This window comes from Schistocerca serialis, chromosome 6 (genome assembly GCF_023864345.2).
Source record: "Schistocerca serialis cubense isolate TAMUIC-IGC-003099 chromosome 6, iqSchSeri2.2, whole genome shotgun sequence".
Classification (NCBI taxonomy): Eukaryota; Metazoa; Arthropoda; class Insecta; order Orthoptera; family Acrididae; genus Schistocerca; species Schistocerca serialis.
This window is the reverse complement of record NC_064643.1, coordinates 305,395,125-305,535,469: the sequence shown is the minus strand read 5'-3', so window position 1 is coordinate 305,535,469 and position 140,345 is coordinate 305,395,125. Positions and strand designations below refer to the sequence as shown.

At 40.0% G+C, this 140,345-nt stretch overlaps 1 protein-coding gene across 7 annotated transcripts; it reads right to left on the bottom strand.

Moving 5' to 3' along the window:
* Positions 1-56,700: 56,700 nt before the first annotated feature.
* On the bottom strand, positions 56,701-136,115 carry LOC126484514 (RNA-binding protein 39). Of its 7 annotated transcripts, none has more exons than XM_050108054.1 (13): positions 135,706-136,115; positions 135,497-135,554; positions 108,048-108,135; positions 105,027-105,177; positions 102,615-102,682; positions 101,909-102,280; positions 95,087-95,204; positions 93,157-93,249; positions 92,780-93,049; positions 88,977-89,181; positions 88,546-88,681; positions 81,366-81,550; positions 56,701-57,225 (listed from the first exon to the last, which is right to left on the bottom strand). In XM_050108054.1, the coding sequence occupies exons 4-13, from the start codon at positions 105,078-105,080 to the stop codon at positions 57,113-57,115; spliced, it is 1,614 nt and encodes a 537-aa protein (XP_049964011.1). In that variant the 5' UTR covers positions 105,081-105,177; positions 108,048-108,135; positions 135,497-135,554; positions 135,706-136,115; the 3' UTR covers positions 56,701-57,112. The 7 variants fall into 7 exon arrangements, with proteins under 7 accessions (XP_049964011.1, XP_049964013.1, XP_049964014.1 ...); XM_050108056.1 differs by having other exon boundaries at positions 108,053-108,135; XM_050108057.1 differs by having other exon boundaries at positions 108,069-108,135.
* Between the last annotated feature and the right edge of the window lie 4,230 nt (positions 136,116-140,345).

Here is a 140,345-nt window from a genome sequence, read left to right as displayed (position 1 = left end):
TCCTTATACATAAGAGTGACACCAGCAACTTTGCAATCTAAAGGTCTCACGACAAACTTGGTTTGGCAGGGTGAGGTTACTTTTGGCTGACCAATTCTGCGACAGTTACTACTGGTGGTCAGAGCTGAAATTTACATACCAACATTAGGCACCGAAGTTTTGTGAGGAATATGTGCATTGTTTAATATTTGGAGCATTACAAGAAAAGATAGCATTTCTGTGGCAAGTTATATTCAACACACATTTGACACTAGAAATGCATGCCAGATTTCAGTGTTTTTTCTATTTGTGCTCGGTGTATAAAACAGTGTTCATATTGGTGGCACGTACAAATTTAAAGATTTTAGTTACTAGTTAGTTACAGATTTATGTGAGGACTGTTTTCACATTAACACACAATAATGGAGACATCAGTTTATTTGATGTGCAACAGTACTGGGTTAACTTTGAAAATTTGCCAAGAGTAGCAATAGTGTCATCTGTCAAAGCTGGTGAACTTCGCCAAATATGGCTTGTTGCTATGCAGTGTTATAATTTTAAAGTTACATGAAATTCAAAGATAAGCTTGGCATTTTTGTTATTCTTTTGTATTGCCTCAGGATGTTGCATTTCAGGGCTCACAAATAACTTATTCTGTACTTATCTGCAAAGTAATGTGCAGTTCAAATGTGAAGTAAAGGTGTGATGCAGGTCATATTTTGTGTCTTCTTCAGTGGCACATACAGTAGTTTATATCTGTGTGGGACTTACTACATATATATGCAATATACAGCAATAGTTCACAACTATTATTTTATGAGATAGCCATAGATCTGAAATGAATTGGGAATGACTGTGAAGTAATTGATACCATACCAGCAACAGTGCAAATGTTGAATACGTAAGGATTTTAGTAAGGGAACCATCTATCTGCCAGAAATACTTTCGTTTTTCCACATATTTGTATTGTACTGGAGTACTCAAAATTAAGTGGAAAATGTGTAAAACAGTTTTAGTGTTGGACAAAACATTATCAGTGATAGAAAAAGAGCTTAATGGAGTGGTTAATGTTGAAGGGAAGTATTATTATCCTAATGATTAATCAAAGTATTTTTCATACCACAGTCAAAGATCAAGATACGTGAAAGGTAAGAAAATTCTTTTACAGGATGCTCATTCTGTTAAAAATTAATCTCATCTATCACGGGGGAAATGCAACAGAGAGAGAATTGTCAACTGGAAAGTAGGTTCCTTACAGTACAAATCTTGTCGCAAAAAGTTTACAAACCTACATCTACATGGTTACTCTGCAATTCACACTTAAGTGCCTGGCAGAGGGTTCATCGAACCATTTTCATACTACTTCTCTACCATTCCACTCTCGAATGGCGCATGGGAAAAAGAAACACTTGAATCTTTCCGTTCGAGCTCTGATTTCCCTTTTTCATTATGATGATCATTTCTCCCTACGTAGGTGGGTGTCAACAAAATATTTTCGCATTCGGGAGAGAAAGTTGATGATTGAAATTTCGTAAATAGATCTCGCCGCAAAGAAAACCGCCTTTGTTTCAGTGACTGCAACCCCAACTCGCGTATCATAACAGTGACACTCTCACCCCTATTGCGCAATAACACGAAACTGCCCTTCTTTGCACTTTTTCATTGTCCTCCGTCAATCCTACCTGGAACGGATCCCACACCGCGCAGCAATATTCCAGCAGAGGACGAACAAGTGTAATGTAGGCTGTCTCTTTAGTGGGTTTGTTGCATCTTCTAAGTGTTCTGCCAACAAAGCGCAGTCTTTGTTTCACCTTCCCCACAATATTATCTATGTGGTCTTTCAAATTGAAGTTGCTCATAATTGTAATTCCTAGGTATTTAGTCAAATTGACTGCCTTTAGATTTGTGTGATTTATCGTACACCCAAAATTTATCGGGTTTCTTTTGGTACCCATGCGGATGACCTTGTTTTTCTTTGTTTAGTGCCAATTGCCACTTTTCACACCATACAGAAATTCTCTCCAGATCATTTTGTAATTGGAATTGATCATCTGATGATTTTACTATACGGTAAATTACATTGTCATGTGCAAACATTCTAAGGGGGCTGCTCAGATTATCACGTAGATCATTTATGTAAATCAGGAACAAGAGAGGGCCTATGACACCACCTTGCGGAATGCCAGATATCACCTCTGTTCTTCTTTTTAATTTACAGTCTATCACTACAAACTGTGGCCTCTCTGAGAGGAAATCTCGAATCCAGTCACACAACTGAGACAATACTCCACATGCACGCAATTTGATTAATAGTCACTTGTGAGGAACAGTATCAGAAGCCTTCTGGAAATCTAGGAATGTGGAATAGATATGAGATTCCTTGTTGACAGCACTCATTACTTCATGGGAATAAAGAGCTAGCTGCGTTGCCCAAGAACAATATTTTTCTGAATCCGTGTTGGCCATGTATCAATAAGTCATTTTCTTCAAGGTGATTCATAATGTTCGAGTACAGTATATGCTACAAAGTCCTACTGCAAATTGAGGTCAGTGGTATGGGTCTGTAATTTAATGGGTTACTCCTATTTCCTTTCTTGAATATTTGTGTGATCTGTGCTACTGTCCAGTCTTTAGGAACAGACCTTTCGTCACGTGAGCGGTTGTATATGATTGCTAAGAAAGGCACTGATGTGTCTGCATACTCTGAAAGGAACCTGATTGGTATACCATCTGGACCAGAAGACTTGCCCTTGTTAAGCAATTTGAGTTGTTTCGCAACACCTAAGATATCTACTTTTATGTCTCTCATTCAACAGCTGTTCTGGTTTCGAATTCTGGAATATTTACTTCGTCTTCTTTCACAAAGGAATTACAGAAAACTGTATTTATTAACTCCGCTTTAGTGGCATCATCATTGGTAACCTTTCCATCACTATCGCGCAGTGACGGTATTGACTGTTTTTTTACCACTGGTGTACTTTACATACGACCAGAATCTCTTTGGGTTTTCTACCATATTTTGAGACAATGTTTCATTGTGGAAACTACTAAAAGCATCTCGCTTTGATATCCGCACTAAATTTCGAGTGTCCGTGAAACTTAGCCAGTCTTGGAGATTTTGCGTTCTTCTGAATTTGGCATGCTTTTTTCATTGCTTCAGCAACCTTTTTTTAAGTTTGTTATTGTGTATATTTTTTGCACTTTACTGTTTCCAGCACCTTGATGTATTTTGATAAATAATGAACAGTATCTGGTTATGTTGAATGAAATAATGTTAATTTGTGCAATAAATGTGCGGAGATTCAGATAGGATGGTACCAGGAATAGCTCTTGAACCTATTGCAGAATAAGACTGACTGTAGTTTGTTCATAATATTTCTTCGCACATGCACAGTACTTCAGCACACTGGAAAAGCAAAGATATCCTGAGACAATACAACAGAACAACAAAAATGCGACATTTACCTTTGAATTTCAACACTCCAAAGATAAAATTCAGCTTGAGGAAAACATCTCACAAATATAACTGTACCCAACAGATCATTGCTTGGAGGCGAAGTCCCCACAAATGTTTAAGACTTGGTGCATGTATAGTTTTATTTATTCACCCATGAATCACCTTACAATGATGCTGGATTTGTTGTCATATTACAGTGAAAATAAATAGCTCAAAAATATATGTACACACAGAATATGTAAGTATATACCATGAGAGGGTAGGACAGGTGGTCGACCATGGCTTGATGAAGTTACCATCCTGGCATTTACCTGAAATTATTTAAGAAAACTTAAATCATGATGGTCAGCAGAGGAAGCTAAATCTTCCCAAAGATGAAGTCTGCATATTCATAATAGGTTGGTCCCTATTGTATGCTGCTTTTTGATATAAGCACACATTTGCTCTTAATTGCTGCATCAAAGACCCTTCAAGCCCCTAAATCTGTCATTCAGAAGCATTACAGTATTGTAATGTAATAGTGTCATAATTATCCCCTTCCTTTATTAACCACTACTATGAATTCTTTAAGTAGTCTTTTGATTGTGTACTATGCTTGGCTTATGAAGAATGTTTTAGCTGCATTTTAAATTGATATATTTAATAACTTTTTCAGCTCATTGGGCAGTTGAATATATAACAAATAAAAACCACTGATTCTTCAAGGAATTGAACTCCCATGTATAAAACAGCTTCAGATATCTAATTACAAATGAGTTAATGCTTTAAATATTTGATATTAAGCATATAATATCTTTGTGGTTGACGACATTGTAGTTTTTCATGTCTCAATCTTTATGAAGGTGTATGATATAATTTCAGAGTTACATGCAGTGGTAGAGAAGAGATGGGAAGAGTGAGCTGCAGAAATTCAGACTCAAATTAAACTCTATAAACACTTTATAAACATAATATTATTTGGTAACAATGTATAATGTGCAAAAGTAATGCAGAGAGGTACAATTATATTTTATAGCATCTTAATTTATATTTTAAAACAATACGTGTATCTCTGCCCCGATTAATTATTATCATGAGAACATTGAGACAGTATCTCAAATCCTAATGAACATCATAATACACAAAATTTATCTCAAATGAAGAGCAGATTAGTGTCATTTCTTGAAAGCAGCGTGTCTGTTTCTTTGAAAGAACAGACACCAAGTAGATCCTGCAGCTGTGAAACACTATACATAAATTGAAGGGGAATCACTGCCATCAGCTGCAGCAGGACATTAAGTGGAATCAGCAGTGACAAGCGAAAATGTGTTCTGGACTGGGATTCGAACCTGGGATCTCCTGCCTATTAGGCAGGTGCGGCAACCGCTGCATCTTCCAGAACACAGTGTTATTGCAACTGCATGGACTATCTCGGTACACCTCACAGCCAATCCACACTCCCACTGAGTGCCACCACAGGGACTGCAGGTAGGTGGTGCTCGGTGGGAGTATGGATCAGCCGTGAGGCATACCGAGATAGTCTGTGCAGTTGCGTTAGCACTGTGTCCCCGATGGTGCAGTCGTTACCGCATTTGCCCAGTAAGCAGGAGATCCCGAGTTCGAATCCTGGTCCGGTACACATTTACGCTTGTCACCACTGATTCCGCTTAATGTCCCACTGCAGCTAATAGCAGTGATCCCCTTCAATTTACATATAGTGTTGTCATAGTTTTTTTGTCATGCATTGTGGCAGAGTTTGAAAATAAGAGTTTTATATATTTCTTGTCAATGTAAGAAATATTGGAGAACTAGAGGCATCACAAATCTATTGTAGAGTGTCAAACTTTTCCTAAAAAATTCCATTTCACACTTTGATGACTCTGCTACAATTGTAAGTTTTTTTGTACAAAATATATTTTCTTTTTTGACTTAAACTCTACTAAAATTTTTTTTTCCAATGTGGGTGAGTGCTCTAAGCTTTAGTTACAAGTTCTGACTCTTGAAACAGCTGTGACACGTGACATTTCTTAGTATCTGAGGAATCTTGCAAAATTAATTTACTTTCGTCAGATCGCTATCATCTAGAAATAATGCTGGTTTGGTTTATGTCTCATAATGCCTTTACATTCTAGTTTCATTTGTAGTTTACTCTTTTCTCTGAAGAGAGGGCATAGGTGTTAGTCTTCCTTGTAGTTGTGAAGAACTCATCACTGTAGACAGTGTTTATTATCAAAATTTGATGGATGTCACACATCAGTTTCAGGTGCAGGGACCTCATGAGAGGTGCTATTTTTTTCCAGGCTTTCATGTTGAGGTCTTTCTGTAACAGAGGATGGAAAAACCATCTTCATTGAACATATAGCGATAAAATAGAAAAATTGCCTGTCTTCTTAAATCCATCAATGATATTAACTAGTCATTCCTTTGGGGTATGCTATGCCTACACTATGAGCGACATTGTAAATTGGCAATGTTTCAGCTGGGTGTGACCTCATCCGTGTATCTACAGGAGTATTATAATATGTATGTGATGGTTCCATGATGCTGATGCAAAAGGCTGCAATTTATTGGTGCACTGAAGTATAATTTTTAAAATCTTCTCCTGACACGGATCTTCAGCATCTATTGAGATATGGCTCTCATGCTTATCCATGAGTAACAAAGATGGATTTGCTTTTGAGCTGGCAGAAAGTGTGAGTGCTGAATCATTCTCACAAAACATTTTCATCCATCCTCCTGTAGTGTCAAGACCTAATGTGCCAGCAGGTGCATCTAATGTCTTTTTTAATTCAAGTGCAAGTTCCAGATGAAACATTAAGACATAAGTGGTTTAATCAACCGACATTCACAGTTCAGAGTGGTCTGAGTTCTATTAGCTGTGATGGTTTGTCTTCTCAGTTAAATGTTGCTGGCAGTGTTTACAATATTTTACAAAATGGCAATTTGAGTGTGGCTTCCTTAACGTGTAATGGTGTCAGTATGTCAGTTTTAATCAGGTGCTACTAGTGAGAACCAGAGTACATTAGCAGACCAAATCCACGTCCTGCAACAAAATGTGAGGCCTCTATGGTGGCAGCTCCAACAAACAACAACAAAATTAATCAAAATATCCACGGGTGTACTGCCGGTCTACAGTGTCCAACGGGCACGATATTTCGGTGATCATACATGTTGCCATCATCAGGTGAACTGACGGACTGAGCTCCTGTGAACGTGCCGGTATGCCAGTACGGAGATCCGTATGCTATGGCTGCTCAGGGGGAACTGGGTTCGGTCGCGGCGGCTGCCGATTTAATTACCCTCCGCCCGCGGCGCACTCCCTCCGCCGTCCGCACCACGGTCACGCAGTGGAACAGATTGCGACGGCGTCTGAGATGACGTCAGTGTGATGGCTCTGTCTGCCGTGGTCGTCACAACTATACATTTGCTCGATTTACTCTTGATTAACCTAATCGCTGGTTCCCAAGCCTTGCTAAGATTATAGACACAGTCACGGTTTATGGTGCGAATTTCGATGGCCTCTCTCGACGTCTGTACCAGAATCCTCATGCGTTCATACTCCATAGCGTGATTTTCCGACAAACAATGTTCAGCGACTGCCGACTTGCTCGGATATATCAGTCGAGTGTGCCTCTGGTGTTCACGGCAGTGATCCTCGACAGTACGCATCGTCTGACCAATATTCGACTTGTCACATTGACACGGAATCTGGTACATGCCAGCCTTCCTCAAACCGAGGTCATCTTTGGCGCTCCCCACCAGTGCACGAGTTTTATTCGAAGGACAAAACACAGTTCCGACCCGGTGTTTCTTCAAAATGCGGGCGATTTTCCCTGAGAGTGCGCCTGTATATGGAATAAACGCAGTGCCTACCTCCTCCCTCGTGATTTCATCCATCTCCACAGGTTGTGCTGTAGTGGTTGGGCAGAGAGCACGTTGAATCTGCCACTCTCAGTACCCATTTTTTCGAAATACAGTTCTCAGATGTTCCAATTCCTGGGGGTAGACTCTCTGCGTCAGAGATATTGCGTGCCCTGTGTACTAGAGTTTTAAGTACCCCATTCCTCTGTGAAGGGTGGTGGCAGCTGTCTGCGTGCAAATACAGATCAGTGCGCGTTGTCTTCTGATACACCCCATGACCTAGGGTGCCGTCAGCCCTTCTCTTGATCAAGACGTCAAGGAAAGGTAATTTACCCTCCGTTTCAGTCTCCATAGTGAATTTGATGTTGGGGTGTATGGACTTTAGATGTGTAAGGAAGACAAGGAGTTTATCCATACCATGTGGCCAGATGACGAACGTGTTGTCCACGTAATGGAAAAAGCAAGTAGGTTTCCATTCGGATGATGACAGGGCTTCCTCCTGGAAGTTCTCCATGTACAAATTCGCTACCACCGGTGAGAGTGGGCTACCCATGGCGACTCCCTCCGTTTGTTCATAGTATTCTCCATTAAAAAGAAAATACGTGGAAGTCAAGACATGCCTAAAAAGTTCAGTGGTCTTCTCGTCAAACTTCTGACTAATCAATTCTAGTGACTCTCGCAGTGGTACCCTCGTAAACAATTAAACGACGTCAAAACTCACCGTGATGTCTGACTCATCCAATCTGAAGCTATCAAGGCTTTAACAAAATCCATGGAATTACAGATGTGATGAGGGCATTTACCCACATAAGGACTTAAGGCTATTTACAATATGTACAGAAACCAGATGGCAGTTATATGAGTCGAGGGGTATGAAAGGGAAGGGAGTGAGACAGGGTTGTAGCCTCTCCCCGAAGTTATTCAATCTGTATATTGAGCAAGCAGTAAAGGAAACAAAAGAAAAATTCGGAGTAGGTATTAAAATTCGTGGAGAAGAAATAAAAACTTTAAGGTTTGCCGATGACATCGTAATTCTGTCGGCGACAGCAAAGGACTTGGAAGAGCAGTTGAATGGAATGGACAGTGTCTTGAAAGGAGGATATAAGGTGAACATCAACAAAAGCAAAATGAGGATAATGGAATGTAGTCAAATTAATTTGGGTGATGCTAAGGGATTTAATTAGGAAATGAGACACTTAAAGTAGTAAAGGAGTTTTGCTATTTAGGGAGCAAAATAACTGATGATGGTTGAAGTAGAGAGGATATAAAATGCAGACTGGCAATGGCAAGGAAAGCGTTTCTGAAGAAGAGAAATTTGTTAACATCGAATATAGATTTAAGTGTCAGGAAGTCGTTTCTGAAAGTATTTTTATGGAGTGTAGCCATGTATGGAAGTGAAATATGGACGATAAATAGTTTGGACAAGAAGAGAATAGAAGCTTTCGAAATGTGGTGCTACGGAAGAATGCTGAAGATTAGATGGGTAGATCACATAACTAATGAGGAGGTATTGAATAGAATTGGGGAGAAGAGGAGTTTGTGGCACAACTTGACAAAAAGAAGGGACCGGTTGGTAGAACATGTTTTGAGGCATCAAGGGATCACAAATTTAGCATTGGAGGGCAGCGTGGAGGGTAAAAATCGTAGAGGGAGACAAAGAGATAAATACACTAAGCAGATTCAGAAGGATGTAGGTTGCAGTAAGTACTGGGAGATGAAGAAGCTTGCACAGGATAGAGCAGCATGGAGAGCTGCATCAAACCAGTCTCAGGACTGAAGACCAAAAGAACAACAAGGACTTAATACTCCCGTCAGGTATTTGGCCAATAAATATGTAGGTGCCCTGATGTTGCTGACAATGGGGCGTAATGGTACCCCCCTCTTTGTGAACCTTCGGGAGTCCATATAGTCTACTGTAGAGCCTCAAATGAACTCCACATTTGTGTTGGTGCATGCATGATGTTTCTGCCTGTTTGTAGGCAAATGCATTTCTCCTTATAAAAGACAACAGCAGCTGGGTTTATGCTTCACTGGCCACTGCTCCAAGAAGAACTACTTACTATTCCACAGTCACAAACTGATGTTTGCAGTTCTTGACAACTTTTGATGCTTTTCCTAACAAATATGACCAACAAAAACCCGCAGCCAGATCTGTCAATGGACTTACATTTACTCCCAACATTGGTAATATAATCTTTCATGACCCACTGAAGCAACATGACATTTCAAGAAATTTTACCAAACTGCATCACTTGTACATCACAGACAAGCGCATTTTAGGAATGTATCCCACTGACTCGGGTTCAGGTGCAAGCGTATTGCCTTTAGATTAAAACTGTGTGAGGGATCGAGACTCAAACTCGGGACCTTGGCCTTTCGCAGGCAAGTGTTCTACCATCTGAGCTACCCAAGCATGACTCACACCCCGTCCTCACAGCTTTACTTCTGCCAGTATCTCGTCTCCTGCCGTCCAAACTTTACATAAGCTCTCCTGCAAACATTGCAGAACTAGCACTCCTGAAAGAAAGGAGAGCTTCTGTAAAGTTTGGAAGGTAGGAGACGAGGTACTGGCAGAAGTAAAGCTGTGAGGATGGGGCGTGAGTCAAGCTTGGGTAGCTCAGATGGTATAGCACTTGCCCGCGAAAGGCCAAGGTCCCGAGTTCGAGTCTCGGTCTGGCACACAGTTATAATCTGCCAGGAAGATTCATATCAGCGTACACTCCGCTGCAGAGTGAAAATCTCATTCTGGTATTGCCTTTAGATAAGAAGAAACAATATTTAGTTTCTCTTTGTGCTGTTAATATCTCCAAAGTCTCTATGAAGAACCCAATACAGCATACTTTTCTCATAGCTGATGTTACATAAATAATCCATCCTTGGTGCAGATTTTTTGCACCAGTTTAAGGTTGACATTTTCTTACACGATGCACTAATCCACATGCTTTGTGAGATGGTTCAATGGCGCCTTGTTAAAGCAAGCAGCTCTTATACCCTGCATTGCACCTCGCCATGTGGTGTGCCACAAGACTGTGATGTTGACGATGTCTCTGCACTGGGTGCTACGATGACCACTAGTTGTTCCTATAGTTTGTCGTCACAACCATAACTATATGTCTGAGGTTTCCCACATTTCAGATGCTGCAACCTGTAATATAAAAAACAAGTCTCTGTCTCCAAGGAAAGGGAAAAAAAAGAAAAAAAAAAGTTTTCTACTAAGAATAAACTGTTACATTACAAAATACAAAATCTCAGGAATTGGAGACTGCCCAAACCTAATAACAAGAAAATTTTCTGCCAACTCAATTAATACATGCTACACAAGGGCCTCATACCAGAACTGTTTACAAGATGTTTCAACATATTACAGTTGTTGCACACAATGAGCAGTGTCACATTCAGACTGCTCCCGAACCTCCTGTGACTTTCCAAGCTCACAAACTAGCACCATCGCAAACCCCACTCTCAGACAATATTGCATTCTCAGACATTACTATGACTCAGTCATGCCTGTCACCCAAGGCCTGCATTGCACAGTGAAGCCTAAAGCTTCAGCAGCATAACTTTTGCTGCTGTTCGACACTTTCCAGTTGTCACTGGAGCTGTTGCCAGGCTCTACGTGGGCCAGCTGGCTGTAATGGGACATCCTCCTGTAGCATTAGTTTTCATGTACAGTAGTTGTCGATACATTTATTATTTTCTGGATTTTGGACAGGTCAATATTATCTTGGCTGCTTTTCTGAAAACTTTCAAATAATTTTATACACAATATGTTATATTTCAAACACAAATTTATGAAAAGGAATTACTTTATTTTCGATGTTACAATCAATAAGTACTAGTACAGAGAGAGAGAGAGAGAGAGAGAGAGAGAGAGAGTGTGTGTGTGTGTGTGTGTGTGTGTGTGTGTGTCTATATTTATTTTTATATTTATTTTAAGAAACATTAGAAATTATGAATTATTTGGCACACTTAAAATTTCTATTATTAATGACGAAACCTGATACTGTTTACTATGTTTATTTCTGGATTGATTTACAAAATAATAATCGAAATTAATTTGTCAAGAAAATTGGAAAACCCTTCGGAATATGGTTATTACTGCAAAGTGAAATAGTAGTAAGTGCATGCCTCTGATGTGATTGGATGTATTTTTGATGAACAATGTAATTCACATACAATAATGCCACTGATAAGTATGAGTGGTTTACTTGTCTGCAACTGTATATCTGTCTTCAAGAACTGCAAGGCAAATTAGGACCAAAAATAAAAAATGGACAATTTAGTTGCAAAAATCTTGTAATTGATGTATCAAAACCCGGAAAAATGGGAAAGAATAATCTTCACCATTTCATTCAAAACGTATTCCTACCAGTTACAGAAACTACACTATGTGATCAAAAGTATCCACACACCCCCAATAACATACATTTTTCATATCAGATGCATTGTGCTGTCACCTGGTGCCAGGTACTCCATATCAGCGACGTCAGTAGTCATTAGATATTGTGAAAGAGCAGAATGGGCCACTCTGTGGAACTCATGGAATTCGAACGTAGTCAGGTGATTGGGTGTCCCTTGTGTCATACATTTCTAGGCAAGATTTCCAGGCTCCTAAACATCCCTAGGTCCACTGTTTCCAATGTGATAGTGAAGTGTAAATGTGAAGGGACACGTGCAACTCAAAAGCATACAGGCTGACCTCGTCTGTTGACTGACAGAGACCCCTGACATTTGAAGAGGATCGTAACGTATAATAGGCAGACATCTATCCAGACCATCACACAGGAATTCCAAACTGCATCAGAATCCGCTGCAAGTACTATGACAATTAGGTGGGAGATGAGTAAACTTGGATTTCATGGTCGAGTGGCAGCTCGTAAGCCACACATCACACCGGTAAATGAAAAACGACACCTCGCTTGGTGTAAGGAGCATAAACATTGGGCGATTGAACAGTGGAAAAACGTGTGGAGTGATGAATCAAGGTACACAAAGTGGCGATCCAATGGCAGCGGGTGGATATGGCAAATGCATGGGGAACATCTTCTGCCAGCGTGTGTAGTGCCAATAGTAAAATTCGGAGGCGGTGGTGTTAAGGTGTGGTCATGTTTTTCATGGAGGGAGGTTGCACCCCTTGTTGTTTTGCATGGCACTATCACAGCACAGGTCTACACTGATGTTTTAAGCACCTTCTTGCTTCCCACTGTTGAAGAGCAATGTGGGGATGGCAATTGCATCTTTCAACACAATCATTCACTTGTTCATAATGCACAAACTGCAGTGGAGTGGTTACATGACAGTGACATCCCTATAATGGAATGACCTGCACAGAGTCCTGACTCGATTCCTACAGAACACCTTTGGAATGTTTTGGAAAGCCAACTTCGTGCCAGGCTTCACCGACCAACATCGATCTCTCTCCTCAGTGCAGCACTTGGTGAGGAATGGGCTGCCATTCCCCAAGAAACCTTCCAGTACCTCACTGAACATATGCCTGTGAGAGTGGAATCTGTCATCAAGGTTAAGGGTGGGCCAACACCATATTGAATTCCAACATTACCGATGGAGGGTGCCATGGACTTATAAGTCATTTTCAGCCAAGTGTCCAAAAACTTTTGATCACATAATGTAAGTTATTGCTTTTGTTGGATTCATAGTCTGGACATATTGAAGATGCCTCTGTTTTTATGGAGGACAACAAAAATTCTGTAGATCTAATGTGGATTCAGCCTGGAACTACTAGTGCAGTTCAACCTCTCGATAAAGAATTTTTTCAAAAGTGGAAAGCATTTTTCAGGAAATTATCAGAAAACTTAATTTTTGATACCTCCCTCTCATTTTAGGTTTGTCAGCAGACCAGTAGTCTTAACCTGCAGCTATTTGTGCATTACCAGATCTCTTCGCTATGCTTTATGAATCTGAACAAGTATGCCTGGTACGCGCGCAATATGCAGAACAACGGCCAGGACCATTTCTGACTCCATCCCAGATCAGTCTAAATAAAACTAGTGGTTACCGTGAAGTGACTGATTGCATTAATTTTCCCTTTGTTTGGTGTGCCATGTGCAAGAAAAATGTTTGTTTTTGTTATTCAGTAGACACTTCACATTTTTGTGAATAAACAAAGAACTGTTTCACTGATAGTCAGATGTACAACATTCAAACATTATTATAAGGAATGCCTACAGGAATTGTTATAAAATGTAGTACTGCAAGACAAATTTCATTTCAATAAATTACAAGTCCTCATTGATGGAAATTGTCAGTGACATCAAACACTGCCATGGTTTTATTTTCTCTGCTAGACACTTTTATCAGAATTACACGTGCAAGAATTGAAGCTATTCAAAAAAATGTTTATATAGTTTATGGCAGGTTTTCACCAGAGCAAACAAGCACGAGCAAAAGAGAATTCTGTCTGGTGTACCCGTTAGGCCTCTTGCAGGTCTTTCAACTGGACACCACTGCAGCTACTTATGTGTTCCTAACCTTCCCCAGTTACCTAATCAGAAAAAGGAGACCTGCAGTTTAATGTGGAATCCGAACCACATGTCCTTTTATAGCTACTCCAACATCTGTGAGAAGTGAATGCTCGGATAAAAATCATAGTGACAAAGCTGTGGCCTGAATGGGATTTGATCCCACACTCTCTGGATCACAAAGTGTGCGCTTTGCCACTTGGCCATTTTTGTTTTAGAAAAAAAAAAAGAATATGACCATTATATCTTACAAACATAATGGAAACGCTAGCTGTGTCACCTCTTGAGATGATGCTCGACATCTGTAATTAATGTTCTGTTTATAAATTTCCCCGCAAGGGCAATGAGAAGCCAGGGAAAAATGGCAGCTGACATACAATAAAAATTTTGGACCAGTGCTAAGGAGAGATGGAGGTGCAATTCCGTGTAAAGTGCATGATCTCCATGCAAGTCACGTTTCCATACAAATTGAGACACGTAAATTCTTCCTTCCCTGCGCCATTTTGCATACTCCGTCAAGCACAATTTGCTCTCCATGCAAAATAATCGTAACTGAATAGCAAAGTTTCGCACAGTGGCTCTAACAAGACAGAGTTGTATCCTGTATGCCGAATATTAGCTCCAAAAACTAATAACACATCGTTCATAGGCAATGTTCACTACATCATGTTCTCTCACGTTCCCTCTAGTATAAACAATTCTACCCATATACAAGCAAAAGGTAGTGAATTTTCTGCAAATGCTCATTTGTACGTGTTTGCTTCCATTCGCTCCATTGTAAACCAGGCTTTAGGTGCTTAAAATTGGTGTCTGTGAAATCCAGAAAATTCTATGTGGCACTGCATGAGTGATTTGCAGAGTCATGCACTAAGCAGGCTGGGCTGTACAAACCGCTGATATAAGCTGTTTTTCAAGTGGCAAAAATGTGTAACTTCAACATTTTTTTACAAAATACTTGCAGAGCCTCTTACCAGCTAAAATTTGGGCAGTGTATTCCTTTCATTGTCTTCTTCCCATGTAAAAAATTTCAGGGTAGATTTCGACTTGTCTTATTGGACCATTCCCTTGTTAGATTTCATGACTGTTGTGCTGCTGTCCATGCCTCATGTGATGACAAGGTCTTGCACATCATTTCCTGGCCCTGGTCACATTTCAGGACACCCCCCCCCCCCCCCCCCCTGGGTCAACACTCTTTGCTGGGTTCGTGCTTGGCTACACAGGGCCCCAGCCTTTGCAGCATCTTTTCCCTTCTTTGCTGCATGTATGTCCTCTTGCTATTCTTTTGCCCCTCCCTTGGGGAACATGTCTGGGGTGTTATTGGGAATGTTGCTGACATAAGAACAAACCCACCACTGTTTTCGTTCCCTTTTCCTTTCCTTGTTTACCTTCTCCTATCCTTCCTCCGCTTCAGCGTTTAAGGTTCCTCTTTTTTCTTCTTCCTCCCTGTGCACTCCTGAAGGCTAGCCCACATGTCTGACGCATGACAGGTGACTGGGTAATGCGTAATTTCCAGTCCCGGGTTAACAGTAGGGTTTGCATGTACCTCCTGGTACAGGCCAAGCCCAGGGCAGTGTGATTGACTGAGCTGCTACCTTCCCAAATTGCCAATTGGTCTCTCAGGTGTGAACAAACACCTAAGGTGGGTGCACCCCGATGTGAATGGAGGCCCCAGTTGGAAGGAGCACACCATTGGAGATGCTGGCAGTCATTGGGATTTTCTCGCAATGAGCCAGTCATCTTCACAATCAATGTCTACGAAACGTAAACGGAATGATGCTTATGATTCATAGACCCTTCCAGCTGCACCGCAGTTTCTCGTGGTTTCATGTACTGAAGACAGTCAGTCATTCACAATGGTAAATCTGTTTATTATTTAGAAAGATGTACATGCAATTGCTGGCCCTGTGAAGTCCTGCTCTCATTTATGGAATGGCACTTTGCTTTTAGACTACTTCTGAATCTGAAGCACAACAAGGGGGTTGCTTGCCGCTTCACTTCTCCATAGCTTTCCTGTTTGTGTTGAGGCCCTTAGAACTCCGAACTCTTCCCGTGGTGTTATTTACACTAGGCTGCTTGATGGTCTGACCAAGGCCAAAATCCAAACATACCTCTCTGATAAGGTTGTCATTGCCATCCATCAGGTGATTGAAAATGGTAGATTACTCCTTAGTGCCCACACGCACACTTTTTCTCACCTTTGATAGAATGGTACTTCTATCCAAGATCAAAGCAGGCTATCAAGTTATCACAGTCCATGTCATCATTTCAACCACACTTGAATGTCTTGTTGACACCCGGCCAAATGTATAACCTGTGATAGGGATGTACACAAGGACAGTTGCCCACCTCCTTGTCCCCACTGTATCAACTGCAATGGCGACCGTGCTGCCGCAAATCGAGATTGTCCCATGTATCTCGATGAGCAGGCTGTCCAGGAGACCCGGCTAAAAGAAAAAGCTCCTTACCTAGTCATCTGCTAGTTATTGGCTAGTCACAAACTCTGCATTGTACCGTCTGGCAGTTATAGTACTGTTCTTGCTACGTCTCACTCCATGAAGGACATGGCCACACAGACAAGCAATCTCCAATTCAGCTCTGAGGTCGTGAAATTGCCCAGTGTCAAGGCAGCATCGACGTCCCCTGGTACAGCTGTGCAACAAGCCACCCAACTCTCGCCTGAAGGAGCGAAGTCACCAGCTACACAACTGGCACGCCGGAATGGACAGAAGGAATACTTCCTTGAAGACTTCCAACGTCCCTACATCCAACCAACACTGAGTCTTCCTCTGCTAACTGGAAAGGATCGAAGAAGTTGAACAAAGGCAAATGGTCTTCTCCTTTGCCAACTCAAAAATCCTCTTTGACGGTGTTGTCACATGATACTTTCACCTGGCCAGCCTCCATGTTGCTGGTGCACACCGCTAACTGCTTCTCCATATTGCACTCTGCAGACCAACAGCACAAGAAAGCCGATGCTTCCGTGGACCTCACGGAGCAGGATCTGCCTGCCTTTGTGACCTATAGCAGCGAGTCTTTCCAGGCTGACACTCAGCATTGCCGAGGTGATCCCTTCATTTTCTTCTCATAATGATTCTTCTCCAATGGAATGTTCGCGGCCTTCAATCCAACAAAGAGGATTTATGGCTGCTTTTAGAATCGCAGTGTCCCCTTGTACTCTGCCTTCAGGAAACAAAATTGCATCCCACAACTGCTCTGAGCTTTCATATTTCTTCCAGGTCCGTTTTGACCTTCCCCTTGAGGTCAGCATTCCATCTCATGGGGGAGCCGTGCTGCATATATGGGATGATGTTCACAGTAAACCCATCTCCCTGACTACCCGTCTTCAAGCTGTTGCAGTTCGCCTTTCCTTCCTCATCTGACATTTTCCCTTTTTACCATTTGTATCCCTCCGTTATTCAGTGTCACCAGGGCAGACTTCCTTCAGCTTATTGGACAGCTACCTCAGCCATTTCTGCTGCTTGGTGACTTTAACATGCACCATCCCCTTTGGGGTTCTCCCAGAATCTGTTAGAGAGGTGCCCTCTTGGCTGAGCTGCTTAACCAATTTACCCTTTTCTGCCTTAAAACAGGAGCACCCACATTCCTTTCCGACTCCTTGCATGCCTATTCCCATTTGGACCTAGTCTTCTGCACTGCCCAGCTTGCCCATCATCTTGAGTGGTCCTTTCTTTCAGACACCTATTCAAGTGACCATTTCCCCTGTGCTATCCGTTTGCTGACTCGCACCCCACCTGCATGCACACCCAAATGGCAGCGTAGTACTAAGGCCAAATGGCAGCTTTACTCCAACCCTGGTGATGTTTGACAAACACGATTTCCCCAGTTGTGATGACCAGGTGGGCTGTCTTAACAAACGTTATTCTTATGGCTGCAGAATGTTCCATTCCCTGCACTTCCTCTTTACCACGCCATGTCCCGGTCCCTTGGTGGACTCAGGCATGCTGTGACACAATTCACATGCAGAGACGTGCTCTCCGCATTTTTAACCATCACCTTATGATGGCAAACTGCATTTAGATGCATGCACAGTGTCGTCGCATTATTTGAGATAGCAAAAAAACTAGCTGGATTTCATTCACTAGTTCTTTTAACACTTTCATTCCCTCCTCTGTCATGTGGGCCAACCTCCGACGGCTCTCTGGGACAAAGATCCATTCCCCAATTTCTGGCCCGACAGTAGCAGGCCATGTCATCATGGACCCTGTAGCAATCTCCAACACCTCGAGCTGCCATTTTGCGGAGATTTCAAGCTCCTCCATCGAAAAACAGGTGGAGGGGGTACAGACGATGCCCTTCTCTTCTCAGAATCGTGACTGCTGCCATTCCGCCTTTACTGTGAAGGACCTAAATAATGCTCCCACCTCATACAGATCCTCTGCCCTAGGGCCAGATGATGTTCACATTCAGATGTTGCAGAACCTTTTAGTTGTGGGCAAGCACTTTCTCCTTCATACATACAACTGCATCTGGGCAGAGGGCAAATTTCCCATATGCTGGCATGGAGCCACTGTCATAACCATACCCAAGCCTGGTAAGGACAAACACCTTCCTTCTAGCTACTGCCCCATCTCTCTCACCAGCTGTGTTTATAAGGTGGTGGAACATATGAGTCATTCCTGGCTGATATGGTTGCTCGAGTCTCGCAATTTACTGACTACTGCACAGTGTGGATTTCAAGCGCACCATTCTGCAGTTGACCATTTCGTCACTTTGTCAACCCATGTCACGAATGAATGAATGATTTTCTGCAGTAAATCCAGACTGTGGCCATGATTTTCGATTTGAAAAAAGCCTGCGACACCTGCCAGAGGACTGGTATTTTCTGTACTCTCTACATGTGGGGCTTCCATGGCCACCTGCCCCATTTCCTTGAGACGTTTTTAACAGACCTAGTTTTCAAGGTCCATGTGGGTTTTGCCTTGTCTGACACCTTTATCCAGGTAAACAGTGTGCCTCAGGGTTCTGTCCTGAGTGACGACCTCGTTGCTATCGCCATTAACCTTATAATGGCCTGTCTCCCACCGGCATCTCTGGCTGCTTCTTTGTTGACGATTTTGCCTTCTATTTCAGTTCTCCAAGGACCAGACTCATTGACCAGCATCTTCAGCAATGTCTCGATCACCTTTAGTCATGGAACATCGACAATGGCTTTCATTTTTCCACTGACAAAACCATTTGTTTGAATTTCTGGCAGCACAGTTGGTTACTCCCACTGTCTTTACATCATGGACCTGTTGCTCTTCCATTCATTGAAACTACGAAATTCCTGGGGCTCATGCTCAATAGGAAACTCTCTTGGTCCTCGAAAGTGTCTTACCTGGCAGCATGCTGTACACAGTCCCTCAAAGTCCTACATGTCCACAAAGGTACTTCCTGGTGTGCAGATCGAACCATCCTTCTCCATCAGTACCAATTCCTTGTCCATTCGACACTAGACTATGGGTGTTTTGTTTATGCATCTGCATGTCCATACCTCTTACGCCACCCCAATACTATCCACCATTGTGACATGTTTGGCCACTGGCGCTTTTTACTCTAGCCCAGTTGAGTGTCTGTATGCAGAAGCTGCTGAACTACTGATCTCCTAACGCCATGACTTTCTCCTCAGCAGGCATGCGTGCCATTTGTCTGCCATGCGTGGCCACCCATTGTATGCCTCCTTCTTCAATGACACCTTCGATCGCCAGTATGGAGTGCATCCCTCTTCTCTGCTACCTCCTGGAGTTCACTTTCGGCTCTTGCTCTGGCAGCTTCCCTCTCGTCCCTGCAACTTTCCTGGTGAGTGTGAACCCTTCAGCACCTTGGCTTCATGCAGCAGTCCATGTTCACCTTGGCCTTCATTTGCTTCCTAAGGACACTACTCCAGCCTTGCTCTGTCACCTCCAGTTTCACAACCTTTACGTGGAACTTCGCGACTGCACCTTTGTCTACACTGATGGCTCTCAAACTGACCGTGGTGTTGGATATGCTTTTGTTATTGATGCTGACATTTTTCGGTATCGGCCTCTGGCACACTGGTCAATATTTACAGCCGAGCTCGTAGCCCTGTATCAGGCCGCAGAGTACATCTGGCGGCACAGGCTTTTCAATTGTGTCATCTGCTCAGACCCTTTCAGCATCCTTCAAAGCCTCTGTGTGCTTTACACTGCCTGTCCCTTAGTGCAATGGGTCCAGGAAAACTTGTCACTTGCTCACTCTTGATGGAGCCACTGTGCTGTTTATGTAGGTTCCTGGTCATGTCGGTCTGACAGGAAATGAGGCTGCTGCCAATGCTGCAGTCCTCATACCTCAGCCCACTATTTCGTATATTCCCTCCAATGATCTCTGTGTTGCTGTCTGTCAGGAGGTGCTGTCAACTTTGGCATCGCCCCTGTCCTCCCTTCATGAGGATAAGCTCCAAGTTATTAAGCCTCTCCCAGTGGATTGGTTGACCTCCTCTCAGCCTTCCCGCTGTGAGGTCATTTTAACTAGGTTCCATATTGGGCACTGCTTTTATAGCCATCGCCATGTGTTAAGTGGCACTCCCCCACCACTTTGTACACATTGCGCCCAAGTTTTAACTGTCCGCCATTTCCTGATGGAATGCCCATTTTTTAACCGTTTATGTTCCCGATTGGGTTTGCTGTCTAAATTATTGGCCATTTTAGCAAACGATGCATGGGCTGTCGACCGTGTTTCACTTTTTATCCTTCTTACCAATGTGGCAAAGGCCATTTAAATTTTAGTTCTTTAGTTTCTTTATGGTGTATTTTGTAGACCTTTCTCCATGTCCTCGTTTCTAGTTGTCTTCTCTTACATCGATTGGTATTGACATGTGTCTTTTTTAACTCCTCTTTGTCTTCATGTTCTATAGATTTAACACGGGCACGTATGACCCTAGTTGTTTTTGCTCCATCAGACAAACAAACAGCATTCCAGGGCCTGCCCTACAGTTGGGGAAGGGAATGTCAGCTCCTTTGCCCACTATACTTATAGCACCATTGGTTCCCACATCATCAACGCAGCTGGAGATGCCTAGACATCCTCTGGCATCGCCAAGGACAAGGACTCCTGTCAAGGTGCCCTACCCAACTACTCAAGACAATGACCAGCAGCCACTAGCTGTAAGCTGAAGAAAAGTGTGGTCCTTTTAGCTCCCAGAAGATAAAATGGGGAATCTTCACAGAAATCGAAGTCTCACAAAGATAAGAAGAATAAGCAGAAAGATAAACTACTCTCTGAGGCTTTGGATGTTTTGCTCCCCATACCTGTGGAGGTCGAGCCTATGCAGAACGATGATGGGTCACACAATCAGATGGACTGCGACCTGGTAGCGAAGTAATCACACCCATATTTTCCATTCGTCACTTTCTCAGACCTTTCCATTATCACAAGTTGTTAGAGTTAGTGGAACAGTTACCTCCCGCTGTCTTACTGGGAGACTCGTCTGCGGGCAGCGACACTGTCTCACAGAGGCCAAGTACTAGAACACCTCCTTTCAGAACTGGATGTCTGCATGCCCAATACTGGAGCTGCAACACATTTCATTGCAGCGCATGGAACATACTCAAATATTAATCTCACAGTTTGCAGCCCGAGTACTTTACCCCTGTTTCAGTGACGCATCCATAATGGTCTTTGTGACAGTGACCATTTTCCCATTGTCCTTTCCCTCTTCACTCACAAATATCCGGAACATGCTCCACATTGGTCACTTTGAAAAGCTGACTGGCGGCTTTCGCCTCTACAGCCACCTTTGCTGCTAGTCTGTGATGGATACCAAAAGTGATAGGGGATACTATTGATACTATCATCCATGCTGCAGCAGCAACAATATTCTACTACTCTGGATCACCCTGACAATTGCCGGTGCCATAGTGGTCTGAAGGTATAGCCACAGCTATCAGGGAATGCAGCAGGGCACTTCGATAGCACAAGTGCCGTCCCTCTACAAATAATTTAATAGCATTCAAGAGATGCTTGACGAAAGCATGGTTTTTAATAAAGAAAAGGAAGCAAGAGTGTTGGGAGCAATATGTATCATTTATGCGATCCCACACCCCATCATCCCAAGTATGGACTAAACCCCATCGCATTTGCAGCCATCCATCACCCATGACAGTTTTTGGCATCCTTATCAATAGTACCATCTGCACTGATCCCTTGGTACTTGTTTTGGGGGAGACTTCACTGATGTGTCCACTGGCAGTAATTACCATCTCCATTTCATGATCTGCAAATACCTTACTGAGCATTGCCTGCTATCCTTCCATACACAAGGCTCTCTATCATCCATCGTTCCTTTCAGTGAGTGGGAGCTTTGCAGCACTTTGGCAGAGTGCTGAGATACAGCCTCTGGACCTGACAAAATCCACAGACAAATGCTCAAACATATTCATGCCAACAGGATGAAGTGTATCCTTGGACTTTCTGATTGTATTTAGCAGGAAGGAACTGTCATCTTTGTTGGTGCCTTGAAGCTGGAGGGCATACATCACGATTCCAAAGTGGCTTTCGGGCTTTCCAGCCCATCACAGGTCACCTGCTTGGTTTGGAATCTGCAGTATGCAGTGCTTTTGTACATCAACAACACCTTATTGCTGTGTTCTTTCATGGGATGAGACAATTTACCCATTTTTAACCAGAATTTTCTATCTCTCCGACTTTTTCGGATCCTAATAGGTTTGACTCTCGACAACCAATATGTACAGGAAACTGGAGTCCCTCAGGAATCAGTTCTGAGTGTAATGCTGTTTGGTATCGCTAGCAATGGTATCGTAAATGCAGTCAGCCCTACAGTCTCTCCATCACTGTATGTGGTTGATCTTTGCCTGTACTGTGCCTGTGCATCACTGCACACTGCAGAGAGCCAACTTCATGGGGCTGTTTGGAGAGTACAGGACTGGGCCCTGAATCACAGCTATTAATTTTATTCTGCAAAATCATGAGTTGTCCATTTTTGTCAACTCCATACTGTGCACCCACACCCAGAAATTTGTCTTTAAGACCAGTTACTTCATGCTGTTGAAACTTTTAAGTTCCTAGGTATTTTATTTGACAACAAGCTAACTTGGCTGCCACATGTCCCTGGCTCAAGGTAACTTGCATGAAGAAGCTAAATGCTCTCCTCTCCGTTTTCTTAGTAGCTCCTCATGGGGTGCAGATCGCATAGTTCTAAGATTTTACAAAACGCTCATTTTATCTTGCTTGGACTATGGATGTTTTGCCTGTGGGTCAGCAGCACAGTCTGTACTGAGCTTGCTGGACCCTGTTTACCACAATGGTGTGCAGTTGGCAATTTGGGTCTTCCTCAAGAGCCCTGATGCTAGCTTTCTGGTGGAAGGTGATTTCACACCGCTGCGTGTTAGACAACAGGAGCTTCTGGAAAATTACGCAGTCACAATCAGTCAGATGGATACTCACCCATTTCACTCAACTCTGTTCACAACCAACAGTTCACACTGTTTCTGCATCGCCCATAACTGGATAGACCAGCTAGGATCGGACTCAATATTCTACTGAAGGACCTCCAACACCCTCCTTTAGCCTGTGTTCCCAGAGCTCCCTCTCAACACCCCCCATGGTCTGTACCCTGTCTTGTGATATGGATGGACCTATTTTGTGACCCCAAGAAGGATGCTGATCCAGCCCTTCTTCAACATCTGTTTCATTCATTCCTCCATGATTTTTCTAATTCAGTATGCATTTACATGGATGGATCATAAGTCAATGACAGGGTTGTTATGCCTTTGCACATGCAAGGGGACACGAGAAGCTCTCTCTGCTGAGTGCCTGCAGTGATGCACTGCTGAGTTGGCTGCCATATCCCAGGCTTTGTGGTACATCAAATTCCTAGCCAAAATGAACTTTCCCATCTGTAGTGATTCCATGAGTAGCTTAAAAAGCATATCCCTGTGCTGTCCCAAAAATCTTTGGGTCACCTACATCCAAGACCTACTGGTAGACTTCTACAGCTATGGAAAGACGTTGACCTTTTTTCTGGACATTGAGCCACATAGGCATCCCAGGAAATTAATTTGCCAACCACTTGGCTAAAGACGCAACTACAGGAGATCAACTTGATGTTGGAATACCAGGCACTGGCTTACAATTACACCTTCGAGGAAATATTTTGGGGCTCTGGGAATTGGAATAGCAGGCTACTGTGACCCAAAACAAGTTGAGAGCGATTAAAGGGTCCACTAAGGTGTGACATCCATCTTTCCAGGCCTTTGGAAAGATGGCATTGTGTTGTGCTAACTACGCATCAGCCATACGAGACTCACCCATGCGCTCCTTCTGCATTGAAAGGATCATCCTCGTGGAAGCTGCGGTAGTTTACTGACGATAGCACATATTCTTGTTGAGTGCACCTGGCTGGCTGACCTGTGGCACACTCTCAGCTTGCCTGCCTCACTACCTCAGATGCTTGTGGATGATGAGACAACCACAACTAAAGTGTTGCATTTCCTGACGGAGAGTGGATTTTACACTACACTATAATATTCCTCCAGTCTCAGTGGTAGGGGTGGTTGTGGTGGGGGAGAGAATCCGCCACTGTGGTGGGTACCCCCATGTCACTCCAGGTTACTTTCTTCCTATTTCACCTTGTTGTGCCTTTAGAACATCTTGTGCAAGGTGCTACCTGGGTTATCTCTGTTTTTTCCATCATGTTATAGCTACTGTCATGCCCTTTTTCATATTCTTTGACTTGCTTGTATAGCTGGAGTAGCCGAGTCTCCACTTTTTTTGTTTTTTATCCTTTTACATGTTTCTCTCATGAAATGGAGGGACTGGTGACCCAGTAGTTTAGTCCCTTTAAACACACAATCATCGTCAGTCAGTCATTCTCTAGTAGCCAGTACATACTGTTCATTTTAGGGATCAATGTTTCCCACAAATTCTTCGCCTAGCAATCCCTCTGGGCTTGGAAATTACCATGCAAGATCTACATCACCACCTACATTGCAACACCCCACAAGAACAACCCTGTAAGCTCTCTCTTGAAAGTAAGCTCTGTGGCTTTGCACAGCTCTCTAGAGTGCGGGTTTTAGTGCAAAGTTTTCAGTTGTGCTATGCATGCTTCTTTCTGTGATGCTGTTTCTTTAGTTTAATAAGAGGAATTTAAAAGTATGGCTAGGATGATGAAGGATAACCAGGAAGATTCAGTTAACAGATGTTGCGAAGTATAATGTTGCAATATGGACAAAGAGGGTGTGAGATCATCACTATTGAAAGGGAATTAGATGTTTTAGATGAAATGGAGACTCTGTGCAGCCACTCCAGCTATTAAATGCTTGTCATAAGATGAAAATTAAGAAATCAAGCTGCAGAAACTATCAAGATTGGTTTAGTGGTGGAAGCCTGGAAGAAGTAGGCAAAACAGTGAAATAAAAAAAAAAAGTGTGGAGGCTGGTATGTAGCTAATCTACTGGTTGCAAAAGGAATTAAGATGGTAGGAACAGAGCTACAGTCTTTGTTTGGACCAACTCAGCTTATTTGCTGAAGGAAACCCGGAAGTTGTAGTATTATTACCCTTCTGGGCAATGGCAGCGATGTATCAGTGCTGTCTTAGTATTGGCCATCTTAATTACATCATGATTTCTCAGGGTTTTGCAGGGTGATTGATTAATAGTGTGCTTCTGGGTGTTCTGCCAAGTTGTTGTTTCCATTTTATGAACAATATTTTTATGACAGACTCAGCCAATGTTCTTCAAGTACTATGAGTTTTCCTGTTGTATGTACTCACTGGCTGGGCTCCAGCCAGACTGTGAAATACTGTTTGTGTCATGCTACTCTTTTTAGCTGAGTTCAGTTCCTGATGCTAACTTTGTTCTTTGATGCCCTTTTATTTTTCAGAGCTTGTACTGATATTACATGAAATGCAAGTTCTTTAGTAAGGTAGAAAGTATTTTTTGTAATGTCAAAGATGATCTAGGTCTCTGAAAGGCAGGTGTGCATTGCATTCCATGTGAATGTGGTATGTCATGTGGGGGCAGACTATCAGAACAGTCGTGGAGAGATGCATGGAGCATCAGTGACATACCAGACTAAAACAACCAAGCAAATCATCTGTCACCAAGCACAGTCTTGAATATAATCATGAAATGAAATACAATGAGACCAATATTGTGGTGCAAATACCAAGTTTCTGAGACAGCATTACTAAGGAGTCTACTGAAATGAAGATGTCAGGAAACCTAATAAACAGGGACAGTGATTTCAATTTAAATAACCCTTGGGGTATGGTACTCTATTTATTAAAATTTCATAGGTCATCACAGCCACCAGATTTGGAAAATGCTGAGAGAATTTGTGTTTCATATTGTATCAATGTGAGCTCTGAGAAAAAAGAACATCAAAGGGGATAGTGGGCATCAGGAATTGAACTCAGCTATAAATAGCAGAATAGACCAACAACAGTTCACAGTCTGACTGGAGTCCAGGCAGTGAGTACTATAACAGCAAAATTCACAACACCTGAAGAGCACTAGCTGTGCTAGTTGTGGAAATATTGTGCATACAATGGAAATGACTGCTCCACAGAACACCCTGGAAGCACACTTTTAACCTAAATAGAAGTCTTCCCAGTTGGCAAAGATACAGGGTTGCTGGCAGGATGCCTGACAAGCTTGAGTGCCATTTCCCAGTAAGCAAAGTTGCAGTATTAGCCATTGTCTTTACTTACAAAAAATTCTGTACTTATTTGTTAGGGGACTTTACAAGAGTCTATTCAGACAATCACGTATCATAATTCTTCGTGACTTGCAAATTACGACACGGTCTTTGACTAGATGGGCACTTGCATTGTTAGATTATCAATTTGAGGTTGTTTACCAAAATGGGAGAGATAAAATGGTCATAGATAGCAGTCTAGATTGTTCACTGGGATGGGGAAGGAGAATCAGGAAGTAATAGGGAATGAAAAATTCAGAGTCACAGTATTCCTTTTAAGTATTGGTCCTGAAAGAAACACAGGGTAAATTCTCGAATATAGGGTTAAAACTAGAGTAGAGTGAAAAGCTAAATATAATATGGCTGGTTTTATGGGAGAAGGGGGGAACAAGTTGAAGAATATTTACTTTCAGATGTTCAATGATACAGTATTCTGTAATCCCATATGCCTCAACATCTAACTGAAAGAACCATATAGGTAAGTCACGAAATGTGTGGCCCTTTTTTGACTGCCAAGATAAGTAAGATACTAGCTGAGTCTGGGCACTTTTCCAATTGCTGATGTGGAGTAGCTAAATAGTAGCCTCCTGCCATCTTTGCCAAGTAACTAAGCCTAACATCCAAAGACAGATGGGGAAGATGCAAAATAATGTTCCACAGGCTCCTTTCAATCTTGCAAGTTTAGATATGGTAGGACCTTGACCAGGGCCTAAAAGAAGTGACCTATATTTTTTTAATGGTAGGCATCATCTCAAAATTATTGCAGTTGTTCTCTGCGAGAATGGCTATTGAGAAGCTGGTAATCAGATGTGTGGTTTTGTTGGGAGGTGACCATGCAGAAGGCAGTTCTGTTAGATAATGGTTCACTGTTCACTAGTATACAGTGGCAAGAGGGTGTAATGGGAAGAAAGGTTTTGTTGGGTGTAAGGCATGTGTTTCTCTGCCGAAGATGGGATGGACAAGTAGGAGTAGGAGGTGGTCCTGGTGAGGATGCAATAACTTCTTTACTAGTTCCTTACTACTTCATACAGTTTGGACTCCACCACGTAAATCATCTGAAGTGGCTATGTGCAGACACAAGAACAAACAGAAGAAGTCTTTAATTAATCCAGAAACTCACACAGTCTGTCAAGTATATTTCTGTCTTTATGTAATTACCTATCACAGTAGCACCAAGCAAGATAGTGCAGCATACAGCGGATGCGCCCTGCTCAGGTGGCACTGAGATGGTGTCTTCAGTATGTCAACATTGATTTGATAGCAGAAATCGAGCAACACTTGCATAATTCTGCAGTGTGAGCCAGTGGTGCCTTGCATAGTATAGTGTCACAGTGTCCCAGCTGCGCGATGATGGCATTGCCCAGAAGCAAAGTATGGAACATTGACAGACAGGCAGAGGTTACTTGTTCATGTCCCAGTGGAGGCAGAGTAGCGGTGATGGCTCCGATTGATACAGATTGGGTTTTGCGTAACTGTCCAGATGGTAGAATACCAATGGGCTGGTTTGGGCAAACTCACTATAAATGCTGCTACAGCTTACTGACTTTGTGGTAAGCACGACGCTAATGTGTCGCGCCAAATGATCTGCAATGAAAGCAATTACTGGCTGTCATAATTGGCAGTGGATTGAGCTGCAGTTCTTCCTGGTTACCAGCCTGGTTTTGTCAGACAGACGGCAGTGACATGGAAGTAGTAGAAATCCACTCAGCTCAAGGTTCACTGACCAGCTTCTGGCTGACTCCAGTATGTGGTCTAATTACCTTTCTGATACTCTGTCACTGGCTTGCAGTTCCATTTAACTTTGTCCTTTCAAATTTCCTGCCTCCTACAAAGAAAATTCTCCCATGAATTTTGCTAAAGTACAGTCAATGGGTTATTCAAACTTCATATTTCCAACTCTATTCGTTGTAGCATTTCAGCCTTTGCACTACGTACACTTTCTTTCAGATTTCACTAGCACTTGTCTCTACACAGATGTCTCTGTATATTTTTCACTGTGTACTTTGTCAAATGCTTACTTGTTGGTGAGCAGCTTGTTGTTTTGCTCTGTACAAGGGAGCAGGTATCAGGATAGCTTCCTAATACTATGATCAATTGGCTCTTATATATGCCTCCCTGTATCATATTCTACAGGTTTACACTAATAACTTACAAATGCCAGCGGTGTAATGCCCTTTTGTATGACAAACCCAACAAACTATGAGATGTGGCTCAGTGCTCAGAGTAGAGTGCCCAGGTAAATTGCATTGCGTGCATATTACTGGAGTTACCAGTCTGGCCCTCGGTACCTTACCAAACACTATAATGGTATCTAAACTCAACATCATGGGAAAGTAGAGAAAGGTCAAACCAAAGGATGTAGGTAATACCACAGGTTAAAATTAAAGTTCAGGCTTCTACTAACGTATCTCGCTACACTGTCGAATCTTCAGAATTGTGTCTTCCATCTGTCTGCTTCCCTCTCCCCTTTGGCTGCTGTGGAACCATGGAACTGGGTGTTATCTTCTGGTTGTCCATCTTCATCTTCAGTGGTCTTCCTGACACCAACTGTAATGGGAAGAAAGGTTTTACCTGGGTGTGAACATCATTCTCTGCCAAAGATAGGATGGGCTTGTGCAGCAGAAGAATCTGCTGAAGATACAGTAAATTGTTTGAGCTCTGGCATACCAAGTTGAGGGGACACTGACAGACAAGCTGGTGAGGTTGTGTGGCACAGCAGAATGTTATGATGGCCCAGCAACAGCATTACAAAGAGTTAGTTCTGGACCAACACCAAAGACTATAAGGTGGGTGGCCAGTGCAATATTGGCTACCCGGACTGGGTAAACAGGTGGAGTACCCTCATTCAAGGCCCGATTGTGGCAGAGTTAAGGCAACAGCTCTACTTGACCCAGAGTGGCTGGTTTGGAAGGACTTAAATGCTGCCACAGCCCACTGACTTTGCGGTATGTGTGATGATAGTGTGTCATGTCAAATCATCTGGAATGAAAGCAATGACCAGCTGTCGGAATTGGCAGCAGGTCAAACTGCAGTTCTTTCTGGTTACTGGCCTGGTTTTGTCATGCAGTGGGCATGTGATTAGGAAGTCAGGCATTTGGTACGAGCAAAGTGCTGGGAGTCTCATACTGTAATCTGTGTCCAAATCAAAAGGAGTCTACACTTATACGAAAAGGTAAAGATCTTGTAATAACAATATTACAATTACTGATCCCGTATGTGTGGTACAACTACAAATTATAGCCATTGGCACTAATAGGCTGATCCCTGCACATAGGAAGAGAGAGAATAGCTTCAGTGTGGAAAATCCTGGGTTGCTGACAGATCCAGTTTTCCACAATGTCCTGCACCTCTTTGTTACCGGTGAACCTCAGACCTTTTAGAGACTGTTCTAAGGGGCTGAAGACAAGTGAGTCACAGAGGGGGATAAAAGGGCTGTAAGGATGATGTTCCAGGACCTTCCAACAAAATTTTTGAAGGAACTTGAGGAGGGCCTTCTGAGCCATGTGTGACCTAGAAGCATTACCTTATTTGAAAGCTTGTCCCCTGCACTTGCTATTGATGGCTTGTGTAAGCCTCAGTAACGTGTTGCACTCTGTGGTAGCCAGTCTATGAGTAGAGGTCCTTCTTCATTGAAAAAGAAACTCAGCATCATTTTTCCAGCCTCTGAGGTAGAGTGGGCTCTTTTTGGGCAAGGGGAGCTGGGATACCACCATTCCATGCTCAACCATTTGGGTACAGGGTCTAAGTGGTGACCCCATGTTTCATCACATCATCACATGCCGCAATCTTAACAACAAAATCGTTTTCTTGCTCCATGTATCTCAACAGATAGGTCAGGCAAACATCCATTTTAGCCATCTTCTGAATCTCTGAAAGATGCACAAACTTTGCCATAATTTAGCTCCTCACGGATTATGTGATGCACCACTCATTTACTTATTGACAGTTCAACGGCAATGTCATGTGTGGTGATCCGACTATTTGTCTGTGTGAGCCCCTCCACAGCCGAAATCATGGGACTGCTGGTGACAATGTGCAACGTGCTCAGGGCGTGGCATGTCTTTGATGTTTACACAGCCTGCCTTCTTATGATGTAATATGTATAGAGAAATGAGATGGTAATGGTACAAGGACTCATGATAGAAATAAATTTTCCCCCTGGGAACTTTGTGCTTGGCTACCACGGCTGCCCAGCCTTTGCAGCACCTGTACCCTTTCTGTGCTGCACGTCTATCATCCTGCTATTCTTTTTCCCCCTCTCTTGGGGAACATGTCTTGGATATTTTTGAGAATGCATGTTACAGTTGTGATAGCCCAGCATTGGAACAGTTCCTCATCTATTTTTCTTTGTTTCTTCACTTCCATCTCCTCCCCTTCCTCCATTTCAGGATTTGCAATTACTCTTTGTTTCTTTTTCCTCCCTGTGTGCTCCTGAAGGCCAGCCCAAGCATATGATGCGTAATAGGTGACTATGTGTCATGCAGTTCCCAGGCCCAAGTCGACAAGTAGGGTTCACGTGTACCTCCTAGTACAGGCCAGGCCCAGGAAGGGGTGAATGCATGAGCTGTTACCTTCCAAATTGCCTTTTGGTCCTTCTTGTCAGAGTTAGGGAGGTGTGACCTGAGTTGTGAACAATCACATAATGTGGGTGAGCCCACCCTTGAGGGAGTCCCTAGTTGGAAGGAGTGCACTGTGGGAGACACTAGCAATTATGGGAGATTTTTTTCACAGTCAGCCAATCATCACCTCAGCCTATGTCTACTGAATGTAAATGGAATGAGGATAAAGATTCAAAGGCCCTCCCAGCTGTACCTTGATTCTGCATGGTATCATGTACGGAAAAAGGTCAATCCTTTGCTGTAGTTATCCTGTTCGTCTCAAGGCTCATCAAATGCTGAATTCTTCAAATGGTGTTATTTACATTCAGCTGCTTGATGGTCAGGCTGAGGGAGAAATCCAAACTTATCTCTCTGATCAGGATGTCACAGTGGTTCATCAGGTAATGAAAAAGGGTGATGCATTTTTAGTGCCCCCACACAGTCTTTTTCTCATGTTTGATCGAGTAGTGGTTCAATCCAAGTTCAAAGCATCACCTGCTACACAAATGGCAGGCCATAAAGAACAAAAGGAATACTCCTGCAAAGACTTTCTATGTCCCTCCATCCAACAAGCATCTGAGTCTTCATGTGTCAACTCAAAAGTCCCTAAGAAACTGAATGAAGGCAAACCATCTTCTCCTTATCTGGCTTGGAGATCCTTTTTACAGTGCTGTCGCATGATACCCTCATCCAGCCAACCTCCATTTTGCTGGTGCACAACACCTACTGTTTTTGTGCCCTGGAATCCACATACTGATCCAAGGAGAATGCTGATACCTCTGTAGGTTCCATGGTACAGGATCCTCCAGCCTCTGCACCCTGTAGCAGTTAGTCTTCAAAGGCTGGCATTCAAATGCTGATACCTCTATAGGTTCCATGGTACAGGATCCTCCAGCCTCTGCACCCTGTAGCAGTTAGTCTTCAAAGGCTGGCATTCAGCAGCTGCTGAGGTGAGTAACCTATATTGTTCCCTCCTCCCCATTCACCATTATGACTCTTCTCCAATTGAACATTCATGGCCTCCAACAAGGAGGAATTACAGATGCTCTCAGAATCACAGAGTGTGGTTATTCTCTGCCTCCAAAATACAAAATTGCATCCTCGCAACCAGTGTGACCTCTCACGTTTCCTTCTGGTCCACTTTGACCTTCCACCGAGGACAGCATTCCATCTCATAGGTGATTCATGATGCTCATTTGGAATGATGTCCATAGCCAAATCATCTCACTGAACACCTGGCTGCAAGTTGTTGCAGTTCACATTTTCCTTTCTCACTTCAACTTTTCTCTCTGTATCGTCTACATCCGTTCGTCATTCCCCAGCTTATTGGTCAAATCTCTCACCACTTTTTGCTTCTGGGTGACTTTAACATACACCATCTCTAGTGCCTTCCGCCGCGGAAGTCGAACACACAGTAGAACAAATGGACGTGGTCAGCCCATAGAGGGCTCCGCCTCCGCGGCGGCTATTCTGCGCAGCGGCTCTCGCGCAGTGAGGGCGTCACCGCTAAGCCACGTGCAGACAGCGGCCAATAGCTGCTCCCTCCAGTTTCGTATATAGGGACCCGCTCTGCCCTAGCCCAGTCAGTCTGGTACTCGCTCTGGATTTCATTTCTATCTCGGCGGTACTGCGTTCTGGTCGTTGCTCGTTGTTGACATTTGCCTGGCTCTGGTTCTGAATGGATTTACGTTTGGTGTTTGGTGTTGTGGCTTCCACAAGCCTCCATTGTTTATCTCTTCCTTGTTGTGTCGCTCATAGTCGGTTGTGGTCGGTTGTTGTCAGTTGTCGTTGGTCTGTCGTCTGACTCGTCCTGTGTTTACCCGGTGGTGCGTGCTCCACCGCCGGCGGCTTCCCCGCCTGGCGGCTCCGATCCGCAGCCCAAGGTGTTCCCGCTGTTGGTCAAGGTGTTCCCGCTGTTGGTTGTGGTTACAACAACATCCCGTTTGGGGCTCTTCAAGAACGTGTCCAAGAGGTGCCCTCATGGCTGACCTTTTCAGTCAACTCAACCTCATCTGTCTTAACACTGGAGCACCCACATTCCTTGCAAACTCCATGCACACCTACTCGCATTCAGACCTCTTGTTCTGCACTGCCCAGCTTGCCCATCATCTCAAGTGGTCCGTTCCCTCTGACACAAACTTGAATGATGAATTCCTGTGCTCTATCCATTTGGTAATCTTATTCCACGTAAGTGTAAATCCAACTGACAGTTTCTTAAGGCTGACTGGAGGCTTTGCTCCTCCCTGGCAATCTTCAATGAACAAAATTTCCCAGTTGTGATGACCAGGTCAAGTACCTTATGAAAGTTATCCTCACCAATGCAGAACGTTTCATATCTCACTCTTCACACTTAATATTTACCGCACACTGTCCTGGTCCCCTAATGGACCGAGGCATGCTGCAAAGTGATTTGCGCACAGAGATGAGCTCTCTGCATTTTAATCATCATTGTATGATGGCAAATTGTGTTTTTTTATAAACAGTAGCATGTGCAATGTTGTTGCATTCTTCAGGATAGCAAAAACCCTAGAGGGATTTCATTTACTAATTTTTTAACAGTTTCATTTTCTCTTCCATCATGTGGGGCAACCTCTGTTGGTTCTATGGGACCAAGGTCCATTCCCTGATTTCCAGCCTGACCATGGCGGATGCTATCGTTGTGGACCATACAGCTGTCTCCAAAACCTTAAACTGCTAGTTTGCGGAGATTTTGAGCTCCACCTCCTATCATCTCGCCTTCATCCCTTGGAAACAAGTGAAGGTGGCTCAGGTGATACTACACTACCGGTCATTAAAATTGCTACAAAAAGAAGAAATGCAGATGATAAACGAGTATTCATTGGATAAATATATTATATTAGGACTGAAATGTGATTACATTTTCACGCAATATGGGTGAATAGATCCTGAGAAGTCAGTATCCAGAACAACCACATCTGGCTGTAATAACGGCCTTGATATGCCTGGGCTTTGAGTAAAACAGCGTTTGGATGGCATGTATGGGTAGAGCTGCCCATGCAGGTTCAACATGATACCACTGTTCATCAAGAGTAGCGACTGGCGTATTGTGAAGTTTTCAATTGTTGAGATATCTGGAGAATGTGCTGGCCAGGGCTGCAGTCGAACCTTTTCTATATCCAGAAAGGCCCGTACAGGACCTGCAACATGCGGTCGTGCATTATCCTGCTGAACTGTAGGGTTTCGCAGGGATCGAATGAAGGGTAGAGCCACGGGTCGTAACACAACTGAAATGTAACGTCCACTGTTCAAAGTGCTGTCAATGCAAACAAGAGGTGACCGAGACACGTAACCAATGGCACCCCATACCATCACACCGGGTGATAGGCCAGTATGGCGATGACGAATACACACTTCCAATGTGCGTTCACCATGATGTCGCCAAACACGGATGCGACCATCATGATGCTGTAAACAGAACCTGGATTCACCCAAAAAAATGACGTTTTGCCATTCGTACACCCAGGTTCATCGTTGAGTACACCATCTTAGGTGCTCCTGTCTGTGATGCAGCGTCAAGGGTAACTGCTGCCATGGTCTCCAAGCTGATAGTCCATGCTGCTGCAAATGTCGTCGAAGTGTTCGTGCAGATGGTTATTGTCTTGCAAACGTCCCCATATGTTGACTCAGGGATCGAGACGTGGCTGCACAATCCGTTACAGCCATGCGGATAAGATGCCTGTCATCTCGACTGCTAGTGATACGAGGCCGTTGGGATCCAGCACGGCGTTCCGTATTACGCTCCTGAACCCACTGATTCCATATTCTGCTAACAGTCATTGGATCTCGACCAAAGTGAGCAACAACGTTGCGATACAATAAACCACAATTGCGATTGGCTACAATCTGACCTTTATCAAAGTCGGAAACGTGATGGTACGATTTCTCCTCCATACACAAGGCATCACAACAACATTTCACCAGGCAACGCCAGTCAACTGCTAGTTGTGTATGAGAAATCGGTTGGAAACTTTCCTCATGTCAGCACATTGTAGGTGTCACCACCAGCGCCAACCTTGTGTGAATGCTCTGAAAAGCTAATCATTTGCACATCACAGCATCTGCTTCCTGTCGGTTAAATTTTGCGTCTGTAGCATGTCATCTTTGTGGTGTAGCAATTTTAATGGCCAGTGGTGTACAACGTCACCTTTACTATGATGGAGCTAGACCATGCTCTCACCTCTCTCAATCTTGCACCCAAGGGCCAGATGACGTTCACATTCAGACGTTGCGGCACTTTTCTCATGTGGGCAAGCTTTTTCTCCTCCATATGTACAATTGCATTTGGGCAGATGGCACATTTTCCTTATGCTGGCGTGAGGCCACTGTCATACTCATATCTCAGCCTGACATTTCTCTCACCAGCTCTGTTTGCAAGGTGATGTAATGTGTGATTCATGGCTATTATCTGGTGTTGTGGCTTAAGTCTCACAATCTACTCACCAGTGCACAATGTGGATTTTGAGTGCAACGTTCTGCAATTGACCATCTTGCCCCTTTGTCAGTCCATGTAATGAATTGTTTTCTGTGTAAATACCAGACTGTGGCCATGTTTTTTGATTTGGAGAAGCCTACAGCACATGGTGGAGCATTGGTGTCCTCCGTACTTTATACACATGGGGCTTCCAATGCCGCATGCCCATTTCATTCAGGAACTTTTAAAAGACAGAGTTTTCAAGGTGCATTTGGATTTAGCCTTGTTGGACACCTTTATCAATGCTCCGTCCTGAGTGTTGTCCTCTTTGCTATAGCCATTAACCCCAGTTAAGGCCTGTCTCCTGCCATTCATTTCTGACTCCCTTTCCATTGATAACCTTGCAATCTATTGCAGCTCTCCATTGACTTGTCTTCTTGAGCAGCATCTTGAGCAGTGTCTTGCCCATCTTTACTCTTGGGGAGCATCAACAGTGGATTTCGCTTTTCCACTGACAAAACAGTTTGTATGAATTTCTGGCAGCACACTGTCTGTACATCGTGGGCCTATTCCTCTTTTCTTTGCTGGAACTACAAAATTTGTTGGGCTCATGCTTGATAGAAAACTTTCTTGGTCCTTGCATGTGTCTTACCAGACCACATACTGTACCTGGACCCTCAATGTCCTACATGTCCTAAGTGGTACTTCCGGAGGAGCAGATCAGACTGCCCTCTTGCATGTGTACTGATCTCTTGACTATGAGTGTTTCGTTTATTTGTGTCCGTCCATCATACACCATCTGAAACAATCCACCATTGTGGACTACATATGGTCACTGGCACCTTTTACACTAGCTTGGTTGAGACACTCTATGCAGAAGCTGCTGAACTATCACTGTCATACAGGAGTGGCCTTGCAGATATGCATGCATTTTGTCTACCATATCTGGCCACCCATCCTATGTCCTCTTTCTTGATGACTCCCTTGACTGCCAGTATGGGGCATGCCCTTCTTCTCTATTACCTCCCAGAGTTCGCTTTTGGCTAATGCTCCAGCAGCTTAACTTCACGCTACCTGCCATGTTCCCGATGGGTGTGAAGCCTTCTCTGCCTTGGCTTCATGTGGCAGCCTGTATTCATCTTGAACTTCCTTTGCTTCCCAAACAAACTACTCTGAGTCATGGCGGTCTGACAAGAAATGAGGTTGGCAACACTACTGCCAAGGCTGCAATCTTCCTATCTTGACCTGCTAGCTCTTTTGTTCCTTCAGATTATCTCCATGTTGTCACCTGTTGGTAGGTGATGTCATTTTAATATCACCAATAGAATTCTCTTCATGGGAACAAGCTCTGAGGAATTAATTCCCTCCCAGCAACTTCGCTGACCTCCTCTCGAGCCTCTTGCCATGAGGACATCATTTTAGCTAGGTTGTGTATTGGGCACTGTCCTTTTAGCCATCTTCATTTGTTAATTGGTGAACCCTCATTACTTTGTGCCCATTGTCGTCAACCTTTGACAGTTCACCATTTGCTAACCAAATGCCCTTTTTGTAACGACTTACATTCCAATGTATATGTGCCATCTGAATTAAAGGTCATTTTATTGAACAACGCACCGGCTGTCGACTGCATTTTACTTCTTATCCATCATAGCAATATGGTGAAGGACATCTAATCTTTGGTTTAGGACCTCCACTGTCTCTACAGCATATTTGATGGACCTTCCTCTGTTTTTAGCTGTACTTTTCTTCCAGTGATTGGACTTCAAATGTAGACAATTTTAACTTCTTTTTTGTAGTAGTATTCTACAGTTATGACATGGGTGCTTATGACCTCTGTTGTTTCTTCACCCTAAAGGGAGATAGGGGATGGGGAGGTGGGGAGCGGGGGGGGGGGGGGGGGGGGGGGGGGAGAAAGAGAGAGAGAGATCTTTATTAAAACGAACATTTTCAATCTTCTTTTATCGTCTGTAACAATTCCGTGTTCTCACATGAGCTGTACATTAAGTAATGCTGTCTGGTTAATTCATGACAACATTTTTACATTTTATTGAAATATACTTCAAGAAAGTTTTAAATATTGTCTGCATGTGTTATTTGAAAACGAGTGTACAAATATTAATCAGCAAAGGAAGAGGAGAAAGCACAGCTAAAAAGTCCGATTGCCTTCCATTAGAATTGCACGTTTCATAAAATCATTATTAGAAGAATGGGAGAATCTTAACATTTCCAGGGAAAAGTAATATATCTGCGTGAAAGAGTGGGAGAACAACTCCCATTTTGGAAGACATCCACAGGCTCTTGCAGGATGTGGCACAAAAGTATGAACACCGGCATGATGCCAAAGGAAAGCTAACAAAACATTATGCAAAGTAGGAGGTAGTCACATGAACACAGCATTTATGTTCTGAAGAGGATAGGATTGTCACAAAACTGATGTCCTTGTATGTGGCATAACATAAGATTAACTTTTCTACCAAACATAACTTATATGTGCTCATATATCTGGCTTCATGTAACTCTAAAGGGCATTGCTGAAGTTTTGAAACATTTCATTGGGGAATGAGGAGAAAATTTTGAGGTTACTATAGAATTACTAGAAGCTTGTGGTCTATTGAAGGGATCTTATGACTTATCCTTGGGATGTCGAGGTGATGGAGAAAGGAAAAAAATCTGAGAACTAGAGGGCCACTAATAAAGGAAAGAGGGAAGGAATTAAAGAGAAGTGAGCACACAAGCCTAGTTTCGCATGATTCCCTCTGGACAGAGGCATGGACCTGAGCTCAGCACGGTGGAGAACAAGTAAGGCAGCAGAGGTTGCCACTGGGTTGGGATGGCAATGTGAACAGCGGATGTCCACAATTGATTGTTTTCAATCACCTATGGAAGAGAAACCAGCTGCAAAACTATTCCCCCTCTGGCATCCCGCATCAGTATTCCAGGCAGAGATATTCATATCGAGCATGTGTGGAGGAGAATCCACATAGTTGTTATAAGGATAGCCAAGCAGCTCCAAAATCTCATGTTAGCCACTGCAACAAGATCAAAGATTGTTGCAGAGTACCATCAAACTTTTCTGAGGCTAGGGCAATGCAATGTGGTAAACCTGTAATATGTCTCTGGTCACTCAGGAATTAATGGTAAGGAGCAAGCTGATAGGCTTGTTAGGGCAGGAGCAATGACTCTTTTTTGCTGAACTGCAACGTATCTTAACAGACCTTTTATGCAATTGTAAAATCTAAACCACGTAAATCAGGGGGCAGCATGTATAATATTGAGGTAAACCTGAAAACAAATACATGGAAATGTTTAATAATGCTGAAACTGTGCTTTAAGAGAAGTTCTGCAACCATGGGCTTGAACGGGAGGTGCATTAAACTCATGGTATGTCTAATGACTGGCCATGAGAACTTCAGGAATAATTCATTTTTCAATGCATTTTCCGCAATGATTTAATTGATTTTTTTAAAGATAGTTGGGTTCACAGCAAGACCCTACTGATTACGTTCTACTTATTTATTTAAATATACATTTCAGATGGCAATTTATGTTGGCCCATTCATACAGAGAATTAATTAAGGTTGGTTGTCTTCACACATTTACTGATTTTCCTTTAATCAAGCATTTCAGTTGAGAATAATCATTTCATATTTTAGAGATGCAGTATGAATTTATTTTATTTATTATTGACTTTTTAGACTCTTGTACAGTGCTACCAATTTAAACTCATTTTAACTTTTGATAATTTTTTTTTAATTTGCTCATTTTCATTAATTAATCACCAATGGTTTTGATCATCAAACCAGTAGTACAGTAGTGATCAGTATTGACTTGGGTTTTGCTTACCTTTCTATTAGAGATGATAATTCTTTTGAAAATGGTATACTTTAAGCATATTGTCAATTTCTAACTTCTGCTTCTTCTTAAATTGTGGATGAGGTTATACACTGTCCAGTCACACTAATGTGACCACCTGTCAAAAGCTTGAATAACCACATTTTGCATTGTGAAAACTGCAAGATGTGCAGCAAAAGAGTTGGTGATGTTCTGGAAGGTACCAACCCAACAGGGATGTGGAGCTATGCCAGTGCTGTGCTAGGTTTCTTGGTTGAGAATCCATGGTGCAAAGAGCCTTATATAAGTGGTCCCACAGATTCTCAATTGGGTTTAAATACAGGGTCTCTGGTGGTCAGGGGACAATGGCAAACACATCCTGGTGCTCTTTGCACCACGCACGTACACTGTGAACTGTGTGATATGTTGCATTGCCCTGCTGGTAAATGCCATTGTGCCATGGATTAGCAATCTGCGCATAGGGGTGGACATGGTCCTCAAGGATAGATATATATTTGTGTCAATCTATTGTGCCTTCCAGAGCGATGAGATCATCCAGGGAATGCCCTCCAGGTTGCACCCTTCTGACAGCTGTTGCAGCTGTTTTCTTTCAGATGTTTGATGCTGCACACACCAACAGCAGTCTGTTCAATGGAACATAAAATGTGATTTATCTGAAAAGGCCATCTGTTGCCACTCAGTAGGCATGCATATTCCGGCCTTCGTTGCCGATGAACAGCAATCAGTAGGCATGCAAGAACAAACTGCCTGCTACGAAGGCCCATACACAGCAATGTTCACTGAGCATTGTTAAAGAGATGTGTTGTTAGCTTCTTGGTTCATCTGGGTGGTCAGTTGCTCAACAGTTGCATGTCTATTCACCCATACACATCTCTGCAGCCTGGTTCATTCACTATCTATTATGCATGGTGCATCACAATTGCCTCGGCACCTTTTTGGATAGCAACATTTGCCATCCGTGGTATACTTTAAACACAGTGGCATGTGAACAGTTTGCAATTTTAGCCATTTTGGAAATGCTTCCTCCCTTGGCCTGAAAGCTTATGATCATGCTGCACTGGACCCCAGATAAATTGCTTGTTTTCCACATTACACTGATAGTGATCCTTTTGGATCTACCAAGTTACTTTTCCGGTACGGAAAGTATACAAAGTATTTGGAAGTGTGATATCAGCAACAGGCTTCAAATTTTGCTTAGGCACTTTCTTGCTCTCTGCAATTATTGAGGATTAATGAGTGTAAAATTGTTCAATGAAAGAAGGTCTCTGAGTGGTGTGTGGAGGCATCAGCTGTTACAGACTTGGCTAGGATGATCTGATACAAATAAACTTAATTTGTTTGTGTGCAAATTTGCGCATGGTATGTTTGCGTGACATTTACCTTGTTCCCTTTTTACTACATCACATATTAATGGCAATCGCTAACAGCCAGTCAAAGGTGGTACACTGAACTGTTAGCGATGAAAATTTCCTGACACTGACCTATTATCGGAACTTTGCCTGAAAATAGTTAAACAGCTACAAAGCTTTTAATTATTGACGTTTGAGTTGTGAAATTTAACTCTGTCTTGTGGGGCACAAGTGGGACTGGCACCCCTTACTAAGACTTATTTGGTAATGCAGCAGTGTAGACAATTAATGCTGGTCTTCCAATTAAATTTACAGAGGAGTACATCACTTCAATTACCATGCACACTGTAAATAATAAAGAGTACATGGACTGAGACTGCAGCCACAAGTGGGACATTGCGCAATCTACATCTACATGGTTACTCTGCAATTCACACTTGAGTGCCTGGCAGAGGGTTCATCGAACCATTTTCATACTACTTCTCTACCATTCGACTCTCGAATGGCGCGTGGGGAAAAGGAACACCTAAATCTTTCCGTTTGAGCTCTCATTTCCCATTTTTTTATTATGATGATCATTTCTGCCTACATTTTCGATTCGGAAGCGAAAATTGGTGATTGAAATTTCGTAAATAGATCTCGCCGCAAAGAAAACCGCCTTTGTTTCAGTGACTGCCACCCCAACTCGTGTATCATATCAGTGACAGTCTCACCCCTATTGCACGATAACACGAAACGGGCTGCCCTTCTTTGCAGTTTTTCGATGTCCTCCGTCAATCCTACCTGGCAAGGATCCCACATCACGCAGCAATATTCCAGCAGAGGACGGACAAGTGTAATGTAGGCTGTCTCTTTAGTGGGTTTGTTGCATCTTCTAAGTGTTCTGCCAACAAAGCGCAGTCTTTGTTTCACCTTCCCCACAATATTATCTATGTGGTCTTTCAAATTGAAGTTGCTCATAATTGTAATTCCTAGGTATTTAGTCAAATTGACTGCCTTTAGATTTGTGTGATTTATCGTACACCCAAAATTTATCGGGTTTCTTTTGGTACCCATGCGGATGACCTTGTTTTTCTTTGTTTAGTGCCAATTGCCACTTTTCACACCATACAGAAATTCTCTCCAGATCATTTTGTAATTGGAATTGATCATCTGATGATTTTACTATACGGTAAATTACATTGTCATGTGCAAACAATCTAAGGGGGCTGCTCAGATTACCACCTAGATCATTTATGTAAATCAGGAACAGCAGAGGGTCTATGTAGAACGCCAGATATCTCTTATGTTCTACTCAATGATTTACCGTACATCACTACTAACTGTGACCTCTCTGAAAGGAAATCACGAATCCAGTCACACAACTGAGACGATACTCCACATGCACGCAACTTGATTAATAGTCACTTGTGAGGAACAGTATCAAAAGCCTTCTGGAAATCTAGGAATATGGAATCGATCTGAGATCCCTTGTGTTGCACAAGAACAATATTTTCTGAATCTGTGTTGGTTAAGTATCAATAAGTCATTTTCTTCAAGGTGATTCATAATGTTCGAGTACAGTATATGCTCCAAAATCCTACTGCAAATTGAGGTGAGTGATACGGGTCTGTAATTCAATGGGTTACTCCTATTTCCTTTCTTGAATATTGGTGTGACCTGTGCTACTTTCCAGTCTTTAGGAACAGACCTTTCGTCAAGTGAGCAGTTGTATATGATTGCTAAGAAAGGCACTGTTTTGTTTGCATGCTCTGAAAGGAACCTGATTGGTATACCATCTGGACTGGAAGACTTGCCTTTCTTAAGTGATTTGAGTTGTTTCGAAACACCTAAGATATATACTTTTATGTCACTCATGCTAACAGCTTTTCCGGTTTCTAATTCTGCGATGCTGCAGAAGCTCCCATGCATGGACAAATGGTACATTTCAGTGGGACCTGATTATCCCCCACACTGAATAGTCTAGTGTGGTAAGGACCAGAATAGTATTCTGGCCTATATCATGACACTAGGTGAGTTCCTTTCCAACTTTAGCAAATAAAGGGGATTTCCCTTAGACATTCCCGCTCTGTGAACACTATGATCAACAATATATGGGCACCCCTATGTAATTTACAATTGACCACAAACTGTCATGAGAGCCAGACCCACCAGCATAATAAGAATGTTGTGTTGTCAGTATAAAACACTAACAACACAATGGGTGGCTCAGAACAGCTCAGTGACTTAGAACACAGAGTAGTCATTGGATGTCATCTGAGAAACAGATCCATCCAGAGCTGCCCAAGTCGACTGTTTGTGATGAAATTGTGAAATGGAAACATGAAGGTACAATCACAGGTAAACCAAAACAAAGCAGACAGGAAGCATTGAGTATTGTGGAGAGTGGTTGTAAATAGTCACATGAAATCAACAGAAGGAATCACTAGTTCGAAAATCCTACCAGCAGTCTAGCTAATACCATGACTGTATGTATGGAGTTAAAAAGAATTGGATACAATGGTTGAGCAGTTCCTCGAAAGCCTCACATTTTTGTTCTCAGTGCTAAGTGACACTTGGGAAGGTGTAATGAACAAAACCATTGGATAGTGGATGACTGGAAATGAAAGATGCATCATGCTATACCCTTTGGCAATACAAAGAAAGGATTGAGGCTGATGAAGTCTGGAGAACATTACCTGCCAACTACGAAATATGTAGGGTGTGGTGTTACGGTATAGGGATGTTTTTCATGATCTCCTTATGGCACTTACACGAAACACTAAATGTGTAAGGATATGAACATATTTTACAACATTGTGTATTGCATACAGCAGAGGGACAGTTAGGGATGACTGATTTTTTCAGCACAACAATCCACCCTGTCATAAACCAGTAACTGTGAGGCAATGGTTTAGTGATAAATAATATTCCTGAAATGGACTCGCCTGCTCAGAGTTTCAACCTGAATCCAACAAAATATCTTTGTGACGAGTTAAAAAACCTACTCACTAAGCAGCAGCAGGAGAACACACGTATAAAAAAGTATTACAGCCTGCAAGCTTTCGGAGCCAGTGGCTCCTTCTTCTGGCAGAATGGTTGAAGAGGGAGGAAGAGGGATAGAGTTCAGAAAAGTTGCTCAGAACCCTGGGTCAAGGAGACTTACCGGATGGGATGAAAAGGAAAGACTGGTTGTTGCACTCGATGAGATTTGAAAACCTGAGAATTGAAGCTGGAAGATAGGGTAATATACAAGATTACTGCTAAAACATTGTGCACCAGTTAATAAGAGAAGAAAGCTAAGTGCACTGTATGTAATAGAGGTGGGAGGGGTATGGCAAAAAATTGACAGGTCAAAAAATGAAAGATGTAGAAAACTGAAAGGGAGTGAAAAAAGGAATAATTCATGTGAAGATATGCTGAGACTGAAGAAAATAACGTAAATTAGGGCCAGTTGAGTGGTGAGAAAAGGACGTGTTGTAGTGCCACTTCCACATGCAGATTTCTGAGAAACTGGTGTCTGGGGGAAGAATCCAGGTGGCATGTACAGTGAGACAGGCAGCGAGGGCACAACTATCAGATTGTAGAGCATGCTCTGTAATAGGATATTGTGTATTGCCAGTATACACTCTCCACCTATGCCCATTCATCCTATCTAATAACTTGGCGATAGTCATGCCCATGTAAAAGGTCGAACAGTGTTTACGTAACAACTGGTATACGACGTTGTTTCACAAGTGGCTCTCCCTTTGATAGTACATGTTTTGCCAGTGAAAAGGCAAAGGTGGTCGGAGGGCGCATAGGGCTAGTCTTACAGTAGGGATAATCGTAGGAGTAGGAGCCATAAGGTAGGGAGATAGGTGCAGAAGGAGCGTAGTGACTGACAAAGGTAATGCGGAGATTGAGAAGGCAATGAAAAGCTAGTCTAGCTGAGGGTGAACAAAATCTCAGACAGAATGGACCTCATTTTAGTTCATGATTTTAGGAGGTCACAGCCTTGTTGAAGTAACTGATTAATACATTCAAGACCAGGATAATACTGAGTGACAAGTGGTGTAATCATAAGTTGTTTTTTGGAGGGACCAGCAGTGCCAGGATTGGATGTGGTGGCCCAAAAAATCTGCTTTTGAACTAGGCTGATGGGGTAATTATGTCCAGTGAAGGCTGAGGTGAGAACATTGGTGTATTGCTGTAAAGAGTTTGCATCTGAACAAATATGTTTCCCTCCAATGCCATAGACGATAGGTTACATTTGATGTGGAAAAGGTGGCAACTGTCAAAATGTAAGTTTTGTTGTTGTTAATAGATTTAATGTGAACAGAAGTGTGTAGCTGACCTTCATTGAGAAAAGGCATCAAAGTGAAAGAAAGTGGCACGGGATTCAAAACAGGACCATGTGAAACTTAACTGGGAGAATGTATTTAGAGGCTGGCCGGGGTGGTCGAGCAGTTCTAGGCGCTACAGTCTGGAACCACGCGACCGCTACAGTCGCAGGTTCGAATCCTGCCTCAGACATGGATGTGTGTGTCATGTCCTTAGGTTAGTTAGGTTTAAGTAGTTTTAAGTTCTAGGGGACTGATGCCCTCAGAAGTTAAGTCCCATAGCGCTCAGAGCCATTTTTTTTGTATTTAGAGATTCCGGGAATTTTAATAGGTCAGCCTCACTATGAGTCCACATGGAAAAAATGTCATCAATGTATCTAAACCAAACCAAGGGCCGAAGACAGGGTTTCAGCTTGAGGAAAAGTAGACCGCCATTTCTCCACAGATAGACACCTCATTGAAAGTCTGTCCACAAGAACTCAACCCGTCATAAATGTGATGGGTGGACACACCCAACATTAATGTCCACTATAGGGGTGTGCCCAGTGGCAGCGTACCACAATGCTCCAGCCCACACCATCATTCTGCTGCATTTTCCTGTAGCAAGCACATCAGATTGTGTGTAGTAACTTGAGCATTTATTTTCAAATTAGTTAGGTATGGTAGTGTTACTGACCAATTGTTGTTGTTGTTGTAGTCTTCAGTCCTGAGACTGGTTTGATGCAGCTCTCCATGCTACTCTATCCTGTGCAAGCTTCTTCATCTCCCAGTACCTACTGCAACCTACATCCTTCTGAATCTGCTTAGTGTATTGATCTCTTGGTCTCCCTCTACGATTTTTACCCTCCACGCTGCCCTCCAATGCTAAATTTGTGATCCCTTGATGCCTCAAAACATGTCCTACCAACCGATCCCTTCTTCTAGTCAAGTTGTGCCACAAACTTCTCTTCTCCCCAATCCTATTAAATACCTCCTCATTAGTTACGTGATCTAGCCACCTTATCTTCAGCATTCTTCTGTAGCACCACATTTCGAAAGCTTCTATTCTCTTCTTGTCCAAACTATTTATCGTCCATGTTTCACTTCCATTCATGGCTACACTCCATACAAATACTTTCAGAAACGACTTCCTGACACTTAAATCTATACTCGATGTTAACAACTTTCTCTTCTTCAGAAACGATTTCCTTGCCATTGCCAGTTTACATTTTATATCCTCTCTACTTCGACCATCATCAGTTATTTTACTCCCTAAATAGCAAAACTCCTTTACTACTTTAAGTGTCTCATTTCCTAATCTAATCCCCTCAGCATCACCCGATTTAATTTGACTACATTCCATTATTCTCATTTTGCTTTTGTTGATGTTCATCTTATATCCTCCTTTCAAGACACTGTCCATTCCGTTCAACTGCTCTTCCAAGTCCTTTGCTGTCTCTGACAGAATTACAATGTCATCGGCGAACCTCAATGTTTTTACTTCTTCTCCATGAATTTTAATACCTACTCCGAATTTTTCTTCTGTTTCCTTTACTGCTTGCTCAATATACAGATTGAATAACATTGGGGAGAGGCTACAACCCTGTCTCACTCCTTTCCCAACCACTGCTTCCCTTTCATGCCCCTCGACTCTTATAACTGCCATCTGGTTTCTGTACAAATTGTAAATAGCCTTTCGCTCCTTATATTTTACCCCTGCCACCTTCAGAATTTGAAAGAGAGTATTCCAGTTAACGTTGTTAAAAGCTTTCTCTAAGTCTACAAATGCTAGAAACGTAGGTTTGCCTTTTCTTAATCTTTCTTCTAAGATAAGTCGTAAGGTTAGTATTGCCTCACGTGTTCCAACATTTCTACGGAATCCAAACTGATCTTCCCCGAGGTTGGCTTCTACCAGTTTTTCCATTCGTCTGTAAAGAATTCGCGTTAGTATTTTGCAGCTGTGACTTATTAAACTGATAGTTCGGTAATTTTCACATCTGTCAACACCTGCTTTCTTTGGGATTGGAATTATTATATTCTTCTTGAAGTCTGTGGGTATTTCGCCTGTCTCATACATCTTGCTCACCAGATGGTAGAGTTTTGTCATGACTGGCTCTCCCAAGGCCATCAGTAGTTCTAATGGAATGTTGTCTACTCCCTGGGCCTTGTTTCGATTCAGGTCTTTCAGTGCTCTGTCAGACTCTTCACGCAGTATCTTATCTCCCATTTCATCTTCATCTACATCCTCTTCCATTTCCATAATATTGTCCTCAAGTACATCGCCCTTGTATAAACCCTCTATATACTCCTTCCACCTTTCTGCCTTCCCTTCTTTGCTTAGAACTGGGTTGCCATCTGAGCTCTTGATATTCATACAAGTGGTTCTCTTCTCACCAAAGGTCTCTTTAATTTTCCTGTAGGCAGTATCTATCTTACCCCTAGTGAGACAAGCCTCTACATCCTTACATTTGTCCTCTAGCCATCCCTGCTTAGCCATTTTGCACTTCCTGTCGATCTCATTTTTGAGACGTTTGTATTCCTTTTTGCCTGCTTCATTTACTGCATTTTTATATTTTCTCCTTTCATCAATTAAATTCAATATTTCTTCTGTTACCCAAGGATTTCTATTAGCCCTCGTCTTTTTACCTACTTGATCCTCTGCTGCCTTCACTACTTCACCACTCAGAGCTACCCACTCTTCTTCTACTGTATTTCTTTCCCCCATTCCTGTCAATTGTTCCCTTACGCTCTCCCTGAAACTCTCTACAACCTCTGGTTCTTTCAGTTTATCCAGGTCCCATCTCCTTAAATTCCCACCTTTTTGCAGTTTCAATCTGCAGTTCATAACCAATAGATTGTGGTCAGAATCCACATCTGCCCCTGGAAATGTCTTACAATTTAAAACCTGATTCCTAAATCTCTGTCGTACCATTATGTAATCTATCTGATACCTTTTAGTATCTCCAGGATTCTTCCAGGTATACAACCTGCTTTTATGATTCTTGAACCAAGTGTTAGCTATGATTCAGTTATGCTCTGTGCTAAATTCTACAAGGCGGCTTCCTCTTTCATTTCTTCCCCCCAATCCATATTCACCTACTATGTTTCCTTCTCTCCCTTTTCCCACTGACGAATTCCAGTCACCCATGACTATTAAATTTTCGTCTCCCTTCACTACCTGAATAATTTCTTTTATCTTGTCATACATTTCATCAATTTCTTCTATCATCTGCAGAGCTAGTTGGCATATAAACTTGTACTACTGTAGTAGGCACGGGCTTTGTGTCTATCTTGGCCACAATAATGCGTTCACTATGCTGTTTGTAGTAGCTAACCCGCACTCCTATTCTTTTATTCATTATTAAACCTACTCCTGCATTACCCCTATTTGACTTTGTATTTATAACCCTGTAATCACCTGACCAAAAGTCTTGTTCCTCCTGCCACCGAACTTCACTAATTCCCACTATATCTAACTTTAACCTATCCATTTCCCTTTTTAAATTTTCTAACCTACCTGCCCGATTAAGGGATCTGACATTCCATGCTCCGATCCGTAGAATGTCAGTTTTCTTTCTCCTGATAACGATGTCCTCTTGAGCAGTCCCCGCCCGGAGATCCGAATGGGGGACTATTTTACCTCCGGAATATTTTACCCAAGAGGACGCCATCATCATTTAATCATACAGTACAGCTGCATGTCCTCAGGAAAAATTACGGCTGTAGTTTCCCCTTGCTTTCAGCCGTTCGCAGTACCAGCACAGCAAGGCTGTGACGAAGTAAACACGACAAAAATTATGTTAAGAAGTGACAGTGACAGTTTCCCACACATATAATTCTGCTAAGCAGAGTCAAAAGTGGAAACAATGACTGGGTGTAGTACTTGCCCCTGCAGTTCTCTGCCCCCCCCCCCCCCCCTGCCTTGCACATTTGTTACTTCCTTATGTGCACCCTACTATGATATATGTCTGGATATTTTTGATCATATAGTGTATTGCAAATTTATGAAAAAAATATTACCCTTGATCGCAACATTGCGTAGCATGCTGCAACACATTACATCAGTCTACGCCCTTTTTCAACAAGGTCATGTATTCTTGACCATGGTACTTGATACTAAGCTGCTCTTTTACGAATGGGTCATCTAAGAATACAAAAACTGGTTCAAAGGAAGAAAGTTGATCTATAAACATGAAAATTTAAATTTTCATTAACAACACTGGTGTTGTCAAGGTAAGTGCAGTATCACAGTATAGATGGGTGGCTTATCAAGCAGTATGAAAACATCTGCAATTTACAATGGCTGAACAACAGTTTGCTTGAGTACAATGTATATTACATTTGGGTGGTGGTGTTTAAGTTTGTCTTCGGAACATATTTCTTGGATAAGCAGCTGTGATTAAAGCAAATTCAACAAAAGCCTTAAGTAAACTTTACCATTCCAATTTTGCATTAAATTTAGTCATATGGTATGACATACTAGGAACCCAATGCAATCTCCTTTTCCTTAGATACTTTACTAGCTGCCGTTGTAGCCAAGGTTGCTAACACGTCTGTGTGGTGACGTGAAACTCTGAGGTTGCTTGGTCGACTCCTGCTGGCGGAAGGAATTTTTACAGTCGTAGTTGGCCACCAAACTGAGGAGAGATGGTGGCGGCGATAATTTTGTGATCACCAGACTTTGTGCAATATACTGGATTAAATTAAAAACCTCTCCACAGTGGAGTGAGGGTTTGTACAAATGATTGTCCCCCCCCCAAAAAAAAAAAAAAAAAAAAAAAAAAAAAAAAAAAAAAAAAAAAAAAAAAAAAAAAAAAAAAAAAAAAAAAAAGCACACACACACACGCTTGTGAAGAGGGGGTACAGGAAGGGTTTGCGGTTGTGAGGGTACTGAGCACAGCCTCTCCAAGTTGTCTCCTGAAACTGTACCTCAGGCTCTTACAGGCAATACCACCTTCTTATAATTTTACAGTTCACTTTAATCTCACTACCTAGAATTCCTAAAGTCACTCTTTTTTTCCACATCTGCTAAGCTGTGTACCTTCACCTATACAGTGAACATTCTCATTTCAATAGTGAGAAAGCTTTCTTTAAAGTTGCAGTGTAGACTTGAGATGACTATAACAGTACAGTAACTCTTGTAAAGCACTTTTTTTTTAATTGTTAAATCTTTTGCTTGATCAACATCCCAGTTTGATACCATTCCATGTGAAGGTGATTACGAAATTTGAGTTCAGTCTTGCAGACAGGGCTTCAAAATCTAAAATTATAGGAAAAGTAAAATAAAACCAACTTCACTAAATTTACTTCTGTGTGATAAACTCATTAATTACCTAATGCAGGAAAGTTAACTTGCTTCTCCTGAATTGTATGCTTCCTCATTTCAAAGATTACAAAGGTCAAGTGACACGATAGGTCTGTGACCTCAAATACAAGGAGGGGGCAGAGCAACCAGATCCCTTCCTCTCAAGGGGTTAGCGGTTGTCAAAAAGATGATGTCTTTGTTCAGTGTTCAGTTACGGGAGACAATTTATTTGCTCTCTTATTACAAGCACGAAATTGCGAAGCAAAGTTATTTTTTCTTTTGTCTGATTTTCACCCTAATTTATTGTAAAAAACGCTAAATCTGCTACAGGACCAACAGACACTGAATTTCTTAACAAGGAGGCAACTACAAAACCATCTTGTAACATAGTCTGGAGGGTACCGTAAATGTTAATGCTTTGGCTATCATTCATACTGAATGAGAGGGGGGGTTATGATTTATGCATAGAATCTGTCAGTAATTACTTTTTTTTTCTTTTTTTTTTTTTTTTTTAAGAAAGAGCTTCCTGCACTGCTGGCAAGGTGCAAAGAAATGAAATTCAGCTATGCAGTAAGTTCAATAAATATTTGTGTACTTATGACTGACACAAATGTATTTGAAAAGAGCAAAACATAAATCCTTCAATCCCTGTAATGTTTAAGCTGTTTAACTTACTACGGAAAATAGAAGGCAACTCAATGAATGAGATTTTCAGTTGTCTTAAAGCATTAGTTTTTGTTGTTGTTGTGGTCGTCAGTCCTGAGACTGGTTTGATGCACCTCTCCATGCTACTCTATCCTGTGCAAGCTTCTTCATCTCCCAGTACCTACTGCAACCTACAGCCTTCTGAATCTGCTTAGTGTATTCATCTCTTGGTCTCCCTTTACGATTTTTACCCTCCACGCTGCCCTCGAATACTAAATTGGTGATCCCTTGATGCCTCAGAACATGTCCTACCAACCGATCCCTCCTAGTCAAGTTGTGCCACAAGCTCCTCTTCTCCCCAATTCTATTCAGTACCTCCTCATTAGTTATGTGATCTACCCATCATATCTTCAGCATTCTTCTGTAGCACCACATTTAGAAAGCTTCTATTCTCTTCTCGTCCAAACTATTTATCGTCCAAGTTTCATTTCCATACATGGCCACACTCCAAACAAATACTTTCAGAAACGACTTCCTGATACTTAAATCTACACTCAATGTTAAATTTCTTTTCTTCAGAAACCCTTTTTTTGCCATTTCCAGTCTACATTTTATATCCTCTCTACTTCAACCATCATCAGTTATTTTGCTCCCCAAATAGCAAAACTCCTTTACTACTTTAAGTGTCTCATTTCCTATTCTAATTCCATCAGCATCACCAGAGTTAACTCAACTACATTCCATTATCCTCACTTTGCTTTTGTTGATGTTTGTCTTATATCCACCTTTCAAGGCACTGTCCATTGCGTTCAACTGCTCTTCCAAGTCCTTTGCTGTCTCCGACAGAATTACAATGTCATCGGTGAACCTCAAAGTTTTTATTTCTTCTCCACGGATTTTAATACCTAGTCGAAATTTTTCTTTTGTTTCCTTTACTGCTTGCTCAATATACAGATTGAATAACATCAGGGAGAGGCTACAACCCTGTCTCACTCCCTTCCCAACCACTGCTTCCCTTTCATGCCCCTCGACTCTTTATAACTGCCATCTGGTTTCTGTACAAATTGTAAATAGCTTTTCGCTCCCTGTATTTTACCCCTGCCACCTTCAGAATTTGAAAGAGAGTATTCCAGTCAACATTGTCAAAAGCTTTCTATAAATCTACAAATGTTAGAAACGTAGGTTTCCCTTTCCTTAATCTAGCTTCCAAGATAAGTCGTAAGGTCAGTATTGCTCACGTGTTCCGATATTTCTACGGAATCCAAACTGATCTTCCCCGAGGTTGGCTTCTACCAGTTTTTCCATTCGTCTGTAAAGAATGCGTGTTTGTATTTTGCAGCCGTGACTTATTAAACTGATAGTTCGGTAATTTTCACATCAGTCAACACCTGCTTTCTTTGGGATTGGAATTATTATATTCTTCTTGAAGTCTGGGGGTATTTCGCTGGTCTCAAACATTTTGCTCACCAGATGGTAGAGTTTTGTCAGGACTGGCTCTCCCGAGGCCGTCAGTAGTTCCAATGGAATGTTGTCCACTCCCGGGGCCTTGTTTCGACTCGGGTCTTTCAGTGCTCTTTCAAACTCTTCACGCAGTATCATATCTCCCATTTCATCTTCATCTACCTCGTCTTCCATTTCCATAATATTGTCCTCAAGAACATCGCCCTTGTATAGACCCTCTATATACTCCTTCCACCTTTCTGCTTTCCCTTCTTTGCTTAGAACTGGGTTTCCATCTGAGCTCTTGATATTCATACAAGTGGTTCTCTTTTCTCCAAAGCTCTCTCTAATTTTCCTGTAGGCAGTATCTATCTTACCCCTAGTGAGATAAGCCTCTACATCCTTACATTTGTCCTCTAGCCATCCCTGCTTAGCCATTTTGCACTTCCTGTCGATCTCATTTTTGAGACGTTTGTATTCCTTTTTGCCTGCTTCATTTACTGTGTTTTTATATTTTCTCCTTTCATCAATTAAATTCAGTCTCTCTTCTGTTACCCAAGGATTTCTACTAGCCCTCGTCTTTTTACCTACTTGATCCTCTGCTGCCTTCACTACTTCATCCCTCAAAGCTACCCATTCTTGTCAATTGTCCCGTTATGCTCTCCCTGAAACACTGTACAACCTCTGGTTTAGTCAGTTTATCCAGATCCCATCTCCTTAAATTCCTACCTTCTTGCAGTTTCTTCAGTTTTAATCTACAGTTCATAACCAACAGATTATGCTCAGAGCCCACATCTGCCCCTGGAAAATCCTTACAATTTAAAACCTGGTTCCTAAATCTCTGTCTTACCATTATATAATCTATCTGAAACCTGTCAGTATCTCCAGGCTTCTTCCATGTATACAACCTTCTTTTATGATTCTTGAACCAAGTGTTAGCTATGATTAAGTTCTGCTCTGTGCAAAATTCTACCGGGCGGCTTACACTTTTTCACTTCTTACACCCAATCCAAATTCACCTATGTTTCCTTCTCTTCCTTTTCCTACTATCGAATTCCAGTCACCCATGATTATTAAATTTTCGCCTCCCTTCACTATCTGAATAATTTCTTTCATCTCATCAAACATTTCTTCAGTATCTTCGTCACCTGCAGAGCTAGTTGGCATATAAGCTTGTACTACTGTAGTAGGCATGGGCTTTGTTTACCTTGGCCACAATAATGCGTTCACTATGCTGTTTGTAGTAGCTTACCTGCAATCCTATTTTTTTTATTCATTATTAAACCTACTCCTGCATTACCCCTATTTGACTTTGTATATATAACCCTGTATTCGCCTGACCAAAAGTCTTGTTCCTCCTGCCACCGAACTTCACTAACTCCCACTATATCTAACTTTAACCTATCCATTTCACTTTTTAAATTTTCTAACCTACCTGCCCGATTAAGGGATCCGACATTCCACGCTCCGATCCATAGAACGTCAGTTTTCTTTCTCCTGATAACGATGTCCTCTTGAGTAGTTCCTGCCCGGAGATCCGAATGGGGGACTATTTTACCTCCGGAATATTTTACCCAAGATGATGCCACCATCATGTAACCATACAGTAAAGCTGCATGCCCTCGGGAAACATTACAGCTGTAGTTTCCCCTTGCTTTCAGCCGTTCGCAGTGTCAGCACAGCAAGGCCATTTTGGTTAGTGTTACAACGCCAGATCAGTCAATCATCCAGACTGTTGCCGCTGCAACTACTGAAAAGGCTGCTGCCCCTCTTCAGGAACCACACGTTTGTCTGGCCTCGCAACATACACCCCTCCATTGTGGTTGCACCTACGGTACGGTTATCTGTGTCGCTGAGGCACACAAGTTCTTAAAACAACAGGATTAAAGACTTGTCTATTTTCAATGGAAACATTTTTGGTGGAAAAAGAGCTTGTATTTACCCTGCAGGCATCAGACAATTATACTTCTAAGAATTGTGTAACAAAAAGATTAGCTGTAGAAGCACAGCTCTGGCTATAAATATTGAGAAAAATGTCAAAATGCTTTGGCACTTACGAACACTGACTTCCGACAAACTCGAGTTCAGCACAGTAAAGTCAAGAAACACTTGGATTAACTCTTTGTCTCTAAGCTTTTGATTGTGTTCCGGAAATTGTTTAAATGTCTGTCATTTTATTCTCATAACATGCTTTCTTCCTCATCAATTTCAATATTAAAAATCATAAATTCAATTAAAATTATTTGAAAGCTCACTAAAATGCTCCAAGTCATGTGATATCACTAGCTAGCACACTACTGCTACTGTCAAAAAACTCATTCACAGTTATAGCTTGCTTTGGAATTTACATTTCGGAAAATAGGTTGCAAAGGATATGTACTACTACACTGTTCCAAAGAATGAGAAGGTCTGTAGCTCTTGAAAGATCCAAATGAGATAGTGGTCACTATGTGTGTGCTTCTGTGAGGATCACTTTCATGTAAGTAAACTCTCCGTACGAAATTATTCTATTATCTCACTTTTAAATATTATGGTCTGCACCTGCAAAGGTGTAAGGTAATATCACATACAGGTTGGTATGCTTATGTTTACATTTGCAATGTACCACTTCAGAATACGACAATTTCGATTTCTTGACAGCTGCTTCACAGTATTATATTTAAGTGAAGTGCCCACTCTAAGAAACTGCTGGCTTTTACCAGTAGCATTCCACTGAAGCACACAAATGTCTTTCATTCTATTGATAGCCCACACGAGAAAGGCCACTGTGCGCTTACAACCACCAGCTGAAGCCGCACAATCATGGCACTAAAAACTATTTTGTCTAAATTTTCATTCAGAACCAAAGTAGCAGAATACAAACTGCCCTCACTTTGCAGGTATTATTTTGTCCTGGAATGAATGGGCAACCTACAAAATGAAAACTGAACACTTAATTTCAAGTCCTTAAACATGTACAATAAGTAGAGAACGCAAGGGTATCACTGACACAAGTTAACCTGACAATTTTCCTTGTAACCACGCAATTTTAAAAAAAATCGTGCATAACGATTTGTAAAGAGAAACAAGTGTGCAAGATGAATTTACATACACAGAAAATTTAACCTGAATCCGAACTGTAGCTGCACATGTGTGCACATATTGTATCATCAGTTGTCACAGTAAAAATTAGAATGTTCATTTAAAAGTGAAATGGATTTGTTAGGAAAAACACTAAATCCATGTAGCAATCCTCTTTTACAAACATGTTTATGGTGTACAATAATTTGTAGTGACTTTAGAGTAAGTCTATTGATACAAACCAGCAGGAGCCTATAATTTTTTTCTAATTATATAAAAGTACCTCTAGCAACAATTAGCTATAAAATTTAAGTATATTTTACTTACAAAGCAATTTTCACATTTCTTCTATCTGGAAAATGAAAATCTGGATTGTTTTTGAAGAACAAAGAGAACATAAACACATCAACCTTCAGAAGGATTCAACTTTCAACCTTTACGAAATTCCTTTCCATTGTTACTTAAAAGTTGTAGATACATTTCCCTTTACTAAATAACTGAACTGTTTACAGAAAAAGTAAGGAACAACACTCCTGGAACAAATGTATAGCTTCCCCCTACTGCTACCCTGCGACATCATCAGAGCTTCAGTCAATAACAGAGCATTGCTGATCACAAGACCAATTTAACTACCTGTAAGCTTTAACTACATAAAAAAATAACATTTTGTAATGATATTGGCTGAAAATGCTATTTGAATGTTATAACATTCAGAATAACACCAATCAGAACTGTATTTTGAACATGGGAAAAATCGCCTATTGAGAGAATGGCAGCCTATACCCCACGTGTAGTTCACTCTGGTGGTCAAACCAAGAAACTTACTCTCCAAAAGACGAAAATGCCAACATTGTATTTAACTACGTCCACTCAAACAATACGTCTCATAGCACCACCAATCACCCAGTTTAAGGTTGGTTTGCTAAACCTGAACCAAGAGGTATCTAGTAGAGTTCCTACAGTGAGGTAGGATACGAACTTGGTAAGTATTATTCATGGAATCACAATTTAAAAGAGAACATGCTAATTGCCTGATAGAAAGGCAAAACTCCCAACAGCTGGGTGTGGGTGGGTGAAAGAAAGACAGAGACCCTGATACAACTTTGGCACAATGTTCACCTATTTCTTCATCTGCAGAAATATACTCTTGCCACCTAAAGCTGGAATTTATGAACATTTGAACTTCAATATTTATTTCTGCTTTTGTCTGTCCAGTTGCTTCTTTTTCTAAGTTCTGCTTTATTTCTGAATTGACACCCACCTGTGAATCCCCACACTAGACTTCATTGTTCGGGCTTAAAGGTGGATGTTACAATACAAAAAAATCTTTTTATTTAATATGTCAATTTACAGTACCATCAACACTCCCGTCAGATCTTTATCAAACTTGCATAACAAGTAAAAACAATAAATCACAAAGTCAGTGCTTTACTTCAGTACAATGCAACTGTACAAAAAGATAAACACATTACAACATAGAAATACTCTCATTCTCCTAACATAAAAAGTTTAAACATAAAAATATTAACATACACTAATATCTCACACATTCATCAAATATTCATTATATACAGAATAAATTTCACATGTTGACACAACACACACATTCTGAAACAAGCTGATTTTCAGAATGCACCCTATGTGTTCCTGTGCCACATAATTATCACAAATGTGATCTCACAGTCTAGTGTACATTTGTTTTTTGGCATTTTCAGTCAATTTCACATCCCTCTTCTCGCAGCTGATGGCATTAATAACTGTAGCGCTGTCATTGCATCTGGGAATAAGCTGTGGTAATTAATTAGTGGGACATATGCTGCTGTTATTACTCTACCTGCAACAGAAAAAAGCAAATGCTTATGTCACTATCAATTTTAAGTTATAAGACAGTCATGTCTATAAAATCAAACAGCAATTTTAAATTTAATAAAGTAAAATCTTCATAATTTACAAAGTTTTTGGTATTTATAATGACATACTTTGTAGACATACAAGTGTCAGTTCAATGCAATATGCTCGAGGTATAAGAACCACCAGCACACAATGCTGAACTGTGTTTCCTTTTGCATATTTTATCCCCCCAAACATCAATGATGCAAGTGTATGCTTGGGTCTACAAATATGCTCTCTCTCTCTCTCTCTCTCTCTCTCTCTCTCTCTCTCTCTCTCTGTGTGTGTGTGTGTGTGTGTGTGTGTGTGTGTGTGTACAGGAAAATACTAATGCACCCACCCACATTACTACGGACTATTAGTCTTTGAACTTTAGCAGCAGGCATGTAACAACCACAATGGCTTGAAATTTATTGTGAATATGGATAAAATAAGATTGGTTTTGACAAGAGAGAGAAAGGTGGCAAACTAACCACCACATAACGGCAAACATTTCCCTTTTCTCCTGTGAGTAGCAGAGCCACATAATATACACAACACTGCAGAATTTCAAATGAACTAAATATCAGAATATGAAGTTTATGATCAGATAGAGAATATTTTGCAACAGAATAGTTATTTTCAAAAATATGTAACTTTTTTGTTAAATTAAAAAGGAAAATATTATCTTTTTTAGAAAAGTTTAAAATTCCATCATTATTATTATGGGATTAAAAGGGCTTAAACTCCTGTTATCAGTCCCTCATTGTACTGGCAATTCAATTAAAATGATGTGGAATGAGAACTGTCAGCTACAGAGTTCATAACCTTATGGTTCTGGTTGGAAATTTCCATGACAGTAGCCTACGTCAGATTGTTAAAAGTGAGAAAAGCTGAAAACTAGCCAGTTATGGAAGGAGATGCCAAGGGTCATTATAGTCAGTACAATTAAAATGGGATGAGAAAATTAAGACTATACAAACTTGAGATTCAATTAGCTTCAACTGTTAGATGATAAAAATTTTTTTTTACATACATGCATAATTTTGTATCAGACAGAGCGCACACTGAAAATATGGGCTATCGTCAGATGACTACCTAAGCTGTACTGGAGAGAGTCCTCTTGATGTAAAAGAGACTTGTGGCCAATACGTAGTTAGCACAGTACAATGGTATCTTTCCAAGAGGTTGGGACAGAAGTATGCCACACCTTGGTGGTCCCTTTATGGCACTCAGCTTGTTGAGTGTTATGGCAGCCTACCAATGTATATCCCAGATTTTCAAAACTTTATGTTGCATTTGAAATCATTGGTCTGAGCCTGGTTCTCAGATTTCCAGTTTCTCCCCTGTGGTTGCTTCTTTAGCTAATTTATCAGCAAGTTCATTTACCAGAATGCTCCTGTGGTTCGGTGTCCATGTTAATATTACAGTGGTTCCAGAACTGTGGAAATCAACTAATACATTCTGAATATTGGGAACCAAAATGTTTTTGGGCTAGCACTAAGATATGCCTTGTAACTAGTTTATGGAATCACTACAAACCAAGAAGACCTATGCGGCAAAATTTTTAATGCAAGAGCCCATGATATGGCAACTAATTCTGCTGTGCACATACTGCGTGCACTTGGCATAGAATACTTCTTGTACAAAAGCAAAATCAATTCTATTATTGGTTTTTGAGATATATGTGTAGTAGAGGCTGTCTAGTTTGGGAAGCTGTGGAGAACGACATGGAAAAAGTGCCTGACAATGGTGGGATCAGTATTTGCCTTAGGACTACAGACAAGGTCCATACAAATCAGGTGTGTGGTCCCTGCCCCACAGATCAACCAACCATCCGAATCATAGGACTGGAAACTCTAACAAAGAAAAGAAATAGCAGTTCGAGGTTCTTGGATGGCACCTCTAACAGTTTTCCAGGGGGTCTAGCCACTTTTGGACAATTCATGAAAAGTCTGAACTGTTGATTGCAAAACACAGTTGAATAACATGAATGGGTAGACATCTGTCCGACTGACCGCATATTTTGCCAGGAGTTGCTGGCATCTGATACTCAGTGGTGGGACAACTGCTTCCACTAGGTGGCTGTCTACTAGGCTCAGACAGAAGATTCCACAGAAGGTTCCAGTTGCCAGTCACACCTCACTGTGGTGGAGAATACTGATGGGGCTGCCAACACGTAAGACACACATCCTTAGTCTCCAGGTGAGATATAATCAAAGATTTTTAGGACCACAGAAGAACTGTGCAGCTTCTGCCCCAGGTGGTGTTGCCGAGAAATCTGAGGGTATCAAGTTTCCTCATTCAATCTGCCGTGGGTCAATGTACATGTGAGCATGTTAAGTTAGTGTCCAGTAAATGGTCTACAAATCTGAAAGATTCAATGACTTCAAGCAACTTGTTACCAAGACAAAGTTCTGGGTGCAGATGGACAGTCCTGGGTCTACCCAAGTGCATAATTTGAGTTTAATGAGATAAAATCATTATCCCTGAAGTTGGCACTCTGTGGTGCACAATGGTGAAGAGCTTCAATACAGGCAAAGGTTGTCCACATACAGTGACGTGGAGACTGTGGGTCTCACTACAGTCATGATATCATTCATTGCAATGATGATCACTGTTTATATTTGGTTGCAGAGGACTGAATCTAACTGGCCCTGGAACAGTCAGAGCAATACAAAATTCTGGATAAAAACAGGAAAGCAGCCATGACAGTCCCACTCATACAGAGTAGACAAGATGTGACTATGCCAAGTCATATCACGTGCCTTCTGCAGCAACGGACATAGCAATCAGGTATTGGTGATGTGTGAAAGCATTGCACACTGCAGATTTCAGACTAATCAGTTGACCTGTGGTGGACCAGAGTGCCCAAAAACCACTTTGAAATTGCATTAAATGTCTTCTGGTTTCCAGGCACCCACAAACAATTTCATTGAATTCTATTATATTGCTAGCATTTTGGAAATTTTACCACCTATTCAGAAAACACAGAAAAGTTTGTATTTAGTATTATCAACAACTCTTCAATTAACCCTGACTAGTTAGAGAGGCCAAGGTTTATGAATTAGAGTCCTAAAACAATTGCTAATGTTGTACTCATTTAAGAAAAACAAGAGATTACAGCTACAAAACAGAATTTCTAAGTTTAAGAGTGGTAAAGGCGAGTTCACTAAAGGTCTTCAAGGTCGTTGGTAGTTGTTACTACACACACACACACACACACACACACACACACACACACAGACAGACAGACAGACAGACAGACAGAGAGAGAGAGAGCGAGCGAGCATCAGAACCAGACACAATAAGACAACTTCAGTGTATTATTCTTTTATGTATTCAGATCTCCTTCCAGATACAAAATGTCTCAGCATCTTACAACATTCCTTCTTATAGGTACTATTATATATTAAATGTACTACAAAAATGAAGATTAGTTTCATATACCGCCAACAACGGCATCAGTGGATACGTAGCATATGCTTTGGTTACGAAAGGATGATGGATATTGGCCATCCCTTTCAAAAGGAACCATCCAGACAGTTTCCTTAAGCAATTTAAAGCGATCATGGAAAACTTAACTCAGGACGACCATAAGGGGATTTAAAATTTCATCCTTGTGGGTGCAAGTCCAGCTGTGCTACCTCACTTGGCGAGTGTACTACAGCTGTCATTTTAAAACAATGTTAGTCAATTACGGTATATTGATAATTTTTACTTATTGGCCATCTGACAGCAACTAAATAAAGCACAATTTTAGTGCCATACATGTTTTGCCTTTATTTTCTGCAAGGCATCATCAGTGGCCTGGAATATGTACATATGTTTGCTATTTAATTTCATTTTGGTCACTGTACCTATAGGTTATAAACAGTTCTGGTGGTTGGTATTTCCTATTAAATAGTAATATTTTGAACTGTACTTACAGGTCGCGTGGGCAATTTCCTACGTATTACACTCCTGTTGCATTTTTGGTGTTGTTCTTCTTCTTATAAATGCCAATTTGCAGTTTTTTCCCCACATTTCACAGCACTATGAACTGAACACTTGTTTCGGTGCAATGTTTTCGTTTCAGTTGCCAACTGTCAGATGTTTTTGCTAAAGATCGAATGTTGCTGCCAAACTCTCGACTGTAATTATTGAAATCTGCTCGTGTATACATTTGTGTGTGTGTGTGTGTGTGTGTGTGTGTGTGTGTGTGTGTGTGTTTTATCTTACCATTTCTTTTATTAAGTGTAGTAAGGAGCCTGTGCTGATGTGTGTGTTCGTTTATCACATGTTCGTTTTCTGCGATGGCTTTCTGAATGTGGAAGTTTTCTTGCATTTGTATAAGATGTTTTTCATGGTTGCTTATTCTCGTTCTATGTTTGTAGGATGGTGGTTATGGTGTTTTAAATGTTCTGCAAATGTGGAATGGTTTGTTTCGTACTTCCAACACCTGATATGTTTTTTGTATCGTGTTTTAAATAGCAAACATATGTACATATTCCAGCCCGCTGCTGATGCCTTGCAGAAAATCAAGGCGAAACGCTTAAGGCACTAAAATTGAGTTTTATTCAGTTGCTGTCAGATGACCCATGTAAAAATTATAACTATACCGTAATATTACACACAACTGAGGAAGACAGGACTACAAAAGTTGAAAGTTTGTCAAGGTTTCTCACACACACTCCTGGCCCTGCACTGTCGCTCAATTGGGCATTAATTTCATGCCAATCAGCCCTGCATTAAGTGCTCTTGTTTCAGCAGCTGACAGATACTGCTTTTCTGTACCCAATGCTTTTAATATTAATTTTCATCAAACACGAGTTATTCTTGTAATTCAATGTTTAAAGGACATTATGAACTAGTAAAAAAGTATATTTTGATTAGACTCCTTTTTTAGTGCATACAACATGTAGCTAAGTAGGCAAGTTATTTTTCTGCTCCAGAGAACAATGGACATTTTTGTCCTTGAACAGTTGTTACTTTTTAAACTGGTGCTAATTAGCTTACTGAATTTTAAGGTATCTGAGGATCTACTCCAGCCAACTACCACAAAATTTCCTTCTTGGTCTCCACCCTGAGGCATTTCAGTCCAAGTAAGTCCAAGGGTTTCTGTGGAAAGCCATCCTCTTTATATGCCTGTACAATAGGGAGCTATCTTCTTCAAATGCCCAGACCACTGTAGTTTCTTCAGTTCTTCATTTTATTTATTTTTGTTTTCTATATGCAAAACCAAATGAACTTCATTTCTGTTGGTTGGAGATGATTCTTATTTGGTCCAGCAACTGTTTCTACTCCTAGCCCATATGCAAGAAGTATGTTTCGATAGACTGATACCATAACCTGTGAAAATGTTCCGATCTGAAATACTGACACACCACATGCTAGCATTTAGAAGCTTCTTCAATTCTGTTTCCAATCTTCTGAGACATGTGGTGTTGTCTGAGGAAACAATACTACAGTGTGCTGAAAGTTATCTACCATATTTATTGACAATTCTTAAACAAGCTGCTAACAAATTCCTGTAACACCAAACTATGTTCATTTTGAGGCACCTTTTTCAAACTTCATCCAGTATAATGAAGAAAAGAAGCAAAATGCAACTTTCTTGTTGGACTATTTTGAACTAACCTGCAATTCCACTTCAGATCTGTACACCGTTCTTGGTTCTATAATCTGTCTTACATGTGCAACAGCACTATTAAATAGATTCTTGTGGCTCAAAGATTCCCACATATGCCTGCATGGTACATGGTTCTAGACTTTCTTGATGTCCTTACGAACACTAGTAAGTGTTTTATTGTTCTCACAGTACTTCCCATAGACCAATGGTAGTCAACCTGTTCCCTACTGCCCACTAGTGGGCGTTTCAGCTTTCATGGTGGGCTGTTGGGGTTTTAAAAACAGTTTCAATAGCTTTTCATAAAAAACTGAGATAAAGTATTTATTAATTATAAAGCAGAATTACAGCAAGTAAGTAAGAAACATTTATTACTAATCGATATACAAAAGTGGGCAGAGGGTAAAAAAGATCGACTAACCCTGTCACAGAGCATTCTTCTGGTAGAAATGACATCAGTATTGGATTTTTTAGTTATAGAACTATTTTGATGTTCTTCCTCCAGAGTACGTTTTTTCATTTTGTTGAGAAGGATGGACCTCTTAGAATTGTAGTCCATGGAATAACAGATTTACTCCTCTGCCATGGGTGCACTTTTTCCTGTCAGCCTTTTTAAATAGTGTAGTAATAATGCCCATTTTACAGAAATTACATTTTCTTTACAAATTCTGCTAAGCACTCTTTACAATCGCTGCCAACTGATCACTCCTGGCATATTAATCATTTCTACACTGAATAAATCTGGTTTTTATTTGAGATACTACTTGCTCCATTTTCAACCAGATCAAACTATAAGCCTTTACACCACCAGAAACACTAACTTTTTAGCCACAAAATTATCATCTTCATTACAGCTGAATTAAGTATAACAACATCTTTGCGAACTTTTGCAATATTTGGCTCTTGTCACTTCACCACTGTGTAATTAACAGTTTTTTTTGTTCCAAGTCTTGGGAGATTGGGAAGTGAAGTAAAAAAACCCTTACGGATCTAAGGTTTAATCCCCAAGCCATCTAGAGTCTTTTTCTATTCCTTGTTTCTTTCACCTCTATCATTGGTGTAGGGCCTATACAAAAAATGAAAAGTTCTACTGTTGTTGGAGTCCACACTAAACTGTAAGCCCTCTAACCAGCTCAGTCAGTCCATTAGGCACACCATCTGTAATACGTCCATGCCTAATACAATGTTGCAGTGTTCACAAAGTCATTCTGACTGAGGACAGTTACTCTTTACTGAATAAATCATTAAGAATAGCAGAACTATGCCATCTTTAAGTTATTTTATCCCCACAATCAGACCCTGAAGACCATGCAATAATCGACCAATCGCCATGCCATCCTCAGTTATTCATCCCTGGATGCAGAATGGAGGGGCACTGGATCAACATACTACACTCCAAACTATTGTCGACTTTCCTACCTTTGGGCACTACCTCTCAACTCATACAGGTCATGTCAACTCTTGGTCATGAATTTCTCAGGGGAAAAATATATATTAGACCCCTATCTCATAAGTGAAAAGAAATAAATTATTTTCATTTTATCTTAATTTTTGTGAATGGTATGGCCCATTAAAAATGTATATTTCTAACTCTTAAAACATTAGAGAACCAAAAGTACTTGGGATCTGGCAGATGTTTTGTGTTAAAGCTCCCTCTTAGTGTGTTGAAATTTAGTTGATGCCCACACACTTATGGGCTTCCTTTAACTTACAAATTTAAGACGAAAATACAAATTTTAAGTTAATTTTTCCACTTAAAATTGTTTTTCCTAATTTGGAAAGTCACAGAATGCTATCTTTTGTGTCATATTACCAGATACTACTGATGTAATTATAAACAAAGTATCTTCTCTGCTCCAGCTATCTGTATTATGTAAATATGTATTACTAAAAATTGCCTTTTAAGGGTTTTTATGAGTTATTTACTCGAAAATCCTACCTGGAAACTTTTGAGAATTACACAAAATATTGTTTATGTAACAATGAAAATGATCAATTATTGATAAAATTATTTAATTGGATAGACAAAAATCTATCAGACAGAATAGATCTCACTTCAAGGCATGATTTTAGAAAAGCATGACCCTGCCAAAGTAGCTGATTAACACATTCCAGACCAGGATAATACTGACTCACCAATGGTGCACTCTGAAGCTGTTTTGTGGAGGGATCAGCAGTACCAGCATTGGATATGATGGCCCGGGAAATCTGCTTTTTAACTAGGCTGGTGGGGAAGTGCAGTGAAGGCTGAGGTGAGAATGGTGGTGTATTGCTGTGAAGAGTCTGCATCTGAACAAATATGTTTGCCTCAGCTGCTGTGTCTGTATGGGAGGGAACATTTGACATGGAAAAGATGGCAACTGTCAAAATGTAAGTACTGTTGTTTGTTGGTAGGTTAATTGGAAGAAGGAATTTAGAGATTCCAGGAAATTTAGTAGGTCAGCCTCACCATGAGTCCATGGGGTAAAGATGCCATCAATGTATCTAAATCAAACCAGGGCCTGAAGACTTATTGATCCCAGGAAAGCCCCTTCCAGGTGACCCATGAAAAGGTTGGCATAGGAAGGAGCCATACTGATTCCCCCGGCCGTACCCCTGATCTGTTTGTATGCCTGCCCCTCAAAGATGAAGTAGTTGTTGGTAGGTATAAAGTTACGGTGAGTAGCAAGGATTTCATAGATTGGAATCAGGTCGATGCTGACTGAGGAAATGTTCAACAGCAGACTGACTATGTACGTGGGGGACGTTGGTACAGAGGGAGGTGGTGTCAATGGTGACAAGCAAGGTGTGTGGTGGGAGTGGGACATGCATGGATTTCGGATGATCTAGGAAATGATTGGTATCTTTGATGTAGGATGAGAGTTTTGTACTATAGGTTGCAGGTATTGATTAACTAAAGAATACATACGTTCGGTGGGTGCTTTGAAGTCAGCAACTATAGAATGGCCAGGATGATTGGATTTGTAGATTTAGGAAGTAGATAAAAGGTGGGGGTGCGTGGTTTTGGTGGGAGTGAGAAGTTCTATGGATTGAGGTGTTAGTCATTGTGAGGGGTGTGAGGTTTTGAGGAGGGACTGCAGGTCAGTTTGAATCACAGGGATGAGATCTTGATGGCAGACGCCGTATGTGGAAGTGGTTGTAAACCTTCACTAACATACTCCTTTCAGTCAAGTACTAAAGTGGTAGATCTTTTTGTCTGCTGGGAGGATAATATTGGAGTCATCAGCTTTTAGGGAACAGAGCCTGGAGTTCCGCAGAGGACAGGTTAGGCTCATGTTGTCAGGACCTGAGGAAGGGTTGTGAGGCGATGCTCGATGTGAAGAATTCTTGGAAGGCTTGTAAGGGATGATTTTGAGGCAGCGGTGGAGGATCAAGTTGGGATCGTGGTCTAAATGTTCAAAGCAGGGTTCAATGTCAGGTTTGCTGTTGGAAAGGTTTTGGGGTTGGGTTGCAAAGCAGTATTTCCAATAGATATTACATGTGAAGGAAAGGAGGTCTTTCCCCAAAGCAGCATGATCAAATGCAGGTTTAGGGCTGAAAGATAATTCAGGAGGGGAGAGTGCTTTGGATGAGAGGTTAAGGACACTGCACTGCTGCGACTGGTTCATGGGATTATGGGTTATTCTTGGTCTGGGAGGCAGTGCTGAAGGCTGTGGGATGTTGAGGGGGTTGGCCAAGCTTGATTTGTAGGAGAGGAGTGGTGGTTGATGATGTGGTTGTTTAGGGAGCTGCATAAGGACAGGACGGGAAATACCACTGTTCATATAGTTTAGGAGAACATGGGATAGCCTTTTGAGTGAAAGTCTGGCATGTTGTTGCAGTTTGAAGTTGGCTTGGCAGATGATACCATTCAAGGAAATATGAGGGGCAGATAACTGCAGGATTTTGTAGGAGGAGAGAAGTCTGGTAGGTCACAGATTAGCCAGGTAAGAGCAAGTTATTGCTGTATTTTAAACTGTAGAAGAGCCTGGTGTAGGATAGGATTTCATCCAGAAATGGGGACTTTAAATGTTAGGCCTCTTGGAGTGACTCCGCGGGACAAGCAGGTCTCAAGAAACAGAATGTGGGACCTTAGTTTTGATAGTGCAAAGGCATGTTTTCAAAAGTAATGGGTGTAATACAAAATGGGATTCGTCCTGGCAAGAGAGGAGAGTTAAAAATCATGAGTGTGGCAACAAAATAAAAGAAATAAGCAGAGGGTGCAAAAGATAGAAAAAAAATACAAAAACAGAAGAATAGCAGCGAAAAAGGTTGTAAAAATTTAAAAAATTCCTACGGAAATCATTAATAATTAAATTTCACATGCTCCTATTCCGAATCCCATGCCACTTTCCTTGGCATTGATCTTGTCCTCACCTACACACTTCCGTCCACTTTAAACCTACCAACAAACAACAGTACTTATATTTTGACAGTTGCCATCCTTTCCCACAAAACAGTTGCAGAGCATACCATTGGTGAGTCAGTATTATCCTGGTCTGGAATGTGTCTATCAGCTACTTCGACAGGGCCACAATTTCCTAAAATCATGACCTGAAATGAGATCCATTGTCTGAAATATTGCCCACCGCACCTAGAATAGCTTTCCGCCCCCCTCCCAATTCCACAATATTCTTGTCAGACCGTATGTTCCTTCTGAACCCATCTCCTACCCTATGGTTCCTACCCCTGTGACCGTCCCCACTCCAAGACTTGCCCTATGCACCCTCTATAATAGCCCTGTAACTGTCAAAACTTATACTATCAAAGGGAGAGCCACCTGCGAAATGACATGTCATATACCACAGACACTGTTTACCTTCTACATAGGCATGATTACCACCAAATTATCAATTAGGATGAATGGCCCTTGGCAGAGGGTATATACCGGCAACTCGCAATATCCTGTTCCAGAGAATGCTATAAAACATGACATTCATGACCTCGATGCCTATTTCACCATATGCACCATTTGGATTCTTCCCCCAGACACCAGTTTCTCAGAATTCCACAGGTGGGAACTAGCACTACAACTTGTCCTTGGTTCTCACCACCCAGCTGGCCTTAAATTACGTTAATTTCTTCCATCTCAGCTTTTCTTCACTGTACCTACTGTTTGCTTCACTTCGTTTTAATTTCCTACATCTTTTGTTGTCTTTACTGTCTATTTTTCACTGCCCCCTTCCACCTCTTGTTACGTGAATGCACTTACCTTCTCACTCTTATGAACTCATTCACAATGTTTTAGAAGCAATCTCTGTCTTGCATATTACCCTGCCTTCCACCTTTAAGCTATCAGGTTTTCAAATCTCATCCGATGCAGTCCCCAACAATCAGCCTTTCCTTTTCATCCCATAAGGTAAGTCTCCCCTGACCCCCAGTTCATGGTAACTTCCCCAAAATTTAACTCTTTTCCTAGATCTCTCCAGTCCTTTTCCTTTACCCTTCTTCCTTCCCCTTCAACACTTTTGCCTGAAGGAGCCACTGGCTCTGAAGCTTGTCAATCACGACAGTCTTGTTTATGTGTTTTCTGCCACTGCTTGGTGACAAAATATTGTTTGGTTAACATATTAACAGTCATTGCAAACATAGTGGGTAATATTTTTCTGTGTACAGTCTTAAAAAATTTTCAATGTTCTGCATATTTCACATCACTGAATTTCCAGTGTAAAATATGCATGTTGGAAATACTGTTGTTCTCAGTGCTCTTCTGTTTATAACAAATGAGTGAGAACTTGCAGATAAACCATTCTGCATTGACCTTTGTGTTTGGTTTGAACATTTTGTTAGACACAATGTCAATGAGAGAATACAGTAGTTAAAGAATGATATGCATGGACTATGAAAAAAAGAGAGACAAGAAAGTGGTGTTCAAGAAAAGCGAAAAACACTTCACAGTTGTAGTGAATCTGTCAGAGGTGTTGCAGAAATATCTTTGTCCTCAAGTAACAGTATAAGCATCACACCCATTGTGCAGGAATTGCTACAGTCACTACAAGAAATTTAGTGACAACCCACGTGAACAATCACCATCACCCAAATGTGAAACTGAAGAAGGCAGTACAGATGTTTATATTCCTGGGTGTGAAGCAGTTGATGCGTTGAATGTTAGCATTTCTGCTGTAGCCCCTACTATAACCCCCCCTTAAACATCCAGGAAAGGTGAGAAGCACAAGCAACAGTACGTCAAAAGAAAATGAAAGGAACTGAAAGAAGTTTTACACAAGCAACATCTTCAAAACTTTGTCAAGTGTATAATGTAGATGAACTTGGTGAGCAACCTGAAGATAGTGACATGTGCACAAAATGTGATGTGTGGCTTCAAAACCTAAATACTGCCATCTCAGCAGCCATCTATACTGAGGAGGTACAGTTACTGACACTAACACCAGGTAGCTACTCTAAGGAGCACATGCAGAAATACACACCCACTTCCTCACATTATTTGATTTCAAAAGTTCATAAAATAAAGAATGAGAAAGGTATTTGGGCATGCCCAAATCCTTACTGTGGGCATCTGCTTTACGATGATACACTTACTATTGCTCTGAAATATTACCTAAGTGATGACAAAGATTGAAGCACGCAAAGTACTAATCAGGCTGATATCTCCGTTTGTGAAAATAGTGAAAAAGTTAAAAAGGTGAAAAGATATATGACAAGATCAATAAGAGAAGCATATCTCCTAATGAAAAAGGAAAACCAGAATTTAAAAACTGGTCTCTCAAAATTCTACTCCTTACAATCAAAATGGGTAAAATGCCAGTCAGTGATGGAAGTACGAACATGTATTTTACTGCACTAATTTGAAACTTGTCTGTTTCACCATAAGTAGTGTCACAGGGAAGAAGTACATAGAGATGGACCTGACACTTTTGTGTATATGTCAAAAGCTGTAAGATAAATGTTGGTTGCAGAAGTATGCAATGTGTACTGGTGTTGAAGTGATGACTCTTGAAGCATTACACCTTCAGGATACAGACAATGATATAACCTATGCATTGTGGTAGGGAGGAGAGTTGGTGAAGAAGACAGCAAAGACAGAGAAGTTTGTTAGAGAGATTAGGCACTGGGTCACATAAGAAATAGCTCACCATCATATCCAGAGGATTCAGAGACAGGCCATAGCAGAAGCAATATCAGCCACATCCCAGAACACTGACACATTAGTTCTCCATTTAGACTTCGTTCAGAACTGGTTTGTTGCTTCGCAGAAAAAAATTCAAAGTTACCCATGGCACACACCACAGGTATCAATATTCAAACGTATTGCTCATTTCCTTGGAACATCAGACTGTTTTGCTATTGTCAGTTATGATCTCAGTCATGACACTGCACATGCATGATAATTATTGACATAGCATTTAGAGGCTATGCATTTTCTAAACACGTGTATGTGACTGCTTTCAGCAGGAGGAATATTTTCTGCAACAGATCATGTAAAAAGTGCATGTGATGGGGTAGGAGGTCTCTGTAAAAATACTGCAACACGACTTTATCTCCAGCATGAAGCCGTTGATGCTATACAATATACTGCTGGATTTGTACAGACCATATCAACATTAGTAACAAACATGAAACTCGTAATTTTAAATGTAAGCACACTAAGGGAATTAAAAAAAAAAAGGAGGGGGGGTGGGGGGGAGAAGAGTGATCTGCTATGACGCCTGTGGTAGGAATTCAATTAAGTCACTAATGGCTTGCATCCCAGAGTGACACATACTTTGCAAGAAAGGTTATCTATGAAATGTAGCCTGTTGCTGTGTGTGAAATGCAGAGACCACAGTATACTTTAGAAGACTTTGTAGTGAGCCACCATTTTCAAGTACTGCTCTTGTTGGATCATCCTTGTCCATGTGCAAGTTCAGCTTGGCTATAAAAGTTTAATGAGAAAAACGATGAATTCTTCTGAACATTGCAGTGTTGATCGTAGGCAATTTTAATTCACGAAAAGTCATGAAGAAGTAAAATCATGACAGAAGTCCATAATAATTTGTGAATATCATAATAAAAGAAAAATGGGTATAAACATTCTATATATCTCATTTTTGCTATAAAATGCTTTCTAACAAATTATGAATTGTTTTCCCTCTCACTTATAATGTTGTGAAATAATTATTTGATTGCATGACATTTACTTAAAATCAGCTATCAATTTAAATATTTAGGTGTCTGATTTTTGACCTTTAGTGTAGAGCTAGGTCTACCTAAAAAATTTCTCACATTTCATACAGGCAAGTATTTCCCATTCTGTTTGTACATTCCCTAAGAAAACTGCCAACTAGCATGCCATGAAATTTTTAGAGCATTTAGAATTGGGGTTTTGGAGTCAATAGTTTCCAAATAACAAAAAAAATTCAGATTCTTTCATCTTTATGTACAAATATTTTGATAGTTTAAGAATTTTATGCATTGATGTCACAGCTGACAGAAGTCCATTTCTCAAGGCAGTTAACACCAGTGACTATTCTTATTTTCAAAACATAATTTTGAAATTCATAAAAAGTTGCAAATTTTTATAGTTTATTTTCAAAAGAAAAAAAAAATCGAAAAAGCTCAGAAGTGTGTATGGTTAATCATGTCTCATAGTATTGAGAATAAAGTATTTATTGAAAATAAATTCAGATCTCTATCACTTATGGTTTCTTTCTAACAATTTTTCAGTTTTCCCTTTTGTTACGATATTTTCACAAATACTCTCGTATAGAGGGGTCTGTAGCATTTTAACAGGTCATCAGAAAATCAAAATACTGTAGTTTTTAGAGGTATCAAAGGAACTTCAACATATATTTTTTCAGCAAACTTTCAGACAAAATCATCCTTGAGCAACTCCAGCTGCAATGTGAAGTAGCTCTAGTCAACTTTAAAAGTCTGTACACATGCACCCATCTTGTTGCAATAACACTGTACATCATGGTAAATAACACTGTTTTCTCTGTATAGTAACACTGTTTTCTCTGTATAGTAACACTATTTTCTCTGTATAGTAACACTATTTTCTCTGTATAGTAACACTATTTTCTCTGTATAGTAACACTATTTTCTCTGTATAGTAACACTATTTTCTCTGTATAGTAACACTATTTTCTCTGTATAGTAACACTATTTTCTCTGTATAGTAACACTATTTTCTCTGTATAGTAACACTATTTTCTCTGTATAGTAACACTATTTTCTCTGTATAGTAACACTATTTTCTCTGTATAGTAACACTATTTTCTCTGTATAGTAACACTATTTTCTCTGTATAGTAACACTATTTTCTCTGTATAGTAACACTGTTTAAACAAAATTGCAATTACTATTGGTACACCAATAGTTACAATGTTGTCTAAGAAGCATAAATATGAAGAACAGAATGGAGCATTTATGTAGAGAGAAACAGTAATGAAATCAATCTTTTTTTTTTTTCCTTCCTTCTAAGATGACAGAGTTACAGATCATGGCCACTAATATGACTGCATCATGACATTAACCACAGTGGTTTTATTAAAGAGATTCCAGTTGATTTTTAGTTAATGAAAACTTGAAGGTCAGAATGGAGTTATGTCTATGTTTATAAAGGAAGCAGACGTAAGCTGGCCTGATCGTGGGGATAAAACAACTTAGAGATGGCATATTTCTATTATTCTTACTGATTTATACAATAAAGGGTAGAGTAAAGTATCCTCAGTCAGAATGATTTTGGAACACTGCAATATTGTATTAGGCATAGTCTTATTATAGTCAGTATGATTTTACCTTCCTCAGACCTTGGAATGGACTGATCGAGCCAGTAATAGAGGGCCTACTAGGATTCCAAACAACAGCAGAACTTTTCGTTTTTCATATATACCAGTCAATGATGGAGCTAAAAGAAACAAGGGACAGAAAAACACCCTAGATGACTTCAGACTGAACCACAGACACGTTGATTTAACATTTTTTAAAAGCAAATAAGTTCACAGAGATGCAGTTCGTAAATAAGAATACTATATATATTGTGTGTGTGTGTGTGTGTGTGTGTGTGTGTGTGTGTGTGTGTGTGTGAGAGAGAGAGAGAGAGAGAGAGAGAGAGAGAGAGAGAGAGAGAGACCGACAATACTCAACCCACATTAATTCCATTTAATGTTTCAATAATGTTGACTTAAAAGTTTAAAAAATGTGTTGTTAATTGTAACTACTGACTAATAGTTGACATGGTTCTCTTCTAATCGGTTCCACAAGTCTGCAGATCCCAAAGGTAAGCCCCAAACAGTAAGATCTTGACACAAGACCTTCAAATGTCCTTAGCCTTGCTGGCTTTTTAATTCTGTGCCTTTCATGTACTACAAGTCATGTTTTGTTGCTGGAAACTATATCTCTAATAATGATGAGAAATCTATACAAATTTGTAAGAAACTTTGTGGGAATATAATTAATATGTTGAGTCGATGTTAAGATGCAGGGCAACCACGATGACCTTTTGGTGATGGATACTGGAAGCCAACCGACACACTGAAGCTACCTCCAACCTCAGATGCACAGAAGCATCACTGCTGTGGCAGGGTGTGTCACACCTTGGAGCTACACCAGTGTGAAGAGCGAGAGGGCTGCTAGCCTCCGTTCCCTGGATGACATCATCCGGTGAACTGGAAGTTGCCATCTGCAAGAACGGGGCCGGAGCACGAACTTGCAGACTCCCGGATGCGGAACTGTCTGCAGACACTGAACGAGCTGCCTTTGACAGATTGCCAGAGCTGCTAAGCCTCACTACGATGGCACTCTACATGGGGTCCACGAGTTGCGTTTGAGGGACCAGTCAGCCGTGTTCCGGGCCAAGAGCATAGCCGTGGCACGAGTAGGATCGCTATGTCAGTAAGGCTGGGCAACCGGATGCCAATGCTGCGGATTCTAGCATTCACATAGGCACTGACCCATGCATGCTGCCATCGCCAACAAGGCCGGCCATGTACCTTTGATGTAATAAAGTCAGCGATGCAACTGCTTGTGTTTCTCTGCACACTTCGGCACGAGTCATCCCTCTCTCCCACACCATACCTCTTGGCTGTTCTGACATATTACAACCCCTGAGCTTTTGGGGGGGGGGGGGGGGGGTTTGTAACAATGGGAATACAGATAGAGTCACAATAATGGGAATACAAGGCAGGCTACTGAAATGGGGGAATTTGAGACAGGCACTTTAGTTTAACTTGTAATTAATGCTATCATGTCAATATAACTGGGTAGTTTTTCTTCTATATAAACTCCTGTAGTGTGTGGCTGTCTCTTGAGCTCTTTTTAAAACCATTTTTACCCTCACTGTTCCCTTGTACTGCATGCTTTGATCCAATGTAACTACCAGTGTTTCTCCATATTTCAGTGAAGAGACAAGAGTATCTATGTAAAAAACTATAATGTAACAACCGTTTTTGAAAGGCATTGCTGTCATCTTGTGGTCTTCAAAAAACTTTGTTACACAACACGTTCATTGTGATATTGATGATAAAATGTACCACATTATGTGATGGTTTGTTAGAAATAAAACATTTAAAATCAAAAAGCACCTTGTGCACATGGCCATGTCCGTATATGTAGCACTAACAGATGATTGTTAAGTCCTAAAAAACACAAAGTAAAGAAAAATTTACAATACCATATCTATTTTAAGTTAGCTTGACATGTTTAATTCACTGATGAACTAGCTTCGACAGTGTATACAATACCAAAAACAAAAAATTTTTTAAGATCAGAAGATGAAAGCAAAGCCTGTCGAAACTGGTTGTCGAAAATGAATATGTATTTATGCGATCTTGGCTACAGAAAGCTTTTTACCAAGTAAAACAGATTGCTCCTCCTCATTTCTCAACACAGGAAATTTCAAATGAGTATCTATGTGTTGTCTTCATCATTGTTCTTCATATGCATTAACTCATTTTTCTGACCAGTTACATGTTTAAGGAAGTTCTGAATGCATACGTCAAAATTTCAAATGTTTCATGTTCTTCCAGAAAATGTTGACGTTTCTCGCACATGAAGAAATTACGTCACCACTGCAATGAACTTATGACTAACAATCTCTATCTGATAAAAATGAAAAAGATGGAGAAGAAACCATTTAAATAAGTGAATATGAATACATATTCAGATGTGGTCGCCACTTCAAAGTGATAAATCTCCAAAATCATTTGTTACTATTATGAGTAAAGGTGATACGAAACCAGTTAGTCATAGGGGAAGATCCAAAAACAGTAACACCTTTTCTCGTAACCCACACACTTTAGCATAGGCTGCAGCAGCAAAGACTCCTATGGAAATAATCTCCTTATTTTGATGATAAACTGATGGGATGACATTGTTACATACACTAATTCACAGATGAACATCTATGGACGATTTGACACTTCTTGTGATGCACAAGATTCAGAAGATCAATGCCTTTCTGGGTCTTCTGCTATAAGCAACAACTTACAAAGCTTCCCACCTTCATGTGACTGACCTGTGGGCTATGGAAGGGTGTTGTAGGATAGGTTGTGCTGAAAAAAATTGTTAAAGAAAAAATTCAATATATTGCACTGTTTCTAAGTTAATTAGCATTGAAGGCTGTTGTATGCGCAAACTCAAGTGGTCTGCCAGATACAATTAGTGTCAGTTGTTCTCATAATTCACGAGAATGCTCAGCATTTACCACAGGTTCGATCCTTACACTAGCATCCCGTGTCTACTTTTGTATTTCTCTCTCGTTTGGTTTTTAGGAAGCCAAACAAAGAACGCATTTGCCAACACTGTCTCTGGTGAGCCGCTTTAATTTGCACGTGCAACAGCCCGACTGGCTAACTTCAATGCAAATTAACTGTGAAATGGCACAGTGTACCAAAATTTTTTCTGAACAGTTATTTCTCAGCACTACCAAACCTCTAACACCCTTGAAAGCTTTACAGACACTTTCTGACCACCATGTATATGACGCTGATGTATTTACAGTTACTATGCCATACAGGAGATACCAGGTTTTACTTCACTCTGATGAAAATAAAATTAGAGATGAGAGGAAAAAGACTGACAAGGAAACTGCTGTGCTTGACAGTACCTGCCACAGGAGCTCAAACATACATAATAAAGGTTTTTCCATTGCATTGCATTGCTATTCTGAAGACTTCAGCGAGTTTTTCTTTCAATTTTTCCAAAGTGCGGAGATATGAATGACTAGCTATGTTTTTAAGCTTAGGCCAGAAATATTAGCCAAGTACTGATATTACTAACTTTTTTCTTTGACTCAACACTACACCAACTAGTGTACAAGTTTTGATGAAAAACAAACTTGCTGTGGTCCAGCATAGCTGGATTTTTAGATAGAAGAAGTAATATCTCTTGCCAACTATGCTATTTAAAAGTCAACATAACAACAAGAATAAAGTCAAGCAACATATTAAAATATAGTCAGATAAGAAAATTAAAATATAAATCACAGGCTTTTTATATTTTCTTGTGATTAAATGATAACCATCAGTGGTGTTTTTTCCCTTCATATGGTAAATGTGTGTACTCTGAATTGATATAGCCTTTACAAACTGAGCTCTGATAAGTTGCAAGATGTGAATTCCCGAAGAATGTAACTGAGGACTTTTGTTATCTATGCTATCCTAAGAATGAACATAACTATACACCTCGAGATACAAGACAAAAGCCTAGGGACAGAAATTGGTGCCAGCACACAGGATGTGACAAACAGGGTCAGCCTAACAAAAAAAAAAAAAGTGTCACATAAGATGACCTACACATTTTGCAATGGCTAAGAAGAAGGATGAACATTTTATACCACATAACATGTCAAATATTATGTCTCTTGTCTTTAATCCCTTGACTGCTACACATGGCCTTGCTGCATTCTACTGTGAGTGCGGCTTTGTTGTCACCTAAAAACACTACCCGCGCAGACAGATTGTGTTCCAGACGCAGCCTGTGTACTGGTTTTGCCTCATGTTCTGGCGCACCTGTGCTGAATATTCCTGGTGTGCTGGGTGCGACCATTTGTTGCTCTGGTTTTGCGACCCCCGATATAAAATAGAGTTACTCTGACAACTTTAAGTTGTTCACAGTGAAGCTCCTCTAGAAATGAATTATACACAGACAAACAGGTATATCAATACTGTTTCACACCTATGAATTACATTTTTTTGGAGCTTTTAGTAGGATTTTAGAAGCCTATGAAGAAAGTGACATATTGCTTTGGATTTGCCTCAGTAACTCATGCAAAATATCTGCTGTCCTTCAAATATTCATAACTGTGGTAACTCAAGGAAAGGATGAATCTATCTGTGACAATACATTGGTAGTTACTGGAAACCATAGTGATAACTTTTTCACTCCATGTTTGTTGATTCCATTTCATGATATGTCTTCTACAATTTCATGTACAATTTGTTTTGCATACAATAGGAAACTGAACGTTTTGTCGCTCAAGGATATATTACCAAGCTATCTAACATGAAGTGGTGCGATGCGATTACCCTGTACTGCGTGTGTAGCACAGCAGCATTACGTGTGTAGCACAGCAGCATTACGTGTGCAGCACAGCAGCATTACGTGTGTAGCACAGCAGCATTACGTGTGCAGCACAGCAGCATTACGTGTGCAGCACAGCAGCATTACGTGTGCAGCACAGCAGCATTACGTGTGCAGCACAGCAGCATTACGTGTGCAGCACAGCAGCATTACGTGTGCAGCACAGCAGCATTACGTGTGCAGCACAGCAGCATTACGTGTGCAGCACAGCAGCATTACGTGTGCAGCACAGCAGCATTACGTGTGCAGCACAGCAGCATTACGTGTGCAGCACAGCAGCATTACGTGTGCTGACAGCAACACTTGAGCTGACATTATTTGATTTTAAGAAAACTATTCGGTGAAAAATTTGATTCTTCCACACCTTACAGCCCCATATCTCCACTCGGTGAAGGACTGTATTACTTTTTGTTATTTGTCTTAGTTATTGTGCTGCAACTAAGTAAGGAAAGAAAGCATTGCATGAAATGTTAACAGCTTTTCAGAATTAAAACAGACTGCGTAGACTTTGTGTATGGTTCATTTTAGGTCATTTACTGCCATTTATGAAATATAGCTAAAATATCAACATTTTATTTTGAGCAGAGAGTATACATCACTGTTCCTGAGATTTTGGTTTTTATAATTACAGGAGGGTTGCACAGTGCATTCAGTGGTCAGTCCATGTGCAGCGATCATCATCATCATCATCATCATCATGTAATCTTAACACAAATTGTATTTCATAAATGGTTCAAGATATTGAAACAAATGGTGCATATTTTTCTGTATGATTAATACTTTAAAATTTTTTCTACCTATCAAGATATAGAACTAATTATGGTTTTTTTTTCTTTCCTCCTCCTCCTCCTTCTTTTTTTTTTTTGTGGAAAGATGTACTTCTTTTAACAGCATTTAATATCTCATCAAAAGAGAATACTGCAACATCGCGCACAATACTTACAATATTCTATGTGGGCCACTCATTATGTCAAGACATAATCGCTTGGTAACTATGTTTTAATTACTTCAGTTTCCATCAGCACCTGTTTATTTACAACCTTTAGAATGGTTTGTAGCTACATGTAACAGCTAACTAGCCTCGCCACCAACACTACTGAAGTCGTCTCTATATGGAGGCTCCTGATACTCTACTCCAGATTTCATTATCCTGCGATAGCATGTACAAGGTATAATTGCCTGTCACCATCTTCACTATTTCTTCCACTGTAGAACCAATATGGCGTGCCATTTTCTCACTCAAAATAGAAAATGGCTGAACTTCAGGAAGCTACTGTGCACTTTGGGTAGATATGCGGGTACTTCGCCGCTCTATATGGCTGCTAAATGCCTCAACACATTAACATGCCCAGAGCACACACTGACCCAAGCAGCAGCCCACCTTAACACGTCGAGAGCACAAAGGCGATACAGGCGGCAGCAAGTGGCCAATCACAAACATGTCCAGAGCACCTGCTGAAAGGCTCAAAGGCGTATGTAAACACGTCCACAGAACCCAGGGGCAGCAGCAACGGTGCATGTTAACACACCCACAACACTAAATGGGTTGAAGGTTACTGAACTGTCACTTCCAAAAATTAGTTATTTGGAAATCAATCAAAATATTATTCAATTCATTATTATTTTAAAAGGATGCAAAAATATATAATCAAGGTTATTATTTCTTGGAAAGCTATAGTGCTGTTTTATTTTCAGGTCAAATATACCACAATGTGAGTGTTTACGTATCAAAAATCATGCAATTAATTAAGGGTTTATCTAACCTAAGAGGAATGGATAACAAGAAAATTCTAACTGTTGTAATAGTTACTAATAAAATTACTTAGCTGTCTGAATGATATCTTCTGCCACATTGGTTGTCACTGAATGGATTAAAATACCCTTACCTTTTGCTTTGAAAGCAAAATAAAATGATATTTTAATCCATCAAATGGCTGCCAGTGTAGCAGAATGTAATCATTCAATTGATTTGAGGTTATGAGGACACCGCTCCAAGAAAATATTAAAATTAATAAAACGTGAAACATCAAGGAGAAACATGAAGATGATACAGATTGTCATGAAAGTTACGGATGTGAACATTCTGAAGTTGTGGATGACTAATATAAAAATAAATGTAGCTTTAAAGTTCGAACAATTTTTTCCTTGGATTAACCCTTTCCTTCCACTCACTTGCATTTTCCAAGAAAACTACTGAAGATATACTTTCAAATATGGTACAAATAAAGATCTGATCTTAGTATCTAATTAAATGGAAGTGATTTTTAAAAATTTGAAAAAATAAGAGGTAGAGGAGAAAGAAAAGGCTATTCACTTCCAAATATTCAAAACGTTTAAACAGTCTGGCAGATTAAAACTGTATGCTGTACTGGGACTCAAACCTGGACACTGCCTTTCACAGGCACATGCTCCGTCAAGTAAGCTAATCAAGCACACCTTACCCATCACAGTTTGTTTACCTTCTGCCAGTAACTTTCCCTATCTTCCCAACTTCATAAGAGAGCTAGTTCTGTAAAATGTGCAGAAGAATTTCTGTTTAGTTTGGTAGATGGTAGACAGAACAAAGGTACTGCTAGAAGTAAAGTTCTAACGACAAGTTGTGAGTAGAGATCAGAGATGAGCTCTGAATACTTGCTTTAAACTCATCAGTGGCTCCTATGACATCTCCTTAGAACTCTCTGTACACTCAGAGACTCTTCTCTTTAATCTCCACTGCTGTCCAGTCAACTGAAAATTTTGTCACTTGAGTCTGTTGTCAGGTACAAGTGGACTACACCAGTGTACAAAGGAGAGCAAGTACATGAGTTTATAAGTCTATAAACATAACCGTGGTTTGGTAGCATTGCCACTACATATGCAATCTTTGGGCATGGACAATGACTGGAAGCTAGCAATCAGTACCCATACAAAATTTTTTCAAGACTACTGTAAATCTCTATTCAGTGAATATCTAGCAGTTAAGTTGATACACACATGCAATTTATTTGCCACACACATTTTCGACATGTTATGAGAGTCTACTACAGAAGTACCTGAACTAGGACAACTATGAAGTGTATTCTCCAACTGGTGATTAATTATTCATGAGCTTCAAAAAAGGTAGCAAAAATAAATAAGCTACACAACTGACTATTAGTCCATAAATGCATGCATGTTTCTATGTCCAAAAACAATCACAAATAGTGCACTCTTCGACTGCAGGGACATAACAGTGACAAGAGCAAATGTTTTCTCACATGTGGAGGTGAAAAACAAAATACAACCCTTCTGTTTCTATTGAATGAACTTCGTTATGTTTTAAGCCACAAATAGCTCTGCTTCAGCACACTTCACTATGAGCGAAAGTGTGTGCCAGTGGAGGAAGTGACTGCAGTGCCACTGTTCTCACGCTCTTCATACTCTCAGAACTACAACACGTAGGAAGGAAGGTAATATAGCACTGACATAACAGCAGCACCTTGATTTCTAGTGTTTGCAATCCGCAACATAAGACTCGGTCTCTACATTTCTAATCTCTAGTTGCGAGTCATGGCTAGCTGGCTCAGTCAGTAGATATGCTTGTGAAAGTTATAGGTTTTTGGTTTGAATCCCAGTCCAACAAACTGTTTTAACCTGCCACAGAAGTTTCAAACTGGGAGTGTATTCAACTGAAGAGTGAAAATTCATTTGCAAACATTCATACCACATAGTTTTGGCCCAAAAATGCTTTAAATAATAACTGAAAATGGTGTTGGCTTTGTAGGAGATAGTACTCATACACTTCTGAAAGTGCTGGAAGAGTACTTCTATGAGAATGATTTACAAAGACCAATTCTAATTTTTTCATGATAGAAATCAGAGAATTTAGCAATAGATAAAAGTTAAGTATTCAAAATAATGCTGCTACAAAAAATTAATTTTTTTTCTTTTTCTTAAAGTTTAGATCATGTAGCTAAATAGCTTTGCAATGAAAATACATTACTAGTTTCCACAGAATAAGGAAGAAATAACATTACCTGCAAACCACCTGCCATGTAACGAGTTCACTGCTGCCACAGCTGTGCTGATTGAGGGGCACTTTACATAGACATTTCCTTGTAATGATGCTTTGTCTACATAAACATGCAAGACACCACCATGTTTGTTACACTCTTCTATCACATCATCCCTAATTTCGATATCCCAATTTGGATTGGTTTCCCTGAAAAGGTTAAAATATTAAAAATTTAATTCTACTACAACAATTTTTTTAATATAAATTTATGCTGGCTGATGCGTTTGTAAGTATGGGTGCTAGAAATATTTTTTTCATGCTATATGCCCAATTTGCATTTCTGATTGTAAATTTAAAAGAATGATAACACCAGAAATGAAGTTTTAATGAAAACCAGAAAATGACATTACAAAATTTTATTATACTGAAGTCCCCTGTTCAAGTGTCAAGATCCACTTACACCTGTGCACCTAGCAAATACAGTAGTCCCATGTGAGTGTGCTTGTCCCACAAACTAGTAGATGCACACATTTAGGTGGATGCCTCTTTCTTGACATTTGCATGTAAATGTAGAGAGAAGCACACATGTTACTTCAAAGATCAAGCTGCAGCTGCAGGGTAAATATATCTTTGTGGCTGGCCAATAGGCAGTGTGTTTATCACAGCCAGTTAAGTGTCCTGGTGATGTGCACCACGAGACTGCAGCATAAATGCGCCCTCTAAAGGCAGGCTGACAAGCACCTAACATTACGTATAAGGCTTACTGCAAGGAACAAAACACTTGCCAGATACTTACAGCAAACACGTCAAGAATATGCAAGTATACGTATTTTCATGAAGGTTTATTCCATCTTTGCAATTAAATGAAAGGCAGTGTTTCTTTTTGGCCATACACTTTTCACTTCTTATTTGTGAAGCGTCTTTAGTGCTTGTAACACAAGTTCGTTTTATTTACGTAATAAATAAGGACTGAAAAAATTCATATTTTGCAATAAATACAAAATAAATGAGAATTTTGCCTCAAAATGCAGAAACATGAAATCACGCAACACACACTATTTCATAGAAAACTGTATCCACATGGAATATTTTACCAGAGAGAGACTGAAACAGCTTTATTTTCCACACATAAATACAGTAAAATGTAACCAATTTCCAGTTACTGGTATTGCATGTCATCTGGCAAAGCCCAATTTTAAAAAATTATGTGCATAATAACCTATTTGCAAAATAATAAGTGTACGAAACAGTGATGTATCAATGGTCTGATGCCAGGCCAACTGTGAGCAGTTGAATTGTCTATTTAAGATACATCCACATAATGTAACAGAATACTCAGCAGTGGGACCTAGCATTTGGTAACAAAGAAACATGTACGATTGTTTGTCAGCTAACCCTCGAAAGATGGTAGATAGCGAACACTTAACACAGAAAATTAGGTGGCGGACATTTTGAAATGTGGTTGCGCCGAATGCTGCTACAGGTCAGGCAGAACTACTTCATTAACAATACTCTGCTATCTGCAAAAAGCAATTCCACAGGGTGGTAGGTGTTCCCAACTGCTGTGTGTTGGGCATTACCTGGTCCAGCATGGATTTCATTCACAACCCGTTACACAACATCAGAAGATATCTGCGATACCCATGACAATGTGTCAGTTCTGCTGTAGGCTGCTGCCCCATAAGGAGGAGCAGGAGCAGGAGCAGGAGGAGGTGGTGCTTGTTAACCTGCAAACCTGCACCACTCCTCTCCCCTCTGGTGATCAACAATTCTAGTTTGTTTATACTCCGGGCCATCTGCCACTATAGCCTATAGTGCCCGCGCTCTGTGCTATAGTGAGAAACTAAATATGTAATGTTTTTCAACTACGCTGAAATTTTTCCCCTACCATTAAAATAGAGTTACCGTATGTTTGGTCCTATTTCTATGCTGAATGCCCACGAAAGACCAAAATTAATAGTCAGCAGATTTTGAAATTTGGCAGGGGGAAAATGCTGCTGCTTTTCAACAGAACAATCACTTTTGAAAGCTTAAATATGGCCAAAGAAAACAAAGGCTGTTACAGAAGAAAAAGATGTTAAAGTTTTTCCAAAAGCAAACGTTCCAGTCTAAATGTTCCCAATCAACACTTTTTAACACTCAATTTCAATGAAATAAGGCTTTGTTTGTCTTCACTCGTGTACCATGACAACCTTTTACATTTGAACATCTAATCACTTACAAACAAAAAAATAGATGCGAATTTTGCCAAAAATAGATGCTACATTTTCTGGTGAATGTGTTATATAGTAGTTAGAAATATGCTAATGTATTAAGTTTCCTTTTGTTTTGTCGGGTTGGAAACAACTCTCGCAGCACTGGTTTCGTGAGGTTTTTTTTTAACACCTCACTTCCATTATTCACTGTGTCTGTTTATAGTGTGCAGTGTTGCCAGTAGGTTTATCCTTCATCTTTGTGTCATGTGTATGTATGGTTTGATATCTGCTCATTTGTGTGTGTGTGTGTGTGTGTGTGTGTGTGTGGGAGTGGGGGGGGGGCACAAGAGAATGAGTTTTTTTACATCTGTTTGTTATTGTTTTAGTAGCTAAGAGGCTGGTGAGTTATTACTTATATTGACTTGTTCATTAATTACTACCTTGTTCATTGCAAGGGCTCTTTGTTCATCAAAGTTTTCCCATAATGTTAGGGTGTCACCTTCATAATCTCTGATTGATGTTATTGAATTTAAAATATGTTACAATGAAGGACTAAGTAAAGAAGACATTTTTTTGTTTTCTCCACAAAAAAAAAAAGTCCTGCTCCAAGATATAGGTCTCCAAAGGTGACACTGCGAACACCATTTTGAAGATGTGAATTTCAGAAAAAAATTTAAAATGCTGTGTCTCTGGAGCAGTTCTAGCTATTTTGTTGGTTTGTTTTATTTGAAAGCTGATTACCTTCCGATTACAAAGAAATCCTCCATTTGGACTTACCTGTCAAAGTTCTTTTACTATAGCATTCTGAACTTTTTATAATTTATGTAATTTTTTTTTTTTTTAAATGCCAATCCATAAAATCTTTATTTTTTTCTGTTGATTAATACCATACAGTTGTACATTCCCTGAAAAGGAGAGCTTCCACTTTTAAGTTGGACAGGTTTGATTTTAGAATTTTTTAAGCGTAATGTATGTCTTCACTGAAGTTGTTTCTTACTAATTTCTTTGTTACAATGTTTATTTCTATTGTCTTGGTTGCAGTTATTTCTCATCACTTTCCTTGTTACAGTTATTTCTTTTCACTTTCATTGATGTAGATATTTCTTATACTTTGTTGAAGGTTCTTGTCAGTTTCTTTGTCGTGGTTGTTCATTGCAGGTTGCTGTATTGTAGTGTTCAGTGCTACTTTGTTTACTGAAGAGGCTTCTAAGAAATTTGAGACCGTCTAGTGAGTTCTGCATTTCATGCGGAATTTGCCAGTCGATACAGTTGCAGTGTGTTTTGTGAAAAGGACTGTTTGAGATGTCATCTGACTGGGGCCACAGGAGAGTTAAGTGTGCTGACTATTTGCATATCCATAAAAGAGTGATACATAAGACACACACACACACACACACACACACACACACACACACACACACACACACATTTGTTCAGGTTGGGAATAAGTGTTCTCATTTGAAGACTGTTTCAAAGTGAAGATGTTTCCAGTAACGACTTTTTGTGTTACAAATGTTTTGACAGAATAACAACAAGGTGAACAAGATGAAGCCTCCCATGGTGTAGATGATGCAGATTTTGCATCAATAGAAGAGGAATTGAATACCCTGAGTCATTCAACTACAGAGGTAGGTGTTAGTCCTGTTAAGAAACTGTGGTCAGTAAAGTCGAGTTATAAGCTCTATGCATCAAAGTGCAGATAAATTACTAAAGCTATGGATAGTACACTACAGCAAAACTGACCACTCTTCAAAGTAGAAATTCCATCTTCAGAAGAAAATGAACCAAAGCACTCTTGCACTTCTTGTCAGGAATTTTTCACAATATCAATTCAGCCATTGAATACTGTGCATCCTACAGTGAAAATGTTTAAGTTTCAGCTATTATACCAGAGACATTAAAAAACTTTGAACCATGTTCCATCAGTATCAAAGTACATAGTAGACAAATCAAGAAGTGTGAGATCTGTAAAAGGAGTCTTTGCAAGACCAGATTCCTATTATGGTCATCCTGTAGAAGCAGCTCAAGTTCAAACAGTGCAGTCATTATATCTGGCAGATAGATGGGACTGTTCCCGCCAGAGTGCCACAAAGAAAAAAAAAAAACAATAACTGTAACAGTTGAAGGTCAAAAAGTTGTTTAAGTGAAGAGGTACATGATACATAGTATTAAAAAAACTTTTGCAATTTATACGAACAACTATACAACTTCACAAGATCAAAACTTTATGCGCTACGACGTAAGTGGGTAGTTCCACACCAACCTAGAGATGTCCGTTTATGTGTGTACTGCACAAATTTTGAACTTTGTGTGGAAACTTTGAAGAACTTACTGGAGCACGTGACATATGACACCTTGGTTGGGCATGCAAAGTCTCTGTGATTTAAAGCGAGAAATTTGTTTATTTCAAGAATCTGGTGACTGGACTGGAAAGGGAGGACTGTCTTTACAGACGCTTGGCCTAGAAGACGTAGCAGATAACTCTGCAGAAATTACGCATGTGACATGGGATGAAAGTAAACTAATTAAGAAAACTGTTGTCTTTGACAGTTTCATTGATGAGCTTGGTAAATGGTCAGTGAACGCACCAGCATCTGAAGAAATTTTCAACAACACATTGCAGAAATGAAAGGATGTGTACAGGCTGAAGAACTATGTTTAGTGCTTCACTGTGATTTTGCTGAGAAGACTGTAACTGTCCCACAAGAAGTACAATGGTATCATTGGAGTAATGACCAGGTTTCAGTTTTTACATGAGTGACACATTTTCACAACAATACCACAAGTGTTGCAGTTGTAAGTGATGCTTTGCTATCAACGTGCAAAATTCTTCAACTGCAAACAGGGGCAGAGAAGATAATTATTTGTGATGGAGCTCCTAGTCATTTAAAAATCATTACCAGCTGTTTGAAATGAGTAAGTCACTTGTGCCAGCTGATTGGGTATACAGTGCTACTGGTCACAGGAAGGGGCCTTGTGATAGTTTAGGAGGCTGAAGCACTATGCTACAAAACAATCTTTCCAAACCAAATACAGCTGCGATTCAAAATGCTGAGGATTTTACGAGAGTCGTTAAATCTTAAGACATCCACAGCCCTCATTCTTTTGTCCAAAGACAAAATCGAAGAATTCAGTGAGCAGAAAAAAGAAGAATGGTCCAAACAAACTACTCCTGTGAAAAGAATTCAGAAGACATTTTTGGACTCAAAGTGATGTCGAACTCATATTGCACGCACTTTAAAGAGTAAGAAAGAAGAAATCTCGTTTGTTCGGCCAACACCTCAGAAACAGCAGGATAATATTCACATTCACAACCTGAGAAGGGGGATGTTAGTGGCACATGTGTATGACCTCCACTGGTGGATTTTTTCAGATTATAGACCCCCAGTTAAGAGTTAAACAAAATTGTAGTGAACTTTATGCTATCACATGGGCCAGATGCTGGATATATGTTTCCTGCTGAAGGACAGCAACAACGCCATCAGTACTCACTTCCTGTTTATAGTGTTTTGAAGATGGCAAGTGCTCCAGTTCCTATTGGTTCAACAGGAAGCCATTACTCTATATCAAAGGAAGATACTGAAGCAGCGGAACACATTTTTAGTTCATTGACTGGCTAATTTCAGTACAAAACAGAGTGCACAGAAGTTGTATAAATTGAAACCTTGTAAGTCTTTGGATCTTTCACATACATTTTGAAAAGATTTAAAATTCTTGAAAAATGAGTCTCTTACTCATCTTTCAAAATTAAAATTATGTTAAATAAGGCTACGTTTTGATTTTTAATGAGCCTGTTATGTGATAATGTGGGAATAAAACAGGTTTTAAGCATGGCAAAAATTTCAATTGTTTATACATGTTCAACCTAAAAGTGAAAGCTCTCCTTTTCAGGGAACGTAGAACCATACGGTACTAATCAACAGAGAGGGAAATAAATAAAAGAAAATTTAAAAACAAATCAAAATTTTATGGATTGGCATTTCTGGAATAAAAAAAATCCATAAATTAGATAAAAGTTCAGAATTCTATAGTAAAATAACTGACAAGTCCCAACAGAGGATTTGTTTGTAATCATAAAGCAATTAGATTTTAAAATAAAAAATGTCCTAACAAAATATCTAGAACTGTTACTGAGATACAGCATTTTAAATTTTTTCCCAAAATTTGCATCTTCAAAATGCCATGCGCAATGTCGTCTTTGGAGGGCTGTATCTAAGAGGAAAAATTTTTCTGGAGGAAACCAAAAAATACGTGTTCCTTACATAGGCCTTCATTTTAACATATGCTAAATTCAATAACATCCGAGACTATGAAGGTAAGATTTTTCCAAGCCTGCCTGAACTGATATGGACTATGCCCACATCTGAAATCATAACAAACACCAAATTACTGTTTAACCTCATAAAATCTATCCTGCAAAAGTTGTTTCTAAACTGATAAAACAAGATGATAAGAGGAAACATAATGTAGTAACACATTTGTAGCTACAATATGACACATTTATGTAAACATAAAGCTAACATGTATTACAGAGCACTCAAGATGCTTCACAAATAGAAGAAGCAAAGTGTGAACGGCCCACAATACAAACTGCCTTTCATTTAGCTGCAAAGACTGAATACACCTTCATGAATTTTGAAGCAACTAAGGATGGACAGAAAACATATACTGAATCTTAGCAGTAAGGCATAATAAAACAAAGCATCAAAAGGAGAAAACTGCAGACAAGCACATGACTGTTGCATGTGCCTCCCTACCTGAGAGACTACAGAGGCTGCAAACTGGCCCATGCACACAAATCACAGGCATGCATGACTGCTCTGATGCATGTGCCTCCTTAGCTCTTTGTGCATCATCATCATCATCATCATCATCATTATCATCATCATCCACATAGTGTGCAGAGATGTAAACACACCTTTAAGCAGGGAGGGAGGGAGGGAGGGAGGGAGGAGGCAGGAATTAACACAAGGTTCATGTTACAAGTGAATACTTGTTAATACTTACGTAGACGGGTCAAACATGTTTGCCAACATAAAGCACTGTGTGGCAATTGGGGGTGTCGTTTGCTGCATTGGGAGAGCTCCAGCAGAATTTAAGTTTAATGCTGTTGCTGCAGCCTGAGGAATCTGCATTCCTGTACCTGCATAGAAAATACATTAATTCCACTGTTTAATGTACATACAGTATTTAATATACTACTACTACAAAAACAAATCAGCAATTATTCCACATTGTGTGTTCATAATGAGTATTAGCAGTCTACTCTTAAACTGCAAAAACCCATGTTCATGGTACAATGGGGACACGATAACAGTTCAGCACAAACATACTCAAACAATAATAAAATATCAATTCAAAAACAATATTTAATAACAAACTAACAACTAACTTTTTGGCAACAGTATCAACATGATACAACTTTAGCGAATTTGTACCTTCTGCTAACTTGCACATCAGCTGCAATCTGCCAGTCGCACCAAGATCAATTCCTGTCCTGTCTAATTCATCACTGTCCAATATCGACGTACCCTGAGCAGAATCTGATCTCTCAGTTACATTTCCCACCTTCATAGGACGGCCAGCCAATTCAAATCCATTCAGCTGCTCTAGTGCTTTCTTGGCATCTTCAGCATTGTGAAACTGAAATAATCAAAGTAATTTGCATATGTGTGAGAGAGAGAGAGAGAGAGAGAGAGAGAGAGGGGGGGGGGGCTTTCTGGAGAAAAAAAACCCAATTTCAGAGCATTTTTTGTCTGGTTTCTCTAACATGCTACAGAAACAGATGTTGGGCATATCCATAAAAGTTAAAAAAGCCAAACAAAATATCAAACCGCACAAGAATATGCTAAGTGGTTGTAGCCATCTTGTTTCACAACATTATTTCAAATCAAAGTACTGTATACTCAAGACATAATACCTTTGGAGGATAAAACAACACTGAGTAGTTTTAATTTATTTAATATACACCACCTTTGTCATATAGATGAAAATGTTATGGCAGAAACTGCTTCTATAATAGCTCACAGATTTCTACAATTGTGTGTGCCTTCTGTGACCAATTTGGAAAGATAATGTATGTAAGTAGGCATTTGCAAAATAAAAAGGGCACCTATGCTTGAGCACAATGGCATATCCATGTGCTCCTATGTTACACTCTTATCCCATGGCAAACAGTGCATGGCTGAATGGTCCCTGTAAGAAACATTGTGTGTTGCAACAGAGGACTGTCATGTGATTTAACTTCTTAGAATGAAGAAATGCACGTGTCTGTCTACTACCTAAAGCTAGTATAATGGGAAATTGCTCACACTAGAACGTGGCAGTTTGAAGTGTGGGGATTTCGAACTGCGACTGTGTAAGACACTGGTGGAGGTTGTTCTTGAACTATCTCATTAACAATGTGGCCAACCTCATCAAGCAATTGGATTGAAGAGATTAATCATGTTGCATCAAGGGATTCAATTAAGACTCTCCAGACACCCCAAGTGACGAGCGATCCATGCGGCAATTCTATTTTCACGTAAACGCAGAAAACTAGTGTATGCTGGCTGACCTGAAAGAGGGAGTTAGGCTTTCTCCCTACACCACTCGTCACTTAATGGGTGTTTGAAGTTCTCATACGCTTATTTTCACTGACATCTATTGCACTGTACTGCCCGCATTGTGGCAAGCATGATGAGTGTCTGGGGAGCTGTTGTCATTTATATTTCCACTCTCACCTTGTCAGTTCTACACGTAGCACTGTATGGGTCGCACAGCTCACAAAATGGTTCTGCGATAAGCTAACCCATGCTTATACACTAAAGATTCAAAATCAATGTTCTGCAAATTTTGTAATTGTCAACTGGATAGGGAAAGAAAGATATCCGTGGATCGCTCCATTCATTGGTGACAAAATGCTGCTCTTTTCCAACAGAGACAATCATTTTCTGAAAGCTTCAATGGAGCAGAAGGAAGAAAACAGGCAAACACTGTTTCACAAAAAAATATAGAATTATTTGCAAAAACAAATATTCCACTCAAGAAGCTCGTATTACAGTAAATAAAAACTATTTATTTTCTATCTCCATAACTGATTTTTTAATTATTTTTCTTCTACAATGAATTTAGTTTTCAGGCACATAGTGTGGCAAACAGTTACAAATATTACATTTCTTTTAATAAAAAAAGAACACACTACAACATCAAACAGTTGTTGCACCAGAAATGGATGCCACGTTAGGCAACAATAGTTGCTAAATTTGTCAAAAATAGCAGCTAAATTTTAAGGTCCTTGTCAATTACATAAATGGGCAGAACCAAATAAAGCAACCTAGACCACCCTGGCAGAAAGCCCAAGAGCAGGACGAGAAGGTGTGTTTATCAAGTTACGGTTCTTCACAGCACACCTGCTTTTACCTCAGCAACATTAAGACAAAGCTGTCATCACCTCTAAGGTTGTCTTTAACACCACAGTGCTTTACTTAGGTACGATCCTATTTGAGACTGAACACCTTTGAATTCCCCCACCAATGTAACTGTCTGAAACAGCTGGTTTTAGAGAGACATAGTTTGATGTGGACACCACAATTCAATTATTTCACTTATGTAAAAAGAATTAACAAGTTGGTGTGAAAACAGACTATATAGCACCAGATAAATCAATGAAATTCTTCCTAAAAGGGAAGAAACTTACAAATTTGGAAGCAATGATACATCAGTCAAGTCAAAATTATTAGGTCAAAATGAGTGATTAGGTGGGTTTTTGGTCAATTGACAGTCAGTATACTAGCTCTTGTTCTAAAATCATCTCTGCCCTTTTGCTAGATACATTTATTCTTAGAAATATTAAAGCCTTGTAGCAGTATTCGTAATGCTGGTACAAGGATAACAGCTGCTATGACGGCAACCTGAATATGGTTCTAATTATTTAAAACAATAATCAAATTTTGGATTAAAGACTTTTCAACAGGCTGTTATGAAGTTCAAATAAAGAGCAAATTTGTGACAGTGAATGTGTCATGCTGATCACAATGTTTAGCTAACTTATTAATACCATTAGCTCACTGGACCAAAAATAGTCATTACAAGCATCATTTACTAATCATGTAATTTCACCCCTGAACTTTGTGATCGCCTAGATCCAATTATGAAGTGGACCTACAATGTTGTGCAGGTTCATTCCATACAGGTTAATCCAATTGCTGAGGTTTTGCTCACACTATTCCACCAAATGGCAAGGATGTTGATATTGGCATTTTGCTCACTGTTCCAACATGTCCTGCAGATTTCTATTGCAAGTCGATCTAGATATAGTAGGGTGTGGGAGTGTTCAGAAAAGTAGTTACATATTCTTCCGTCCCACTGAACTTTGCTGCTGTAGTCTTGAAAAATAGGGGTTTGCAATAGCCATTGCATGGTGACCATCTCCAAATGTTCACTGCACATTTTCCCATCACGTTCTCTCGAAAACTGGTTGGAATGGACTTTCATTCACTGCCTGCAATAATTTCAATATGGTGTGAAAGTATTTTTTATTCACAAACTGTGAAACGTGTTCAGTCTCTCTGTCAGGACCAACTTCCAACAAGAATTATGACAATGTTTGGTCACCACGTTTATTACAACACTGTTTGTAGACATGCTGTAAGTCCACTATGAAACACAAATGAATTCAGCAACTTCACACACCATATGGCCAACGGCACAGCCAAACATGATTAGACACTCTGACATGTCCTTGCATTTATCCATGTTTACAGACCATGTCTGCTTGAAACATGTATGTCTCACGAACACTACTGACATGCTCACTGAGGCTGTGCGTGCATGGTTGAGCAAGCGACTATCGCTTAACGATTCATATATGTGTGTACACTGGGGTAACTAATTTTTTGTCTGGAAAGCTAACAATAATGATAAAACTGATACCATGCAATGAGAAAAAATTTTTACCAATTCTATAATTAGAGAGTTTATTATTTTATGAATACTGCGTATAGAATCTGAATGTTTTTTTTTTCCATGATGTCTCAACAAATAGGCAATACAATATGTAAGTCTTTATTTATTTAATATCCTACCACCATCTTAAAATACACATTAGTCAGCAGTAATAGACTTTAAATTGAAGCAAACACCTCTTTACATAATGGAAAATACTATTAATTCAGTCAATTTGTACACATTTACACAGCTCATTAAACTTCAAACAATCTTAACTTTTAGTTTGAAAATGTATGCAGTGAACTATACACACCGTCAGGAAGCCATAGCCCTTCGACCTTCCTGTCTCTGGGTCTATGATCAACTGGATATTGTCAATCTTTCCAAAAGGTTCAAAAATACCGCGCAGCATATCTTCTGTAATATTAAAGTGCAGAGACCCCACATAAAGTCTCATTGGGCCACTGTTTCCTTTAGGCACAACCATATTTGGCATTGTATTGCCTGCCCTGTTTTTCTCAGCCTGAGTGTGCTGAACTATAATGGGAATACCAAGCAGCTTTTGTCCTGACAAACCAAGTGCCTAGAGAGAAACACAGTTTATCAAAGTTGCATTACTACACAAATTCCACAGTCTGAACATTTCAGCCGATGTACATAAATGCAAGACAACGTTTAAATAATACATACCAAAGGGACAGATTCAGGATCCCTGAATTCAACATAAGCTATGCCTTTAAAACGGCGAGTTTTGTTGCAAGTGATAAGCCTGACGTCTCTAACCTAGAAATGAGGAAAGTAACTGTAAGTTCTACAGATTATGAACAAAAAATAGCATTTTTCACCATTTAGTGTTTTAACTACTTCATTTAACAAGTCAAAAATATACAAATGTTAGTTCAATATAATGTGCATGAGATACAACAAACTCTCTCACACAGACAAATCACAGAACTTCATTTTCTTTAGCATATTATTTCCCCCCAAACACCACTGCAAATGTATGCTTGGGTCTACAAATATGCGTACACACACACACACACACACACACACACACACACACACACACACACTTTTTTATAGCTAAATTCAGTTATGATTTATACATACATTTTCATGTGCATTCACACTTTTCACATCTTTGGCTGGAGAGGTGAAAGCTGTAACTAACCTGTGATACAATCAGGCTCTTTTCTCCTGCGTGGAATGTCCGAAACTCAATTTTTCTCATCCATTTCACAGCTGTTCTCAGCTCAAAGCCACACTATTGTTTGTAATCTATGGTTCACAAACAGGAGTTCTATTTTAATAAGCTTTGCAGTTAACATAGTATAGTATTTTACTGGTTTTTACTTTGTGACCCCCATAACCCCCGCAACACAAAGAAGGAATGTCTAAATTAACAAATAAAACCTTCACTTCACCTTAATGAACGTTAACAGCCCCCATTTCATAGATTTAGTGGGAACTATCATTGTAAATACAAAATTTCCACTAGAATATGCCAAACTAACTCTGTACTGTGTATCATAAAAAAACAAAAAATTAAACATCATTTGCCACAAAGCATAAAACAGCCAATATTTTGTTTCTTCAATGGCCACGAGAATGGTACAAATACTCAAAATTATGAATATACTGAAATTACACAAACTTTTCTCAAAAGAATCTAATTTTTCCATTCGTTAGCAGTAGAGCCAGTAGTTGGATTGTCTCCAAGATCTAAAAATCATGTTTTAGATTGGGAGCATTTCTTCCAAAATGTTCTTTGAACATGAATCGTGCACTGACTAAAATTTTCAAGCCGCCACTGCCTCTCTCCTCCTGTCTTAAGAGTCTTTAGGTAGAACAATGCCTATGGCCCAAGAACTGAAAATCTTACGCAACCCCTTTTCCAATGTTCACATTGGAGGAACGTGAGTCAACATTTCAAAACAGATGGCTCACATTTCACTGCCATTCAAACTTCATTAATATTACAAAATAAAGTTTTTGCAAAACAAAGTGTCACTAGCAAAACAAGTAACCTCAAACAGTGAGTGACATTTCTAATAACACATGAAATCTTTGGAACACAACCTACCTGTCATTCACTTCATAATTTTTCATGGCTTTGAATTTCTTTGGTTTTCCCCTTTTCTGGTCTAACACTTAAGTCCTCTAACCGCCTTCCTGTTAGCTGCCCCCCCCCTCCCCCCCAGTATTTGTTAACTATAACTTACTCCACATCTGATTAACTACCATGGTCTCCTTTTATACTGCCATCTTCAGACCTAAAAGCTTCCTGTCTCTACTATTTTACTCATAGATAATATCTAGTACAAAACCAATCACTTTCCATCATTCGACTGCTATTGTTCATTCTTCGTAATTAAGTTTGCATGTTATGTAGATAAAATACAGCATTTTCTGTTGCATAATTCTTGCATTTTTATCTGTGCGTATCTCAAATATCCCCCTTTTTTTTCAATTTAAACATTGCTAAGAATTTTCCTTAGTCCTCACCTTTGGAAAACAATTTTGTGTGTCTTCAATGCTCAGGACAATAATTTATAAACAACACAACGGATTGTTTCAAAGTGATGTGTGTGTGATGATTATTATTATTATACATTCTTACTTTTCCAACAGATGAGAAAAATTCTTCCAGGTCTCTTGCTCTGATTCTCTGTGACAACTGCATGCAAAAGACAGTCCGTGCATCACGTTCTTCAGGAGCAAGATCATCAGTGGCACCCCTGTTAAGAAAAAATATATCTATTTACTGAAAATTCAAGTAACATTTTAGTTATTAATTAATTAGAAATGGTTCAAATGGCTCTGAGCACTATGGGACTTAACATCTTAACATCTAAGGTCATCAGTCCCCTAGAATTAGAACTACTTAAACCTAACTAACCTAAGGACATCACACAGATCCATGCCCAAGGCAGGATTCGAACCTGCGATAGTAGCAGCAGCACGGTTCTGGACTGAAGTGCCTAGAACCACTCGGCCACAGCAGTCTGCCACCCCCCCCCCCCTTATACCCCTCCCCAGAGCAACAGGGGCTGAAATCTGATTACCAATGTCGGTTTGTACCACCATGAATTGTGTAGACAATCATATAAGTTACGTAAAAATCTTGTTGTTAGTCCACTGGAAACACACATTATATAAAATGAAAATGTCAGTTATATTCTATACCAAAATCAGTTCGTATCGTGTGAGATATCTATAAGCAGGTTTAGCAGCAATAACTATAAACAGAGCAGACAGTAACATGAGGAAATAATACCTTATCAAATACTGTACTTTTCATTTCTATTAATCTCAAAGAGGAAACTACATCCAGGGTGTCTACATGGACAAGGAAAAATAATTCCCGGATTTTTCCCAGATTTCCCGGTTGAAAATACACTTTCTCCCGGATGAAAAAACACTTTTTCCGTGTTAAGTGAAAGTATACTTTTTCTCGGCACTTATCAATCCTTTTATGGTTTATGGTTTTATACACCGGCGTAGAATTTCCCGGCACTTTAGAAAATGAAACTCAGGGGCAAAAACACATTTTGGAAAGATCTTTGATGTGCAGCAACATACACACTGCATATTTTCGTGTTACGAAGGTATAAATTTGAATTCCACCAAACACCGCATGTTACTTTCCGAAGCATTAAAATCGAGATTGCAACGCGCTTTTGTAAGCCAGTCACAGCTCATGTGACCTGATCTCGCCAGCTGATGACAGCATTTGACACGTGATGCAGTCAGCCAATAGCAAGATCACTCTTAAGTAGCGCGAACACACAAATAACAAAAATTAATGGCTTAAATTAATGTACAATTGTTGCTACAAGAAAAGCAAAGGTATCACATATAATATTGGTCTCTAAGATTAATAAGCTGCAAGAGAAGCTAAGCTTCCACACATATTGTTGATCTTTTTTGCGCGTCATGCATCACATAAATGTGTGAGTAAAATTTTATAATAACAACGTAAATGTCTAATCTTCTGGGCTCGAAATTCTTCATATGGTCATCCCCAAAGAGCTGATTTTTAAATCAAAGTCAAATGCTCTGTGATTTAAGAATTCGTCGTACACTCTCTCACATAGTTTATCCTACATAAAAGGAAATTTACTTTGAAAGTAACGCTTTTCAAAGCAATACTCGCAATATTTTTCCGTGACCTATTAGAAAGGTACGTTTCAGGAGTTGCCAGAGAGCGCCAGATAACAGGCGTCACTGCGCTTGCGCAGCTACGATGACGCAGGAAGCCCGCATGTTTGTACGTGTGAAACATTAAAAGATCTTGCATTAAAACTAATCTAATGTAAAAAACTGTCACGTCACGCTCACTGGAGGCAATTTGTTGTTAAGAAGCACTGCACAGTCTTCCTAAAGCCTTTGACACACTTTGCTGTTGGCAGACACTTGTATGAGCACTGTGTTTTGTTGTATATGGCGCATTTTCTTTGCGACTTAAGTTTTATTTTCGTTTTTTTCTCTCGTTCATGGTTTGTTGCTGCACAACTTTTCTGCAGAGGGGGGATACAGTAAATTTTTTTGATAAAGTATTGGTTCTTACCAGTCAAAATCACAAAAATTTAAATGAAAACTAAAACAATGAAAAATTCCCGGAAGTCAAAAAGATTCCAGGGTTTTTCCCGGTTTTCTCCTGGATGAAAAAATTCCCGGGTTTTTCCCGGTTCTCCCGGGAGGTAGACACCCTGTACATCATAATTATCTAAATAGAATGTGGAAAATTAAGGGTTCAACTGCATTATCTATTTAAGGTTGTCCAAATTGGCTGATGTGTATGAGAGAACAGAAAGAATGATGGCAGGTGAAATACTTTCAACAAGAATTGTAAAAAAACATTTAACACAGTCAATGAGCCATGAGAATGTTCATACAAGTTCTAAAAGATATTTGACCGTGATAAAATTTATACTGCTGTGAGATATATGTTTAGCCCTTTCTTTGTCAAGGTGATTGTTTTATCTGTGAAACTTCATATTTATTGTGGATATACAAGAGCCTTTGATACTAACCACTGACTTTGACCAATGACCAAAATACAACACAAATATGAGGGGGGGGGGGGGGGGGGGAGGGGGGAGGGGGGTTGATATGGGGGAGGAGACCAAACAATGAAGTCATCGGTCTCATCGGATTAGGGAAGGAAGTCGGCCGTGCCCTTTCAAAGGAACCATCATGGCATTTGCCTGAAGTGATTTAGGGAAATCACGAAAAACCTAAATTAGGATGGCCGGACACGGGATTGAACCGTCGTCCTCCTGAAAGTGAGTCCAGTGTGCTAACCACTGTGCCACCTCGCTCGGTCAACACAAACATGATTTCAAAATGACAACCAATGACATTACCCACTGTCAAGATGCCAAAATCTTAGCATCAAATTTAGAATTGTAGAAATTCTTAATAAATGTTGAAGCTAATGGGACAACCACCAGTGATTGGGGGTTCTGAGTGGGGACAAACTAAAATAACAGCCACAAAATCATGGTAATAGCAAAATATACAAAATGACACAACCAGAGAAACATAAAATGGCTGGTTTCAAAGATGCCAAAAGCATTAAACTAGCATGATCTAACTTCAGTATGTATCAAAACCATCAGTTGACTTTTATAGTTCAACATAAAAAAACACAGAACCTATACAAGCAGACACAAGAAAAAACTAAAAGCAATATAAAATGCCAAAAACTGACACCAATATACATGGCCAAAAGTAATGTGAAGTAACAAAGCACAGTGTGTAATACAACACCTGACTACAAAGCTCAATTTAAAATGCTAATACCAATACAAAAAGCCAAAAACATAAAACAATACAAAACATCAAGAAGCAATATCAATGCGCATAGCCAAAAATTGTGGCAATAAACAAAACATTGTATCAAAAGAAAGCAAAGTGTTAATAAAAGGTAACATCACCATAACACAAAATTGAGCCTTGATCTCTCAAAATAAGTAGTACACTAAGCAAGATTTTTATATTCAAAAGCAAAATGTATTCATAAATAATTCCAAATTCATGTAAATTGTAGTAACTGTTTTCACCCATTACTATGTCAACCAAATAGAAAGTTTGATATCAAAATTAACATTGTGAAAACAAAATGATGGAAGCATTTGTTGGAAAACAAAGGATATGACTGAAAATTCTGATAAAGGATCCTGGACAAGAAACATGAAAATTAAAAAATTGAATGCATTACTTATTACTGTAACTAGGTGTTTGCACATGCAAACCAATTAATTGACATTACTGAATGAATGTCAAATATTCAATGGGAATAAAGAAACTGGTTGAGGGGTATAAATGACTTCTTATACAACCCTTAACTGTACATTCACACTAAGTATTTTCATCACTGAACTACACAGATTATTAATTTCAAAGTTAACATCTCCACTTCAGAGCACACTGTAGGCAACTAACACATAGTTGAGACTGCGGTCTTTTCAATCTATTGTCTGTAGATCCTAAGTTGTACAACTCTTTGGAAGTTACGTTTGTGCATGGCCTTCTAATTACATGTGCTGAATTGCATGCTTCATACGGCAAAAGAGCAGCCCTAATAATGTGGGCTTGTTACAGCTGCTGTGCACTTTTACTGCAACCAAACTTGTAAGGTGACTTTATATAATTTATCTCTCTGACAGTGCCTCAGTGTTGGCACAGCTCTATAGATGACTACTGTTTTTAATCATGTAACTTCAGTACCACCAGCAATCTTTTCACTTCAGCTGAAAGCTGACTTAAGTTATACCAGCTGTCAGGGCTCTTCATTAAAGTGCACATCATTTATGTTGGCGGCCGAGTTTAGGTTCGTTCTGCGCATCTGATGTCACAAAACACAGTCAGCCAATGAAGAGAGAACGACATTGCCAGATCTCGACTGCAGTGCAGAGCATGGACGAGTGTCTTCAGTATTAGAAACGTTCAGTCATAAATGAAATAATAGAACAAAAGCAATGTCTTGATAGCAGACTTTCTTTTATAGAAAGTTTGGAAAAAGCATTCTTTATACCAACTGCTTCATATTCTATTAATTAATTAAACCAAACAAGCAATAAGACTCCTAATTCAGGCGATAGCAAGGAAAGGTGTTTGTATCAATCTCACGAACCGCTTTTTCGCAATAAAGAACAGCGGCAATTGTTTATTTCCTATTGTACTTCGACGAAGCGTAATTCATAGTCATACCAACAATGTTTGTCAGTATTTTGCGTGAAATATTAGAGTCCTCATGGCGTAGTGTAGTTGGACGGGTCGGGATAGCATAACGGTTAAGGTGTTGGGCTTCTATCCGAAAGGTTGTGAGTTCAAACCTTGTGCGGTGCTTAATATTTTCATTATTTAAAAACAATATCGAAGTGCGTTACTTCACGAATTATATTCGTTTGAATGCAAATTTTTTGAAATTTCTAGTGCTTCGTCTCTTCATTAACCCTTTCGCTGCTGCAGACACGTGCTCCTCGCATTCCGCGCTGTGCACGATTTTGCCATTACTGCACTGCTCGCCTGTGCAGACACATGGTGTTCCCACTGCTTTGACACACTTATCATTCCATTTCACGAAAACTATTTGGCCCAAAAATCGGATTTTTACACGTCTTCTTGACTGGTACCTTCCACCCATAAATGACTTAATTTTGTGTCGATGGTCAACGCAGTTATTATGCAGCATTAAATGTCGTAACCCATTGCACAAAATTTTGAAGAGTTTGCAGAGATAGAAGTCCGTAGTGTATACTTTCCGTATGGTCGATTTTAGTTGCCACAATGTTGAGAATGAAATGTGGACAAGATACCTAAATTTCATATAAAATTTACTGTATAACAATATCTCATTTAATTTAAGTACCACATAGGTGTCGTATGAAATATTGAGAAATATTCTGTCTTTCGCGACTGTAATAAAAGTTTGATTTACACCGGACGTGTTTGGCTTTATTTTAAAGCACTTCAGTCAATGAAAGGTATGGCACATACACAATGGCACTCATGTTCTCTTTCTTGTTTTTGTTCCACAGTCGCAGTTTTACCAATGGTACTGAAATACTTCTGCAACTGTAATAAGCGACTTATTTAGACCAGATGTCTTTCTCCTATTTGAAGCATCTTCAGTGGACAGTATTTTGTCTCCTCCATTGCCAAGTCACCTTTCGTAGTTTTGTGCTGCGGTAACACAATATTCAACGTTTGTGTTGGCTGATCAGTGTTTTAGCAAATAAATGATGTTTGTGTGTGCCACACACAAAAATTATAATTGACATAGCTCAGAGCACTTCACTGATAGACGGTATATTCAAGTCCTAATGTTTTTGTAAGTCCACAGTTTTGTTTAATGTATTTTGTCTACTTCCTTTTGACGGATTGAAGTGCTTTAAAATAAAGCCAAACGTGCTCAGTATAAATAAAACTTTTGTTACAGTTGCAAAAGACGAAATATTTCTCAATATTACATATGACACCTATGTGGTACTTTAATGAGATATTGTTATACAGTAAATTTTATATGAAATTTAGGTATCTTGTCCACATTTCATTCTCAACATTGTGGCAATAAAATCGACCATACGGAAAGTATACTCTATGGACTTTTACCTCTGCAAACTCCTCAAAATTTCGTGCAATGGTTTACTATATTTAATGGGGCATAATAACTTCGTTGAACATCGGAACAAAATTAAGTCATTCATGGGGGGAAGGTATCAGTCAAGAAGATGTGTAAAAATCTAATTTTTGGGCCAAATAGTTTTTGTATAATCGAATGATAAGAGTGTCAAAGCAGTCGGAACACAATGTGTCTGCACAGGCGAGCAGTGCAGTGACAAAGTCGCGCACAGCGCGGAATGCAGGGAGCACGTCTTTGAAGCAGCGAAAGGATTAATGCTCCCGTGGTGGCTTTATTTCATGAGCTGCGCGCTCCCCCGTAAACATAAGCTTGCGAACTATGCTATACTATGGAGCTGCTTCTATTGGCGCGTGCGTCGTGTGCAACTGGCAACGCAGCACACTCCCGCGTCTGGGCGGGCACGCACAAGCTGCCAAGATAAAAGAATTCAACTATAGCTGTACTAAAAATACAGCTGTGTAATCAAATTAAGCACTTTTCTTTACTTCTTGACAAGTGGAGATCAAGACTATTAAATAAGTTTACAGATGCCCTTAAAGTGAGCAACATCAGCTTAAGATTATGCAGAGTAGTATTTAATTGATATTTGTGTATAATCACATGTGTCAGTTAAATAGGCATTGTTTACTCTACTTGTCCCCTCCCTCTCTCACTTCATTATTCTAATCCCAATGGATGTATGCCACCTTAGTGAACATTACTACACACGTTCAAAAGCAATATCAAATCAATGAAAGCAACATTTATTTTGCAACATATTACAGTATATAGAGAAAAAACTTTACTTACAATCCTAGTGGTGAGACTCCTTTTCTGAAAGGGTACTTGTCTCTTGCACGAGGAAGCACAATAGGTGACAAAGATCTTTTCCGCCTTTCTCGTTCCCTTTCCCTCTCCTTTTCCCTTTCTCGTTCTCGTTCTCTTTCCCTTTCCTTCTCCTTTTCCTTTTCCCTTTCACGTTCACGTTCGCGGTCACGAGACCTGTCCCTCCTCCTATGGTGATCTCTGTCCTTGCTCCTCCTCCTTTCTTTGTCATGGCGATCTCGGTCCCTGCTGCGTCTCTTCTCATGGTCCCGGTGATGATCACGGTGGCGATCTCTAGACCGGCTCCGATGACGTCCTTTATCACGGGACCTACTGCGACTCCGATGTTTGCTTTTCCTGCATAATGTAAACATATTATTTAGTGGCCTGAATGAATGTGTTCTCCAACACAACTAAACAAAGGGTGATGTGGAGAGTTCTAACACACTAAAAGAGGTCTGTGAAAGCTGATCAGAAACCAAATTAAAGAAAGAAACTTCTTTTGAGATACCTCGCACTTAAAACTGCATCACATCCATACTCACCAACAAAAATTATTAATTCACTGGAATGTACTGAACAGTATTCTATAACAAACAGAACAATAGTCATCACTTACTTTTGTGACATGTTACACCAGTAAAGAGTTAATGTAACACTAAATTTTCTGTAACATATTACTAGACCTTACCCTGATGATCGATGACTGCTTGATGTGCCATTTTCCTTCACTGTTGTTTTGTTGCTCCCAGCGTCATCCTAGGAAACAGCAGCACACAAAGTGTTGGTAATCCCCGCAACCAGCCATCACGTTGAAGGGAAAAAGGAAGAAAAACATCGGAGTTCCATTAATATTTTACTCCAATCCAACGTCATTAAAACTACATTAAAAGGCTGGTTCCTCTTCTTTCCCAGGGTTGTTGAGCCAGCTTGCTAAACATACTGGAGGTGATTAGTGCCCCAAAGCCTGGACGGGGAACAATTAGTAACAGTAAGGGAAAAAAAACCATTAACATTTATATTCAGTCCTATCAAGTCCCAACATTACTTACCTACACTATAATTCCAAGTGCTGCACCATTTACAGTACCATACTCTTAATTCTGTAAAGACAGAGCTTGTGAAAGGTCTTTTTCAAAAAATGGAACTTCTGAGAGAAATTATGAATTTACATTCAAATTAATCAAATACTTGCCTAATAAGCGGATTTAGACAGGTCTGGTAAACTTAGAAGTTATAACACTCTCGAAACCAACTCTCTGTTTTAAAAACAAAACTGCAAAAGAATGTGGGTATTAGAATGTAAAATTGGAAATGCAATTCATTAGAATTATTGCTGAAATGCTGTCATAAGGGACCACTTCTATGTTTAATCACTGTGAGGTCATCAATTTAAGAATCCTGTATCAACCTTGAGCCACTTCTTGTGCATAATAAAAGGAACTGCAGTAAGGGCCTGCTCCTGGGGGTGGGGGGGGGGTGGGGGGGGGGGGGCAAACACACATTTACAATCTGAAAGGGGGACTACCTTAACTTTTGTGCTTTCAGAAAGGTCTACAGCAATTTTCACAATGAAAAGGATTCTCTCAAAAATAAACTGAAAATCTACACTAAATTAAATACAGCCAATATACTAATTTTTTCTGTGTTTCTTGCTCTTTCCAACTAACTCTACAAGTTTCCGGTGAGTAGCTAAAATTATGAATACTATGACTGTAAAAGAATACTTTTAACACACCCTAATGTGACAGTGGCTTGAATCTACAAACCCTAAACCATAAGGAAATCCAAGAATATATCAATAAGATGTTGCAGTAACAATATGGATTAATAGAGATGGAAAGATTTAACTGAAAATTGTAACACTACATGAAATGCAGCAAAAAGCTTCTGAAGCAATATGAACTTCTGTTACAGGTACCTTTTCTATTACAGGTACCTTACTGGAAAGGGGGGGGGGGGGGGGCGAAGGACTGCAGTAGAGATTTAACAGTTGAGACATTGCCTATGATTTAGATACTTCAGTCCCGAAGGTGTTTGTTCACTCCTAAAACTGTTACTTTTATAATGTAACTGCAGACATCTTAACTTAAACCCTGCTTTTGCTACTACTTCCCTAATTTGACAAAAAAACTGGCATGTATTGCACGCTGATTTTTTGCTACATAAATTCAACTTCTGGAGGGTATTATAACCACCACATTATGTCAACTTGTAATCAATAATTTTCTTCCTTTGATTAATACAACAATAACCAAGAGCTGTACTGGAGAAATTTAGTTTTCAAATATGTTTTACAAAATAATACTTGGATAACAACCCCCAGGTGATTTTTCATTCTTTGGTGTCATGCCAGTAGAAAAAAAGGGGGCTAACTATCAGGAGAACAGTATGAATGGCAGCGCTGAATGCTACTGTCACCTCACTTTTTGACACATGGAGAAACTATTTACTTGCCACATTCAGTGGGACTACTGGGGTAGACATATAATTGTGAGCCGATTACAGTTCCATTTTTCATAACTTGATACCCCTTTCCAGAAGTACCACACACATTGGCTTCATCAATGCTCCTACAAGTAACACAAGAAGAAATCATGGCATACATCCTCTCTCAAGAGGGATTTAACAGGAGGTGTAAAATATGCAACTCGTGTGTAAAGTGTCAATCAGACCAATGCATCAAAACAAGTACACAGCAGAAGCTAACAAAACCAAGTTCTCAATTATGCCCAAACTAATTTAGTTTCATATGCCACAAGCCTTCTAGATTTTGCTAAAAAATGTGTGAACTTTTAAAATGGATCTTACGTAAGAATGTCTTCTATAAGATACACCTAACTATATCTCAATTCATTTTTCTTGAATTAAATATACTGCAGCCAGGTTATGGAACCAATACTAAGTCTCAAATAAACAAAAATGGCAAACTCAGCACAACATTTAACTTTAATAATTCATGAACTGTTATAAAAGTACCTAAGTCTTTAAAGACAGTACATGAGAAATTTTAGGTACAAATCCTACAAATGTTCACAGCTGAAAAGACTATTCCACAAACATCCACAGACACATACAATCCATACATGCAAATAATTTGTACCGCTTTCACTGTATGCCAAAATGTGATTACACATTTTAGTGAAACTGGAAGCATTTAAACAAGGCTTTTACATCCACTGTTTCCTGGAATCAGTCTTGATCCACCGAAGAATCGCCTCTTGGATAAGAGTCGCATACTCATCTTGGGGACCCTGGGGTGACAGAAGGGGATAAATTCAGAAACCTTACTATATACAGAAATTCTACAAAACTCATAACTGTTGAACCGAAATTCATTTATGTAGTTATAGGTAATATACCTATATAAACTCTTTAATTAGTTTACTGCATAGCATATGTAACAAACAAGTGACATGAGCTGCTCTAAAGAGCTTACAGTTTTAAAAGCTTTTCTTGAAATTGCCACAAACTAAACAAAACTATGTGTATTAGGTTACTCAAAGAAAAGAGCTTAACACACAAAATGAATCGGAGAAGCAGGCAATATATTAATAATACATTTCAAATACAGCGAAATGATACAAACTTAAAGGTAGGGAACTGACTCTTGAGAGAGGACCTGTGACATGGGCATTTCTGACCATTTACACACATTTAGATTCAAAAGCACAGATAAGAGTTAAATCACGGAAGAGTTGAGATTTACATCTCATGCACAAGGACATTCTCTGATTAGACAAGAATGAAAAAGAAAATCAGTTGTGGCCTTGTTAAAGGAACCACCCTAACATTCACTTCATGTATTTCAAGGAAAATGAGAACCTAGTCAGAGTGGGACACCGGAAAAAGAAATATGAAAAAACATACGCAGCGAATTCAGTAACAACCCATATCAGATCACTGTTTCTCATGGAAATGGTCTACATAATGTTCCACAATTGCTTTAAAAAGCATTCAAATGTAAAAATTATTTTGAAACATATCCAATTTTGCTACAAATTTAGGCAAGGTTGTTAAAATTGCTTTCAAATTATTCTTGAAACTTTGTAAGATAGCCCAGTGATCAAAGCCAACTTTACACTTTCCAATAATATAACTTGGTTTAACATATCCAGCCACTACCACTAAAACAATAATAAATGGTGCCTCTGTCCATCATCATCATCATCATCATCATCATCATCATCATCATCATGTTTCAATAATTCAAAATGCAACTATTGGTCACTCCTAGTTCCCTGTCTATACTGTTATTCGGAACAGGGCTGACTTTCTGCACCCGAACCATAGATTTGGTACCAACAACTTACAATAATTCTAACAGAACTACACGGTAACCTTTCCTAAGTGAGTACCTAAAGGCAGCTCACTATGGTATTTCTCTGTACACTCAAAATTAGACCTGTGATGCACAAGAGATTACAGAACTTTCATCACAAATGATTATGTTGCTTCAGCTTTACAATTGTATTCTATACAACTACCAATACTGAAGCAGGGAAGGAACTATAATGGTAACTACTTCACCAGACTTCTGCAATGTCCAGTTTAGTTTATCAATGCCTAAATTATTATCAAGGCAATAAAAATACAAAGGTCAAAACAATTAGGGGATGTGAATAGCTTACATTGTTTCACAACTGCGTGGCTCCAATGATACTACTGATGAACTTATGAGGGACATTATGCAATCCCTCAAGAACCACCTTCAGTTCTGCAACAGCCATGGGAAGTGTAGGCTTAATTACAGTAAGTCTTGCAGGTAAAATCAAAATATATTCAATAAGATTCAGGACCAGGTAGAATGCTGGAACTAATTGAGTCAATTCCTTGACTCTTAGTAGGTCACCAACCAATTGTATGGTGAGCAAGAAGGTCAATAAAATGGAGATAATCACCAATGTCACCACCACAAAACAAATCAAAATGTTGTAACATTCTTTACTACTACTCTCAAGACTTCAAATTTTTTTTTTTTTTTGAACTGGAGGTTTGCGCTGTCTGCAAACTATTACATGAAGCTGTTTCAAAGCGGAAACAACTAACTGGCTGTTGGTGTTCACAGACAATATGTTCCCGATTTTCAAATACATTTCATGGCTCGAAAACAAATTCACAGATGAAAAAAATTACACTTTGGAACACTTAAACGAAATATTCTATCTCACTTTATGACTGCTCAAGTGCTATCCTGTCAGTTTCTAAGATTCTAATATATTATACTGGAGCACCAATGCATGTACAAAAGTTTTCATCCAATCTATCCAATCGAGCTTCCTTTCCCTTGTCCATGAGCAATAATTTTAAATTAACACCTTAACTAATCATTATTACTATTGACATTTTCATTGTTTTCTAATGTTTCATGACTGTGCAACAATTTTATAATGAACCACTTCAATTTTTTTAATGTATAAAAGAGCAACTCCCCCTAAATATACTACACAATACTACTGTCAGGCTGCATCAAGGTAGCTTGACTCCCTAACTGTTTGGATCAGTGTGATTTTGAAGTGAATAAATATATTAACTATCACCAAATATATGATAAAATCTCAAGAAGTGTGATTAGCCTGCAAATATTATTAAGAACTAGAATGACAAAGTTCACTGTATGAAAACACAAAGCTGTTGTTTCACTGTATAAAGATAATTTTACAATTCCTGTGACTTGAGAAACTTGTCTCAAAATACACACTGTATATGAAGGGTCCCAGTAACAACTGATAGGACGTAGTTCCAGATCATAACTAATGTATAAAAATTTACTGGGCAAACTATGCAACCAAGAATATGTTTGTGTAAATCTCATTTTTGGCCAATAACTTTACATACAATGACCAAATTGATTGTGTGTATCACTGTCATTATTGATCATACTCTGTAATTACAACAGATAATCAGTTTTTTCTGCCCACATAATCAACCATGTCTGTTACATATACTATGCCCCAGTACGGAACTGCCAAAAGCTAACTTTAATCTGACTGAAATTGCATTACTGCACAGGGTTAACATATCACCATTATAAGTCAATTTTACTGCCCAAAATGCAAGTGTTTCCATAACTGATAGTCATTCAAAATTAATATTTAATAAAGTATGCAGAAAAAGCAGATACCTAACTAAATTTTTGTTGTACCTCTGTGCTTTGGGCCCCTGCCCGGAGCTGAGGCTCGGATCTGAGCCAAGCTGTGACATGTAAGGGTCTACAAGATACAGAAATGGAGGAGCCTGTCAGTGACACATTTAGATGGCATTCAATAAAACAAAACAAAGATTCAAGAGAATGGCTAACACTGCATGAGAAACGATAATAGGAATATACATAGTCATACCTTCAATACTTTCACAATTAAGTTTAATGAATTTTGAAGTACACAACAAGCATACAATGAAAGCCATTCTCTTATTCATGACACAAAATTTAAGAAGCATAAAAAATTGTATTCTAGAATTCCAAGATATTTCAGTCTGACATTTTTTAATTTGTCTTAACTAAACGTACTGATGCTTTTCCATAAATATATGACACTGCTAACTTTCTCTTTCAAAACACAGGATGTTACCGAGTTCGCGCACACAGACGGTGCAGTCTGAGGCACCTTGCCACGGTTCGCACGGCTCCCTCTGTCGAGGGTTCAAGTCCTCCCTCAGGCATGCATGTGTGTGTTGTCCTTAGCATAAGTTAGATTAAGTAGTGTGTAAGCCTAGGGACTGATGAACTCAGCAGTTTGCTCCCATAGGAACTTATCACCACCAACATTTTATACGCACGCACAATCACCGGAACTTCTTAGAGCGCAAACAATGGAGTTATCTGCAACTATCCAGCTCTTAGATTAGAACTCCAGTAAGCTGAGTACTGAACAAAGTTGGCCAAAAACAATGTAAACCTCAACAGTGACAATTAACTAAATAGAACTGTATTATATGATTTGTATCAGTACCAATAATGCATACAGTTACTCCCTACACCAGCACAAAAATAAGGACCATAATCTTTGAATACAAGCTGATACTTCACTATATGGTGAGAATACAACCAATTCTTGTTATGAGGTAACTGTGCCATCATAAACTTCTTAAAAAAAAGTGATGAATCATGAAGTAACTATCCAAATGGAACAGGAATCTTCAGATGTGGTATACATGTGCAGAGAAACAAAGGATTACAATTCTGGAAAAATTGGGAAATTTATACAAGAAAAAGGTATTGAGCATGTCCGTCACTTGTTGGTAAACTTCTGACCCGTATACAAGCAGTTATTTAACTTCGCATCGATTGAAAAGAGTTGTTGGCTATCCTCCTGAGGGATATCATGCCAAATTCTTTCCAATTGACACTTTAAATCGTCAAAATCCCAAGACAGTTGGAAGGCCTTGCCCATAATGCTCCAAACATTCTCAACTGAGGAGAGATCCAGTTACTTTGCTGACCAAGGCAGGGTTTGTAAGCATGAAGACAAGCAGTAGAAACTGTCGCCTTGTGTGGTCAGGCATTATCTTTCTGAAACGTGAGCCCAGAATTCTTGCCCTGCAAGGCAACAAAACAATGGATAGAATATTGTTGTTGTACCGCTGTGCTGTACAGATGACAACCACACGGGTTCTACTATGGAAAGCAATGGAACTCAAGACCATCACTCCTCACTGTCAGGCCATATGGTAGGCAAAAGTCAGGTTGGTATCCCACTGCCATCCGGAACGTCTCCATACATGTCTTCAGTCTGGAATCTTATTGACTGGAGTAGACTTTTCTTCAGTGGTGAGTCCCTCTTTGAACTGAACCCTGATGACCAGCGAAGATGTGACTGGAGACGCACCAGACAGTGGTGGGAAATCAGCCTGCCTGTCGTCTGCCATGCGGCCTAACAAAGAGCGAATGTCTGGCACACGATTTCTATTCATAGCAAGACCCCTTGGTTGTCATCCACACCACCTTTGCAGCACATCAGTATGCCAATGATATTCTACACCCCGTTTTGTTGTCCCTTATGGTAAGACATCCTGGCCTTGTCTTACATTTCAGAAAGAAAATTCCTGCCCGCATGTGGCGATAGTTTCTACTGCTCGTCTTCACGCTTACCAAACCCTACCTTGGCCAGCAATGTTACTGGATCTTTCCCAAATTGGAAACATTTGGAGCATTATGGGCAGGGCCTTCCAAGCATCTTTGGATTTTGACAATATCCATGTCAGTTTGACAGAATTTGGCATGATATCTTCCTGAAACTCTTTCTCAAGAATAAATCATCCAATTTTCCCAACATAGTAATTATTTGATTGTCTCTACATGTACACCACACATGCCGATTTCTGATCATGTCCGGCAATTTCACCATGGTTTGTCATCTTTTTTTCTGTCTTTGGGTTAGAAAGGTAACCACATCAATATTTCAACAGACGTTAAAAATAATTAACACAGTTTTGAAGAATAATGGTTTAAAATCAGCAACATTATTACAATTTACTAGTAAGTAAGCCACATTTTCCATCTTTTGTGTTTTCCTGTATGTTTTGAGTATATTTGCTTATATTCTGATGAAGCTTATTGAGAGCATTCTCACACCCTACAAGCATTTCCTCGTTCAGCTCTCTACACATGCAACCAAATAGTTTGTGTGAATGGCTCGTGAAGAAAATATAAATTCTTTGGTACTTAACAGTCCTCAAATGACAGGAAGTATTGTGCACATTTATTGAAATTGGCTGACACATACTGAGGGGAAAATCTAGAATCTGCATCCAATAGGCATAAGAAACTGTTGTACCACATTTTATCATTAGAGCATATGGGTCTTGAACTGGTAACTATAACCCTCAGCAACACCAAAGAGTATACAGAGCAAATAAATCAGGAGAAAAGAGGAAAGATACAGCATCAAAAATGGCAAATAATCATAGAAGAACAATTGCTTTTTCACGAGTTCTAGGAATTAATTGTAATTAAGAAGAAGTCTCTCTTGCTAACAAATATAAACCACATGCAAGGTTAAAGTGTATTTTAGGAGCAGCTAGTCAGAGTTTTCATAAATGTCACTGCACCTGAACACAGAACTAACATGGTTTGAACCAAACGTTCAGTAGCATAGCAGTACATTCATAACAATGAACTATATTTGAAATTCATTTCAGGACAACTCAATTGAATAATAAAAGATCACCATTTAGCTTTTATATTTAGCTTTATATTACACTGTAAATAATACTGATTATTAATGCATCTTTTGCGATATCAATAACAGTCATCAACAGGATGCCTTGAATATGAGCACACTACAAAGAAAAAGGTGTCTGGATTGGCTTTTTACAGTGATTCTGTGGATCAACTACAGGACATGCATCGATAAAGTTATTGAGAATCCAAAATCGGGTAGCAAATGTGCTATTGAAAAACCAAAAGGCTACATTTCTTCTCTTGAAGTTTTATAATAGGTATCTTGCTGTGTGCCGAATTCATCATGAAGTTTTGCATTACCATTGACATGTGTAGTTTGCATTGTTTATCAAAAACCCCATTACTTTAGTGACCATAGGAGCCATAGCTAACATTTTTGTGACAATTTCATTTTTTAGGATGATAAGCTGTGAGCGGACTGTGCACACTACACAAATACATTCCCTGAGGAAGTAAAGATTAACAAAATGAAATGTACTGCAGTATATACAATTATCAAGCTGGTTAAACATGTTTGAAACTTGGTGTGCATTTTCAATGGAATTCTCCTGACACACTGGATGACCTCAGGACGGACACCATCTAAGAGTGGGTAAGGCCTAAACAGGAATGTCTGTACGATCTTGTCAACAGCATGTCAAGGAGGATCAAAGCATGTTAAATGCTTGGGATGGAGCACTATGGTAGTGGACATTACATTGTAGCATATTTTGATTACAAAGCTGTCAACATTTTAGCAAACTGTCTACTTTTTGGTGTTTATATTCACTGTATTTTTTTAAAGTTTTGTACGGCTTAATTTTTTTATTTCCTACTCCCTTCAATCAAAGCCAACACATCTAGATACTGAGATGGCAGAAAACTATTTTTGAGCAGTGTAGATGTAGTGAGAAAATAAATTGTGTCATAAGAACTGCGAAGGTTTCTGTAGGCATTTTCAAACTGAATAAAAACCCTTCTCCATTTGCCTGTAAACCACACAAAATCTCTCTCTCTCTCTCTCTCTCTCTCTCTCTCTCTCTCTCAAGGGAGACTGTGACATTGTGAACTGTAGAGCAGCAAAGGGCTAGATTAGTTTAAAAGGTGACTAGCTGTGCGTTGGTAAGTGTCCACTGTGGTCTGATTTTCAAGTTTTTAATATCTTTGAGGGTGTTTATCAAGAGAACACCCCGCTCAAAACCCCCACATTTCCACAGGATCTCATACGTTCGCAGTTAAAGCACACACAACTGCACGACAACCTAGTAACCGAAGTGGCCGACAAGTTGTATCATACTTTTCAATACTTACAGTTTTCATTTTATGAGTAGTTGTCTATTGTATTACTTTACTAAATATCCACAAGGTTTTTCTTCAACCATCAAGAAAACAATCCTGCAATCACTATTTGCAAGACTTTTCTTGTCCCATTGGTCATGTACAATTACGTGTACTGGTGTACGAAATCATCCCAGGAACATATTAATATTTAATAATACATTTAAATCAGGTTAACAAAATTGCTCCACAATCATTCTTTCTGTGCTAGAGGTATGTCCACTACAGGGTTGTGCACAATATTTCTTTCTAGTATCATATTTGTGTGTATCACGAAGGCTCTGAAGTTCACTTGTAAATCTAGTCACCGCCAAGCGTGACCATTATTTCTCAATTTAAATTAATACTATGCCATCCAACATTACGGTTTGCCAAGAAGGGAAAGTAAACAACGGTAAAAAGCAAAGTGCTCCAAAGTTGCAAAATGTTGCAGATCCTGCAAATGTTGAAGATTCACCAAAACTAGCATGATGAACTTACCAACGTTGGAAATATTAAGAAATGTACTAGCCACTGACATTTGGCATCTTCACCTAAAATACGAGTGCAAATCCTCAGCCAGTCTTTGCAATCCCTCTATTACACTAATTGAACACACTTCCAAAATGTCGCACACCAATAATAGTGTCCAGTTTAGAGGCGAGGCAGAAAGAATTATTTCACGTAGTTTCCTTTACCACCTATTACTTACAGTATCTTACTTCTGGTTACCACCTCTCAGAATAATGAGTGGCCCTGTGCTTTAACACAGAGGTCAAGGATTTAAAAACATTTCATTTTGCCACACTGGGTATTGAGAAAATACCCTAGGCTACTGGATTTGCAGTTTTAATGACTTTATTACCACTAGCCATAGTAAAACACAAGAGATCCTAGATACAGGTGTATGGCAGAAGGCATTATGCGCTCTCAGATAATCAGAGCATACGAGAAATTTCATTGCTTGAAAACTTCACATTAGCTTTTCTGCTCTAAAGATCAGAACAGAATGCATTCAGTAGTTTGACCTTGCGTGCGCACGTGTGTGTGTGTGTGTGTGTGTGTGTGTGTGTGTGTGTGTGTGTGTGTGTGTGTGTGGGCGCGCGCGCACGTGTACTTTTTCGATGAAGAGCTTGTTGGCTGAAGGTTCACTTACTGACAGTCTTTTTGTTATGCCTATATGTGACTCAGCATCTCTGCTACATAGTGGGTAGCAACTACCCCTTTCATGATATTGTTACATTCCATCCTGGATTTTCCACTGTTTCATCTGGTCCTAATTTTGTTTTTGGTAACTGAGCATTTTGTCAGCCATTTCCACTTCTGAGCATTTAACCAGATGGAATATTGGTAACACAAAAGCTTACATGCCTAGGAAGCACACAGGTCTCAGCAGAGTGATTCAGTTACTGAGCTGGTTCTGTGCTATCCTTAGCAACTGCGTCAACCAGCTGACATGGGCTTTTGTTTTCCTTCATATGAACTGTGAAATAGGGTGCACCACAATCACAACAGATCAAAAAGGAAATGCTTGGCTCAATATTTGGAATATTAACAACGTTGCTACTTACCGTAAAGAAGACACGTTAAGTTGCAGCGAGGCACAACTAAAAAACATATATGTGGCGTCTTCTGTCATCGTCCAGTGTCATGACATGGGCAGGTCTTTGAAAGTACAGTGCCATGAAACTTTCCCGTTGGACGCCAGAGACGCTATACACAAGCAACATTTGTTCTGCGATTTACTCTTTGACTGTTGATTTCCATTCCACGTTCTACTCCTTGGCGAAAGCATGAATCCAAGTGTGTTAGATACAGAATAATTTACCATACTGAACTTCTCTCACCCCTTCGCAAGAGTTATCGGTTGCAGTGTATCATTGTCTGTTCCGACTGCAGGGTTTCGTTAATAAATTATTACATTAAGCTGATACAAGCCTACTTCCCTTATTCAGCCTACAAGAGCGCGTGCAGGGATATGAGCCCTGTGGCAAGAGGTTGGGACTGGGAGTGGCACAGTGATGGACTAGGATGTTGTGGAGGTTTGGTGGGTGACTAAACACCACATTAGTAGGGACTGGAAGGGGGCCACTCTTCATGTAGTTGGCTTGGGGGGTGGTTGGAGGTTGGGGTGTGTGCTGAAATAGCACAGGAAATCTGTTTGCAGGTTACTCATGGGTATAGTGCCTCTCTGTGAGTGCCTTGGGCAAGACAGTCCGCATACTGCAGATAGCTGTGCCCAGATGGCCAGGTTGTATGGGAGGTGTCAAAATGCAGATACTGTTGGTGGTTGTTGAGTTTAACATCAACAGAGGTGGATGAAGCCATAATAGACTGGGAAGATGGTACACTGGATTGAGGAGGACCAGGTGAAGTGGATGAGAGAGAAGGTGTTGAGATAGTGAAGAAATGAGGGTAAAGAGATCTTCATAATCTGGAATCAAGGCCAAGACACTATCCTCATTCTTCAAAACCTTAACCCCTTGTCGTCTCTCCCATTTGCTTCATCTGGCCGCCTCAATCTAGCATGCCACCATCCTAGACATCAACCTCCTCTTCTTGGCTCCATCCACACTTCAGTTTGCATTAAACCTACCAATCACCAACAGTACCTGCATTTTAACCACCGTCATTCTTTCCACCCAAAAAAATCTCTCCCACACAACGTGGCCACCTGCGCACAGCCTATCTACAGTGGCAAGATCTCCCTTTCCCAGTAGGTCTTGCCAAAGCCTTCACATACAGGCACTATTCCCTAGGCCCAGTCCACAAACAGATTTCCTGTGCAATTTTACACACCTAACCTCTTACCACCCCCAAGAGCCAGTTACATATGAGTGCCCCCTTTGTCATCCAATACCACCCTGGACTGAAACAACTGAACCACATACTTTAACAGGCCTTTGATTATCTATCATCATGCCCTGAAATTAGGGGTTCCAACCCAAGATCCTCCTTCCCACCCCTCCTAAATTGGTGTTCTGCCACCCACCCAACCTCTACAATATCATAACCCATCCTATGCCATTCCCGATCCCAACCTGTTGCCACAGGGAAAATATCTCTGTGGAAGACCACGGCACAAGACCTGCCAGATTCATCCACCCAACACTTCCTATTTATGTCCTGTCAAAAGCTTATCCTACCCCATCAATGGCAAGGCCACCTGCGAAAGCAGCTCTGCTGCAACCATTACACAGCTTTTTATATTGGTATGAACTATATGACTGCCAACCAGCTGCACGCCAGCATGAATGGCCACTGTTAAACTGTGGCCAAGAGCCAAGTAGACCAATCTACATCTACATCTACATCTACATTTATACTCCGCAAGCCACCCAACGGTGTGTGGCGGAGGGCACTTTACGTGTCACTGTCATTACCTCCCTTTTCTGTTCCAGTCACGTATGGTTCGCGGGAAGAACGGCTGTCTGAAAGCCTCCGTGTACGCTCGAATCTCTCTAATTTTACATTTGTGATCTCCTTGGGAGGTATAAGTAGGGGGAAGCAATATATTCGATACCTCATCCAGAAAAGCACCCTCTCGGAACCTGGCGAGCAAGCAACACGGCGATGCAGAGCGCCTCTCTTGCAGAGTCTGCCACTTGAGTTTGCTAAACATTTCCGTAACGCTATCACGGTTACCAAATAACCCTGTGACGAAATGCGCCGCTCTTCTTTGGATCTTCTATTTCCTCCGTCAACCCGATCTGGTACGGATCCCACACTGATGAGCAATACTCAAGTATAGGTCGAACGAGTGTTTTGTAAGCCACCTCCTTTGTTGATGGACTACATTTTCTAAGGACTCTCCCAACGAATCTCAACCTGGTACCCGCCTTACCAACAATTAATTTTATATGAACTTCCCACTTCAAATCGTTCCGCATGCATACTCCCAGATATTTTACAGAAGTAACTGCTACCAGTGTTTGTTCCGCTGTCATGTAATCATAGAATAAAGGATCCTTCTTTCTATGTATTCGCAATACATTACATTTGTCTATGTTAAGGGTCAGTTGCCACTCCCTGCACCAACTGCCCATCCACTGCAGATCTTCCTGCATTTCGCTACTATTTTCTAATGCTGCAACTTCTCTGTATACTACAGCATCATCCGCGAAAAGCCGCATGGAACTTCCGACACTATCTACTAGGTAATTTATATATATTGTGAAAAGTAATGGTCCCATAACACTCCTCTGTGGCACTCCAGAGGTTGCTTTTAACGTCTGTAGACTTCTCTCCATTGGTAACAACATGCTGTGTTCTGTTTGCTAAAAATTCTTCAATCCAACCACACAGCTGGTCTGATATTCCGTAGGCTCTTACTTTGTTTATCAGGCGACAGTGGGGAACTGTATCGAACGCCTTCCGGAAGTCAAGGAAAATAGCATCTACCTGGGAGCCTGTATCTAATATTTTCTGGGTTTCATAAACAAATAACGTGAGTTGGGTCTCACACGATCGCTGTTTCCGGAATCCATGTTGATTCCTACAGAGTAGATTCTGGGTTTCCAGAAATGACATGATACGCGAGCAGAAAAGATGTTCTAAAATTCTACAACAGATCAATGTCAGAGATATAGACCTATAGTTTTGCGCATCTGCTCGACGACCCTTCTTGAAGACTGGGACTACCTGTGTTATTTTCCAATCATTTGGAACCTTCTGTTCCTCTATAGACTTGCGGTACATGGCTGTTAGGAGGAGGGCAAGTTCTTTCGCGTACTCTGTGTAGAATCGAATTGGTATCCCGTCAGGTCCAGTGGACTTTCCTCTGTTGAGTAATTTCAGTTGCTTTTCTATTCCTTGGACACTTATTTTGATGTTAGCCATTTTTTCGTTTGTGCAAGGATTTAGAGAAGGAACTGCAGTGCGGTCTTCCTCTGTGAAACAGCTTCAGAAAAATGTGTTTAGTATTTCAGCTTTACGCGTGTCATCCTCTGTTTCAATGCCATCATCATCCCGGAGTGTCTGGATATGCTGTTTCGAGCCACTTACTGATTTAACGTAAGACCAGAACTTCCTAGGATTTTCTGTCAAGTCAGTACATATAATTTTACTTTCGAATTCACTGAACGCTTCACGCATAGCCCTCCTTACGCTAACTTTGACATTGTTTAGCTTCTGTTTGTCTGAGAGGTTTTGGCTGTGTTTAAACTTGCAGTGAAGCTCTCTTTGCTTTTGCAGTAGTTTCCCAACTTTGTTGTTGAACCACGTTGGGTTTTTCCCATTCCTCACAGTTTTACTCGGCACATACCTGTCTAAAACGCATTTTACGATTGCCTTGAACTTTTTCCATAAACACTCAACATTTTCAGTGTCGGAACAGAAATTTTCGTTTTGATCTGTTAGGTAGTCTGAAATCTGCCTTCTATTACTCTTGCTAAACAGATAAACCTTCCTCCCTTATTTTTATATTCCTATTAACTTCCATATTCAGAGATGCTGCAACGGCCTTATGATCACTGATTCCCCTGTTCAGCACGTACAGAGTCGAAAAGTTCGGGTCTGTTTGCTATCAGTAGGTCTAAGATGTTATCTCCACGAGTCGGTTCTCTGTTTAATTGCTCGAGGTAATTTTCGGATAGTGCACTCAGTATAATGTCACTCGATGCTCTGTCCCTACCACCCGTCCTAAACATTTGAGTGTCCCAGTCTATATCTGGTAAATTGAAATCTCCACCTAAGACTGTAACATGCTAACAAAATTTATGTGAAATGTATTCCAAATTTTCTCTCAGTTGTTCTGCCACTAATGCTGCTGAGTCAGGAGGTCGGTAAAAGGAGCCAAATATTAACCTAGCTCGGTTGTTGAGTGTAACCTCCACCCATAATAATTCACAGGAACTATCCACTTCTACTTCACTACAGGATAAACTACTACTAACAGCGACAAACACGCCACCACCGGTCGCATGCAATCTATCCTTTCTAAACACTGCCTGTGCCTTTGTAAAAATTTCGGCAGAATTTATCTCTGGCTTCAAGTAGGTAGGCTAGAAAATTTAAAACGGGGAACAGGTGGGTCGGAGTTAGATATATGGGAATAAATGAAGTATGCGGCAGCGACAACTGGACTCCTTGCTATGTCAGTATAGGTTTATCAACACAATATCAATTAAGGGAAATGCAGGAGAAGGCCTAATAATAACAATATATGAATGTGGTTAAGCTCCTATGAACAGCTTAGTGAAAGCCGTATCATTGAGAAGACATACACGGAGCCAACACTGACCACAGAATTACAAGTTTGTGTGTCAACTAGCTCTAGAGATGATGCTCCCTCTCAAACTCTCAACAATTTCTGTTTCCATCAATTTACCCAGCTCCCATCTTCTCAATTTTCTGCCTTTTTGCAGTTTCTTCAGTTTTAATTGGCAGTCCATAAACAAAAGATTAAGAGCCCAGATGGCAATCCCAGAACTAACCAAAGAAGGGAAGCTAAAAGCAATATACAGAGGGTTTATCTAAGGTAAACAAACTTTAAAACAATATTATAGAAAGAGAAGAGAAAGTAGATGAAGATGAGGTGGGAGGTACAATACTGTGAGAAGATTTGACTGAGTATTGGAAGACGTAAGTGGAAACATTCCCTTAGAATTAATGATATATTTGGTACAGCCAGCCACGATAAATTAGCCCAATTGGTCTGTAAGATACGTGAGACGAGGAAAAAGCCCTCAGACTTAGAAACATTGTAATAAGCCCAGCTCTAAAGAAGGAAAGTGCTGACAGGTGTGAATACTATAAAGTCAGCAATTTGATGTCATGGTTGTGAAATACTGACAATAAGTCGACCTCGGGGACATTTAGTTTGGGTTCCGGGGGAATGTAGGAATACATGAGACAGTACTGATCATACGGCTTATCCTGGAATATTCGTTGATGAAAGGCAAACCTATGTTTATAACATTTGTACATTTAGAGAAAGCACAAACTCCGAAGGTACCAGGGATAAATGAAGATTGAAAGTGCCAGTTCCACATAGGCTATATGAGCTGCAAAAAGTACGCAACTGTCAGCAACAATAGTGTGTCAACATGTACAGCAACCACATACTTTAAGAAACTGCTGTTGCCATATTCTTGGTTTTCGTAGTCCCAGCTCACCAGATCCACAACTCTGAGGACTTCTTGCAAATTTCGAGCAGCTAAGTATCAGAGAATCTGATGTAATGGTCACTTTTGATTGATTGGTTGGTTGGTTTAAAAGAGGAGGGAAGGGACCAAACTGCTTGGTCATCAGTTCCTTGTTCTGAATAAAACAATGCCACCATGGGGAGACTAAAACAAACGAGACGTACCACACAAAACAGAAAGAAAGGAAAAGCCACAAGAACGAAGGAAAGGTAACAAATACTAAAACAAACAAAAGAGGTCAAGAAAACAACAGAGACACTCAAGAAACAGTTAGAAGAGAGTAAAACAAGAAAGCTGATTACAATGACTGGCCAACCACAAGAATAAAAGGAGAAGCCAGCCACTCTGCAACACATTAAAACGTCCACCCTAAAAGAACTAGGGGGGAGGACACAGAGGGACAAAGGACATGTGTGAAATCTTAGATCAAATGATAAAACAAACCCTCACAAATAAAACATAAAACTAAAGCTGCTGTTGAGGCATTGTCACCCAACACCGAATGTAGGGTGCTGCGAAAGTTAAAAGTCCGCCACAGAGCGGATAAAGGTGGGCAGTCCAGCAAGAGATGGACGACTGTCATTTGTGAGCCACAGCTACACTGAGGTGGGTCCTCGCGACAGAGGAGGTAACCATGCCACATATGGCCAATGTGGAGCCAGCAGAGGACAACTGATTCCCTGCGAGAGGCCCGCACGGAAGAGTTCCACACATTCATAGTCTCCTTAATGACACACAGTTTGTTGTGCGTACTGTTATGCCATTCTATCTCCCAAAGCAAAAAAACCTTGCGGCGTAAGGCAGAATGCAGGTCAGGTTCAGAGAAGCCGATTTCCATAAGCATTTTCGTCGTAGCCTGGAGGCAAGTACGTTGCCTGGGATTCCGACGTGACCTAGGGTCCAGACCAACACCACTGAATGACTGGACAGTTCCAGGGCATGGATGGACTCTGGGATGGTCGCTACCAAAGGATGACAAGGGTAGCACTGGTCGACAGGTTGTAGGCTACTCAAGGAGCCAGTACACAGAAGAAATGACTCCCCAGGTCATGAATGGATGCTCAGGAGCACGAGATATAGCCACCAGCTATACAGCGAAAACACTGCAGCCACTGGGCAAGGAATGCTGTTTAATATGTCCTCCATCGACATACGCGAATACGACGTGACCATCAGCCATTGAGCCATCCGTGTAAACCACTTCATGGCCTCAGTACATGTCAAGAATAGACAGGAAGTGGCAGCGGAGAGCCACATGGTTAACTGAGTCCTTAGGGCCATGTGAAACTTCCAGGCGAAGCCACTCCCTGGGTGTAAACCATGGAGGTGTATGTGAACAGACCTTCTTTGTCAAACAGAAAGGTAGTATGAAAAGAGGGCTGGCAGGGGTAGCGACGTAAAAAGGAGAAAATGAAGGGGAGCCAACAGCACCCAGTGTTCCCAGGAGGAAGTATAGGTGGTAAAAGTAAGGACTCCAGTTCAGACAGAAGGGATTGGACGCGAACTGCAAGCCCTAAGCTGGGTCGTTGATGCAGGAGATGAATCGCCGTGGATGGAACAAGGAGATGGTAATTTGGATGCACAGAAGAACTACAAATGTGTGCAACGTAAATGGCGAGACGTTGCACATGCCTAACCTTCAATGGAGGGACTCCAGCCTCCACCAGGACGCTGGTCACCGGACTCATCCTAAAAGCTCCTGTCAATGGCTGACAAACTACCATGAGCCACACTGAAATGTGTGGCAGCCCCAGTATTTAAGAGGCAGAGGTACAGATGTAACAGTAAATTTTCGACATCTCTGCCTTGGCCAGCAAGCACGGTGCCACTCCACAAGGGATTATGAGCATTAAAATCTCCCAAATGTAAGAAATGTTTAGGGAGTTGAGCAATCAGTGTAACCAATGCATTCAGGGGTAGTGCAACATCTGGAGGAAGATAAACATTGCAGACAGTTATTTCCTGCGTCGTCTGTATCCCGATAGCCACAGCTTCAAGAGGAGTTTGAAGGGGCACAGGTTCTCTACATACCGAGATCAGGACATAGACGCAAACTCCACCTGACACACTATTATATTCACTATGGTTCTTGTAATATCCCCTGTAGCCACGAAGGGCATGGGTCCGCATTGCTGGGAACCAGGTTTCCTGGAGGGCAACACAGAAAGCAGGTGTAAAGCTTAACAACTGCCGTAGCTCAGTCAAGTGGTGGAAAAACCCACCGCAATTCCCCTAGATGATGACGTCATCGTGAGACTGGGAAGGCATGGAACATTCAATGAGGCACTCTACGCCTCAGGGTCAACTGCTACCACCGACTTATTGCCTGAGCAGTCTATATCCATTATGTCTGAGGGTCTGTCGAGACTTACGCTTCTCCGGATTAGAAGTGGGGACAGACGTCCCCGATGGTTGGGGGGTGTTGCTCCCGAAGTAGGTGGTGCAGGAGCAACAGGGATGGAAATGCCTCCCACCATCAAGGGGTCAGGTGTAGTCTTCCAGCTCTGAGAGCCGACTGGAATTCGTGGAACTGATGAGGCTACAACTGTTCTCGTAGTGGTGGCGTAAGAGGAGGTCACAGCCACAAGATGGAGATGCTCAAACTTCCTCTTAGCCTCAGTGTAGGTCAGTTGGTCCGGAATCTTATATTCCATGATTTTTCTTTCTTACTGTAAAATCCTGCTGTCTGGCGAGCAAGGGGAATGATGCTCTCTGCAGTTGACACATATGGGAGGTGGGGCACGTGGAGTATTGGGATGCGAAGGACGTCCACAATCTCAACATGTGATGCAGGAAGTACAGTGGGATTACATATGGCCGAACATCCAGCACTTAAAGCACCGCATCGGGGGAGAGACATATGGCTTGACATCACAGCGGTAGACCATCACCTTGACTTTCTTGGGCAATGTGTCAACCTCTAAAGCCAAGATGAAGTCACCGATGGCAACCCGATTATCCCTTGGACCCCTATGGACGCATCGGATGAAATGGACACCTCGGCGCTCTAAGTTGGCGCGCAGCTCATCATCAGACTGCAAAAGAAGGTCGCTGTGGAATATAATACCCTGGACCATATTTAAGCTCTTATGAGGCGCGATGGTAATGGAAACATCCCCCAGCATGTTACATGCTAATAATGCTCGTGAATGGGCAGAGGATGCGGTTTTTATCAAGACTATCGCCGACCGCATTTTGGACAAGCCCTCATCTCCCCAAACTTGTCCTCTAAACGCTCAACAAAAATCTGAGGCTTCATTGAAACAGAGGAGTCCCCATCAGCTCCGTACATATGAGGTACCAGGCGAATAAGGTTCACTGCCATCCTTAGCCTGGTGTTCCTCCCATGGTGTGGCCAGGGAGGGGAATGATTTAGGGTCGTACTTCCTTGCATTGCACTGAGACCTGGAATGCTTAGAGACTGCTGGTGTGTGATCACCAGCAAGTGGTGATGTGGCATACTTCATCGCGCGTCATCTGCCCTGATGCCACCCACTCCAACCAGGGGCCTTCCCCATGGGTGCCACACCCAGCTGCTGCAAAGGCCTCCAGGCAGGATGGCCAGTGCCAGGAGTCCCGATGCCACAGGGGGGGCATCTACTCCTTGGCATATGTGGGGAGTTAACGGTGCAGCATCAGCAGAGCAATCCCTGTGTGGTCAGGGGGCACCCAGGAGGGTGACTCCGCCCAATAGCTGGAGAATAGGCGAAAGTGCAGATCCACATCAACGAAGGATGCGAGAGGTCTCAGCACATTATGGACACGATGCACCATGTAAGGCGTCCTTCCCCAATTGGCTTGCTGTTTGGGAAAATTTGGAAAAATGGAGGTCAAACCCAACAGAGGTCCATCACATAAATGTCAAAATGAGAGAGACTCCTTTCAGTCACCTCTTACAACAGGTAGGAATATCTCAGGCCTATTCTAATCCCCGGACCTGCAGGGGGACGTCACTTTTGATGTGGTATCACTGTTCATAAGGGTGCTACTGAGAGACTCATTGGAACTGATTGCTCAAAAATTTGTTGATGCTCTGTTGAACCTGTTCAGGCATATACTGACCTAAACTCATTTTCTCTATGGGGCCAATTTTACGAGCAGACAGACTGTGCAGCCACCTCTTCAGTGGTTGAAAATGTGTTCATGAAGAGGTTTAAAGAAGTGGCATTAGAGACAGATACAAACCCACATGCTTCTTCAGGTACGTGGCTGATACCTTTGTGATCTAGCCCCATGGCAGGAAAAGGCTTAATGCATGCCACCCACATATTAAGGTCCCTTTGGAACTGGAAAAAAAATGACCAGTTGTCATTTATGGATGTACTTATCAAAAGGAAAGAAACAGAACTTCACAAAAAAAGAAGAAGAGAGTGTAGTGATATGAGGAACAAACCCCAGACTGAGCACCAGGTGCATCGGACCGTAGATGGAACATTCCATGAAGCTTTTAGTGGAATTGGACCACAGAGGTAACATGTAGAACCATAAGGTACTGAAAACGGCAGCATGCACTGGACCAAAAAGGGAGCATCTAAGACTATTTCTAGTGGGAGTGGACCACAGAGGGAACACCTGGAACCACACTAGGCTGAAAATGAAATGCTGCCACATGGACAGGTGCACCGGACAGTCGGCAGCGCGCCAGCATGCGACATGGTGCTCCGGACTAACAACAGAATGCTTAAGGATGCTGCCAGTGCGAAAGGAGTGCAGATGAACCCCTGTAACCAACCATGGAGGGGGAAGGCTATAGGTATAAAAACTGGACCCATTCCGCTTGACAAGCAGTCCCCAGTAACGCTGATGAAGATAACGAGTTACACTGTTGAACTAGTGTACATGGATGACACTGATATCTGGCAGAATACCCAACAAATCCAGAAGTCAACAGATTGCATGGAAAATCTGAAGAATACCAAAACTTTAATGTTTGCCGATTACATTATAATTCTGTCATTGACTGCAAAGGACTTGAAAGGCACTTGAGTGGAATGGATAGTGTCTTGAAAAAAAAAAGGTAAGATGAACATCAACAACGGTAAAACAAGGGGATGTAGTTGAATTAAATCGGACAATGCTGAGGGAACTTGACTGGGAAATGAAACTTTGTAAGTAGTAGGTGAGTTTTGTTCCAGAGCAACAAAGTAAGTTTGTCAAAACTGGATGTCAGAAATTAAGTATTTATGGTATCTTTGCTACAGAACATTTTTAACCATTTCTGAAGAGAACAAAGCTTTTGAAATGTGGTGCTACACAAGACTGCTGAAAATTTGATAAGTATATTGAATCGCTAATGATGAGGTACTGAATCACATTGGGAACGAGAAATTCATGCCACAACTTGACTGAAAGAAGGACCTGTTGATAGGACACGTGCTGAAACATCAATGAATTGTCAATTTGAAAGGAGGAGGGGGGGAGAGGGAAGGGGTGGGGGCGGGGAGAGGAGGAAGGTTGGTGGAGGGGTGGGGGAGGGGGGGGGGGGAGGGAGAGAGAGAGAGAGAGAGAGAGAGAGAGAGAGAGAGAGAGAGAGAGGAAGCAGGGGAGGGGGGGTCAGGATGGCTAAGTATCAAAAGAGGAAAACCATTGCTTGAATACAGTATGCACATTTAAATGGATGTAGGTTGTGCAGTTATGCAGAGATGAAACGGCTTGCACATGACATTAGTATGGCAAGAGCTGCATCAAACCAGTCTTCAGACTGAAAACTATGACAACAATGCTACAATCAGAATGCTGAGTGCTTACTGTCTTGATCCTAATGAGCAACTTTAAAAAAAAAAAAAAACAATTTTTTCAATGACCTAGTAACAATTCAGAAATTTTCTGTGAGGCCCCGAACACCACTTTACCTCCTGATTCATCGAGCCTTCTACTATACCAACTCCAATGCAATGGCTCAAATGCCATCCCATTTACCTATACTCACATATCATCAGATAGGGTATTTGTAAACCATGGGTAATTGGAAACAGATGGTGTAATATCTTGCTGGAGAGACACTATATGTATTTGTTTTCAGCCATAATTTTTTTATTTCAACATCACTCCCCTCTTTTTTTATTGCTGAAATTGGTTAATTGTTGGGCTTTTTATGTTGATATGTTTAGTAGTTTGTTAGATCCAGATTTTGGTTGAAAGAAAATTGTATTTTTTTCTCAATTTATTGGTAAGTTAATCACAGTTAGCTTTATTAAGTTATTTTATCATTCTGAAATGAGATTATAATAATGAAATTACTTAATTTCAAGACAAATAAAAACCACTGCATTTTTATATTTTCCCACTAAAAATTACGAAGGAAGGTAAATGGGTATAGATATTGAGTAGAAATTGCAAAACAACATGATAGTGTTATTCCATAGCAGGTTTCGTACAACGCCAAAGATTAATATTATTAAGTATCCAGACTGCCATTACACTGTTGATGATGTGTCAAGGGCGGTGCATGATGTTATGAAGTAGACACTTAGGGAAGCCAAAGCAGTTTATAATGTCTCAAAATCAATCATACACCACTAAATTAAAGGATGGAAATTACATTTTTCTGAGAGCTCAGAATTAAATAATAAATAGAAATTAAATCTGACCTTTTGTATAGGATTTGCATAAATTTATTCTAATTTCTTCTTTAGGTCAGAAGGTATTACTGGATAAATTAGCCCCTGGGTATCCTCAAGCTGCTCTTCCACCTATTGATGCTACGATGGGCTACCATTTAATTACTCGTGCAAAATTGGGTGTTAATGTGACAAAGAGGAACTTAAGTCTTGAAAACTCCATTTAAATTTTGACATACTAGCGATGATTGGTATCAGGCCTTTATGAAAACAATGCTTGTATTTCTTTCAAGAACCCAGAGCAACTTCAGAATGAAATACGGAAGCGTCCAATCCCGTCCGTCTGCTTTGACCCATGACGTCATAAATATGGCGGAAACAAAAACAAACACACACACTTTCCACAAGAAGCCTAATGACACTAACGGGACAAGCGCGGGAAATGGGGTGTTTTGGGTGGGGGATGGGGGGGGGGGGGGGCAAACTAAATATAAACAAATTTAGATGCCTTGCGTAGCTACAATGTGTAAGTGAAGACAGCCATGCATGAATGCCCACCCACCTCCCCAGGGGTCGTAACCCCAGCAACCCATAGAAGATAAAGATGCTTCAGTAGCTGATTAGTGTTTTTTGTCTTAAAAAAAAATCTCACGGGATAGAACGAACAGATCAGAAAGATAAATATAATAATCTAAAACAGAAATTGGAGGAAACAGATAATTAAAATAAGTAATAAGCGTTTTTAAATTTAAAAAAATCTCACGAGATAGAACGAACAGATCAGAAAAGTAAATAAAATAAGATAAAACAGAACTGGAGACAGCCACACTCAAACCAAACACCGCACCGTCATGACGTCACACACGACAACATCCTTATGTCACGGGTCAAAGCCGACGCGTGGGATCGGACGCTTCTGTCGACCCCTTCAGAAGTTCCAAAAGAATGCTAAAGATCCCTTTACAGTTTATCCCTTCCACAATGAACTGAACAATTTGTATGAAATGTTTGGGCGCAAAGATAATGAAAAATCTTGTTATCTGCAACTGCGATAAGTCTGGGTTCAGCAGTGGACCAACTGGGCTAAGAGCTCTTGTTGAAAAGGGAAAGCCACAGGATAGGGTGTCTCTAGGCAGACAATCAACACACTGATTTAGCCTACACTGCTGCAGATGGCACTTATTTGTCAGCATTGATCATACATGCGGGTGGTGCAATTCCAAGTCGAACTTTGGGTGACAGCAGTTCTGGGACACTGTGTTGCTTCAACAAAATATTGGATGGAGGAGCCTCATTTTTATCAGTGGGTCCAATACAGCTTTTATCCCTCACATACAAAAATGGCACACAAATCACCAATTACCCAGTCAAAATCCTGTTTTGATTTGTTATCGGCATGCTAGCCAAGTCACCTTATGACTGGTGGAATTGGCTGTGCGACCCAACATTCATTTAGTGTGCTCACTGAGTCATCTATCTGCTGGACTACAACATCTCGACAAGTGAGAATTTGGCCTTGTAAAAACCAAATGGGGAAAAAAGTTTGTCATATGTTTTTATGTTTGTATTATGTTTATGTGTACCGACAACAGTGTGTTACCTACCTCAGTTTTAACGTTATTTGATAAATTCCTTTCACAAATTGCTCATTTTGGAATTCTCAGTATGTATTGGTTGGTTTAATTGTAAACTCTATAATAATCATTCAGGAAAATGTTCTCAAATCACAGAACAGTATTGGTTTACAGTTACTCCATCGACATTCAGAAAGCTATTTCCATTTACCCCTGACCTAAAATGTCACCTAAACATAGACTTACTACGATGTCAATTAGAGTACAGAGATTAATGGATCCATGAGTAGGGTTTGTGTTTCAGGCCAATTATGTCTCAAAATTACGAAATAACTCTTAAATTTAAGTTAGTAATTATTTCAAATCAAAACTGTTCCAAATTAACCCACCTGAACCTAAATAAAAAAGAAACCTGTTGAGGTGGTGATAATGAGGCAGTCCTGCTGAAGCAACAATACTTCTGGCTAAGTCTTTGCTTCCCCAGCTCAGAATCAGGAGCGCAAGTTAGATGCTCAAGGTAACTTAGTTGGGATGGCACTGATTAATAATGCAAAACACAGTTCAAGAAACAAAATCCATGAAGCACTTCACATTCATCAACACACTGTTCTAATCTGGACTGTTTTATTATCACCTCACTCTGAACTAACAGCATTATACAGGATTTTAAATATCTATGTAGGAAACCTCTCGGGCATAACCAAATGACTTGAGAAGAATCAAAAAGGTTCATATATACATATAATCATCTTGAACACTTCTTTGTGTTTTCAAATTTGGAGCTTGTTTTTAAAGGCACTTTTTCTTTTCAAATGACATTTGTTTTGGGATGTATTATGTCAAAGCCTTCTTACATTTATCTTAGTTGTCATAGTATTAGTAAATAAACAAATCCTCCTAGGATTGAGAATACAATCAGTAGTAGACACTTACTCTACAGTTCTTATTGGACTGGGGTTTAGTGTGTACGGAATAATCCGCCCCCCCCCCCCCCCCAAAAAAAAAAAAAAAAAATCAGGAATTGTTATTAGCAATTCCCAAGAGGGGCGCCACCAAACAAGAGTGTGTTAGCCACCCCAGCTGGAGAGTGACACGTTGCCTCTGACGACATATTGTGTGCGACTTCAAGTCAACAGACATGAAGCCTGCTCAGCTGTACATTCTTATTGTGCTAGTGTACACAGTACATTTTTGGCTAAAATATGTTCTTCTTCAGCACATGGCAGACATGCACCTGATATATTGCAATGTGCCTGAAGCAGGTCATTTGTATGCTGAAAGATTTCCTAATAGATGTTTAATGAATAATAAGCCCTTTCAAAGAATTCATGAACAATACATATGTTTTTGGGTGGGGTCTGCCTTTAGCGAAACAATTTTGTGTTTTGTCCCAGAGTTGTTTCCCTGCAATAGCAGCATTATCAGTCAGTTTTTTTATTTTATGGCTGTTAAACATAAGGATGTTCTTTATTGTTTAAATACATGTAAATATTATATAAGCCTGCAGGCTTTTGTGGCTGTTGTCACTGAAGTTAAAATCTTCTGGATTACTAGGCTACATCATATTTTCTCTAAAATGTTCGACGTTTCGACCCCTCTTCCAGTGTCCGCTAGTGTCGTCCATCATTTTAGAGGAAATATGGCACAGTCTAATACACCAGAGGATTTTAACTTCATGTAAATATTGGATTCTAAATTGTAATTACAGATTTTTGAAGAGCACATAACATACAAAATTGTAAAGAAAAACCGACACTGTAAAAACTTAATACAGCAGGAAAGCCACACCATGCAGTAAGAAGATATGAATACATAATTTTATGTAGGGTGAAGGCTCTAGTTTTGGCCACTACCCCACTTATGGCCACCTTGATGTCAAAGGTTAATTTTTAAGCTTCTCTGGAATACCAGCCAGTTCTACTATAGATTATAATAAACTTTGTGAAATGCTCTATTCATTTCTATACATAATCATTCTTTTGTCTGTTTTTGTTTGGAGACACCATTTTGTGAAATGATCAGTGTTGCAGAAGCTGGGTTTTGCAGAAGTTTTCTTTAAGCAACACAAGATCTGATTTTTTGTATTTAACATGTTTAAATAAAACATCAGAAGAAACTTAATCTGTTCAGAGGTAAGACAAGACATTAAAGTTTCATTTCTTTTAAGTTTTATATCGCTCAGCCTAAAAACATGTTATCAAAAGTATGTAGCCATTAACAGATCCATATTTAGCCCTGGTTCCGTGTTACGGCCACGCATGTGGCCGTAAGTGGAGACATATATGTATCCTGTTTTGGCCACTTCTAAAAACTGATACAAAAACATCAATATTAGTGTTCTGTCCTACATTACACTAGGCTAATTTTATTTAAATAGGCTTATTAAAATATTTTTGGTATTTTTATATCAATATATACCTCATTGTTAGTATTGTCTTGGCATATCATACTAATTTACCTATGCTTGTAAGATACAAAATATGCAATAGGCACTATTCAAATATGCAACATTCTTTAACTCCATCTTTGTGCATTATTTATAGGAAAAATGAGTCAACCAAAGAATAAGAAGTTTCAGTATTCTCCCATCAAAGTTAAAGATGCTTTAAAGGCTATTGATGAGGGAATGAAGGTTGCTACTGCAAGCAAGTTGTACAAAGTTCCAAGGACAACATTAAGAAACAAAATTTCTCGTGTATCTCCAAAAGAATCTACAGGGCACTGTGGTCCACATTCTGTCTTAGGAGAACAAATTGAAAAAAAATTGGTGGACTGGGTTTTGGACTGTTCTAGCATGGGATTTCCAGTTACTAAAGAAAATCACTGTGCATCTGTGCAAAAACTTATTGAGAGTGCAGATATGGAAAGTTGTAAGGCTACATTTACTAACAATCGACCTGGAAAAAAGTGGTATTATGGATTTCTTAAGAGACACAAGGTTCTGTCACAAAAACATGCAGAATATGTCAATAGAGCTAGAGGTTCTGTTACAGAAGAGAAAATAAGAAACTGGTTTCACGAAGTATCCATCCCTTTAAATGACATGGATGTGTTAAATGACCCAAATAGAATTTTTAATATGGATGAAACTTCTTTTTTTCTGGCTCCTAAAGGGGAATTAATCATAGGTCCTCGTGGCCATCATGTTTATGATGAGTCATGTATCTCTGACAAAGATAACATTACTACATTGTTTGCAGTGAATGCTGCTGGAAAATTTGCCCCTCCCTTAACACTGTTCAAATATGCAAGGATTCCAGCATCATTGGTGAAAGCAGCTCCTCCAAACTGGGACATAGAAAAACAGAAAATGGGTGGATGACAGGTGAAAGTTTTTTTGAGTATATAACAAATGTATTTGATCCGTTGTTGAAAGAAGCTGAAATTCCCCGACCTGTAGTAATATTTTTAGATGGGCACTGCTCTCATTTGACACTTCATTTGAGCAGATATTGTAGGGAAAATCAGATCATTCTAGTTGCTCTCCATCCCAATTCTACACACACCTTGCAACCATTAGATGTAGCTGTCTTTGGACCTATGAAAAAAATGGGGAAGAAGATTGTTCAGAAACGGCGTTTTGAAAATAATGGCACTGAAATTTCAAAATCTGATGTACCTTCTGTTCTGTCACAAATTATTACATAACCTAAAATGGTGGCAAATATTTGTGCTGGTTTCAGGGCAACTGGTCTGTTTCCATTTAATGTGAACAATGTAGATTACAGCAAGATAGTTGTTCGTAGTATACCAGCCTCAACCACAGTTCAGACAAATGAGGAACTTCAGAGACATTTCTCATAAATAGAAAAGCAAATTGATCCTGTCCTTCTAGATGAGTTCAGAGCAACCAAGAGAAGGAATCATGAGTGGGAAGAAAATCAAGAAGCATTATTACTTTTCAAGTTCTGGAGAAAAATAGCTGATGAGGTTGAAATGCATGGTGCTAGTGGTAACACTAATGACATTCTGACAGATAGCATAGTGCCTCCCTCTGAAGATAATCAAACAGAGAATGTTTCACAAAACACAGACAGACTTAATCCTTCATCCATTCAAAATGTTGGTAATATTGACATATCTTCAACACGCAGTAGCATTTTACAGAATTCAGATATTCCTGCAACACCCACCAACAGTCTTATTCCTGCAGATATATCAACAACCCCCAACAGCATTTCACATAATTCAGGTACTCCAACATCCAACCATAGTCCATCTTCAGTGCGTATCCAAGTGACACCACCAAAATCATTAGCAACAGTTTTTGAAAGTGTCATCACTTGGCCAGAACCCAAACAACGAGGCACAAAGAGAAAGAAAGAACATACACCCACTGTTGTGACTAGTGACAAGTGGGTGGAATACCATGAACTGAAGGAAAAAGAGAAGCAGGAGAAGGAGCAGGAAAAAAGGAAGAGAAAAGCTATAAAGGAGTTAAAGTCCAAAGAGCAGAACTTGGCATTATCTCATGTAAAAAAAAGGGGAAAACAAGAAACAGACAAGAGTTAAGTGATAGGCCAACAAGTTCTTCCGAGGAAGAAGAATGGACGGACAGTGGAAGCAGTTTAGATGACTACGTAGGAGGAGGTGAAGATGAAATACCAGAAAATGTGAAACTGTCTTCGAGTGAGAATTTGAAAGTAGGGGACTTTATTTTGGTAAAATTTAATTTCACAGGAAATAGAAGAACAAGACCTGCAATTTTTAAGTATGTATCTGTAATTTTGAAAGTGCTTTCTGACTCTGAACATGAAATTCAGTGCCTAAAAAGTTCTAATGTTCAGAAAACTTGTTTCGAATACATTGAAAATGATGTTTCGACTATAACGAGTGAAGATATTATAGGGAAACTGCCAGATCCAGTCTTGATGCAAGAAGGACATTAATTAAAAACAAAGTTCCCTGGTTCCATTGATACTCGTGAGAAATAAACTTGTGTGGAAGTTGATTTAAGTAATTACTGGAACAATATTTTGCCTAATGATTTTTTTCTGTTCATTCAGTTTCTGTACCTTTTAGCTATTTGATGTATGTTTGTTGTCTGTTGTCTTATATACTTATATAAAGCACAAATTACTTTCTGGCACATGGATTGACAATTATTTTAGCCATAGTTTTATTATAATATGAAGTGGCCATAAGTGGGGAAACAACTGGCCATAGGTAGGGTTAACATGGCCAAAACTGGGGAAATGCGCCATTTATTTTTCAATATTTTTTCAGCTTTTGTTAAATAACTTAGAATATTTGTTTTTACATAGTTGTAATGTGTAGACTTTGAAGCAATAGATACGATTTTTTGAAGTAATTTCTATACTTTCTTCCTATACTAAAAATGTGATGTATCTCAAATTGCCCTTAATGTGGCCATAACTGGGGCCTCAACCCTACTCTTCAAAAATCTGTAATTATGACTTCAAAACTAATATTTACATGTATTTAAATAGTAAAGAACATTCCTGATGTTTAACAGTCATAAAATAAAAAAAAAAAAAACACTGATTTTGCAACTGCAGTGAAACATATCTGGCGCAAAAAAACAAAATTGTGTTTTGCTAACGGCAGTCTCCCACCCAAAACATATGTATTGTTAAAGCAAACACAGACAAAAGAGCTTCAACCTCAAGATGACATGAACATCATGTGTAGACAGGCTCTTTCGAAGAAAGAACATTTCACTCTGCACTTATAAATAGTGTCAGAACACCTGAGTCAAAGGATTCAGTACTTCACTATATCAAGGAAAATAATGGCAGCAGTATCAGAGAAATCATAGAAACTTAAAACGTGAATCATATGGTAACATGGAAAATTTTAATAGAGGAACTCCTTTACCCATATCATTCTCAGATAGTGCAAGGTCTTATCAAAGCAGATTTTCAATTCTGAAAAGCTTTTTGTATTTGGTTAGTGCAGATGTGAACTTAGCACCAACACTTTCTGTCGACCATTCTATTCACTGGTGAAGAAAAATCTAATTAATCTTAGCAAGAATGGAGTGCAGTTATATGTGGATGAAGATCCTTTTGCAGTTTTGGACACAAGGTGCCAGTAATAGTCTAGTATTAATGTACCGACTGGAATAATTGAAGACCAATTAACTGGACCTTTCATTTTCCATGGAAAGCTGACTTGGGCATCATACAGTGAATTTTTAATAAAGATTTAAATGTTTTGCTGGAGAATGTTCCACTCCATTTACATCACAACATGTGGTTCACACATAATGGGGCACCACTTCATTTTGTTCTGCAAGTGAGAACAATTTTACAAAAGTGTTTCTCTTGGCATACTTCATCTCCTGATCTCAATCCACTGAATTTTTATTTTTGATGGCACTGAAAGGATATAGCGTATTCAAGACCTACTGTGAATGCTGACATGTTTTGCCAGTGAATTTACCAACAATTTCTACAAATACATCAGACACCTGGAATATGTGAGCAAGAAGACAATACATGATGCAGTGTTTAGAAGCTTGTGGGGTCTAGTGTAGCAGGGGATACAACCCGTCGGCTTTGGACAATGACGTCACAAGTCGCCAGAGAGCAGTTTACCATTTTCGCTTTTGCTGTTATGTTTCAGTTTCGTTTTTTTACTGATTGCTTAATAAAGTGGATCTGTTTATTCTATCTCATGAGATTTTTTTTTTTTTTAAGCCAAAAAACACTTATCAGCTACTGAAGGGAGCTACAACACTAAGAAGAATCGCTTCTCGTTTGGCGACTTGTAACGTCATTGTCCAAAGCCGACGGATTGTATCCCCTGCTACACTAGTCCCAGCTTGTGTTAACAGCTAATGGTAGACATTCTGAGCATTTCATTTGGCCATAGGAAGACAGTGTTAGAGAGAGGAAAAACCATCTGTAGAACCATGCTGGGAAAAAAATTAAAAAGCAAATAGAGTGTCTTGAGTGACTAAGAACATAAAAAAATGATGTGCTGATAAGTACATATTAGCTTCTTTTTAAGTCCTCTATCATCTCTCCAGAGGTTTCCCACACATTATTTAACAGAATGTATACTACTGATATTCAATTTACATTCAACAAAAGAAAGATTAACGATATCAAATCGAATACCTGACTTCTACAGACAGGAAAAATCATTTTTGAGAGGTCATGTTAACAGTGTCATAAATTTAATGTTTAATCTAAGTGAGTCAGACTGCTTGCACATCAGTTGCTGAATAAGCAGTTACAGAGATGTAGGCGTTTCTGACTTTCACATTACAGGTATTTTGAGGCAGCCTCATGTATCATTTAAAAAAAGGAATGTCAGATCTGAAATATCTTGAACTTCCATACACAGCAGCTGGAAATATAGTGCTAAACACCAAATTATTATCTGAGGAGGTAGACCATGGAAAAGCAAAGGAGCCAATGAGTAAGACTTTTCTGTTACACACGAAAATAAACGGTAAAATGACTGTTATTCACCCACATAAGAAACGGCACATCACAGTTCATAGTTTACTATTTCAATTTTTTGGGACTCGTTTTTCTCAACTTCATGTTTCCAAAGCAGGCTTAAATACAATCTTCTGATGCCCCCGAGTAACTACTCCACAACTGTTTACCAGACATGCACCAATACTTTTCCATGTTCCTTGAATAAGGCATTTTTCACATAAATATGAATTACGTTAAAAAATATCCTGTAAATTTTCTCGTCACTATGATACACACACTCAAATTTACCAAGAAAACTCAGCTATAAAGTGTTACTCATGTGACACCGTCATGTACAACACTGAGTCTCAAATGCGTTATTTATTACTTATTTACATGTTTTAAGGACTAACGACTTACTCCTTTCTTATACGGCGCTTCCAACATTGCTTCTACATCAAAATCTTCGGCCATTTTTCTGAAAAAATATAGATTCGTCAATAAGCAAACAAAATGGCCTACAAAGTTACACGCATAATTCACCAAATAAATCAGCTATACGAACATAGTTCTCTTGCAAGTGTGCTATAGGAATTTACAAACAGTTGCCGTTAAATTCTGATACTTACATGATGGACAAATCCACAAGGAACTCAAAAGTACATAAACGCAAAGTTAAACCAAAGAACAATGGCTTCCGTCGTCCGATTTACAACCAGCGCTGGAAGTTACACAGCCTGAGAAACACCTATACTACTATGGTACTTTCGTCCCTGAATGTTTACTGTTTTACAAAACTTAGGAAAAACTAAATCTACCGTTACAGCCAAGTGCTGAGCTACAAATGGTTATGATACAGTCTTCAGCGACAGACAGACTCATTTACGTAGCACCGTGTTACGAAATCAATTTCACTTCGTTTGCAGAGCAGAATGGAAGAGCAACACGTTTCCAAATGGTAGCGTATCAAGGTTCTATGAAAATGCAGTACATGAAGAAACGATGGCCGACTCACAAAATCTTAAAAATTATCAATTCGCGAGACTCACTAGCATAAATCGTGAAATAATAATTGCTGTTGACTCACGAAAGAAACATCGGGAGACTGCGATAAAAAAATATCGGATAATCCATGCCCATTTTTGTGATAGTCTTGTGTATTTTTATTATGCGAGGGAGTAGTGGAAAGTTTACTGTAATGCGAACGGAGTTAAATTAATATAAAGTTAACGTAACGCATAAGTTAGACGTCGGGAATAAAAGGTATTTTCATGAACTGTCCGTAATCGGTCATTCAAGTCTTGTACTTAGAGAGGATTTATTCTTAGATAACTCAATCATTCATCTATTTTTTGGAAGTTTCAGTGTTTATAACTTAGGCAGCATCGAATTCATAACTTTTAGTTGACGGATTCTCTGGCAACTCACAATCAGACTCATTTGCGCAACTTTGTGAATGTCCAGGAATAAATGTAGCTTACTGGATCATGTACAGGTCATGAACGAAATTGTAGAGTGAACTAATGGGTGTTTGTCTTGTGTTCGTAGATGTCTGAAAAACAAGCTTTTTATTCAGTTTCAAAATTTTTCGAAAAGGCCGCTTCACACGCAACAACCAAGCTGCGCAAATATCTGCGCACATAACATGTGCGTATTTACGGGAGTTTTGCACAGAAACGAAATGTGCGCAAGAATGGACGTTGGAGGTCTGAGCAAAATTACTTAAATCTATGGGTGCTAATACACTTCCCGAGACAAATCGTAATGCGTAGACAGGAGATCATCCCAAATACGTCACGCGAAACATGTCTGCGCTAGCCGTTTGTTCAGCCTAGTGTTCCTCTTCTTTCCATACACAGTGATTTCTAAACGCCCGCCCATATGCAAAATCTCTCACCGCAAATGTTTATGCACAAAATGTCTGAGCAGATAGATTGTTGTATTTGAATAGGAGATGTCAACAAAACTGGGAAATTGGAGGTTTGAGCGAAATTACTGAAATGTGTGGGTTCAAATCACATCTCCGCAGACACGGTGGAGCGTGTGAACTGAAGATTGCCGCAAATCTGGCGCTAAAATGTTTTTGAGACAACTGATGGTTCATTCAGATTTTTCTCGTCTGTGTGCAGAGCGAATTTTAAAAGGTAGATATATACCAGTGTTCTAGATGGTTCATTGCCGAATTTATCAAAAATGTATGGGAGTTATACAGGGTGTTACAAAAAGGTACGGCCAAACTTTCAGGAAACATTCCTCACACACAAATAAAGAAAAGATGTTATGTGGACATGTGTCCGGAAACGCTTAATTTCCATGTTAGAGCTCATTTTAGTTTCGTTCCACCTGTGCTCAATGGAGCACGTTATCATCATTTCATACGGGATACTCTACATGCGCTGCTAGAACATGTGCCTTTACAAGTACGACACAACATGTGGTTCATGCACGATGGAGCTCCTGTACATTTCAGTCGAAGTGTTCGTAGGCTTCTCAACAACAGATTCGGTGACCGATGGATTGGTAGAGGTGGACCAATTCCATGGCCTCCACGCTCTCCTGACCGCAACCCTCTTGACTTTCATTTACGAGGGCATTTGAAAGCTTTTGTCTACGCAACCCCGGTACGAAATGTAGAGACTCTTCGTGCTTGTATTGTGGACGGCTGTGATACAATACGCCACCAGGGCTGCATCAGGGATTCCATGCGACGGAGGGTGGATGCATGTATCCTCACTAACGGTGGATATTTTGAACATTTCCTGTAACAAAGTGTTTGAAGTCACGCTGGTACGTTCTGTTGCTGTGTGTTTCCATTCCATGATTAATGTGATTTGAAGAGAAGTAATAAAATGAGCTCTAACATGGAAAGTAAGCGTTTCTGGACACATGTCCACATAACATATTTTCTTTCTTTGTGTGTGAGCAATGTTTCCTGAAAGTTTGGCCGTACCTTTTTGTAACACCCTGTATATGTTTGTGAAAAAATTAAAAGCAGGCAATACAGTGATAGTGATAAGAAAGCAGATGCTTATAATTCTTTAACAGAGAAATTGCGAGCGTTGACCCTATGGCAAACAGGGAAAGGTACACAATAAAAAAAGTCTTTGTAGCTCTTTATCAAAGACAGCTACAGTAAGTAAGGTAATCTATTCGATCTGGTGCCGGGGGATTGCTAGTATACTTTTACTCTGTATTGTCGTATGCCACAATCCAATGTTTGTTCTGATAGTGTAGCAAAAAAAAGTAGGCCCTATTTGTTCCAAAGAGGAGTGCAGTCAAAGTATTGTGTTAAGCTGATAATGGAAGATCTTGGAACAGTGCCTTCGGAGACATAGTTATTGTTACACCTCTTTTATTTCCTAATATAACAGGTGGGGATTTAGAGATGAACTGTAGAATCCGCTGTCACAATACTCCAAGTAAACTTGCAGGAAGTGTATATTATTAATCCCTGTCTAGGGTTCAGAATGAACTTTTATATCCTGGTGCAAAAATTGCTGGTAGACATCGCCCAGGGAATTGAAAGTCTCGACTTAGAAACAAACTGAGCTATAGCTCATTGGTCACTTCTAAGAATATATTGTGTCTCAGACGCATCTAAAACAATAAGAATACAACCTGCAACTTATTAGAATTGAGGTAAAGTACTTTACTTGCCATCATGGACTTATCCTTCATGAGAGCGTAAATGGCTCACTGAATTCTTATCTAGAAACTGCAGTAGTAAACTCTAGATCCCTGTGGTTCCTATTGCCAGGAATCTTAACGTCACCGTCAGCCGCTCATGTGGAGCAATTGTTCTCCTCACACACGTTTTTACATATTGTGCCAGGAGTTATCAGCATCAAAATATAAATATACGTTCCTAAATCGATCCTCAAATTATTACGCCGGTAGTTGAGTTCGCACTGCAACTCGTGAAGTAAATTTGTGTGATAAAGCTGCCTTTGCTTAAGTACCCATTGTGTAGGCCATTTTGATCTGACTATTTGTTTCTGGCATTTTGTTTGCTTTTTATTTCCTACATCAGAAGTTGCGATGACAGTCCATAATAGAATTTCTTCCATTTTTTAATAAATGTAATAAGCTATGAGGTTACTGCGAGACAGTGTTGTCGCTCTCTTAAACACCGACAGATGATGGACGAGCAGTAAATTGGAATTGTATCTTGTGAACACGCCACATTTGCAGCAATCTATTGCATGCGCTGACAGCTGCGTTGGTATCCACGTGGACACGTCGTTGTGTGTGGATGAGTCATTAGAGCTTTGAACAAAATTGCTCAAATGAGCTCAGATCCCATGAGTGCAGACAGTTGGAGTGTGCGAACAGAAGATTGCCGCAAATCTGGCGTGCGAAATGTGTTTGGAACAACTGTTTGTTCAATCTAGTATATCTCGTTTGTCTGTGCCTAATTAATTTCAAAATGGCTGATGCACGTCAATGCTCTAGGTACTTAATTTCAGAATTAATCGAAATGTACAGTACTCATCCCGTTTGTGGAGATTCAAGAGCAGCAAACACATCAGTAGAGACAAGAAGGCAACTACTAGTCATTCTTTAATAGAAGGATTACGAGCGGTTCTTTCTACAGCAAACAGAAACGATAATAAAAAAATATTGTAATGGACTGATTACCTCAAAGATCTAAGCAAAGTAATGATATGTATTCGATTGGACACTGGAGGACTGCTAGCATAGTTTCACCAAGTCCTGTCCAGTGCCATAATCTTAAGTGACAGTATAGCAAAAAGGGTAAAAAGAACAGTGTAGTCATAATATTGTGTTAGCTGATAATGGGAGACCTTGCAAGTAGCACCAGTGCCTTTAGTGAAATAGGGATTATGGCACTTGTTTTACTTCCCAATATAAAATATGATTTATACAAGATTGACTTAGAGATAAACTGTAGAATTCATTACCAGAATACTAGAAGAAAAACTCTCTAGATAGACTAAGCATCCGTGACAAGAAATCAGAATGAAGTTTTATATTCTGGAGGAAATGTCTTGAAATGGTTGCTGGTAGACTTTAGGTAGGTACTTGAATACCCTAACTCAGAAACAAACTAAAATATAGCTCTTTGGCCACATACATAACTACTAAACATACATTGCCTTTCAACATGTCTAAAACAGTAAAAATATTATCTATAACTTATCAGAATTGCCTTACAGTAATTTACTTGCATTTGCGAAATCATCCTTAAGGACAGCATAAATAACTTCATATGTGTTCGGTACGATTTCCTTCAATCCTTGTTCCGAAA

Coding starts and splice junctions, on each gene's coding strand:
- LOC126484514 (XM_050108054.1), bottom strand. CDS start 105,080: ATGCTTCCAGTTTCACTAAAATGTGTAATCACATTTTGGCATACAGTG. Junction 95,205..101,908: donor GGAGTCTCACCACTAGGATT/GTAAGTAAAGTT, acceptor TTTTCTTAACAG/GGGTGCCACTGATGATCTTG. Junction 57,226..81,365: donor ACATGGCAGGTGGTTTGCAG/GTAATGTTATTT, acceptor TTTCTGTTGCAG/GTAGAGTAATAACAGCAGCA.